At 49.2% G+C, this 140,000-nt stretch overlaps 2 protein-coding genes, 1 long non-coding RNA gene and 2 pseudogenes across 6 annotated transcripts; 3 read left to right on the top strand and 2 right to left on the bottom strand.

Annotated features, from left to right (window-relative positions):
* Window positions 1–6,339: 6,339 nt before the first annotated feature.
* On the bottom strand, window positions 6,340–7,897 carry LOC135978112 (myb/SANT-like DNA-binding domain-containing protein 2). Its single transcript, XM_065579157.1, has 2 exons — window positions 7,357–7,897; window positions 6,340–6,809 (listed from the first exon to the last, which is right to left on the bottom strand). Exons 1-2 carry the CDS (start codon window positions 7,895–7,897, stop codon window positions 6,340–6,342), a joined length of 1,011 nt encoding a protein of 336 aa, XP_065435229.1.
* Window positions 7,898–12,350: 4,453 nt separating this feature from the next.
* On the top strand, window positions 12,351–15,101 carry LOC103307160 (cytoplasmic tRNA 2-thiolation protein 1-like; annotated as a pseudogene).
* A 15,610-nt stretch (window positions 15,102–30,711) lies between these two features.
* LOC135978114 (interferon-inducible GTPase 5-like) lies at window positions 30,712–31,690 on the bottom strand (annotated as a pseudogene).
* A 6,974-nt stretch (window positions 31,691–38,664) lies between these two features.
* LOC135978115 (uncharacterized) lies at window positions 38,665–48,536 on the top strand. Its single transcript, XR_010595527.1, has 2 exons — window positions 38,665–41,289; window positions 44,924–48,536. It is a non-coding gene; the product is annotated as an uncharacterized LOC135978115 (long non-coding RNA).
* Window positions 48,537–61,179: 12,643 nt separating this feature from the next.
* LOC135978113 (uncharacterized) lies at window positions 61,180–139,960 on the top strand. 4 transcript variants are annotated; one of them, XM_065579159.1, is made up of 18 exons: window positions 61,184–61,304; window positions 64,202–64,250; window positions 75,381–75,483; window positions 77,810–77,902; window positions 78,514–78,606; window positions 80,013–80,105; window positions 84,713–84,805; window positions 86,212–86,304; window positions 99,509–99,601; window positions 101,008–101,100; window positions 105,709–105,801; window positions 107,200–107,292; window positions 120,475–120,567; window positions 121,966–122,058; window positions 123,856–123,948; window positions 125,359–125,451; window positions 126,871–126,960; window positions 128,365–139,960. In XM_065579159.1, exons 3-18 carry the CDS (start codon window positions 75,390–75,392, stop codon window positions 128,487–128,489), a joined length of 1,518 nt encoding a protein of 505 aa, XP_065435231.1. In that variant the 5' UTR covers window positions 61,184–61,304; window positions 64,202–64,250; window positions 75,381–75,389; the 3' UTR covers window positions 128,490–139,960. The 4 variants fall into 4 exon arrangements, with proteins under 4 accessions (XP_065435230.1, XP_065435232.1, XP_065435233.1 ...); XM_065579158.1 differs by lacking the exon at window positions 64,202–64,250 and having other exon boundaries at window positions 61,180–61,304; XM_065579160.1 differs by lacking the exons at window positions 64,202–64,250; window positions 80,013–80,105 and having other exon boundaries at window positions 61,180–61,304.
* Window positions 139,961–140,000: the final 40 nt, after the last annotated feature.

Genomic DNA, 140,000 nt, shown 5'->3' with positions numbered 1-140,000 from the left:
ACGGTGACGGTGCAGAACCGGACCCTTGAATAAGGTAGGAACAGTCCAGTGGGGACTTATCTGTCTTGACCTGGGGACGCCCAGAGTCTCCCTTGGTATGGGGCAGGGACAGAGTACAGCCGGCAGGGTACAGTGTACACCTTTAGAATGCATTCTGGTGAACTGGAAAGTGTTTGGATCTGATCAGTTGATTAAAAGTAAATTGAAAAGGTTCTGTACAGTTGATTGGCCTCAGTACCAACTAGAGTTCCAAGAAAGGTGGCCACCGGAAGGATCACTTAATTAGAACATGATCCTTCAATTGCTTTTGCTCTGTCAGAGAACAGGTAAATGGAATGAACATCTCTATGCGTATACGTTCATGGTGTTAAGAAATAGGACTGATATTTTGCTCACGTGCCATTTGACTCCGACAGGCTCAGTAGTAACGGCTGCTAAACCCCAGAACCCTCCCACTGTTGTAATGCCAGAATCGGTGTCCCCTTCGGCTCCTCCACCCCCACAGGCTCCAGAGAGAACCCACCCCATGGGATTGTATCCGTTGATTATTGAGAGTGTGGTAGCCCGTCCAGGAACTCAGGAACGGCCAGTTCAGATAGTGTCTGTGTATTCGCATGTACCTTTTAACCCTGTACATCTAGCTCCTCTTAAGGCAGAGGCAGGAGAATTTTCAACGAATACAAGCAAGTTCATTTCTATCTTTGAAGGGTGTCTAGCTAGCCATAAGCCTGACTGGGATGATTGTAATATACTTATGAGAACCCTGTTGTCTGAAGTGGAGCGGAATCAGGTTATAGGTAAGGCTAGGGATGAAGACTGGGAAGGCATTTAAGGTTTAAAAGGGAAAGCTATTGGATACCAGAGGTTGTACTGAGTGGAATCCTCAGAAGTGAGTGTGCTCGTCCTGGTTTGTTGCTTCAAGGCTGTGTACAGAAGTTATGTTACGGGAAAGGTGTATGATGGCAATGAGTATGTGTTAATGGTTGGAGAAAAGGTGTATGAGTGAAAAGTGGAAGGTTCTTTTGGAAGTTAGAAGAAGCTGAGAAAGGGAGAAGGAAAGAGAACAGAATGAGTTAACTGAGAGGAAAATATAGCTAGCAAGCTCAGTCATGCTGGCTCATCCAAGGACATTGTACGCAGCTAAGACTTTGCTGACAATCAAGAGAAAGGGGGGCCTGAATGTGCCCAAGCAACTGTGAGATCTGCAAAATACTGCAAGGCATAATGAGGACAACAGAAGGGTTAAGAAGCAGTTTTGCTGGACAGTATTGGCCCAGGGATTTAAAATTCCCCCACTCTGTTCAGACAGGCTTTGGCCAGAGACTTGGAGGAGTGGGATAATTCAGACAGAGCCCTCCTGCTGCAATATGTAGATGACTTGTTAATTGCTGCTGTGGGTCTAATCCCTTGTCTCAGAGCTACTGTGAGTCTCCTAAATTTTATTGGACTGCGAGGATACAGGGTATCTCAAAGCAAAGCCCAAATTGCTCTTTCAGAGGTTCAATATCTGGGATTTCACATCAGGCAGGGAGAGAGACAGCTCTCAAATGAAAGAAAGGAGGCTATCTGCCAAGTTCCCATCCCCAGCAACTGTAAACAGCTTAGGGCATTCCTGGGCATGGCAGGTTTTTGCAGAATATGGATTCCAGAGTTTGGACTGTGGGCTAAACCTCTGTATGAATGTGTTAAGGGAGCGGATCATGACCCCTTTCACTGGTCCCCAGAAGCGGACAGGACATTTAAAATCTTGAAAAGGAAGCTAATGGAAGCTCCAGCCCTGGGTTTGCCCGATATATCTAAGCTGTTCCAACTGTATGTGCATGAACGAAAAGGGGTAGCTTTGGGAATGCTTACCCAGCTATTAGGTGCCTGGAAACTTCCTGTGGCATACTTTTCTAAACAACTGGATCAAGTTTCAAAGGGATGGCCAGCCTGTTTGAGGGCGGTCGCAGCTACTGCTCTAGTGCTTGGGGAAGCTGAAAAGCTGACACTGGGAGGAACTGTGCAAGTGTATGTTCCCCATATGGTCCGAGCCTTGCTGGACACTAAGGGTGGTCTTTGGCTCACACAGGCTCGGGTTGCTCGGTACCAGGCGAAACTGTTAGAGAATCCTGAAGTCACCCTGCAGACCTGTCCCTCCCTTAATCCAGCCTCACTGCTACCAGAGACAGAAAATCAGGAACATGACTGTTTAGAAATCATAGATGTTCAGTATTCTAGCCGCCCAGATCTAAAAGATCAGCCACTCCCAAATGCTGACTTGGAATGGTATACAGATGGAAGTAGTACTGTTGTGGATGGGCAAAGGAGGGCGGGTTATGCTATTGTGTCTCTTCATGACACCGTGGAAGCTGAGAGTTTACCGGCAGGAACATCTGCCCAGCTTGCTGAACTAGTGGCCCTGACTCGTGCACTCGAGCTGGCAAAAGACAAATGGGTTAATATCTTTACTGACTCAAAGTATGCTTTTGGGGTATTGCATGCTCATGCTGGTCTGTGGAAGCAAAGGGGAATGCTAACAGCCCAAGGTTCTCCGGTCAAGCATGGGTCTCAAATTCTCTGGCTGTTAGAAGCGGTACAACTCCCTTCAGCAGTAGCAGTGGTGCATTGCAAAGCCCATCAAAGGGAAGATCAAGATGTAACCAAGAGTAATGCCAGAGCAGACAGGGAAGCTAAGCGAGCTGCTACCCTGAAATCACCAACAGAGGAGAATGCCCAAATGCATGCCCTCATCCCATCAGCGGGTGAGCTGGCAGCCCCTCAGTACTCCCAAGAGGGCAGAAACCTGGCTGACAGTCTTGGGGTATGTCTACACTACGAAATTAGTTCGAATTTATAGAAGCCGGTTTTATTGAAATCGGTTGTATACAGCCGATTGTGTGTGTCCACACAATACAATGCTCTAGGTGCTCTAGTCGGCGGACCGCGTCCACAGTACGAGGCTAGCGTCGACTTCCGGAGCATTGCACTATGGGTAGCTATCCCACAGCTATCCCACAGTTCCCGCAGTCTCTGCCGCCCCTTGGAATTCTGGGTTGAGATCCCAATGCCCGGATGATGCAAAACAGTGTCGCGGGCGGTTCTGGGTACGTGTCGTCAGGCCCCTCCCTCCCCCGTCACAGCAACGGCAGACAATAGATTCGTGTCTTTTTACCTGGGTTACCTGGGTTACCTGTGCAGACAACATGGAGCCCGCTCAGCACAGCTGAGCTCACCGTCACCATATGTCCTCTGGGTGCCGGCAGACGTGGGACTGCATTGCTACACAGCAGCAGCTGCTAACTGCCTTTTGGCAGTAGACGGTGCAGTAGACTGGTAGCCTTCATCGGCGATCTGGGTGCTGGCAGCCGTGGGGCTTGCCTTTTGGCAGTAAATGGTGTATTATGACTGTTAGCCGGCCTATTACAAGTCGGGTCATCGCACATTAGCAGAGTCTTCCCTGAGCAGCAGCTCGTGCAATAGGCCTGAAGACCATCGTCATACACCGCCCCGTATTTGCTGCCAAGCACCCAGAAAGATGCCGAGGGCTATCAGTCACGCTGCACTGTCGTCTTAAGATGTAAAAAAATAGATTTTCTCTGTATTCATTTGCTTCCCCCTCCCTCCGTCAAATCAACGGCCTGCTAAACCCAGGGTTTTCAGTTTAATCTTTGGGGGGGACCAGTCTGTGACAGTTGTTTGTGTCTCTCCCTGATGCACAGCCACCGTTCTTTATTTTAATTCCCTGTGCCTGTACGCCATGTCGTCACTCGGCCCCCCTCCCTCCTTCCCCTAGGCCGTCAGATACTACGTTTGCGCCACAGCTCGAGCCGAGAAGCGGTTCGCGCCTTTTCTTTGAATTCTGGGTTGAGATCCCAATGCCCGGATGATGCAAAACAGTGTCGCGGGCGGTTCTGGGTACATGTCGTCAGGCCCCTCCCCCCTCGTCACAGCAACGGCAGACAATAGATTCGCGCCTTTTTACCTGGGTTACCTGTGCAGACAACATACCACGGCAAGCATGGAGCCCGCTCAGCTCAGCTGAGCTCACCGTCACCATATGTCCTCTGGGTGCCGGCAGACGTGGGACTGCATTGCTACACAGCAGCAGCTGCTAACTGCCTTTTGGCGGTAGACGGTGTAGCATGAGTGATAGCCGTGGGGCTGGCAGCCGTAGGGCTGCATTGCACCAGCCCCTTGCCAGGCGATGGTATATTATGACTGGTATCCATCATCGTCGTACTGGTATGGCTGTCAATCATGGCCACCTGGGCAGACATGCTACTGTTTCGATGATGACGGTTACCAGTCATAATATACTATTTTCTGCCAATTGCCCAATATTGTCTGCTAAGCACCCAGAAGAGGCCGAGGGCGATGCTGGGTGCTGGCGGACGTGGGGCTGGCAGACGTGGGGCTGCATTGCTACACAGCAGCAGCCCCTTGCCTTTTGGCAGATGATGGTATTTTATGATTGGTACCCATCGTCGTCATATTGGTATGGCTGTCACTCATGCTGCACCGTCGGCTGCCACCTTAAGATGTAAAAAATAGATTTGTTCTGTGTTCATTTGCTTCCCCTTCCTCCGTGAAATCAATGGCCTGCTAAGCCCAGGGTTTCCAGTTTAATCTTTGGGGGGACCATTCTGTGTGACAGTTGTTTGTGTTTCTCCCTGTTCCTGTACCTGTACGCCATGTCGTCACTCGGCCCTCCCTCCCTCCCTCCCTCCCGCCCTCCTTCTCCTGGTCCATCAGATACTACTTTCGCGCCTTTTTTCTGACCAGGCGCCATAGCTAGCACTGGGATCATGGAGTCCGCTCAGATCACCGCGGCAATTATGAGCACTATGAACACCACGCGCATTGTCCTGGAGTATATGCAGAGCCAGAACATGCCAAGGCGAAACCCGGACCAGGCGAGGAGGCGATTGCAGCGCGGCGACGAGAGTGATGAGGAAATTGACATGGACATAGACCTCTCACAAGGCACAGGCCCCAGCAATGTGGAAATCATGGTGTCACTGGGGCAGGTTGATACCGTGGAACGCCGATTCTGGGCCCGGGAAACAAGCACAGACTGGTGGGACCGCATCGTGCTGCAGGTCTGGGACGATTCCCAGTGGCTGCGAAACTTTCGCATGCGTAAGGGCACTTTCATGGAACTTTGTGACTTGCTTTCCCCTGCCCTGAAACGCCAGGATACCAAGATGAGAGCAGCCCTCACAGTTGAGAAGCGAGTGGCGATAGCCCTGTGGAAGCTTGCAACGCCAGACAGCTACCGGTCAGTCGGGAATCAATTTGGAGTGGGCAAATCTACGGTGGGGGCTGCTGTGATCCAATTTGCCAGGGCAATGAAAGACCTGGTGATAGCAAGGGTAGTGACTCTGGGCAACGTGCAGTCAATAGTGGATGGTTTTGCTGAAATGGGATTCCCAAACTGTGGCGGGGCCATAGACGGAACCCATATCCCTATCTTGTCACCGGAGCACCAAGCCACCGACTACGTAAACCGCAAGGGGTACTTTTCAATGCTGCTGCAAGCCCTGGTGGATCACAAGGGACGTTTCACCAACATCAACGTGGGATGGCCGGGAAAGGTACATGATGCTCGCGTCTTCAGAAACTCTGCTCTGTTTCGAAAGCTGGAGGAAGGGACTTTCTTCCCGGACCAGAAAGTGACCATTGGGGATGTTGAAATGCCTATCGTGATCCTTGGGGACCCAGCCTACCCCTTAATGCCATGGCTCATGAAGCCATACACAGGCAGCCTGGACAGTACTCAGGACCTGTTCAACTACAGGCTGAGCAAGTGCCGAATGGTGGTGGAATGTGCATTTGGACGTTTAAAAGCGCGCTGGCGCAGCTTACTGACTCGCTCAGACCTCAGCAAAAAGAATATCCCCATTGTTATTGCTGCTTGCTGTGCGCTCCACAATATCTGTGAGAGTAAGGGGGAGACCTTTATGGCGGGGTGGGAGGTTGAGGCAACTCACCTGGCCGCTGATTACGCGCAGCCAGACACCAGGGCGGTTAGAGGAGCACAGCAGGGCGCGGTGCGCATCAGAGAAGCTTTGAAAACGAGTTTTGTGACTGGCCAGGCTACTGTGTGAAACTTCTGTTTGTTTCTCCTTGATGAACCCTCCAACCCCCCCCCCGACCCGGTTCACTCTACTTCCCTGTAAACCAACCACCCCACCCCACCCTCCCCTCCCCTCCCGCTTGCAGAGGCAATAAAGTCATTGTTTTTTCACATTCATGCATTCTTTATTAGTTCCTTACAGAGGTAGGGGGATAATTGCCAAGGTAGCTGGGATGGGTGGGGGAGGAGGGATGGAAAAGGACACACTGCATTTTAAAACTTTAACTCTTATTGAAGCCCAGCCTTCTGATGCTTGGGCGATCATCTGGGGTGGAGTGACTGGGTGGCCGGAGGCCCCCCCACCGTGTTCTTGGGCGTCTGGGTGAGGAGGCTATGAAACTTGGGGAGGAGGGCTGTTGGTTACACAGGGGCTGTAGCGGCGGTCTCTGCTCCTGCTGCCTTTCCTGCAACTCAACCATACGCTCGAGCATATCACTTTGATGCTCCAGCAGACGGAGCATTGCCTCTTGCCGTCTGTCTGCAAGCTGACGCCACCTATCGTCTTCAGCCCGCCACCTCTCCTCTCGTTCATGTTGGGCTTTTCTCATCTCCGACATTGACTGCCTCCACGCATTCTGCTGTGCTCTATCAGCCTGGGCGGACATCTGCAGCTCCGTGAACATCTCGTCCCTCGTCTTACGTTTTCTCTTTCTAATGTTCACGAGCCTCTGCGAAGGAGAAACATTTGCAGCTGGTGGAGGAGAAGGGAGAGGTGGTTAAAAAAGACACATTTTAGGGAACAATGGGTACACTCTTTCATTACAAGGTCGCATATTTCGGCTTGCAGGCAGCCATCGTAGGCCACAGTGTTTTGGCTTTTTTAACCTTCTTAACATGCGGGAAAGGTTGCAAACAGCAGCGCATTTCCCATATCAAGGATGAATTGGGTTGTCCATTTAAAATGGGGTTTCAATGTAAAAGGAGGGGGCTGCGGTTTCCCGGTTAACATGCGGCACAAACACAAGTAAACCACCCCCCCCACACACACACACACGATTCTCTGGGATGATCACTTCACCCCTCCCCCCCACCGCGTGGTTAACAGCGGGGAACATTTCTGGTCAGAATAGCAGGAACGGGCGCCTCTGAATGTCCCCCTTAATAAAATCACCCCATTTCAACCAGGAGAGCTTTCTGGAGATGTCCCTGGAGGATTTCCGCTCCATCCCCATACACGTTAACAGACTTGCTTGCTTTTTTTTTGTAATGTTTACAAATATTTACAAAGTTACACTCACCAGAGGTCTCCTGTGTGCCCTGAGGGTCTTGGGTGAGTTCGGGGGTTACTGGTTCCAGGTCCAGTGTCACAAACATATCCTGGCTGTTGGGGAAACCGGTTTCTCCGCTTCCTTGCTGCTGTGAGCTACCTACAGTACCTCCATCGTCATCTTCCTCGTTCCCCGAACCGTCTTCCCTGTGTGTTTCTCCAGTGAGAGAGTCATAGCACACGGTTGGGGTAGTGGTGGCTGCACCCCCTAGGATCGCATGCAGCTCCGCGTAGTAGCGGCAAGTTTGCGGCTCTGCCCCGGACCTTCCGTTTGCTTCTCTGGCTTTGTGGTAGGCTTGCCGTAGCTCCTTAATTTTCACGCGGCACTGCTGTGTGTCCCTGTTATGGCCTCGGTCCTTCATGGCCTTGGAGATCTTTTCTAATACTTTTCCATTTCTTTTACTGCTACGGAGTTCAGCTATCACTGCTTCATCTCCCCATATGGCGAGCAGATCTCGTACCTCCCGTTCGGTCCATGCTGGAGCTCTTTTGCGATCCTGGGAGGACTCCATGACGGTTACCTGTGCTGATGAGCTCTGCGTGGTCACCTGTGCTCTCCACGCTGGGCAAACAGGAAATGAAATTCAAATCTTCGCGGGTCTTTTCCTGTCTACCTGGTCAGTGCATCTGAGTTGAGAGCGCTGTCCAGAGCGGTCACAATGAAGCACTGTGGGATAGCTCCCGGAGGCCAATAACATCGAATTCCGTCCACACTACCCCAATTCCGACCCGCAAAGGCCGGTTTTATCGCTAATCCCCTCGTCGGAGGTGGTGTAAAGAAACCGGTTTAAAGGGCCCTTTAAGTCGAAAGAAAGGGCCTCGTTGTGTGGACGTGTCCAGGCTTAATTCGGTTTAACGCTGCTAAAGTCGACCTAAACCCGTAGTGTAGACCAGGCCTTGGTCTCCAGGAAAAGGAGGGATGGCTTTATTCCACAGAGGGAAAAATCCTCCTGCCCAAGGGCTTGATTCGACCAGTGTTGCAGAAACTGCATCAAACCACACACGCAGGCAGAGAGGCTCTTACCCAGCTTATGAATAAATATTTTCTAACCTCTGGACTTAAACCCCTAGTATCACAGGTACAAGCTGAATGTTTAATCTGCCAAAAGAATAACCCTCGACCAGGAGTAGCAGTGCCACCAGCCACCCTGGAACCTACCCCAGGCCCAGGATTGGTGTGGCAAATAGACTCTACTGAGTTTCCCAGGACCCAAGGGTACAGGTACCTTCTCGTCTTAGTGGATCGATTCAGCGGATGGCCTGAGGCCTTCCCACATCGCAACAACACTGCCAAAACAGTGGCTTTTAAGTTTGTCAAGGAAATCATTCCTCGCTTCGGCCTTCCTCAGTGGATGGAATCTGACAATGGAACACACTTCACATCTCAAATTGTTGAAAAGATATCAAGTGCTCTGCAAATCCCCTGGAAGCTCCACACGCCCTGGCGATCACAAGCCAGTGGAGTAGTGGAACGCACAAATCAGACACTCAAGCGACACCTCTCAAAGGTCTGTCAGGAGGCCTCTCTTAAGTGGCCTGATGCCTTGCCCCTTGTGTTACTTCTCATTCATGCTCTCCCTAAGGGTAGGATAGGGCTTAGTCCCTTTGAGATTATGTTTGGAAGAGCATGGCCTATGAATGGTACCCCAGTTCTGGCAGGGGAATGGGAAATGGGGTGTGGTTTCTTGTCTCAGTACATGTGCTCTCTGTCTGCTGTTCTTTCTTCTCTTCACAGGTATACCAAAGATTCACAGCCTCTTCTGCTGGATACTCCGGTCCACTCCCTGCAGCTTGGTGACTCCATTCTCGTGCGGACCTGGAAGGACGAGCCTCTCCAAGAGAAGTGGAAGGGACCCCACATCGTCCTGCTTGTCACCCATACAGCGGCAAAGGTCAAAGGACACAAGAACTGGATTCATCACTCTCATAGAATCATAGAATATCAGAGTTGGAAGGGACCTCAAGAGGTCATCTAGTCCAACCCCCTGCTCAAAGCAGGACCAATTCCCAGCTAAATCATCCCAGCCAGGGCTTTGTCAAGCCGGGCCTTAAAAACCTCCAAGGAAGGAGACTCCACCACCTCCCTAGGTAACGCATTCCAATGTTTCACCACCCTCCTAGTGAAATACCACCCTCCTAGTGAAATAAAACATACCATACCACAACACCTGTGAGCAAGATGCGAACAATGCTTCCCCCTATATCCCCTAGTTCTCCTAAACCAGGTATCCAACCCCAAAGGGAATCCAAAATAGTGGGTTCTCCTTCCTGGGCTCTCTCAACTGAAAGCAGTGCCCACTCCTAAACAGTGGACTGTCCAGCCTGCGGAGAAGACTGCTAGCGACAATTTGGGACTTACGCTGTTATTCAAAAGACAGTAAGGGTCACTGGGAATGTGTTGTGATCTTTCTGAACAGTCACAGCGCATTCCCCGCGAGAACCCTGAGCATTGGTTTTATTTTCTCACAGAAGGCCGTCCTGGCCTATGTATTTGGTCTTGTTATTTTTTGACTTGTTTAGTGTCAACAATTCTTGTATCTTCTGGGCATTTGGGTTGTTGTAATTGTCTGTGCCCTTATTGGAGAAGAGTGTTGTACCTATGTCCCAGAGTTTTCACAGGACATTAACAAGCACATCTTGTCAGGTGAACGGGCCTTTAACTAGTGGAAGGCCCAGGAAGGAGAACCCACTATTTTGGATTCCCTTTGGGGTTGGATACCTGGTTTAGGAGAACTAGGGGATATAGGGGGAAGCATTGTTCGCATCTTGCTCACAGGTGTTGTGGTATGGTACTTGTTCTTTTGCTCGTTTGCTGTAAAGTGCTCATACGTAAGATTTGTACCTCCCATACCCCAGAAGTTCCCTTATACCCTCTCATTGATAATCCTGATTGCATGGAGCTTAATCCATTCTGTCTTTAGAGTATAAGAAAACTCTGACAAAGGTTTGTTGAGTGTTCTCAAAGGAGGGATTGTTGGGGTCCACTAGGCATAGCTACCAGGTAACTCGGGAGAGTGGAAGGCCAAAAGTGCCGATGAAGCTCTTTTGCTCTGGGTCTGTGAACCACAGTGACTCCATCTCGGGAACTCTCACCTACTTCTATGCTAACTGCTTACATGCTCTGAAGTAGGCTGAAGCAGAAATGTATTGGTCAGCGTTTCTAGCAGATGGCTGCAGTTTCACTCACACTAGCAGAAATAATAGAGATAAGAAGCGGGGTAGTTAGTTTGCAGGCGTCTAATCCAAGGTCGCAAAGACTGGGAAAGTTTTCTCACAAGCTTATGTAGAGCTTATTGTAACAGTTGTCTGGAAGGGAGGGGTGAGGGGGAACAGCAAACAACGAGATGTATGCAAACAGTTTGAAGTATAAAAGGTAAAAGTTGTTTGTATTTGTTGCACTGGATTTGAGACATGCTGGTCTCCTAGTGCCATTTCAGAGCTCTGAAATAAACTTGGCTTGCTTTCTCCCCTCGGTGTCTTTATTGGTGCCAAGCACACCGGGCGACGAACCCCCTGTTTGCCATCTTGGGCCCAGTTTTGGGCAGGCAACACCGGCATGTAGCTCATCAGCTGGGCATGGGTCTCAGGTGTTCTCAACAGGTTGGTGCTCTATGCAAGAGGCAGAGTGGGCGTGGGGGCCTCCAGTACGGCCCAGAGACTAGGCCCTGCTCCAAATCAGGCAGTGTGAGGATTCCAATGGGGTCTCCCCTTGACCTGGTGAGTGTCCAACCCCCCAGGCTAGGGGCTATCACCGAGGATTTGCTCTCTCAGAACAAGCTTACCTGGCTTAGGCACCTAACTCCCCCAAAAGAGCGTTCACATCTGAGAATCGCAAACACAGACAAGTGCCTCCCCCAGTCCAGTACCCAAGGCCGAGATCAGTAGGAGTTAGGTGCCTAAGTGCCTTTGTGGATCTGGGCCTAAGCCCTCTCCCTCTGCTCTGCATTTCACTCCTGGCTGGCTTGGGCAACTCCCTGCTCAGCTTGCTGGTTTCTGAGAATCCCTTTCCTAGGCATTTAAATCTCCCCTGCCTTGTACGGGAGACTGGGCACCTAACTCAGGGCTGAGGACTCCGCGAGGCAGCAGGGCATCTAGAGGTCAAGCACTGCCCTCCCTAAGGAGCTTTGAAAATCTGGCCCAGGTAACGTGGCTGAGGTGATGCAGGGAGACTGCGGCAGAGCCAGAAACTGACCTCAGAACTGCCAAGTCCCAGTCCAGTGCCCCCCCCATTAACCAGTCCTCCCTGGCCTTGGCTTTATTCTGCCAATTCCCTGTTCCAACCATTCTCCCTCTGCCCCCTGCACAAGGTCCTCATCACACTCAAGGAATTTAATTTTCAGTTTCCATTTTCAAGAAAGTCACAGTATTTGTGACAAGGCACCTAACTCAGGACTGTTCTGCCAGAGATGGGATGTGCAGACGGACATTCGGTACCATCTCTATCTACCTTTAGTATAAATGAAATCCACAGCTCCCCCTACTGTTCAGGTGGCTCCCCCTTGGCCTCGCCTGTGGCCCCCAAGCGCTTAAGCTCCTCCTGGGTGTGTGGGTGCCCATCCCGCAGATTGTCCTGCAGGTGCCGGTGCTTGCCAATGCTCAGCTTGGGCAGGCCATGGTCGAGCCCCTCCAGCAGGACACAGGCCTTGCACAGGGGATGGCTGCCCAAGTAACTGCAGTGCTGTAAGGTGTCGCTGACCAGCAGTTGGAGGTCAGGGCACAGTGAGATCCATGTCCCCCAGTAAGGGGAACTGAGTTTTGGAACAACTGCCCCAGGGATGGCACAGATTCTCCATCCCTCAGAGTCTTTCCATTGAGATCAAAAGCTCCACTCTAGCTCCACCATCAGATTTGGGCTTGAAAGCTCGGGCATTGGGGGAGACGCCATAGCTCCCTGACACTCTTTGCACCAACCGTGGTTGCCAAGAAAGTTCATCTGGCAGCAGCCATATGGGTCCACCAAGCAACATGTCTAAGCCTCGCTCCTGTACCAGATGTGACCCCCACGTGACGGAAATGGGTGCTGGGCGAAATGAGGACAACCCGCCAATAGCAGGTAGTTAGCCTGGGGAAGGAAGGACACTTTCTGTAGCCCAGAAACCCTGCTCCCTGGCTGGGAGGGGGTTAATCACAGGAGGTCTTTGGGAGAAGGACAAGGTGGGGAAGGATGCACCATTAACATGAGTGGAGATTAGGGGAGAGCTTTCTGCCCCATCATTCCTCACCAGTGGAGGGGAGGGATCACTGTCTGGGGAGCTGCCCCCAAGTCTGCCTAACCCCCCTGCAATCTGACCCACCCCACCCAGAAACCCCCACACCTTAATCCCCACCCTGTGCATTTTGAGCCCCCACCCAGATCACCTTCCCACCACCCAATATAGAAGTCAAACTAAGCCCATGTCTTTGGGGCACACAGTACCAGGAGAGCAGCTGAGGTGCAGCATCTCAGCACTGTCCTTGGGTGGGCTCGACCCACCCTCCTCTCGGTTAGCAGCCGAACTGCTGCATCACAGGAACACTGGTATGACTACCCACTCCCCGGGCTGCTGCCTCACATCCTGCACCTCTTCCTGCCAGTGCCCAAGCTAAGGTGGGAGTCAGGAGCTGGGGAGCCTTGTATATAAATGGAATCCCCAGCTGGGGGGGGGAGAAGCTGCCAACGCAGCATGACAGGACCCACTTACCTCTAGGCCAGCTTTGGAGTCAAGCTAGAGCACCCTTAACTCCGCCCCTTTGTAGCTTTCAATCCTCCCCGTCCCTAGAGCAGTCATTCCAAAACTCAATTCCCCTTGCTGGGGAAAATCTGCCCCTTATTTCCAGTCTGGATTTGTCAGGCTTCATCCTTCAGCAGTTGGACCTCCAGTGGGGGGAGGGAGCCGGCGGAGTCCTGCTACTGGGCATGGGCAAGACGGCCACAGTGGTACAGGAGAGCCCATGGAGAGCATGTGGCACAGGAGTGCTTGGGCCAGGGTCAGGCCAGGATAGCCTTGGAGGCAGTTGGGAGGGGCCTCAGCAGGGGGGTTGCTGCTCAGCCTGAACAAGGTCTCCCCAGGTGTGCGTGTGTGTGGAGGATGCTGTGGGATGGAGGCAGGGGACACCATCGGGTCTGATTTCGGGGGCTCTGTGCAGGGGGAAGTGACTCCATGAGCTCTGCTGTGGAGGGCTCTACCATTTTGGCCTGACCCCTCTGCTCTCCCCCACAGGGAACAACGTAGACAACGTGGCCGAGAAGATGCTGCTGAACTTCCTGTGGGGTGATATGGGCCGGCTGCACCGGAGGGCCAGGATTGGGGCTGGTGGGGGTGGAGGGGGCCGTGCTCTGCTGCAAGCCCCTGCACCATGCCTACAAGGAGATCGTCCCTTGTGCCTACTTCCAGGGCCTGGACTACTTCAGCACTGAGTGCATCTACACCCCCCAGGCCTACCGCGGCTACGCCTGTGCCCTGCTAAAGGAGCTGGAGGCCACCCGGCCCAGCGCCATGACTGACCTGGGCCACTCGTGGGAGTGACTCTTGCTGCTCCCCGACCTCCGCATGCTGGCCCACGGCACCTGCCAGCGCTGCGGCTACGTGGCCAGCCAGCCCCTGGGCAAGGCCTGCATCCAGCTGGAGGGGCTCGACTGCGGCCTGCCCAAGCTGGGCATCGGCAAGCACCAGCGCCTGCGGGACAAGCTTCAGGACAGGCATCCTCTCACCCACGTGGAGCGCAGGTGCCTGGGGGCCCCGGCCGAGTCCGAGCGGGAGCTGGGGGCACAGGGCATGGAGCCGTGGGTGAACGAGGAGCTGGTGGTGGATCGGAGCTGACTGATCCTCCAGATTGTTGCCTGACTTAGATGATGTATTAATCCCCAGTTAATACTTCGATGGTTGACAGGGTCTGGCCCCAAGATCAGGTCCAATTTTATTTAAATTGTTATGTAGTTGGGAACCCCGCTACACTCCCACTACAGGAACTCTTTTATATTTACAACTATAATTTATTCATACATTTAGCACAGTCACAAACACCCCAACTCAGCAAGGTAGATAGAGATAGTATCAAACGTCTGTCTGCACATCCATCTACCCACCCCATCTCCTGCAGAGCAACCTGAAGTGTTAGCCATCATCTTCCTCATCACCAGCACCTTCCCCATCATCTTCCTCATCACCAACACCTTCCCCATCATCCCCAGTGGCCAACTTCTGGCACCTCCCAAGGACGACATCTCCTTCTCCTACTGTCCCTAGGCTGGGATTCAACTATTACAATACCTTATGCTGACGTTACCATGTCTAATGCATATTCAGTAGGGTTTTTCCCTCTCCCTTCTTTGTATTTCCTCCCCTTACCAAGGTTGGAGTGTCTTTTTCCATAGGTTAGTGTATCAGCTATCTTAACTTATTATCATGTATGTCAGTTTGTTACCATGGCCCTTTAGTGGTTAGGTATCTGTGGATGTAGCTCATGTACCCGTTATGTACATCAGTTCGTTGCCATGACACTTGTGCAGTTGGATTATGTACCTGTGGTCAGAATTTCCCTGTAAACACTCTCTTTTCTGTTCCCCAATACTCGTGTTTTTCCGTTGGGCCGTTTATTTGTGGCAAAGTTCACAGGCTTCAAACCTTATGCTAACTTGCTGAAGTGAATGTCTTACAGGATACAGGCCTGTACGTTCTTTGAATTACTGCTGAATGTAATGCAAATCAATGACTATAATAAAGACAAGCTAGCACACTGGGCTACACAATTGTGACGTCTGCATTTTGCTGTGTATGCACAGAGCCAGTAGGACATGATCCACCACTGACAGAGCCCTGTAAACAAAAATGAAAAGAAAGATTTTCCCTGGGAAGAGAGGCCCAGGAGGTGTGAAGTCCGACAGCAGAGCAGTGAAATGGCCCCTTTTGTTGGCAATGTGGGTGAGAACCATGAATCACGGGTGCTGGGCCTTGAATGTTCTGAGCAATTTGTCACCTGTGACACCATTCAGACAAAAAGTTTCATACTTTCTGACAGTGACTGGCTGTAACAAAGCGGCCTTTGGCAGGATACTACTGAGGGTATCAAATCAGGACAAATTGCTTAGAACAGGGCAGTTACAGCCCAAGGCTGGGGGTTCTTTGCACACCAAACCAGCCAAACAGAGAGCACTTCAGTTTTACCCCACTGGCTAACCAGAAGTCATACAAGCAATTCTTTTAGACACTCTAGTTTCCCACTATCACCACCAGCACTGCTCCTTATGGGGATGAATGGTTATGAAAAACAATGCCCCAGTAAAAGAAAAAAGGTTCTCCTGATCCCAAAGGACCAAACACCAGACCCAGGTCAATATACAAGTCAGATCTTACCCACAAATCACATTGCTGCCAATCCTTTAGAATCTAAAATCTAAAGGTTTATTCTTAAAAAGAAAGAAATATAGATGAAAGTTAAAATTGGTTAAATGGAATCAATTATATACAGTAATGGCAAAATTCTTGGTTCAGGCTCGTAGTAGTGATGGAATAAACTGCAGGTTCAAATCAAGTCTCTGGAGTACATCCACAGCTTGGATGGGTCATTCAGTCCTTTCTTCAGAGCTTCAGTTTGTAGCAAAGTTCCTCCAGAGATAAGAAGCAGGATTGAAGACACAATGGAGGGATTTCCAGGGCCTTTTATATTCTCTGCCATGCAGCCTGTGCTTCCTTTGTTTCAAACACAAGCTGCCCAGCACATGGCTCGAAAGCCTTCGAGTTCTCTCCATACGCATGTCCCCACATGCCTTGCTGAGTCTTAAGGTGTATCTGCCTTCTCTCAATGGGTCGACTGTATAGCTGATGGTCCTTACTGGGTCATCAAGCAGGCTAGGCAGTGCTCATGCCAAACTGTCTGGGGTGTCACCTAGAAGTGTAGCATAAATACAGACAGTATAGAGCCAATACTCATAACTTTAAATACAAAAATGATACCTGCATACAGACAGCATAACCATAACCAGCAAATCAGAACCTTTTCAAAGACCCAACCCCTGCTGCAGTCCTCAAGGGAATGGAGGTGAGGCAGGGGAGGAGCAGGGGCAGGAAGAGATGGGGCTGGAATGGAGCAGGGGCAGAGGCCATGGGGAAGAGGTGGAGCAGGGGCTGGAGTAGTATTCAGCTGCGTAGGGCACCAGGAAATTTGATGCCCCAAATTTCCTGGTGCCCTACACTGCTGCATACTCTGCACATGGGTAAGGACGGCCCTGTATATGGTCATACTTCATGCCAATAACGTCACATGGTCCCAAAGGTATGTGGACTGCTGTGTGAGGTGCTGCTTCCAATGGTGCCTGGAACTGCTGATTTGGACAGTGAATGGGCTACACCCGTCGTACCAGTAATTGAGAAGGAAGCTTAGTCTGAATGTGGAGATTTCAAAGGGATGCGGAATCCAGGTTTATGTGCAGACCCGCACCCATTACCTCGTATTGAAGATTTGTTTGCTACTCTTAGTGGTGGACAGCACGTCACTAAATTGAATTTGCTCAATGCAGATCTACAAATGGGAATTGATCCAGCATCTCCTCATAATCAACGTGCAAAAGGCTTATTTTGTTACCACAGGTGTCAGTATCACCTGGGCACCTGCCCTGTCCCTGAAAGCCGTGGATGAGATTCTGAAGAGACTGGATGATGTTCAATGTGAGTTGGACGACATCCTTGTTATAGGAAAGGCTCAAGAGTATCAAATTCAAAATTTGGACGCCATCTTACAACATTTGGAAGACCATGGACTGAGAGTAGGTCATGATAAATGTGAGTTTTTCAGACCTTCATTTTAAAATCCTGGAGATGTAAGTGATGCCACAGGCTTAAGGAAACCACTAGAGAACGAGAAGGCAGCTCTTGAAGTGCCACAGCCAGATAAAGTGTTGTAGTTTGGTTCATTCTTAGGACAGCTTAACTACTACGGTAAAATTCTGCCTAATCTGGCAACATCCTGATATTGCCTCATGTGTAGCCAAATCCCAAACTGTGGAAATTGATTGATGACCTGAGAATCAGCATCATTCTTTTTAAGTCGGAGACTTACTGTGGGCTTAAACTCCGGTTGAGGACCGAAATGGGTACCTGGGGAGCTTGTAAAGTGCATGGGACTTGTTTTGTTCATAGTAAAACTATTCAATGGTGTTTTATGGAAATGACATAATGACATAATGACAATGAGTCCCGGACTCCGGGGATGTTCCTGTAGGACTTTCTGCAGGACACTGCCGCACCACCATCCCCATGTTATCACAATGGGGCATGAAAATCAGTTGTGTGCCTGAACTTATAAATCATTGAGTTATTGCGTTGCTGTGCCACGGCAGAATAATCCCTTTGAATGCAGGAGTCCACGGTAGTCGAACCGCAATGCTTAGGTTATATAGTGTTTATTGTTAGCCATGTAACGGTAATGTATATGTGCTTGGAAAGCTTTTTATAGTAGGATGAAGGAATGTGATGCTCTGTCCCTTTAAATGTTTGAGCACTGCCCTCAGTGCCTGCAAAGCATCACTTTCCTGTGAGCTTCAGTTTTGCCCCTAGAACAGCAAAGGGAGCACAGCAGACAGCTGCGTTTCTATCAGCCCCTTCTGAGTCTGGGTCTATCTCCTTCTCTGCTGGGTCCAGAAATATAACAAGGTAGTGGCTGATCACTCTGTCTTCAGATACACCAGACGAGGATCAATAATTATCATAAAACACCAGCATTAAAGAGGTGAATTGCCCATGAACACACCCTTTGCAATCTAGCAATGAGTCTGTCACCATGGCTCAGTGGGTCACTGCTGAGAACACCAGATTCAGGACAAACTGCTGAGAAATGGGGCAGACGCATCCCAAACTGGTGGTTATTTTTCCATAAGATTTACCAAGCCAGGAACAAAAATAAACTTCTGTCTCAGCACACTGGTTAAAAAGAAGTCAGAAATGCAGCCTCCTTAGGTATCCCTGCTCTTGTTTCACCACCCAGACACTAAACCGAATGATGAATGGTTATTTAAAGCCAATTTCATCAAACAAAGGGTTCTTCTAATCCCAAGAGATCAGCCACACAGGCAGGCCAGTATATAACTCAGATCTTACCCAATAATCAGTCTGCTGCCAATCCTTTAGTATCTCATATCGAAAGGTTTATTTATAAGACAAAAGAAAGAGTTACAATGGTCAAAGAAATCAAACACGTACTATCATCGAAGAGTTCTTGTATCAGGTTTGAAGCAGAGATGGAATAAACTGCCGGCTTCTAAAATGTCTGGTAACTTCTAAAATATTGGAAAGTCCTCAGTTCCTGGGTTTGAATGCTCCTGTTAGTGCAAGTCCCTAGTCCAGAGAACAGAGCAGGAAAGAGGCAAAATGGAGTTGCTTCCAAGTTTTTTTGTTTGTTTGTTTGTATCTTCTCTCATGTGGAGGGAACTTCATTGTCCCAAAGTATCCAGTACAGTTTGTGGAAAAGTACAGGCACAAGATGGAGTCCTGGGTAACATGAGCAAGTCATCTGTCCTTGCATGCTTTGATGAGTCATAGCAAGAAGACATTACCCATATTCTCGCTACAATGGCCTCAGGAAGGACCATCAGGTGGGAATAAGCTTCTTCTTTGGTCTATTGTGTGAGCTAAGTATTCCTCAATGGGCCATCAACTCAAATAGTCCATTCATAATGTGCTGGCCAGACTGGATATAATGTACATGGTGGGTGTTACCCCAGGAGCAAACACATTTGAAATACATGTAGATAGTCAATATTCATAGCCAAACCATTGGAACAGGTTTCTTCCCAGTTTTGACGTGCTCTGTATTTTTTTTGCTACGAAGTGCTAAAAACACCCCACCCCCTCCAACAACAGAAGTTTTTACCTCTGCTGAACCCTTCTCTTTTTGAGTGTGTTCTCACTCAGGATCCCTTTGTCAGATTCATTTAAAAATCTATTGTAAATTTCTACCTCAAGCCCAGATGCAAAATACCAGTTTTGAGAGACAAGGTGAATGAGGTGGACTTTGCCAGCCTTGGACAACAAACTGTGAGTGGGGAGCAGGGAGAGTTTGGTGCAGAAGGCAGCTGTGGCAGGGGATTGGGGTGCAGGAGGGGGTGAGGGGTATGGGAGGGAGTTTGGGTGCAGGAGGGGGTTCTGACCTGGGGCAGGGGTTTGGGGTAAAGGAGGGGGTGCAGGATCTGGGAGGGAGTTTGGGTGCAGGAGGGGGTTCTGACCAGGGGCAAGGAGTTGGGGTGCAGGAGGGGGTGCGAGGTGTGGGCTCTGGCCGGGATGTGCTTCCAGAAGTGGCTGGCTGATGGCACGTCTCTGCTTGCTCCCGTGGGGAGGGGACAGCATGTCTCCATGTGCTGCCTGCGCCTGCAAGTGCTGCCAATGGGAGCTGCAGGGATGATGCTGGGGATGGGGGCAGCATGCAGATCTGCATCCCTCCACCCCTCCAGGGGCCGCAGAGAGGTGCCAGCAGTGAGTTTCTTCTGGGAGCAGCATGGGGCCAGGGCAGGCAGTCTGAGCGCCCCGGAGATCCCTGTGTGTGATTTATTTTTTCGGGGGCCCCCTGAGCCAGGGCCCAGGGCTGCAGCCCCTAAAGCCCTGCCTTAATCTGGCCCTGGGCATAGGCGGTCGAGCCCAGCGGTCACAGTTGGGCTGAGGTTTGCCCACCAGGGATAGGAGTCACCGGGATGTCAGGGTCAGGGTCAGAGTCAGGCCAGGATCAGAGACTGGAGATCAGAGGCAGTACCTCCAGGGAGGGTGTGAGTAGGCAAGTCTAAGAGCATATGCTAAGAATGATACTATAGATATCCCCAGTGTAACCCTTCTCCCAGGCCAAGTTGATAGCAGCAAGGGCCAGATTCAGTACATAGGGGTCCCCTCCCAACAATGCAATGCAAAACCGTCTTGAGCTCCCACCCCGTGGCCTGGGCACCTCAAAGAAGCAATACTTCCCCTCTCGCAAGCACAGAGTCTTCGTATAGCAGAACATCTTTAATAACATGAGGGTAAATGACATCAGCATTAAATTGGGAAAACATCACACCTAGGGTTCATAGACCAAACCATGAGCAAAGACCCACCCCAGCAAATTAGGCCATGTCCTTTCCCTTTAGTTCTTGAGTCCAGCAACCAAGAATCACCCAAAGTCCCAAAAGTCCAACAACCTAAAAGTTTCTGTCCCTTGTCAGTTCCTGGAGGGAAATGGGTGTGTGTTAAGGAGCCCCTTACATGGCCCAAGGCTGACTGCCCCACCTCTCCAGAAAGTTCTGCTACAGCCTTCACCACAAGCTGCTCTGCTTCTCCCATGTCCCTTGTCTAGCAAGTGCTGCTTAGTTGATGGTGAGTCCCTCTGTCATAAAACAGTTCCACTGCCTTGATTCACATAATCAGGGCAACAACACTTTATTCTTTCTGCCCCAATAACAGAGAAACTGAGGATCCCACAGCAGCCAAAGTGACCATTTGGGCTGCTGTGGGCTCATGCTAGGTGGGCTGGGTGTCCCTAAGGAAACAAGATCAGCCCCTGAAGTTCTTTTGCACAACGTGGCACAATTCACCATCAGATGTCAGGGCAGAGCTCATCCTGACTCTGCTTACACCAGTACTGTATTATTCCTACCTGTTTATGTGGGTTGGCGCATTTCTGGTTTTATCACTGATTTTAATAAAAATCATCGAGGCTTTGCTTTGCCTTCATTGTATGTGTCCTCGTCATTCACCCCGGGGTTCCGTACGAGATATTGAACTCGTTGGTTTAGTTCTGTGTAGCCTGATTCTGGGACAAGAACCCTCTTCCCCTCAGCTCATTAATCACTTCAGTTGGCAACCAATACAAGTGTTCTTAACCATTAAAAGAATCAGGCAACACTGAAAAATTTAGTGAGTGGGAATCCAGCTGTGCAACAAGCTTCTAACATCTGTCTGAGCTACAGGCACAGTGCTCCCAGAGCTCGGGTGCTGTGTTCCTCCCCACTGCAGGGTGAGTAGAAAGCAGAGCTGCACCCCACCACTCAATGCAAATAGGGAGAGATGTGCCACCCCTCTACCCAAGAGAAAAGGGGATGAAGTGTTTGTGGCCCATTCAGGCAGTGCCATCACTGCTCAGCACAATCCCCTCCCCCAGCCAGGATAAGAACCAAGGAGTCCTGTCTCCCAGCTCTGTTCCACCCCCTGCTCTAACCTATTAGGCCCCACTCCTCTCCCAGAGCTGGGGCTAGAACCCAGGAGTCCTGACTCCTAGAATATCATGGCTGGAAGGGACCTCAGGAGATCACCTAGTCTAACCCCCTGCTCAAAGCAGGACCACTCCCCAACTAAATCATCCCTGACAGATTTTTTGCCCCAGATCCCTAAATGGTTCCCTCAAGGATTGAACTCACAACCCTGGGGTTAGCAGGCCGATGCTCAAACCACTGAGCTATCCCTCCCCCCATCTCTAGCACTAGAGAATCCCCACCATGTGAAGACTGTAATTCTAGCAAGACCGCACACACCCCATAGGAGACCCGTAACCAAAGAGAGATCCCCCACCATGGCAGGACTGTACTCATATTTCCACAGCACCTCCAGCATTCCAAACCTGCAGCCTGTCCATGCATGGGGTGCAAACAGGCAGCTCCATGAACCCCTGCTCCCTTCTCGGTGCTGCTTCCCCCACCCCCACCCTCAGCCACAAAATCCTGGATTGGGGCAGACCCAGGCATTTCTCTCCCAAGCCCGGACCCTCCGTTACACTCCCCTTGTAAGGGGAACAACGTTCCTGACACACCATGTCCCTGGGCTGCTAGAGGGCAAATGCAGATGGGAGAGGCGGGGAATTATTTTTAGTCTGAATTTGTCTAGCTTCAGCTTCCAACCCCTGGATCTGGTTCTATCTTTTTCTAACCCCATCAAAGATTCCTCTAATACAGGGGTGGGCAAACTATGGCCCGCAGGCCGCATCCGGCCCGAGAGCAGTTTTAAGCCAGCCCGCGAGCTCCTGCTGGAGAGCAGGGTCGGGGGCTGCACAATGCTTAGGAGCCAGAGAAGGGACATGCCACTGCTTCCGGGAATCGCTTGAGGCAAGTGCCACTTGGAGCCTGCACCCCTGAGCCTCTCCCAAAGCCCCAACCCCCTGCCCAAGCCCTGATCCCTCTCCCACTCTCCAAACCCCTCGATCCCAGCCCAGAGCATCCTCCTGCATCCCAAACCTCTCATCCGTAGCCCCACTTCAGAGCCCACACTCCCAGCCAGAACCTGAACCCCTTCCCGCACCCCTACCCAGCCCTGATCCCCCTCTCGGCCTCCAAATCCTTTGTTCCAAGCCCAGAGCTCTCTCCTACACCCCAAACTCCTCATCCCCAGCTCCACCCCAGAGCCCGCACCCCAACCAGAGCTCTCACCCCCTTCAGGACCCCAATTTTGTGAGCATTCATGGCCTGCCATACAATTCCTATTCCCCAGTGTGGCCCTCAGGCCAAAAAGTTGGCCCACCCCTCCTCTAATAACACCAATCTCCCCACGGAGTTTCTTACAGACTGTGATCAAGGCACCTCTTAGCCTTCTCTTGGATAAACCAAACCAATCATGCTTTCAGGGTCAGACAGGTTTTCCAAACCCTGAACCATCCTTGTAGCTTTTTCAACACCCCTTTGGAAGGTGCAAACACCAGAACTGGACCCCTTATTCCAGCCGAGGACTCTAACTGGAGCTGCATCTGAAATCTGCCCGGATGATGAAGTCAGTGTGGTGTCTGGCAGTTTGTTTGTTATGGATAGAGCTCTGTGGCAATACAAAAATGTGACTCCATATCCGATGTGCACTCCGCAAAAATTATCTGTGGATATCCGCAGATATCAGGGGCTTTACAGGGTTTTACATCAAGGCAGGCTGAGGCTTCGAGGCACCCTCCACCCCCACCAGAGCTGGGCCAGGGAGAGCTGCATGGACAGCTGTGGGGAGACAGCGTGGAGTGTAGGGTGGGCTGGGCTCCCAGGCTGGGCTCCACGCTGGCCTGGCTGGGTGAGGGGGAAGATGACCTGGGGCTGCTCAGGTCCCCCGCCCAGGGCAGGTGGAGGGTTTGCAGCGGTTCCCCACAGCTGCCCACCCAGCTCTTCCATGGCCAGGCTGCAGCTCCAACCCCTTCCCTTCCCCAGCCACTGGAGCTGGGTGAGGGAGAGGGGACATGATAGCAGTTTTCAGGTATCTAAAAGGGTGTCATAAGGAGGAGGGAGAAAACTTGTTCACCTTAGCCTCTAAGGATAGAACAAGAAGCAATGGGCTTAAACTGCAGCAAGGGAGGTCTAGGTTGGACATTAGGAAAAAGTTCCTAACTGTTAGGGTGGTTAAACACTGGAATAAATTGCCTAGGGAGGTTGTGGAATCTCCATCTCTGGAGATATTTAAGAGTAGTTTAGATAAATGTCTATCAGGGATGATCTAGACAGTATTTGGTCTGCCATGAGGGCAGGGGACTGGACTCGATGACCTCTCGAGGTCCCTTCCAGTCCTGGAATCTATGAATCTATGAATCTGGTTCTATCAACGTAGGTCCCGCTGGGCTCCTCCATCCCTTCGGTATCTGAGCACCTTACAAACATGAATCTACTGGATCCCCGCACTGGGGCAAATCAGCTGTTGCTCCATTGGAGTCAATGGGGCCAGATCCCAGCTGGGGTCAGTCGGCTGTAGCTCCATTGCAGGTTAGAAGCTAAAGGCCTTGTCCTCATGGGAAAGTTTTTCGGTATCACCTAAGGTGTGAATTGAAACCGATAGAATGATCCTGGTGTAACCTCGTGTGTGGACGCTCTCACTCCGGCAGAACAGTGGCTTTCTTTCAGTTTCGTTGATGTCACTTGGGAGGGGGTTAAGCTGAGCCGGAGAATGTCACTGTTCTACCGGCACAAGAGCGTCCCTGGGGTAGGGGGTTAGAGCAGCGGACCCAGTACACCTGGCCTTTGAAGACAAGGCCTAAGAGCCTCATTAAAATCCTGCCCTGTGAATCTGACCAGTGGCATTTAGCTGCAATGCTGGGGCAGTGGTTTGCTGTGTGGGGTGTTTCACGCTGACCAGTATCATCTGTTTGTTTCCTTGCACTTTTTCTTGGCCTGTTTGTTGAATCAACCTATTGCCAATAGTCTTACACTTAGATTGAAAACTCTTCTGGGAGGGTCTGACTTTGTGTTATATCTTCGTACAGCGCCTGGCACAATGGGGCCCTAGTTTCTATTTGCTACCGTAATACAAACAACTCACAATGATTGGCCGAGTACCATGTGCCATCGCTGTATCAACAGGCTGACAGTCAGTATCCATTCTAATCACAGCGTCTTGCCATCATGTGACACTTTATTGACTCATTCACTCCCTGCCACAGATCATGTTTAACGTAATAACACCATTAGATTCCACCCCTGCCAGTCAGCGTGTATCCGCATTTATCTTCATTCCCCAATCTCGGTATTTGTTGCCTTTGGATTGACTGTCACCGCGCTGGTTTAATAAAGGTGCATTAAACACACGCCACTGCCTGCAGCTTCTTGGGCATCTCTCTGGCTTCAGATATGGGGATCTCACTGGTATCCACAGTCGCGCTCGGCAGTGGAAAGAGCCCTCAGTATCACTGCCATACACAGCTGGGAACGTGCACCCAGAACTAGAGCCCTGCAAAGCCATAGGGATCCACTGTATATCTTGGACCATTTTTGTGATACCGGGGTGGATGCGAATAGAAATTTTGTATCCACACAGGGCTCTGACAGTAAAAGCCGTGCGGGAAGCTGTGAGGAAGCGGTGTGCGCTGGGCAGGATATCTGGGGGGCAGGAGATCTGGGGGGCAGGGTTCAGGGATGCTGGGCGAGGGCTGCTCAGGCCTACCGCCCAGGGCAAGTGGAGGGATTGAGACTCCCCACAGCTGCCAGTGCAGCTCTCCTTGGCCCAGCACCATCATTGATCCACATCGGGCGACACAGTGGCCACACTTTGAACTGCGGCCTCTATCGGGTCGAGCGGGATCCACGCACAGGGGATTCCCAGACCCAACTACTCTTGCCCCGATGCCACCAGCGCGCCATCATGAAACTAGACAATGACATCCTGGCAGCCGGACACTTGGGCCACGAGAAGGCTCTGTCCCAAATATTGATGCTCTTCTTCTGGCCTGTTTATACCAGGATGTGAGGAACTACTATAAGTCTTGTCTGGAATGCCAGTTGGCTGTTCCTCCGCAGAACCCCAAGGCATCCCTGGTTCCCATGCCCTTTGTCGAAACCCCCTTTGAGCATGTGGCCATGGACCTGGTGGGCCCCCTCCTAGAAAGCATCACCGGGTTTCAGTATGTATTGGTCATGGTGGATTATGCTACCCATTTCCCAGAGGCAGTACCCCTCCGGAGCATCACGGCCCGCACCATCGTGAGTGAGCTCATGAAGGTCTTCGCTCGTGTAGGCCTGCCCTTCTCACAGACCAGGGCACCAACTTTACTTCCCGGCTGTTGTGACAGGTGTGTGAGCTTCTGGGGATCAAGGAACTGCGCACCTCGGTCTACCATCCACAAACCGACGGTTTGGTCGAACGGTTTAACCAGCCCCTAAAGGACATGTTACGCAAGTTTTCCCCAGAAGACCTCTGCCGATGGGACCAGCTACTCCCACCTCTGCTCCTGGAGGTTCGGGAGGTGCCCCAGTCCTCTACAAAGTTTTCCCCTTTCGAGCTGTTATATGGTCGCCGCTCACGAGGGCTGTTGGACCTAATGAGGGAGACATGGGAGCAAGCCCCGTCGCCTACCCAGGGCCTCTTGAAATATGTACTCCAGCTCCTGGAACAACTTACTCAGGCTGGGGCCCTGGCTTGGGAAAATTTGAAGGCCACCCAAGAAGCTCAAGCCCAGACCTACAACCGGGACTCACGGACCCGCGACTTCCAACCTGGTGATCGGGTTTTACTCCTCCTACCCTCAAGTGAGTCAAAGCTACTGGCCTGCTGGCAAGGGCCTTATGAGGTAGTCTGAAAGGTTGGGCCTGTCACGTCTGAGATCAACCAGCCCGGCCAGTGCAAGAAAACTCAACGGTACCACGTCAACCTCCTCAAACCCTGGCGGGAGTGAGGGGGATTCTTTATTAACCCTTACCCACTGGAACCCAAGCCGTAACATGTCCGGCGGACCCCGCAGGACCCCAGCTTGGGGAGACACTGACTGAGGAGCAACTTAAGCAGACCCAGTGTCTCCTACAAACGTTCCCGTGAACTTTCACAGCCCAACCAGGATACGCAACCCTCATCCATCATACTATTCAGACGGAGTCTGGGGTGGTGATCCGGGGCGCGACCAGGCCCTTAGAATCATAGATTATCAGGGCTGGAAGGGACCTCAGGAGTTCATCTAGTCCAACCCCCTGCTCAAAGCAGGACCAATTCCCAAATAAATCATCCCAGCCAGGGCTTTGTCAAGCCTGACCTTAAAAATCTCTAATGAAGGAGATTCCACCACCTCCCTAGGCAACCCATTCCAGTACTTCACCACCCTCCTAGTGAAAAAGTGTTTCCTAATATACAACCTAAACCTCCCCAACTGCACTTTGAGACCATTACTCCTTGTTCTGTCATCAGGTACCACTGAGAACAGTCTAGATCCATCCTCTTTGGAACCCATTTTCAGGTAGTTGAAAGCAGGTATCAAATCCCCCCTCATTCTTCTCTTCTGCAGACTAAACAATCCCAGTTCCCTCAGCCTCTTCTCATAAGTCATGTGCTCCAGCCCCCTAATCATTTTTGTTGCCCTCCACTGGACTCTTTCCAATTTTTCCACATCCTTCTTGTAGTGTGGGGCTCAAAACTGGACACAGTACTCCAGATGAGGCCTCACCAATGTCGAATAGAAGGGAACGATCACGTCCCTCAATCTGCTGGCAATGCCCCTACTTATACAGCCCAAAATGCCGTTAGCCTTCTTGGCAACAAGGGCACACTGTTGACTTATATCCAGCTTCTCGTCCACTGTAACCCCTAGGTCCTTTTTTGCAGAACTGCTTCCTAGCCATTTGGTCCCTAGTCTGTAACAATGCATGGGATTCTTCCGTCCTCAGTGCAGGACTCTGCACTTGTCCTTGTTGAACCTCATCAGGTTTCTTTTGGCCCAATCCTCTAATTTGTCTAGGTCCCTCTGTATCCTGTCCCTACCCTCCAGCATATCTACCACTCCTCCCAGTTTAGTGTCATCTGCAAACTTGCTGAGAGTGCAGTCCACGCCATCCTCCAGATCATTAATGAAGATATTGAACAAAACCAGCCCCAGGACCGACTCCTGGGGCACTCCGATTGAAACCGGCTGCCAACTAGACATGGAGCAGTTGATCACTACCCGTTGAGCCCAACGTTCTAGCCAGCTGTCTATCCACCTTATAGTCCATTCATCCAGCCCGTACTTTTTTAACTTGCTGGCAAGAATACTGTGGGAGACTGTATCAAAAGCTTTGCTAAAGTCAAGGAATAACACATCCACTGCTTTCCCCTCATCCACAGACCCAGTTATCTCCTCATAGAAGGCAATTAGGTTAGTCAGGCATGACTTACCCTTGGTGAATCCATGCTGACTATTCCTGATCACTTTTCTCTCCTCTAAGTGCTTCAGAATTGATTCCTTGAGGACCTGCTCCATGATTTTTCCAGGGACTGAGGTGACGCTGACTGGCCTGTAGTTCCCTGGATCCTCCTTCTTCCCTTTTTTAAAGATGGGCACTACATAGCCTTTTTCCAATCATCCGGGACCTCCCCCGATTGCCATGAGTTTTCAAAGATAATGGCCAATGGCTCTACAATCACATCCACCAACTCCTTTAGCACCCTCAGATGCAGTGCATCTGGCCCCATGGATTTGTGCTCATCCAGTTTTTCTAAATAGTCCCGAACCACTTCTTTCTCCACAGAGGGCTGGTCACCTTCTCCCCATGCTGTGCTGCCCAGTGCAGCAGTCTGGGAGCTGACCTTGTTCATGAAGACAGAGGCAAAAAAATCATTGAGTACATTAGCTTTTTCCACATCCTCTGTCACTAGGTTGCCTCCCTCATTCAGTAAGGGGCCCACACTTTCCTTGACTTTCTTCTTGTTGCTAACATACCTGAAGAAACCCTTTTTGTTACTCTTAACATCTCTTGCTAGCTGCAACTCCAAGTGTGATTTGGCCTTCCTGATTTCACTCTTGCATGCCTGAGCAATATTTTTATACTCCTCCCTGGTCATTTGTCCAATCTTCCACTTCTTGTAAGCTGGTCACCTGCCATATTTACTGTTCTTTCTACACATCACATGCGGCAGGTCATTGAAGAAGAAGCACAGGCCGTGATGGACCTGGGAGTCATCGAACCATTGCAGAGCAAATGGCGCAGCCCGGTAGTACTTGTACCTAAGCCCAATGGCATGCAATGGTTCTGCATTTATTTCTGAAGCATCAATGCCATCTCAAGGTTCAATGCGTATCTGATGCCCCAGGTAGATGAACTGCTGGGCCGGTTAGGAGAGGCCCGCTTCATCACCACCCTTGATCTGAGCAGGGTGTACTTGCAGATCCCCCTCGATCCTGCTCCTGGGAAAAGACCACGTTTGCCACCCCCACGGGCCGGTATCAGTTTACTTGGATGCCCTTTGGCCTCCATGGGGCCCCGGCAATGTTTCAATGGCTGATGGACCGCCTCCTCCAACCCCATCGAGACTACCTTGATGATTTGGTTTATTGCCGCCATTGGGCGGGTGGCAGGGTTAACGGCCAATGCAAGGAAGTGCCACATTGGCTGGCAAGAGACTACCTATCTGGGGTATACCATCGGGAAAGGACAAGTGAAGCCCCTCGTGGGGAAGGTTCAGGCCATCACAACCTGCCCACCGCCCACCACGAAGCGCCAGGTGCACCAGTTCCTGGGACTTGCTGGCTATTATCAGCGGTTCATTCCCCTATTCACATTGATCGCAGCCCCCTTGACCAGGCTTTTGACCAAGGACATCCCCCGGCTTGGTCAGCCCACTTTGGACCTGAGAGTGCAATGACGCATTTCAGACACTCAAAGAAAGCCTCTGCCATGAACCGGTCCCATATAGCCCCGATTTCGACCAGGAGTTCGTCCTCCAGACGGACGCATCGGAGGTAGGACTTGAGGCCATCCTGTGCCAAGAAGTGGATGGGGAAGAATATCCAGTCATGTACATTAGCCGGAAGTTGTTTTTCCAGGAGAAGAACTACGCGGTGATGGAGAAGGAGGCCATTGCAGTAAAGTGGCCTTGCGATGCCTTGCGTTACTATGTCCTCGGAGTCTCGTTCACGTTGGTCACCGATCACGCTGCACTCCAGTGGTTGGCCCGAATGAAGGATAATAATATGAGACTACAGCGTTGGTACCTGGTGCTACAGCCCTATGCCTTTACGGTTTGCCATAGGGCTGGGAAGAACCACGCAAATGCAGACTTTCTGTCCCATTTGGGAGGCATGGAAGGGTCTGGCCCTGATGAATGGGAGCCAGACTTGAGTGGGGGTGGGTAGCGAGGCGGTGTGGTTCCCCGCTGCCCCGGAGAGGGACAAGCCCCTCCGGATGCCAAAGTGGGTGGAGCCAGTGGAGCCTGTGCCCGCCCCCCAGAGGTCAAAGCTCAGGACAGGAATTATAAAAGCCCAACCCCAGGGCTCAGAAGGGGTCTGGCCGCCTGAGAAGCCAGACGCCTGTGGCCTAGCTCCCGCTGGGGAGACTCCTGCAGCCTGTGACCGATCCGACGACTGGCCAAACCAGTCCCCGGGGAAGCTGTTAAGCCTACCAGTGAGAAGCAACCCAGAGGAGCTGCCAAGCCTACCGCTCACCGGGTACACTGAGGAGCCCATGGTGCTTGATTCCATGGAGGACACCATCCAGACGCAGGTACCTCTAGAGGGGGAGGTAGGAAGTAGCCCGGGGGCAGCCGACCCTAGTCTGGCTGCGGCACACCCAGAGTCGATGTCAGTGTGTTGTGGCCAGGATCCCCACTGACACAGCAGCAGGCCATCTGCCGCTGTTAGGGCCCCGGGCTGGGACGCAGTGGAGTGGGTGGGCCTGCATTCCCCCTGCCACCCAATGTGTGGGTGACAGTCTCCCCCTCTCCTCAGGTCCCTCGAAGCCAGTGCCTGGGCCTCCTGAACTCATTTGTTTGCTCAGCCCCTGCATAAAGGCCTGAGCCATAGACTCTCTACTTCCCCGCTCTGAACTAGGCCTGAGTCTGCAGAATAGCGTTGTTAATTGGTTTCTACAGTTGCCGCGGCGTGAAAGCCCATGGCCAGGCTAGTTCCCCTAAAATAACCCGACTGACGTAGCAAGGCGGTGTGGTTGCCCACCGCCCTGGAGAGGGACGACCCCAACTGAACCCTTCTACAGGGTCGTTCCCAAGGACATCATCATGGCTGTCAGCTCCCCCACGGTCTTCCCAACCCACTGAGCGAGAGCAGAGAGGGACCTGTCGTCCACGCCAAATCTGCGGTAGTATCGGAACGGGCATTTCCTGAAGATGAAGAAGGTGCACAAGAAAGAAAGGCCTGGGACAGGAACGGCAGCAAGAAGACATAAGACATGGGCTATTTTCCAAATCTCCCTAGTGAGGTGGCTTTCTTCTGGTTGATGATGGGCGAGGTGACAGCAGGCAGGCTAAGCAGGAAGGCGTGTCTCTTCAGGCTCTGCAGCTCCATCTGCAAAGTTTGTCGCAGGAGGGGAAAATTGTAGCGGTTGGGTTCCCAGCTGGACATGACAAAAGCCTGTGGGTGGCCCACTCCTTCAGCAGCTACGCCTCTCCTGCAATCCTTCCTGATCTGCTCCAGGATCCTCTCCTCGTTGTAGCTGGAGGGACGCTGCCTCCTGGAAATGTCCAGGTCCATGTCGGCTTTGGAGCGCACAAAGTAGAACCTCTTGCCCATTCTCTGGATCTCACGGACCAGCCTGGCGTGGTCGGAGTGGAAGCGCTGGGAGCCAACGATGATGAAGATCTCCAATCAGCTCAAATTGAGCTGCTCACAGTAGGTGTCTAGAGGGAAATAGGACGTGCCCACCCCTGGCAGGTCCCAGAGGGTGACACCTTGAAGGATGGCATCCTGATAAGCCATCAGATCTGTCACGGTATCGAGCATCCCAGTTTCAGCAGCGCCTTCATCACCAGCACATAGCCCCGCATGGCATTGATGAGGGAGGACTTCCCGGACCCCCCTGTGATAGCGATGTGGAGGGTGTGGCTGTTAAACGACTCCAGTGTTCTCTCCTGCACATTAGAAATCGCATCTGTCAGGCTCCCTTGATAGACAACGTCTTTGAACCCATCGAGAGCCATGGTGCTCAATCTGTGGCAGAGAAGAAGAAACATTTTAGCTCCTAGTTAATGCTAGCCCCGGAAAATCCTGCACCAAAGGCACAGTGTCAAGCCCTCGAAAGTTAGGAAAAGGCACATTTATGGTGGCCCATGCAACCTTAACTCTGCCCTTTGCATTTCCAACCCGTGCACTGAATGAGTCTGGGGCAGTGTGGAAAAAACAGGAGTTGTTTGGTTTTAATCATTATTTATTATTTTTAGTATAGTGCATAGGAACCCTGACTGAAATCGGGACTCCATTGTGCCAGGTGCTGTACAGACTGTGACCGAGTTCGGGGCCCGTCGTGCCAGGTGCTACACAGACCCTGACCGAGATCAGGGCCCCCGTTGTGCCAGGAGCTGCACAGATCCTGGCTGAGATCAGGGCCCCGTCATGCCAGGTGCTGCACCGACCCTGGCTGAGATCAGGGTCTCCATTGTTTACATGTTAGTTTGAACATTCCCCGCAAAGCTCAGATGTGGATTGGCATCTCCCAAAGTTCATTGTCAGTTAAGTGTTTCTTGATTGGGCACTTACTGAGAATAGTCCCTTCTCAACAGGATGACCAAATGCTTCACTGAGGCTACTTGGAATCAAATACATTTGAGATAAAAGTACACAGCCCAATTTCAAAACTTCACATACAGAAATGATACCAACATACAGCTAGCATAATTACAACCAGCAAATCATAACCTCTTCATAGACACCCCACAAGACAACCTTTGTACAATATTTGCTTAAAATATATAACTGGTTGCAACAATCTATATGGTCACAGTTTATGTCAATAACATCACAGAGTGTGGCCCTCAATCTCTGGGTGACTCAGTCCCCAGCCTGTAGATTGGGGGCAGCACTGGACTACCTCACAGGGCTGCTGGGAGTATAAAATCCAATGAGGCTTGTGAGGTGCTCAGACACTATTGTGGTGAGGGCTGTGTAAGGCCCCGGACAGATCCACTCACCCCCCCTTGCTGCCCACCCACCGCTGGGCAGGATGCTGAGATGAGGGAGAGAAGAAAATCCTCATTCCAATGGCAGAAGCATGTGATCCAGCTAGAAACTGGCTGAACGTCCAATCAGGGCCTGGTTTGGGCGAATAGTTTCTCAGTAACATAAACTTGGAGCTCCCAGAGGTGAGGAGGGGACTCGTGACACAGTTTTGACACAGTCCAGAGTCACACGGGGTGAACTGTTCAGTAACAGGACCCACAGTGATAGAGCTACCTAAGTATAGTGTAACAAATCTGTGTCCTGCAGTCAACAGACACAGCTACTCTATAGCTCACACGTACTTGTGGGGAGACAGGACAAGAAACTCAGCTCCTTCAGCTCCAAATCCCAGGCCTTAATGAGCAGCAGTATCAGGCCCCTTATCCTGTGTGTGGGCTGCAGTCACATGAAGGCACTGTGATCTCTCTTACACACACGCACAGCTGGTACTTTACAGGAGCCTCGTGCCACTTTGTTCTGCTCGTATGGATTCCACTCATCACTAGCACAGCCTCAGTCTTTGCCCAGAGAAGTCTGATCAGTCTCGTCTGTAAAGCCAATCGCGGCACTTCGGTGGCAGCTCAATCGCGCTGCTTCATTCTTCGGCGGCAATTTGGTGGTGGGCCTTTTGCTCCCTCTCTTCCCCTTCAGCAGCACTTCGGCGGCAGGTCAAAGAGGAAGAGAGGAACTGAGGGATCTGCCACTGAATTACCGCTGAAGATGCGGATGTGCTGCCCCTTTCCAATGGCCGCCCCAAGCACCTGCTTCCTTCGCTGGTGCCTAGAGCCAGCCCTGCAAACAGGTCCAAAGTCAGGCCTAGCATGAGCAGAGGCAACTCCCATTGATCTGAGCTGTTTGATGCAGCACCTTGTGCAGAGTCTCCAGACCTCAGCCACTGGTCCCCGTGAGCTCGTATGTCCCCATTTACTAACCACTGTGGCCCTGGTCAGGAAATTAGAGCAGTTAGAGAAAAAAAGCAAAGGCTGGTGACAATCATTACACTTACTGCTGGACACGTAAATGTGAAACAAGTCAGTATTTGGTGGTGCACATTTTTGATGCTGTTCATGCAAAGGGAAGATAACAGACTGGCATCTGTTATCAGAGGGGCAGAGTTAAGGAGATCCGGTACCTTGCTTTTGAAATACAACCTTCCTTCTCCATTGACAAGCCTCCCTAGTGTTCAGGAGGTATTTTGAGGTCTCTCTCTGTTGGAACAAGGGCTGCTAAGTATTTGAATAAAATCAAAGGCTGGGTGCCCAGCAGTCATTTGACACCCTGCACTAAGGGCATCAAAGCCAGTGACCCACCGTAGCAGCATAAATTCCAAAGCTAGGAATGCTGGGAATTAGACTTTACCTGATCTTTGGTGCTGAGGACATACTTGCAATGGGTATGTAGACACCCAACAACGCAGACAGGTGCCTGGGGGGATTTTCAAAAGCACCTGGCAGGTTAGGTGCCTAACACCCAATGGGAATATCCCACAAGGAACCTATCTGCTTCTTCAGTGCCTAAATAACTTGGAAAAATTTGTCACTGGCCCAAGAGCATGCAGAGTACACAGCTGAATTCAGGTCACCGGGCTCCAAGGCTCACAGCCAAACCACTGGAACAGCTTTCGTCCCAGTTTTGAATTGCACTCTCTGTTTTTTTGCTACGAAGTGCTAAAAACACCCCACCTCCTCCAATAAAAGAAATGTTTACCCCTGCTGAACCCCTCTCCTTTTTAGTGTGTTGTCACTCAGGATCCCTTTGTCAGATTCATTTAAAATTCTATTGTAAATTTCTACCTTAAGCCCAGATGCAACATGCCAGTTTTGAGAGGCAAGGTGGGTGAGGTGATATATTTTATTGGACCAACTTCTGGTGGTGGAGGAGACCAGCTTTCCCGCTGCACAGAGCTCTTCTGCAGGTCAGGGGTAGTTTTGAGGGAGATGTGACCTGTTGGCCCTTATTCACCCCAATGTTACCCCAGTTTTACATTGGAATGGCTCACACTGACGTAAAACTGGACTAACACAATTGTTTATTAGACCTTTTGTGTGTGTTTTAGAAGGGGTCAAAATCAGGCTTGTAATGGAAATTCAGCCAGAACCTTAACAATGGGATTGCTCCCTAGCTAGGAGCCCCACCAGCAGAGGGTGCTGTCCAGGGGAGGTGCACACATTTATCTCCATTTGCTCCCAGGCACTAACACCCTGGGTATATAGGTAGGGCTACAAATTCAATTCTATTAACAAGAGGTCAGATACCCAGGATCAATCAGGTTACTAATCAGAGATTATTGGTCAAAGATTAATCAGCTCGATACAGGAGTGTAAATACATCACGGATGCGGGGAACTGGTACTGCAGCCTGAACCATTCCAACTACCTGTCGGAAAATCCCCCCTTTATAGACCAGGCTTGTGTATGACAAAGGGGCGCTGAACATTCCTTTCTTGTGACCGATTGACCAGTGGAATTCCTTTAATGGCAGCTACACTTACATAATTGATCCATTAAAGGCATGTCCACAAGTCATCATTTCATCAATCATAGATCAACACCTAACAACTGTAACAGAGATGGCAATATCCTGGACGAAGTTTATTGAGTTAAGTTTATTGTCTTTTGAGTCTGTTGTATGAAATGCAGTTATTCATAGATCCACGTGGATCAGGGATTGTCTGTATCTGCATGAGGTGGGGTAACTACAGTTCCTGAGAAAAGTGGAGATGTTTTGGCAAAGTCAGTCAGTTTGTAACGTGTCCAGAGCAGCACCGCCACCTGTAGAAGTTGGCATTCATTGGTTCAAAGTGGATTCTCCAGGGAGCAAAAGACAAAGAAAGAATTTTGGGATAAATAACCTGAGTTTTCACTGACTCTGGGCCTTCTTTCAGATCCAGGAAATGGACAGCAGCTCTGGTCCAAGGGTTTCCCAATCCTTAGGGAAGGGCTGCAAGGACTGGGCCGGCTGAGGCCCGTAAGACTCAGGGCTTATTCTGAGCAAAAGCTGTTATGAGTTTGTGACCCCAGAGAAACCCGTGGGTGGGGTTTGAAGGGCTGCTCCCAGCCAGAGCTCAGCTCCTGTTGGAGTTGGGGGATCTCTGGTGAGCTTATTAGCATGCGTGTAGGTGCATTTATTGTTTTTAATATGGTTTATCTGTATCGTATTTAGCTTAAGAATAAATGTGCCTGCTTAGAAAGAGCTTTGTGGTAACATAACTGCAGCAATTACACTGTTTACCATCTCTGAAGAGGAAGCAAACAGGCCTGCTTAGGCAGTCTGTCCTGTGGGGACGGGGAGAGCTTTGCAGCCGATCTGTGACTTGCTACCTTCACTTTCGATATGAATCAGATCAATATCTCTGCTCAGTATATAAGGACGAGACGTGTGTGTCTGTGTGTGAAGAGATCACAGCTGGACACTGGCCCATCTGTTCTACTTCAATAAAACTCAGAAGAACTGAAGTGTTTCAGGACTAACGGTGAGAGATTCTTTTCTGGGTTGCGGCTTGTTAAACCATAGGTGCAACCAGGAGGGGAGGAGGGTGTAATGGAGGGTGACTTTCCTTCCACAGGTTAGTCGGGGGCACTGTGCTGCAAGGAGCAGGTCAGGGGCTAATTAGGCGGTGCTGTGTTTCTGGGAGTGGGGCAGGGTCTCAGTAGGGGGCGCTGTGCTCAGAGGAGAGGTTGGTGATCTCACAGGGGGCACAATGCCCCAGGGAAGGTGGCTGGATGCTCAGGTGGGAGCACTGGACTGCAGGGAGCCGCTGACATGTTAATTAGGGGAGTTGCGCTGCAGGGAGCAGGGTGGTGGGCATCAGTTACGGGCATCATGTTGCATGGAGTGGAGTGAGGGCTCAATAGGGGGCGCTGTTCTGCAAGGAGCTGGGCGGGGGGGCTCAGTCTGGGGGGCCTGCGGTGGAGCGGGGGGCTCAGTATAGGTGCTGTGCTGCAGGGAGGCAGGGCTCAGAAGAAGTTTGGGAAGGTCAGGAGGGGGCGCTGTGGTGCAGGGGGTGGGCAGGGATTTATTAAGCAGCAAAAACCTCCATTAACACAGAGAAAAGGTGCCCAGTGATACCTTGGGCCCTTCCAGAATGTCAAGTTCAGGAAAACTCAAATATCTGAAGACCATGAAATGCAGCGTTAAGGTAAATGCTTTATCATAGCTCTGCCCCCCCGCCACCACCCTTACCTTCACCCGACGCTGCCAATAGACCCTGGGACTTGTCTGTGTGAACTCCAGCTGCAGTCACTGTGTGAGGTGTAGCTATCCTGAATGAGGGAAGAATTAGGTGCAGCAGATTAGAGAACTGTGATTTTGACCTGAGGAGATCTGGGTCTGATTCCCCCAGGTGTGTGATCAAAGGAACGAGGTGCCCATGGACCCTTGAGGTTCCAGTCTGCATCGTTTCCATACAGGATTGAGCAGGTTGGATCAGTAGCAGGGCACTGGGGTCTTCTTGCCATGGGGATTATCAGCAGCGAGGTGGGAGATGAGCGCAGGCTGTGCATTTAGTGATGAGCAGGGGAAAGGACACGTCTAGGTGCTGTCCTGTGTGGTAGGGTGAAGGGGCTGGAAAAGGGGATGACATGGTTTGAATGTTACAGGTGTGGTGTTCTGTCAAGGAGCAGGTCAGTGTCTCAGTATAGGACAAGAGCAGGTAGCGCCAGTGAATAACACTGACCAGGCAGAGTGGGTGTGGGCATGTTCTGAGCACAGGGGGCATCACTCAAAGGGGGCAGAGCTAAGGTGGGTTGGGCCTTTGCCATAACTTTGTTTCCTGTTTTTCAGAAGTTGGAGTTCTGCTGAACTCACAGTTCTGGAAGGGCAGGAGATCTCACTGGGCAACCTGAACTCTGTGTCAATGAAATTTTTTGCTATTTAACTTCCTAGTGTTTTAAACCGAAAGAGAAATGGTTGTCGGTGGGAGTTCGTGGCCATTTACACAGCTGTTGTCCCTGCCTAGGTTTGCAGTTGCCATGCTACTGTGCCTAGGTAATAATAAAAACACCAAAGTGTTCCATGGTGCTTCACATCAGGACATTTCCAACAGCTTTACATCATTATCCCCATTATACAGGTGGGAAACTGAGGCACGGGGAGGGGAAGTGACTTGCCCAAGGTCAGCCAACAGACCAATGGCAGAGCTAGGAATAGTCCCAGTCCAGGGGTCTCTCCACTAGGCCACGTGGTTGCCATGTGATTCCTCAGGGCCCCTCCCCTCTCCTGTACAGTGTGTTACAGTGCGGTGGGGATAATTTGTCACTCTTAATTTTAGTAAAAGTCAGGGACAGGTCGCAGGCAATAACCAAAAATAATGGGGGGAGGGGCTAATGGGGGATGACTAAAGCTCGAGCCCCATGGTGGGGGAGAAAGAGAGCCTAAGGCCCGCTGTGGGCAGGGGACCCAGAACCTGCAGCATGGTGGCTGACAGCTCCAGGGCCTGCGGTGCCTCAGGGCCCTAAGTCACTTCCCAGGCGCCTCCGTGTCCCTCCCCACACACACCACCTGCAGCAGCTCAGAGCTCCAGGGCCCCAGCCAGCTGACACCTCCAGCCCCCCAACACCCCAGGGCTGAAGCAGAAAATGTCCTGGAGGTCTCTGAAAGTCCTGGAATCCGTGAGCTCTGTGACATCATTTTATCCTTTAGGGTTAATGGTCCTGCTGTGAAATGTTCACAGTGTGTAGTTGTTAACAGGACCAGTGAGAGAAATCTCAGCTGTGGTAGGTTTCAGAGGGGTAGCCGTGTTAGTCTGTATCAGCAAAAGCAATGAGGAGTCCTTGTGGCACCTTCAAGACTAACAAATGTATTTGGGCATAAGCTTTTGTTGGCTAGAACCCACTTCATCAGATGCATGGAGTGGAAAGTACAATAGGCAGGTATAAATACACAGCACATGAAAAGATGGGATTTGGCTTACCAAGTGGGGGGGTCAGTGCTAACGAGCCAATTCAATTAAGGTGGAAGTGGGCTGTTCTCAACAGTTGAGAAAAAGGGGTGAATACCAAGGGGGGGGGGAATCACTTTTGTAGTGCTAATGAGGCCAATGTAATCAAGGTGGCCCATTTCAAACAATTGACAAGAAGGTGTGAGTATCATCAGGGGGAAATTAATTTTTGTAGTGACCGATCCACCCCCAGTCTTCATTCAGGCCTAATTTGATGGTGTTCAGTTTGCAAATTAATTCCAGTTCTGCAGTTTCTCATTGGAGTCTGTTTTTGAATTTTTTGTTGTTGAAGAATTGCCACTTTTAAGTCTGTTATTGAGTGTCCAGGGAGATTGAAGTGTTCTCCTACTGGTTTTTGAATGTTATAATTCTTGATGTCTGATTTGTGTCCATTTATTCCTTTGCATAGAGACTGTCTGCTTTGGCCAATGTACATGACAGAGGGGCATTGCTGGCACATGATGGCATATATCACATTGGTAGATGTGCAGGTGAATGAGCCCCTGATGGTATGGCTGATGTGGTTAGGTTCTATGACGGTGTCCCTTGAATAGATATGTGAACAGAGTTGGCACTGGGGTTTGTTGCAGGGTTTGGTTCCCGGGTTAGTGTTTTTGTTGTGTGGTGTGTAGTTGCTGGTGAGTATTTGCTTCAGGTTGTGGGGTTCAGTGATCAAGGACTAGCCTGTCTCCCAAGGTCTGTGAGAGTGAGGGATCGTCCTTCAGGATAGCTTGTAGATCCTTGATGATGCACTGGAGAGGTTTTAGTTGGGTCATGAGACAGCAATTTCCATTTAATGGTTCCATTGAATGGCTCAGTACAGCAGTACTGCTTCCCCAGATCAATGGTATAAACATAGTGAAACCCTTCTGTATCATGCTGATTAATCTTTGACTAATAATCTTTGATTAATAAACTGATTGAGCCTGGTTATTGTAGTAAAGAGAGAGAGAGCAAGAGAGAGCCTGGAGCATTGGGCCTGGTGTAAAATTTGAGGCCTGAACTGGAGGCTGTAAACCAGGGATGGGCAAACTTTTTGGCCCGAGGGCCACATCTGGAATAGAAATTGTATGGCAGGCCATGAATACTCCCAAAATTGGGGTTGGGGTGCGGGAGGGAGTGAGGTCTCTGGTTGGAGGTGCAGGCTCCAGGGTGGGTCCAGAAATGAGGAGTTCAGGGTGCGGGAGAGGGCTCTGGGCTGGGGCAGGGGAAGGGATGCAGGCTCTAAATGGGGTTGCAGGCTCTGGGGTGGGGCTGGGGATGAGAGGTTTGGGGTGTAGGAGGGTGCTCTGGGCTGGGATCGAGAGGTTTGGAGGGCAGGAGGGAGAGCAGAATGGGGGCAGGGGTTGGGGCACAGGGAGAGGCTAAGGGGTGCAGGCTCCGGGTGGCACTTACCTCAAATGGTGCTGCAGCCAGGCGACTCTGAGCGGTGCCCCGTCCGCAGTTCTCAGCCAATGGGAGCTGCGGGGGCGGTGCTTGGGGCCAGAGGCAGCGTGCATAGCAGAGCCCCCTGGCTGCCACTATGCGTAGGAGCCAGAGTGGGTCCATGCCAGGGCTTCCAGGAGCCGAATGGAGCAGCCCCCTACCTTGCTCCCTGGCTGGAGCTCTGGAGCAGGGTATAATTTAGGCACCTCTGAGGTGAGCAGGACCCCAAAGTGATGGTGCAAGTGTTGCTCTACTGTAAGAGGAACCTGGTGGTTACTATGGGGTTAAGTAAAGGAGACCATGTAGCCTTCTGTGCAGCTTGCAAGATGTGGTGGAGGTGTGCCATTAGCCCTGCCTGTGCCGAGGCACATGCTGTGCCCCACTCTGCCCTTTGTGTAGCACTTGCCACCCCATCAGTTAATACCGATAATAGCTGAGTCAGGTCTGTGACAATTTGCAGAGCCGCCCCCATTAATTGGTGGGCATTCCCTCCTGGTATTCCTATAGATATGCTCAGCATAGCCAGTTCTGACAATCGAGTGTCAATTTCTAGGTTACTTACTGTGTTAGACCTGTTAGGCCCAAAAACCGAAAAACATGTTTATCTCGGCTTCTGCTTGTTATCCCAGTAAACATGCTTATCTCAGTTCTCACTGTCGTTTCCCATGCATGAAGCTGCATGTATACAGGATGTATAGAAGGATATATGGAAAAGGGGAGGGGGTTGGACGGACCCTGGGAAAGGAATGTGAAGGACGGGAAGCTAAACAGATGTATCCTGATTACTACTAGAACTGAATTTAAACAATGCATAGGTTAGCAGAATTTAGACACGCTAAGTTGTTTGTCTCTCTGTATAAAAGAAGCCCAGTTGTGCTTGTAAGGTGTGTTCCTCCCTCTGGCATGAGTCGAGGGGGACACCCGCTCAGCTGACTGATCAGTAAAGAACTTGAAGCCGTCTTCTCGACTCCCGTGCCTCCTTGGGGTAATTGGGCAGCTCCAGGGGGAAACGAGCCCATTTGGCTAACAAATGGCGACTCCGCCGGGACTTCTCTCCCTGTAGAGGGCACTGACCGACGGCCGAGGGCGATTCCGAGGAGTGGCCACCTCGAGCTGTTGCTTTGCTCGGGCCTCGGATCGTCACAATCGGCCGGGGCGGCTGCGTCCTCTCTAAAGAGAACTCTGAAGGACACGGAAGCAAGACGGCTTCAGAAGGAGGGGAAGTCTGACTGCCGGACGCGGCCACTTCGGGCGGTAAGTGCGTTTACCTCCTGGGTTTGAGGAATAACGCCCCCGAGGTGTGGGTTGGACAATGGAAATCCCCTAGGCAGCCTGTATACGGGAAGGTATGTTAACATTATTGTAGCTTTGTAAATGTCTTGTTGTTGTGTTTTTGGTTAAAGGGTAAGCAAATAACGGCCAATGAGTAATGTAACTAACTCCACAAGTCCATGGGCCGTTTTTAACAATTATTGGGACTTGGAGCAACCTCAGGGATTACTCTTGTCTATAGGAAGGGTAATCTTGTTTCTCCTCTTAATGGTGTGTTGGAAACCGAGATTGTAACTGATTAAAGGATCTGTGTGAAAGATGAATGAGTGCTGCTGACAGGTCTGAGGCTTAAGCTGACTTCAGCCGCCCCAAGACTCCTGCAAGGGGAAACCCGATGACCAGGATATCTTGATTGCAAGGGGGGTCAGCCGAACCTCGTGACCCAGCAGATATCTGAGTTAGAACTAGATCTATACCTCTTCCCCCTCTTGATATCTCTGTCTCGGAAAACTCTGGGTAAAGCATAATGGGGTCCGGACAAAGCACCTTCTCCTGGACACCCCTGGGATGTATGCTGCATAACTGGAAGGCGTTTAGACGCCAGGCTAATTATGGAATTGTATTATGTAAAGACAAGCTTGTAAAATTCTGTACTCTTGAATGGATGACATTCGGGGTGGAATGGCCCGAGGGAGGGACGCTCAAACCAGGGGTTGCACAAGCAGTACATAGCATTGTGACCTGGGATGGGCATTGGGACCAATATCCCTATATAGATATTTGGCAGGACCTTGTGACCAATCATCCCCCATGGTTGCAAAAATGTAGATCACAAACTATTAAAACCTTAATGGCCCGTGCCCCTGTTAGGAAACCCTGTTTCCCTGTTAAGAAATCTTGTCCGCGGACTGTGATTCCCTCTGCCCCTGATCCTATGCCCCCTCCTCCTTTGTATCCCGGCCTCCTGGCTCCGGTATCCTCAATTGAAATCCCCACCCCCTCCTCTGAGGATAATGGCTCAACTGAAAGGGGTGAGCCAAGCGACCAGGACTTTTCCAAACGGGAGCCCCCTCCGATCTCTCTGAGCTCCCCGGTGTCTAACCACACCAGGAGCAAGGGTGGCCCGGTACTCCAAGGGCCCCTGCAACAGAATTATTTGTGTCCACTGCAGGAAACTGTAGCCCCTGAGGGTAATCTCACTATGGTATATATTCCCTTTACCACTAGTGAGCTATATAATTGGAAGCAACAGAATCCCCCGTTCTCGGAAGAAAGGGGCCCATGTTTTAGCCATGGCCCAAAGGAAAGGATATGAAGAAAGGGGGGACAAAGTTAAGGGACGGCCAGGGCCACCGGGGAAGGGGCGGGGCCCCTGCCTGGGTCAAAATCAGTGCGCTATCTGTAGGAAAGAGGGGCACTGGAAGAATGAATGCCCCCGGTGACAGGCCATGGGAAAGGAATGTAAAGATAAAACCCCATCCCTTCCCATCCTCTACAACAGTACAGGATGTTCAGGGGAGGAGTCTTCCCCATAGGGGGGTCGGGGAACCCAGCGGCCCCTCCTGACAGCACAAGCTGCCAGCCTGGATCCCACAGTAAAAATTAAAGTGGAGGGCCGCCCAATTGAAGCCCTTATTGATACTGGGGCCACTCTTAGTTTGCTCCCCCTTAATAAGGCTCCCCGAGATAGAGCTCGGGGACGTGCCATAGTCCAGGGGATAGAGGGACAAACTACAGCTTTGGAAAAAGCTTTGCCTCTCCTAGTAAAAATAGGGGACCGTCAAATTTCCCATCAGTTTGTTTGCAGTCCCTCCTGCCCCATAGCGCTGCTCGGAGGAGATATCCTCACTAAATTACAGGCGGAGATCTCATTCAATAACGGGACAATGGAAGTCAGAATCCCTAAGCAACAAGCCTCTAATTACCAGATGGCTCTCATAAATGCTAGAGATCACTCCCTGGAATGTAAGGGAAGTGATGGAAGCCAGCTGGTGTGTGTGTGTGTGTAAATCCCAAGGTCTGGGCAGAGGAAGGAGGCGTGGCCCGAGCCAGGAATGCTACACCAGTGCATATTTCCCTTAAGGAGGGAAGCAGCCCAGTCTGAATTCGACAATACCCCCTTAAGCTAACCACTCGGATCGGGTTAAAACCCCTGATTCAAAAGTTCTTGCAGTGCGGGTGGTTAAAGGAAGACACGTCCCCATACAATACTCCAATAATGGGGGTGCCTAAGCCTAATGGGCAGTATCGGTTGGTCCAGGACCTAAAACAAATTAACAAGTTAATAGCAGAGACTGTTTGCCTTTGAATGGGAGGATCCGGACACCCATTACAGGGCCCAATATCTTTGGACTGTTGTCCCACAGGGACTCACCTGTGCACCAGAGATTTTTGGCAGACAGCTAAAAAGGGACCTGGCCCCATTCCTGGCTAACCATCCTGCATGTAACATAGTTCAGTACTGCGATGATCTGCTCTTAAGTACTGAAACAGAGACAGTCTGCAAGGAGCAAACTGTAGATCTCCTCAATCACCTTGGGGTACAGGTATATAAAGTATCAAAGGAAAAAGCTCAGTTGGTTAAGCAGCAGGTCACCTTCCTTGGATACCACCTCTGCCAAGGGAGTCGCAGTTTGGGCAAAGAAAGAATCCAGGTTATACTTGATAGCCCTCAGCCCCGGAACCCCCGAGAACTAAGGGCTTTTCTGGGACTGACTGGCTTCTGTCGACTCTGGATCCCTGACTATGGGGGAAAAGCCAGACCACTATATGAGTCTTTAACTAAAGAAGGTCTGCTCCACTGGAAATGGACCAGGGAAATGGAAAAAGCATTTCGAGAGCTTAAAGAAGCCTTGGTTCAGCCTCCCGCTCTAGCCCTCCCAGATTCCCGGAAGCCATTCACCCTATACGTTCATGAAAGAGGAGGGGTGGCAGCTGGAGTCCTGTGCCAAAGGTCAGGACCAACCTGGCGACCCATTGGATACTATTCGAAGGTCTTGGACCCTGTCGCCAAGGGGTGGCCTGCCTGCTTATGGGCCGTTGCAGCAACCGCTCTCCTTGTACAGGAGGCTGAAAAGTTTACCCTGGGGGGGGACACTGAGGTTGTGGTTCCCCAGGGGATGCCTCAAATACTGGGGACAGGCGCTGGGGAAAAGCATCTAAATCCCAGTCGACATACCAGATATGAGGTAGGGCCCTTGCTAGCCCCTAACTTAACCTCTAGGACAGTTAGCTCCCTCAACCTAGCTACCCTATTGCCTGACCCTTGGGTTTCCTATGAGACCAGCCCCACTCATGACTGTATTGAAGTCTTGCAACAGGTGTCCCAGGCACTCGGTATACAATGGAAGTTGCATACACCCTGGAGGCCGCAAAGCACGGGACAGGTGGAAAGAATGAATAGAACTCTCAAGGATACCCTCACTAAACTATGCACAGAGTCTAGTTTAAAGTGGCTTGATGCGTTACCACTCACCCTTACCCGCATTCGAAGGGCCCCACGTAAGGGTCTTAAGCTTTCACCATTATCCCGGGGTTCCGGGAGGATGTAAACTGGGAAATGGGGAAGGACTCCTTATGGAAACAGGTCTCTGGGTTGCAATCTGTTTTGTTACAGCTGCATCGACGCGGTGCCTTTTCAGGCCCTTCCCTTGGACCAGCCCATGTACCTGTTCCAGATCGGTGATCAGGTCCTCGTCAAGAAGTGGAAGCGTGACCCCCTTACACCACGGTGGGACGGCCCGCATACTGTCTTGCTTATCAGCCAAGCTGCAGTCAAAGTTATTGGGAGTGACAAATGGACGCACCATACGCGGGTAAAACGGTTTCTGAACCCTAACCTAGAAACTGAGTCAGTGGAAGAGGACACCGGCCCTCTGCCCGCCCCGGCTCCGGACGCCCGGGGTGGCACAGGTGAAGACTCCACCTGGGAGTATGAGTACTTGGACGGACTAAAGGGACTGTTTAGAAAAAGATAATGAAATTATTGTTAATATTTTTGTTTATGTGCTTCCACCACTATTATGGTTGGGAAAATAGGTTTTTACAGCTGCGGGGGAGACAATAGCAAAATCCATAAACCTCAGTAACTGTTGGGTATGCGGAGGCCCAGGGGAATTAAATGAATGGCCTTGGGTAGCCCAGCCTGTACAGCCCAAATGGTGGCTCAGCAATTTGAGTATAGTCCACGATGGAACGGGGGTTTGGACTGAGGATAGTAGCCCCTGGCGACTGTATTCTTCTGGAATGGGTATTCTCTGCCTTAATCGGACAAGGCGGGAGGGAGTGTACTTGGGAGAAAGCAAGTGTGATTGGACTCTATCCCCAGGATTTGATTGTTGGGACCCTTATTGTCATCTGTATGACTGTTCTAAATATCAGGGGCAATGGAACCAGACCCATGTGAGGCTCACCAATAATAGTTGGGTGAAATGCTCCAAACAATACTACCCTACGGCCGAAGGTTGCAGGGCGGTAGGACAGGATGGGTTCTTTGACGCCCTATTCACGAGTTGCCAGGTAGACAATACCACTAGCAAGGACCATGTGGTACGGTGGTTTCAATGGGCATGGCAGAATCAGAATGGAACTCGAGTATGGGGTTTTAAACAATTCTGGTCTAGCACCAATCAGCCAAAATGGGGCTGCGATTGTGTCTGAAAAGCAGGAGCTGGGGCATGGAGATGTGATTATTGCAGTTCAGCTGATGGAATGGTGGGGGGACCTTTAGGGCCAGGTAATCCTTTATATTTTTACCATCTAGAGGACGATGAGAATGAGGAAACCTGGGATGGCCCCTTTGCTAATGGAACCTGGGCTCTAAAGGGCCATTATTGGATCTGCGGGTCCTATGCCTACTGAAGATTGCCTCCAAATTGGTCTGGGATATGTTATGTTGGATATATAAGACCCTTGTTCTTTCTATTACCCCAGATGCAGGGAAATAAATTGGGAATTAAGGTTTAATTAGAGAAAGGCGGTTCGTGGATTCCACCCTGACCGCCGGAAGCTCCCAAACATGGGGGGCTCAGGAGTGGCCCCCTGAGAGAATTATAAAACATTATGGTCCAGCTACATGGAATCCTAATGAGTGGATCTCAGGGGCAAGGGAGCCCATTTACAACTTGAATCGGATAATTAGGCTGCAAGCCATTTTAGAAATAATAACTAATCAGACGGCTGCAGCTCTTGATCTTTTGGCCGATCAGTCCACTCAGATGAGGAATGCGCTCTACCAGCACCATCTAGTTCTTGATTATTTGCTGGCAGAAGAAGGGGGAATTTGTGCAAAATTAAACTAATCTAATTGCTGTTTACAAATAGATGATAATGGAAAGGCGGTAAAACAGCTAACAAAAGAAATGAGGAAGCTAGCCCATGTCCCGGTCCAAACATGGGGTGGGTGGAATATGGACTGGTTCATGTCCTGGTTACCGCAACTGGGATGGCTCCGAGAAGGCCTTCTTCTCTTTGTACTCTTTATTACAACCCTATTAACCCTAGCTTGCTTAGCTCCCTGTGTAGTTGCATTAGTCTGACGAATGGCTAATCAAATTATACACCAACAAATGATGGCCCTATACCAGCCGGTGAAGGCTGAGGATTGGGGGCCATAAGGCTCTCAAAATGCTTTTTAGGGGGGAATCTTGTTAGGCCCAAAAACCGAAAAACATGTTTATCTCGGCTTCTGCTTGTTATCCCAGTAAACATGCTTATCTCAGTTCTCACTGTCGTTTCCCATGCATGAAGCTGCATGTATACAGGATGTATAGAAGGATATATGGAAAAGGGGAGGGGGTTGGACGGACCCTGGGAAAGGAATGTGAAGGACGGGAAGCTAAACAGATGTATCCTGATTACTACTAGAACTGAATTTAAACAATGCATAGGTTAGCAGAATTTAGACACGCTAAGTTGTTTGTCTCTCTGTATAAAAGAAGCCCAGTTGTGCTTGTAAGGTGTGTTCCTCCCTCTGGCATGAGTCGAGGGGGACACCCGCTCAGCTGACTGATCAGTAAAGAACTTGAAGCCGTCTTCTCGACTCCCGTGCCTCCTTGGGGTAATTGGGCAGCTCCAGGGGGAAACGAGCCCATTTGGCTAACAGACCCACTCCACAGATAATTTCTCAAGTCCAATTTTTGCCGGTCCAGTGCCGCACCCATCGACCACTTGAGCAGGGATATAGAGGCCTTGCTATAGGATTTGCATTGTGGAACTGCCCACCCAATATTCCAGTCCTGGGAGTAGTATCCAAAGTAAACGTCAGAAAACATGAGTGGGAAGGGGGAGTAAGGTGGAAAACAGCTGACTGAGAAGAAGGACAAGAAGAAGACGGTTTAGTTACATAACCACTATGTGCTCTACCAGCCCCCTTCCTTTATCCGAGGGTCCCTTAGATCACAGGACCATATCCGCCCAGTGCAGAATTGCAGGCCAGCCCCAAAGCTCCTCCAGTGTCTGTTGCCTTTGTAAGGTATTCTGTCCCCGTGGACATAGTCTGTTACCAGATTTGCCCATTACTTTGGGGTATGCTCATTTATTAGGGTTACTCTTCTGGGGGAGGGGTGTCGGTAATTCTATCAATGTATTGCGTGTGTCACTTGTGTTCTCATATGGAGCTCTACTTCTCCCTTCTGCAAGTCCCCTCCCACTGGAGCTATCCTGCAGCACCTAGGTTCCCCAGGGCTGGATTCCTCCAGCACCAGAATCAGATGAACATACACACACACACACACACACACACACACTAACAGAGGAAGTCTGAGCAGATCGGGTCAATCAGCACTTTTAAGCTGTCACCCTTATATGTCCCTGGACTCGATAGACTGGGCCAAGCAGCACTTTCAAGCTGCAACCCTGGTATGCCACAGTTTTAGCATGTCCCTATTCCAACTTTCACGTTACAATTGTTCTGGTGGTAACCCACTTGATGAGCAAACTCCACAGGATTTTGGGGCACTACAGGGATCTTTAGTTTAGGTAAAAGAAGCGTTGCTGCAGAGTAAATGGGGAAGCTAAAAACACAAAAGAGTAAAGTTCAGAGAGTTGCATTGTCTTGGGCTCTGATAGCATCATATGAACCAATTTGGTGCAACAGATTTACTCTGTATTCTGCAATCAGGAACCAGTGTGCATTCTATCTCACTGCTCCATATACTCATTGCCTGTGGTTTTATTATTCTGACTCTTGGAGAAATACTTTTATATTTTAATAAACTGATGTGACCTGGCACTTTGTGCATCTGATCATTATTGCTCTTCGAAAACCACAGATTAAGGGGCAGATTCAGCCCTGGACACTGGATGTTTATACTTTGGGAAGGGAGTAGATATTCAACTGGGCACCCTTGAATAGATATGCAGACTTAAAAGTTGCTTTAGGGACATAGCAAAAATGTAATTGGGCATGTGCAACCCTGTCTCCTGCGTGCATTCAAAATTGTAAAAAAATACACTTTTCTGATGATTCGGGCTTTCTAATGCTGTCCATAAAACACAGGTGGCTGTCTACATCACCAGTGAACAAACCTTGACACTGCTCACAGCGCCTCCCTTTACACTTGTGCCGCTTATCCACATAAGACTGACACTGATCACATAACGTTTTAGACAGGGATTTAACTTGTTTTTTCAATTCACAATCAGTGTGTCTGTCTAAACACTCTTTGGAGTGACAATACAGGATACACTAGGACACCTCAGCTGCACGCCCACACTCTCTGAGCATATCACACTCAAGCAGAGGTGGCAACGGTACCTGGAAAGGTGGTCGTGACTGTACACCGCGTGACAAAACTCAAAGTAATATTTTGCCCCGAACAGCAATGCTCATTTCCTTTGAAATCCTCATTGTGGGTAAGATCTCATTTGTATATTGACCTGGGTCTGGGACTTGGTCCTTTGGAATCGGGAGAACCTTTTTCTTTTGCTGGGATATTGGTTTTCATAACCATTCATCCCTATAACGAGTGGTACTGGTGGTGATACTTGGAAACTGGAGTGTCTAAGGGAATTGCTTGTATGACTTCTAGATAGCCAGTGGGCTAAAATTGAAGTCTTCTGTGTTTGGCTGGTTTGGTTTGCCTTGGCGTACAAAGGATCCCAGCCTTCGGCTGTAACTGCCCTGCTTTAAGCAATTCGTCCTGAATTGGTACTCTCAGTTGGGTTCCACCAAAGCCAGCATCTTTACAGACGATAAGGCCATTGCGGAGAAACTAAATGAATTTTTTGCATCGGTCTTCATGGCTGAGGATGTCAGGGAGATTCCCAGCTCCCAGCCATTCTTTTTAGGTGGCAGATGTGAGGAACTGTCCCAGATTGAGGTATCATTAGAGGAGGTTTTGGAACAAATTGATAAATTAAACAGCAATTAGTCATAAGGACCAGATGGTATTGACCCAATAGTTCTGAAAGAACTCAAATGTGAAATTGCAGAACTACTAACTGCAGTCTGTAACCTATCATTTAAATCAGCTTCTGTACCAGATGACTGGGAGATAGCTAATGTGAGGCCAATTTTTAAAAAAGGGCTCCAGAGATGATCCCAGCAATTACAGGTGTGTAAGCCTGACTTCAGTACCAGGCAAACTGGTTGAAACTATAATAAAGAACAATATTGTCAGAAATATAGATGAACATAATTTGTTGAGGAAGAGTCAACATGGTTTTAGTAAAGGGAAATCATGCCTCACCAATCTATTAGAATTCTTTGAGGGGGTCAACAAGCATGTGAACAAAGGGGATCCAGTGGATATAGTGTACTTAAATTTTCAGAAAGCCTTTGACAGGGTCCCTCACCAAAGGCTCTTACGCAAAGCATAAGCTGCCATGGGATAAGAGGGAAGGTGTTCTCATGGATTGGTAACTGGTTAAAAGATAGGAAACAAAGGGTCAGTGTCAGAATGGAGAGAGGTAAACAGTGGTGTCCCACAGGGGTCTGTTTTGGAACCAGTCCTATGCAACATATTCATAAATGATCTGGAAAAAGGGGTAAACAGTGAGGTGGCAAAATTTGCAGATGATAAAAAATTACTAAAGGTAGTTAAGACACAGGCAGACTGAGAAGAACTACAAAAGGATCTCTCAAAACTAGGTGACTGGGCAACAAAATGGCAGATGAAATTTAATGTTGATTAATGCACATTGGAAAGCATGATCCCAACTATACATATAAAATGATGGGATCTAAATTAGCTGTTACCACTCAAGAAAGAGATCTTGGAGTCATTGTGGATAGTTCTCTGAAAACATCCACTCAATGTGCAATGGCAATCAAAAAAGTTTACAGAATGCTGGGAATAATTAAGAAAGGGATAGATAATAGGACAGAAAATATCATGTTGCCTCTATATAAATCCATGGTATGCCCACATCTTGAATACTGCGTGCAGATGTGGTCACCCCATCTCAAAAAATATATTGGAATTGGAAAAGGTTCAGAAAAGGGCAACAAAAATGATTAGGGCTATGGAACGGCTTTTGTATGAGGAGAGATTAATAAGACTGGGCCTTTTCAGCTTGGAAAAGAGACGGCTAAGGGGAGATATGATTGAGGTCTATAAAATCATGACTGGTATAGAGAAAGTAGATAAGGAAGTGCTGTTTACTACTTCTCATAACACAAGAACTAGGGGTCACCAAATGAAATTAATAGGCAGCAGGTTTAAAACAAATAAAAGGAAGTATTTCTTCACACAAAGCACAGTCAACCTGTGGAACTCCTTGCCAGGGGATGTTGTGAAGGCCAAGACCATAACAGAGTTCAAAAAAGAACTGGATAAATTCATGGAGGATAGGTCCATCAATGGGTATTAGCCAGGATGTGCAGGAATGGTGTCCCTAGCCTGTTTACCAGAAGTTGTGAATGAGTGACAGGGGATGGATCACTTGAGGATTACCTGTTCTGTTCATTCCCTCTGGGGCACTTGGCAGTGGCCACTGTTGGAAGACAGGATACTGGGCTAGATGGACCTTTGGTCTGACCCAGTAGGGCCATTCTTATGTTATGTTCTTAATCGTTCATTTACCTGAGTGACATCTTTTCCATTGACCTTGTCCACCAGTAACTCCCATGAGCCATGGTCGCTTTCCTCCATGGGGTGGACAAGAGGCCCTCACACTCGTCAGGCTGCTCCATGAGCACTTGGGTTTCATCGCATCCATCAATGGCTCGGCCAAAGGGCTCCCTTGGACAGCTCCCTCCTCCTCGGAACTGTCGCTGATGTAGTACTTCCTCCACGGGCAGTTGAAGGCCCTCGGAGCTAAAACAAAGTCCAAAGTTCTCAAAGGACTGGTGAGGGAGTCCATGTTTCCTCTCAGGTTTTCCACGATTTCTAAAACACGCGTTCTTGGAACGAAATGGCCTCTTCCGCATGGCACTGGGACTTCTGGGGGGCAGTGCTCTGCTCTAATTGAAAGAGAGTGATGGGGGAGCTCATAGAGGGGTAACATGACCTTCTTCTGGGCATGTCACCCCTCCCTGGATCTCCCCGCAATTGGTCAAATCCACTCTCAGGGAGATCCTCTCTGGCTGAAACCCATCCTGATTGGTAGAGGGTGGTGGGCGGAGTTCTTAGAGGGGTCACATGACACCCTTTGCTTCCAGGCATGTGTCCTTCTTGACCCTGGGTCTTAGGGTGATAGGTGGGCAGGGCCTGAGAGGCCAGAGGGCAGGGCCTACCTTTGATTGATGATAGGCCCTTTAGACTACTTTTGTTGAAAGTTTCAATTTTCAGAGAAGTTACTCCAAAGGTTAGAAGCAGAACTGAAGACAAAATGGAGAGGATGCAGCTGCCTTTTTATATCCTTTGCCATGTGGTTTGTACCTTTATCACAAACACAAGCTCACAACACATGGGCATGGAAAAGCATTTGGAATCCCCTGTCCACAGGCACAATTAGAGTTGCAGCTAGCAAGGGATGTGAAGGGTAACAAGAAGGGTTTCTACAGGTATGTTAGCAACAAGAAGAAGGTCAGGGAAAGTGTGGGACCCTTACTGAATGGGGGAGGCAACCTAGTGACAGATGAGGTGGAAAAAGCTGAAGTACTCAATGTTTTTTTTTTTTTTTTGCCTCCGTCTTAACAGACAATTTCAGCTCCCAGACTGCTGCATGAGGCAGCACAGCATAAGGACATAAGAACATAGGAATGGCCGTACTGGGTTAGACCAAAGGTCCATCTAGCCCAGTATCCTGTCTACCGACAGTGGCCAATGCCAGGTGCCCCAGAGGGAGTGAACCTAACAGGCAATGATCAAGTGATCTCTCTCCTGCCATCCATCTCCACTCTCTGACAAACAGAGTCTAGGGACACCATTCCTTACCCATCCTGGCTAATAGCCATAAATGGACTTAACCTCCATGAATTTATCCAGTTCTCTTTTAAATGCTGTTATAGTCCTAGCCTTCACAATCTCCTCAGGTAAGGAGTTCCACAAGTTGACCATGCGCTGCATGAAGAAGAACTTCCTTCTATTTGTTTTAAAGCTGCTGCCCATTAATTTCAGTTGGTGACCCCTAGTTCTTGTATTATGGGAATAAGTAAATAACTTTTCCTTATCTACTTTCTCCACATCACTCATGATTTTATATACCTCTATCATATCCCCCCTTAGTCTCCTCTTCTCCAAGCTGAAAAGTCCTGGGGTACGTCTTCACTACCCGCCATTTCGGCGGGTAGCAATCGATTTATCCGGGATCGATATATTGCGTCTTGTTAAGACGCGATATATCGATCCCCGAATGCGCTCACCGTCAACTCCGGAACTCGACCAGAGCAAGCAGTGGTAGCGCAGTCAACGGGGGAGCCGAGGCCGTCGATCCTGCGCCGTGTGGACCCCAGGTAATTCGATCCAAGATATTTCGACTTGCGTATCTTGGATCAATCCCCCCTAGTGTAGAACAGCCCCTAGCCTCTTTAATCTCTCCTCATATGGGACCCATTCCAAACCCCTAATCGTTTTAGTTGCCCTTCTCTGAACCTTTTCTAGTGCCAGTATATCTTTTTTGAGATGAGGAGACCACATCTGTATGCAGTATTCAAGATGTGGGTGTACCATCGATTTATATAAGGGCAATGGGGCAGAGGTGAGCAGCCCTCATTGGTGAAAGAACAGGATAAGAACTATTTAGAAAAGCTGGACATGCACAAGTCCATGAGGTTGGATGCACTGCATTCGAGGTTGCTGAGGGAGTTGGCTGGTGTGATTGCAGAGCCATTGGCCATTATCTTTGAAAACTCACAGTGATCAGGGGAGGTCCCGGACGATTGGAAAAAGGCAAATATGGTGTCCATGTTTAATAAATGGAAGAAGGAGAATCCGGGGTACTACAGACCAGACAGCCTCACCTCAGTCTCTGGAAAAATAATGGAGCAGGTCCTTAAGGAATCCATTTTGAAACATTTGGAGGAGAGGAAGGTGATCACGAACAGTCAATATGGATTCACCTAGGAGAAGTCATGCCTGACCAACCTGATTGCCTTCTATGATGAGATAACTTGCTCTGTGGATATGGGGAAAGTGGTGGAGGTGATATACTTTGACTTCAGCAAAGCTTTTGATACAGTCTCCCACAGTATTTTTGCCAGCAAGTTAAAGAGGCATGGATTGGATGAATGGACTAGAAGGTGGTGTGACGTTGCACTCTATATGATTTTATGAAAATATGCTAATGAGTGTGAATATACTGTAACTGGAATATGCTTAATGCAAAAGGTCTCTTGTAAGGTATCATTACAAAGCTTATAATCTACTGAGTGTGGTCATCCTATTTGTATAAATGTACCACTTTTGTATATGAAACTAGAAATATGAAATATAACTCTGAGGTCCTATTGTAGTTATGAAAAGTGTGGGCCGTTAATGGTGGTTTTGAATCTTGGTTGCTCTCATTAACCAGGACAATTGACTGTGGATGGCTCTGTTTGCTTGCAGGCCTTCCTGTGAGTCAGGCTCGGAGGAATGAGGGTTTGAAGTCTTACAGTGACATGTGATCATGTCACCTGAACTGGGATCCATCTTTAACCTGGTGCTTTTCCATTTAGAAGGAGGGGTGGGAACCAAGAGAGGGACAAAGGATTCCCGCCTTATGCAAAAGATATATTAGGAGGTGAAATAGAACAAAGGGAGCGACCCCACCCCACTGTCTTTCACTTCCTATTGCAATGGACAAACTACAAACTGGGCTGCAATCATGAGAAATCCCCTAGCTACCACCTGAGCTGGAACAAGGGCTCTATTAGGGGAAAGGATTCCCAGACTAGGAAGGCATCCAATCTGTGATAGAAACTTATTGAAACATCTGAGGGTGAGGTTTTATCTGTATTCAGTTTTCTTACTTTACTAGGCTTAGACTTGCGTGTTTTATTTCATTTTGCTTAGTAATTCACTTTGTTCTGTCTGCTATTACTTGGAACTGCTTAAATCTTACTTTTTGTATTTAATAAAAAACACTTTTTTTACTTATTAATTAACCCAGTGTATATATTAATATCTCGGTTGGGGGGCAAACAGCTGTGCATATCTCTCTATCAGTGTTATAGAGGGCGAACAATTTAGGAGTTTACCCTGTATAAGCTTTATACAGGGCAAAATGGATTTATTTGGGGTTTGGACCCCATTGGGTGCTGGGCATCTGAGAGTTAGAGACAGGAAAACTTCTTAAGCTGTTTTTAGTTAAGCCTGCAACATTCAGGGGATGTGGTTCAGACCTGGGTCTGGGTTTGCAGCAGGCAAGCATGTCTGGCTCAAACCAGGCAGTGTTCTGAAGCCCCAAGCTGGGAGGGGAAATGGCTCAGAGGTAGTCTAAGCACATCAGTGTCTCAGGTGCCAAAATGTTGTGGGCTGGCCCTGGTCCAAGAGGATGGAGCTCGGCTATTCTCAGTGGTGGCAGATGACAGAACAAGGAGCAATGGTCTCAAGTTGCAATGGGGGAGGTCTAGGTTGCATATTAGGAAAAACTATTTCACTGGGAGGGTGGTGAAGCACTGTAATGGGTTACCTAAGGAGGCGGGGGAATCTCCAGCCATAGGATACGTCCATACTACCTGCCAGATCGGCAGGCAGCAATCGATCCAGCAGGGGTCGATTTATCACATCTAGTCTAACCCTAACCCTAAACTGAGCGCTCTCCCGTGGACTCCGGTACTTCATCTCAGCAAAAGGCACAGGCATAGTCAACAGGGGAGCACCAGCAGTCAACTCACAGCAGCGAAGACACACCAGTGAGTAGTTCTAAGTACATCGACTTCAGCTACGTGAAGTTGTGTAACTTAGATCGACCCCCCCCACCCCCACTAGTGTAGGCCAAGCCATAGAGGTTTTTAAGGCCCGGCTTGACAAAGCCTTGGTTAGGATGATTTAGTTGGTGTTGGTCCTGCTTTGAGCAGGGGATTGGACTAGGTGACTACCTGAGGTCTCTTCCAACCCTAATATTCTTTGATTCTATCATTCTATAATATGTATAAACCCTACATTAATATTGTGATTGGCTCAAAGAACTTATGAACTTTAACCTGGTCCTGCCAAACAACTGGCCACATTGCCTGACATACCCCAAATCAAAATTATATACAAATATTGTTTACAATTATGTTATTCACTGAGGCAAATATGCCTATAAATATAAAACTAATATTTGCAAAACCAGAAGGCTAACAGTATATTGGGCTGCATTAGTAGGAGCATTGCCAGCAGATTGAGGGAAGTGATTATTCCCCACTATTTGGCACCGGTGAGGCCACAACTGAAGTATTGCATCCAGTTTTGGGACCCCCCACCACAGAAAGGATGTGGTTCTAAAGAGGATGGAGCTCGGCTGTTCTCAGTGGTGGCAGATGAAAGAATAAGGAGCAATGGTCTCAACTTGCAGTGGGGGAGGTCTAGGTTGGATATTAGTAGCCACTATTTCACTAGGAGGGTAGCAGAGGTGACTACAATTTTTTGTTACAGTCTTCAAAGAGACTTCAAAACTTCCTTAAAAGAATGATTCTTATGTAAAGCAAAATTAACATCACAGAATATCAGTGCTCGAAGGGACCTCAGGTAGTTACCTAGTCCAAGCCCCTTACTCCAATCCCTAACTCTCCTTTTTTTTTTTTTTGGCCCCTGTCCGTAAATGGCCTTTTCAAGAATTGAACTCACAACCCTGCGTTCAGCAAGCCAAGGCTCCAGCAACAGAGCTATTCCAATTACACGCTACTAGCTTACTTTACCACAGCCATGTTAGGTGTGACCAAAAGAACAACTCACTTGATACCTATTTTGGGGACAATAATACACAACAACAAATTAGCTAAACTAAAAACATGTTCATTAACAACTGAAAAAATTAATTCAAATTTTGTAGCTGGCAAATTTGGCCATGCAGATATGTAAACAACGGAATAACCTAAATGCTTTAATTTTACCTAAAGGTTTTACCTTTGCTCCTTTTCCTAATTTCTCACCCTGCCACCCCCATATCTTACAGATTAGAAGGGTGATGAGCAGGGTTTTCTTTACCCTAGTTCCCTTTAGTAAGTTACCTTTTTCATTTCTATCAAGCATAGCCCTTGAAATCAATGTTGAATTTTATAAGTTGCTATTACACATAAAGGGCACTATATTAGATGCCCCTAAACGGGGTTGAAATTCTAATAGAATATTCCCTGAAACCCCCCGCAGGATGTCCAGGGGCTCAGAGCTTCTCCCCCATGGGTTAGAAAATATTTACAGGAGCTCAGCTCTGGACAGCTCTGGCTGAATTTAAGCCCTGCCCCTAAATAAGACAAAGACAAATAGTGTTAATTGGCTTTGTTCAATATACATTATTTAAAATAAAAGTTTTAACACTGGGTCATGTACAACAAGTCTTAATCCTTTGTTAAATTGAGGTTAGACGCAATTTGCTTTGCCTGCTTCCCTTCTTTGCAAAAGCCGGCTAGGGAAGTCACTCCCCCTTTTTTATACAGCACCATGTTGCCTGCTGGCCAAGGATTCCAAGTGATTCTTATTGTTTCCTGTTAGCCCTGAGTCTTGACTAAAAATTAAGCAAACAGTACAATTTAAAGTCACAGAAACACTTAATGCCTGAATACCCGTCACGTTAAATTATTTACCATTTCATCATCAAAGCAAACAGATCTTTAGTGAAATTCATTTAAAAGTTAATTTATTTCACACATATATTTTACATAAATCCTTCTACCTACATGACAGGTAGGTAAAAATGACCCATGAGTGATAGTTGTGCTAGCAGGTTCTACGAAATCTCCCATGGGTTACAAAGGCATAGTTAGAAGGCTTCAAAAACCTGGGAGGAACTAAGCGTCCCTTATCTTCTGATAAAAGCTCTTGTTTTGTCTTTTAAGACTGACTCTTAGGCGAACTCATATCTCCAAGCTACTGGATGTATATATACAAATAATACACCTTAGTTTCTTCTTATCTAAACTCCTTCCCACCTGAACAACCACAACACGTCTGAGCTGGTGTAGCAGAGGTGTCCCCAGCTTCCCGCCCTCTTATTGACAGGTCTGTGCATAGTCTCTTCCTATCTCTTATGATCCCAAAAGGTATCAAGTGATGAGAGGGTTATTTATAGCTGAAAGCTTTGCATCAATTTGGTTTTGGGATTAGGGTAAGACCATGTGGTCGTACCTGGCCTCTGCTAAGGGGCATGGTCTGAAGGAAATGTGGGACCTTTCAACTCTTATAGACACCACTTATAGACATAAATTAGAATCATAGAATCATAGAATATCAGGGTTGGAAGGGACCTCAAGAGGTCATCTAGTCCAACCCCCTGCTCAAAGCAGGACCAATTCCCAACTAAATCATCCCAGCCAGGGCTTTGTCAAGCTGGGCCTTAAAAACCTCCAAGGAAGGAGACTCCACTACCTCCCTAGGTAACGCATTCCAGTGTTTCACCACCCTCCTAGTGAAATAGATTTTCCTAATATCCACCCTGGACCTCCCCCACAGCAACTTGAGACCATTGCTCCTTGTTCTGTCATCTGCCACCACTGAGAACAGCCGAGCTCCATCCTCTTTGGAACCCCCCTTCAGGTAGTTGAAGGCTGCTATCAAATCCTCCCTTATTCTTCTCTTCTGGAGACTAAACAATCCCAGTTCCCTCAGCCTATCCTCATAAGTCATGTGCTCCAGACCCCTAATCATTTTTGTTGCCCTCCGTTGGACTCTTTCCAATTTTTCCACATCCTTCTTGTAGTGTGGGGCCCAAAACTGGACACAGTACTCCAGATGAGGCCTCACCAATGTCAAATAAAGGGGAACGATCACATTCCTCGATCTGCTGGCAATGCCCCTACTTATACAGCCCAAAATGCCGTTAGCCTTCTTGGCAACAAGAGCACACTGTTGACTCATATCCAGCTTCTCGTTCACTGTGACCCCTAGGTCCTTTTCTGCAGAACTGCTACCTAGCCATTCGGTCCCTAGTCTGTAGCAGTGCATGGGATTCTTCCGTCCTAAGTGCAGGACTCTGCACTTGTCCTTGTTGAACCTCATCAGGTTTTTTTTGGCCCAATCCTCTAATTTCTCTAGGTCCCTCTGTATCCGATCCCTACCCTCTAGTGTATCTACCACGCCTCCCAGTTTAGTGTCATCTGCAAACTTGCTGAGAGTGCCGTCCACACCATCCTCCAGATCATTAATAAAGATATTAAATAAAACCAGCCCCAGGACCAACCCTTAGGGAACTCCGCTTGAAACCGGCTGCCAACTAGACATGGAGCCATTGATCACTACCCGTTGAGCCCGACGATCTACCCAGCTTTCTATCCACCTTACAGTCCATTCATCCAGCCCATACTTCTTTAACTTGGCGGCAAGAATACTGTGGGAGACCGTATCAAAAGCTTTGCTAAAGTCAAGGAATAACACATCCACTGCTTTCCCCTCATCCACAGAGCCAGTTATCTCATCATAGAAGGCAATTAGGTTAGTCAGGCACGACTTCCCCTTCGTGAATCCATGCTGACTGTTCCTGATCACTTTCCTCTCCTCTAAATGTTTCATAATTGATTCCTTGAGGACCTGCTCCATGATTTTTCCAGGGACTGAGGTGAGGCTAACTGGCCTGTAGTTCCCCGGATCCTCCTTCTTCCCTTTTTTAAAGATGGGCACTACATTAGCCTTTTTCCAGTTATCTGGGACCTCCCCTGATCGCCATGAGTTTTCAAAAATAATGGCTAATGGCTCTGCAGTCTCACCCGCCAACTCCTTTAGCACCCTCGGATGCAGTGCATCCGGCCCCATGGACTTGTGCACATCCAGTTTTTCTAAATAGTCCCGAACCACTTCTTTCTCCACAGAGGGCTGGTCACCTTCTCCCCATATTGTGCTGCCCAGTGCAGCAATCTGGGAGCTGACCTTGTTCGTGAAGACAGAGGCAAAAAAATCATTGAGTACATTAGCTTTTTCCACATCCTCGGTCACTAGGTTGCCTCCCTCATTCAGTAAGGGGCCCACACTTTCCTTGATTTTCTTCTTGTTGCTAACATACCTGAAGAAACCCTTTTTGTTACTCTTAACATCTCTTGCTAAATTCTATATTTATATTGTACCTTACAAGGAAATCAGTTTCTTCTGCCCAGGGGTGGTTCTAACTTTTTGCCACCCCAAGCAAGGCAGGCAGGCTGCCTTCGGCGGCATGCCTGTGGGAGGTCCCCAGTTCCGCGGATTCGGCTGCACCCCTGCAGGAGGTCCAACCGTCCCGAAGCTTCGGCGTATCCGCCACCGAATTGCTGCCGAATCTGAAGGACCTCCCGCAGGCATGCTGCCGAAGGCAGCTCCCTGCCACCCTTGCAGGGACTGGCAGGGTGCCCCCCGTGGCTTGCTGCCCCAAGCACGTGCTTGGAGCGCTGATGCCTGGAGCTGCCGCTGCTTCTGCCACTTCTAGGTACGGGTACAGGACCCAGTGCAACTGTTTATTCTTATTCAGGTACATTATTCTTCATGCTCTGTTCCTTTGGTGTTGTCTTAAACTCTCATTCTTCACTCCCTCAGCAACACAAGACCCCATTATAACATGTTTATCTACTTCACACAGCAGGGATTCCCCTTCTTGCAAGATTCTAAACAGCCCCATACACAAAGTCACTAGTCAATCACCACTAGGGTGACCAGACAGCAAGTGTGAAAAATCGGGACGGGGGTGGGGGGTAATAGGAGCCTATTTAAGAAAAAGACCCATATATCGGGACTGTCCCTATAAAATCGGGACATCTGGTCACCCTAATCACCACCACTGTTTGTGTGTCGTAAGACTGGAAAATGAAAGTAGTGGACAATGTGTGTGGAGGTTGGGCTGTCACAGCCCAGAAAATTGCCATGCTTAATCCTTAAATTGAAAATCTGATGAAATAGACTGTACCAAAGGGCGGGGGTTTATAGGGCATCCTGGGACCTGCCAGGAGAGGACGGGGGTGAGGGATGCAGCTACGTCTTCTCTGAGGGAGTGTCTGTGGCAGAGTGGGGATGGTGGAGCCTGCCAGGGAGGAATAAGACTTGGGGATGGGGTCTGTGGTTGGATTATGCTGGGAGTAGTGAGATCAGAAATGGAGGAGAAAATGGGGAGTGGGAGAAAGGAGAAGGAGAGCAAAACTGCATTCACTCCCCCCCCCACACACAGTGCCTGGAAGGCCATTGTTTCCCTCTCTAAGCCTCTGTTCCCCCTTTCCTCAGGTGTTCTTCAATGGCATCATCCAGTTTGGCCCCTCTGCCTCCTCTTCCCCTCCCTAATCATCAGTTCATCAGTTTTTTTCAAATACTCATATTTATGAACTAAAGAGATACTTATGGGAATTGTGGCAGTAAACTATTGCTTCTACTTTCACTTTCTAATCTTATCCCTCTATAAAAGCAAAGGGCTTGAAAAAACAAACAGCCAGAGAGCAGAGGCGAGGAAAGAAAGAGGTAGAAGGCAAACAGTGAGTACTTATCACAGAACATCAAACTCAGAAAAAAAAGAATAATTGGAGCATTTCAGAGTGGGAGGTAAGATATTCTCTTCTGATCTGTTGCTTGTAAACGTGTATATACAGTAGAACCTCAGAGTTATGAACACCAAAGTTACAAATTGCCCTGTCAACCACACACCTCATTTGGAAATGGAAGTACATAATTAGGCAGCAGCAGAGACAGAAAAAAAGCAAGTACAGTGCAGCACTGAGTTAAATGTAAATTGCTAAAAATAATAAAGGGAAGGTTTTTTTAAAAATATTTGACAATGTAAAGAAGCTGTTTCTGTGCTTGTTGTTTCATTTACATTAAGATGGTTAAAAGCAGCATTTTCCTTCTGCACAGTAAAGTTTCAAAGCTGTATTGCGTCAATGTTCAGTTTGTAAATTTTTGAAAGAAGAACCATAACGCATCCGAAGAAGTGGGCTGTAGTCCACGAAAGCTTATGCTCTAATAAATTTGTTAGTCTCTAAGGTGCCACAAGGACTCCTGTTCTTTTTGCGGATACAGACTAACACGGCTGCTACCCTGAAACTTTATTCAGAGTTAACAAACATTTCAGAGTTACAGACAACTTCCATTCCTGAGGTGTTCCTAAATCTGGGGTTCTACTGGTGTCATTTAAAGGGCTATGTTTTCTAACACTAAACTGTTATTTTTATAGTCACAGCAGGGCAAAAGTAAAATAAATCCATAGACAGCATGAGAATAAATTCCCTTATTCTGATTTGAACTAGTTAATACATTCTCTGACTGAAGATTAACTGTAAAGAGAAAGGCCTTCTCCCTTGATGGCTGAGCCATTGGCTTCTGAATTTTTGTGTTCTATGGAAACCAATTGCAAAAATGTGAGAGAAGACATGAGAGTTTAGTGTATTGGTTTACATTGGATAAATAGACCTTTGCTTTCTGAAGTAGGGAAAATGTGGAACCCAGTCTGAATTCCTGGAGACAAAAGAACTCTCTAGTTCTTACTATGTCACCAACAGGGATAGTAACGTAAAATGTGTTGTCATTAAACATTAAAAAGTTAAACAAAGCAAAACTGGAAACTTTGTTTTTGCTTCTCCATGCATTTCAACGTTTGCATTAAATATATTCTTCCTATATATGGGAATAACCTGCTCTATTGTAATTCTCTGTATTTGATTCTACCATTCTACCATTGTACCATTCTGTGTACAAGCAGACACCTGGATCTGAGTAGGTCAGCGGAATGGCCTCAGCCCCAGCCATCTGGGTTTGTTTTTTTTGGGGGGGGGGGGTTGTTAGGGAATTGGGGAATCCCATGGGTGTGAAGAATGGATTGTTAATAGGTCAGAGATGACAAAATTTATATCAGTGTCAGTAAAGAAATTGTGATGTGGCTGTTGACAGTAACTTTTTATTTCACAGCTTTTCAGTGTCTACGGAAATTGTAATTATACTAGAACAGAGTAACTTTAACATTAAATTAAGTTTTTTTCTGTGAGAATTTAAATCAAATACTCAGGATACATTATGGATGTAAAACAAATTTTCTTAATTTTCTAACAGCTACTAAGGAATAATGGTGAAATAACATTGTTTTGTTTGTTACTCCTGTCTAACAAAACTAGATAGATAGATAGATTCCATTATTCCTTATTAGCTGTTAGAAAATTAAGAAAAATATTTTTTTCAAAATGGCTGACAGTGCCAAACATGTACATGACCAGAAATGGGACCCTAACTGCGTGTGGATTCCTGTCAAAAATACATGGTGATGTGCGCTATTGAATGGTATACTATTAACGTCCTAGCAAATTACCTTCTAATTAATACCATCACTTAATGAACGAATTGCTTGGCAAATCTACTGTTACATATAGAAGACATATATCATAATCTAGAAAATAATGTCATCATATAATTAATGTGGAGAATTCAAACTGGCACATCAGTTAAGAAATAAAAACATATTTTCACATAAATTCCAAAAGGCAAAAACTTAGAAGTGGTATTTATGTAAACTGTAGCTGTACAGTAATCTGTACCGGAAGTGTGAGATACAGTTTTCTTGTCTGCTCTCTGCAACAGGGGTTGGTTGGTTTGTTTTTTAAAGTGAGAAACTACTGACTCATTTTCCAAAACTCTCTCTTTATTTCCAAAATATATTTAAATATTCACCAAGAATTCCAAGTATTGCAGGAAATTAAAAGCCCTCCCACACTCTAGTTTGTATTTTTGTAGTAAAACATTTAACAGATATTCCCAGTTTTTTCACTATTCAACACAGCTCTGTGACTGCTCCACCATAATATCTATCATGATGATGCTTGAAAGCTTACCCATTTACTCATCTCCTCTTTATCTCAGACATAGACTAGGCATTTGGAATTTGAAATTTATCCATTTATTCTGTAAAGTCAATATGCCAAGCAATCATAGATGTAATTTTATGCCTCATGACTGGGAGTGTAGATGTATAATTTTCATAACATGAATCGTATGCAAAAATTGTGTGAAAAATGTCATATTTTAAACTTTCCATTTTTGGTTTCATTCCAACTGACTCTGTCCTTGCCTCACTAGCTGAATTCTGCACATGTCCCTAATGAGCCTGGGAAGCAGACTAGGCAGCAGAAGCATGGCAATGCATTCTGGGGCTGAGAGGATGTTTGAAGGATGTCCTGAAGGAGTAAGCAGGGATATGAGGGCAGCAGGTAGAAAGAGCACAGTTGGGGGACAAGAGGGCTTGAATGGGGCTTTGGGGAAATGGGCCTGTGGCAGGGATGTGCAGGGAGCCTTGGTGGTAAGATGCTTGTGTGGGGGGTGGGCTATTACTTCTACAATGCAACAATTATTTAGAATGAAAACCAATAAACGTCTTATAATTTTCTCAATTTAAAGGACATACTTTATATATTGTTTGATTATACTTAAGGATTCATATTATTTACGACTTACAATAGAACAAGAGAGATTTTCCACATACAGAAGGATGTAGATCTGACTCAGAAGGTGAGCAAATGGATAGATTCTAACTTGGGGTAAAAGATTATTCACTCTATAGTTAATTTACAAGGAAACAATGTATAGTTTATAATTTTGGATGAAAACTTGTGGCTTGCATTTCTTGGGGGAACAAGTTGCCTGGTTTGACCTTCAATTTTACAGCCACATTTCTAGTTGTTTAACTTGCATCTTCCCCACCCACCTCTTCTTGATCCATTCACTGTGCATTGGGCCACTTTGCATAGGAGAGCAGGGTAAGCGTCTTGCTTGGTAACTTGCGGTTCTTTTTGCTAGGCTGAGAGGGAGAAAGAGGTTTTATCCATATCCATATTACGAGCGATTCTTGCCTAGGTGATTAACAACATCCTCATTTAGCCATTTCAGTTTCTATAGCTGTGATGGCCCTTGGCTGGTCTGTGGGTGCTTAGACAAAGTGTCACATGATGTGAACCATTTTCTTATTGTCACCATAAGTGGATCCTATTTGGGGATAAACAGATGCAGAGAGGTTTTCTAATATTTTTTTTGAGGGCCAGAAGGAATCATTAATTATTAATCATTCAAGGCATATGTGTCCCATAGATCCCTTACACTAGAGCCCTTCACCGATATTTGGGGCTGTAGCATTGATTCCATTTGGATGAGAAATCAATTGTGCAAGTCAGGTATGTTCTTGGTACAATCCTGTGGATTTACAAAGAATAGACACATAAAGTCCTCTTGCCCTGAACACACTGGAAACAAACAGCAGCAGGTAGTTTCCTTGCTCAGAAATCCCCACGTCTGCCCCTCCAGTTCTCAGTTCTGTGCCCAAGTAGCTCTGTCTCTCTGTGTCCTCTCGGGGTCAAACTCACTACTGCTTCTCCTGGCTTGTTCTCTCCAACACACACAGGCTGTGATCTATATCCTAGCCCCTGCATTTGCAACAGGATGACCCAGTTAACCCCCCAGGTTAGCTCTGTGGCCTAGTGGCTTGGGAGGCGATCCCCATTGGCTGCCACTATTTTTACTATTTAAAGGGGTTTGTTTGATCCTTCCATTGATCCTCAGGGTGGGATTTAGGCACTTACTGACTTTAACAAGACTTGTGATTGTCTTTGTCTCCAAAAGCCCTTATGGCACACAACAGCCAACTGCACCTTAGAGCTTAACAATATTTATCAATGCTGATACTTATTAGTACTTAGAAAAATTCACTTTGAAACACTTAAGGTTGCCACATCCATACAACCCTACGAAAGCAAAGACAGGAAAAATTAGGCCACCTAATCGTATGTCTCCTCAAGCCATATTTCACTGACAGCACAAGCACCATACTTCACAAAATACACATCACAACTTTAATTATGCACCCCCAGCACCGTGTTTATCAAAGTTCCCTCTCCAAAGAACCCAAACTACACCAGATCCCCAGAGCTAACAGTGCTGGGCATGGATACTTTGATAAGAGTGGGCATCTGGAAGTGGGAAGGGGGGAGGGAGGGGCAGCCTGCTATGTTGTGAAGCTCACTTATAGAATCACAGGAATTTACTAAAAGTACCAACTCCAGCACACACAGGCAAGGGTGAAATTCTTACTAACCCCCCCAGATCAGAGCCAGAACATAATAAAATGTAAGACAGCAGAATAGAACAGTAAAGACATATGGGGCAGGTTCTGCTGTTGAGGTGACCTCCAGTGGTTCTGTCTTGTCACCTGATTCGGTTACCTTTGATAAGGCCACACCTGGATATGCTATACCAGAGCTCGAGGGAACACACGCCAGCACTCACCCCAGCCTGGTCCTCTTTCCTGACCAGGGTTTTCTCTGTCATTGCTCCAGTCTTGAAATTGTGAGTTGATCATACCTTGTGTTGGGTCAGGACCTGGGTAGAGTTTGAGGCTGTAGGACAAAATGATTCTCAGCCAGGCCAGGAGAGAATCATAGAGAGCCTCTGATACCCAGATAAGCACACTATATGGGTCCTGTTGTAATTTGGCACTCAAACCCCTCTTTCTTCTGTGATCCCTGACTCACACCAGCTCACCCTCCTGGTGAATCCGGGCAGACACCATTACATCAAAATGCACCTTCTATCTCTTGCTGGCCCTGCTCTGCTGATGCTTTACTGCTTGGCTGACAGTGCTGAGGATTTGAAGTGCAAGGAGTTGAACCAAGCAGGCCAGAAGACTCAGAGTGGAGGTTTTAATGAAAATGCAAATAGCTTGGCTGTAAGGAGGAGGACTTTCTGCCTTGCTAGCAACACAAAGGAAAGGCTGTCAATCTCAGGATACCATTCTGTGTACAAGCAGACACCTGGATCTGAGTAGGTCAGAGGAATGGCCTCAGCCCCAGCCATCTGGGGTTTTTTTTGGGGGGGGGGTTGTTAGGGAATTGGGGAATCCCATGCAGACCCTGGATGACCCTTAGCCTCTCCCATTCAGTCAGGCACATCTGCCCCATCCCCATGTGTTCCTGTCCCCAACTCCCATTCAGCTCCTTGCTCAACATTGTTACTGCACTACCTCCTGTGCCCCCACCCCAGTCTTTCTCCCCCACTAGCCCTTCTGAACCCCAGTCTGTGTAATGCCCCTGCAGCTCTGTGTTTCCCACTCTGATGTCCCCCTCCCATATACCATGCCCCCTCACCTGGACTCATGGGATGGGCACTGTGAGGAAGGCAGCATCTGTGGCTGACTGCTCCAGCTGGTGAGCCAGGAAATGAGGCAGGATTCTAGTCCAGGGACAAGGGCCTCTTATAATGCAGCTCCCTAATTCCCTGGTGAGTTTTGTGAGCCAGAATTTCCCCAAATGTATGGAGAAGCAGCAATAATCACCCCCACACACAGCTCCTGGCCCACTTGTCAGATACTGGGTCTTTGGTTTCTACCCCACAAGAAGTTGAGATGTCTCCTAAATGCACCAACAGTAGGACACCAGGCAGGGAAGGTGAGAGGGGGCAGGAATCCATACATCCTTTCACAATGGTCTCTCACATGTCACTGGCCAGGCTGGGATAATGGCACATCACAGGACTGTGGAAAGCAAGAATGAAATTGCTTCTGAGGAAACCTGCCAGGCCCTCCTTACTGAGTTGTCAGCCGACATGGACGAAGAATCCCATGCACTGCTACAGACTAGGGACCGAATGGCTAGGAAGCAGTTCCACAGGAAAGGACCTAGGGGTTACAGTGGACAAGAAGCTGGATATGAGTTGACAGTGTGTCCTTGTTGCCAAGAAGGCTAACGGCATTTTGGGCTCTATAAGATGGGGCATTGCCACCAGATCGAGGGATATGATCATTCCCCCCATTCGACATTGGTGAGGCCTCATCTGGAGTACTGTGTCCAGTTTTGGGCCCCACACTACAAGGAGGATATGGAAAAATTAGAAATAGTCCAGCAGAGGGCAACAAAAATGTTTAGGGGACTGGAACACATGACTTATGAGAAGAAGCTGAGGGAACTGGGATTGTTTAGTCTGCAGAAGACAAGAATGAGGGGGTATTTGATAGTTGCTTTCAACTACCTGAAAGGGGGTTCCACAGAGGAGGGAGCTCAGCTGTTCTCAGTGGTGGCAGATGACAGAACAAGGAGCAATGGTCTCAAGTTGCAGTCGGGGAGGTCTAGGTTGGATATTAGGAAAAACATTTTCACTAGGAGGGTGGTGAAGCACTGGAATGGCTTACCTAGGGAGGTGGTGGAATCTCCTTCCTTAGAGGTTTTTAAGGTCAGGCTTGACAAAGCCCTGGCTGGGATGATTTAGCAAGGAATTGGTCCTGCTTTGAGGAGGGGGTTGGACTAGATGACCTCCTGAGGTCCCTTCCAACCCTGATATTCTATGATTCTATGGAGAGGAAGCTCAAAGAAGGAGTTTACACACTGCCTAGTGGACACCAGGAGTATGCTATAGACCAGAAACATGGTGGAGAGTTTCCAGAGTAAACCCAACAAAAGAGTCATGGTGAATGACCGACAGGCCCAGAAAAGTTCTTCAAAGCCAGTGGCTATAACGTGTTCACAGACTGATCATGGACCTACAAAAGAGATTTCATGTGGCTAAAAACAAAAAATAAGTATTACCAGATAGCAGGGGTCCGTTCCCAAATAGAAAAGATTTACATTTAATTTCCCAACACCAAGCAGTTGTGTGTATGTGTATGTTTCATTCTGAAAATCCCAACTCTTTGCAAATCTAATGAGTTATAGTTGTGGTTGGGGTTTGGCTCAGTATTTAGAAATGCAACCTTAACTCTTTTATTTGAGCATAAGCTTTTTCCTGGGTTTATAATGGATATATAAGAGTATTTTTGTTAAAAAAAGCTATGTTAAAAGGTAGCTAAGTTTGAAAGAGGAGGGATAGCTCAGTGGTTTGAGCATTGGCCTGCTAAACCCAGGGTTGTGAGTTCAATCCTTGAGAAGGCCATTTAGGGAGCTGGGGCAAAAATCTGCCTGGGGATTAGTCCTGCTTTGAGCAGGGGGTTGAACTAGATGATTCCCCCTGAGGTCCCTTCCAACCCTGACATTCTATGATTCTATGAAAGATAATAAATAAATAGAACCACTGCAGGGATGAGATAAATATCCCTCAAAGAAGCATTATAAACCAGGAAATTCAGAGTATCAGTTAAACTTCACAGAAATTTGTATATGTTAAGATAGGGAAATACTCAATGGAAACAAGTGGCCATTTTGAAAGAGGGTGTCTTAACTTCATTCACATTTAGAACAATAAGAGATGACAGCCATTTTGAAAGAGGGTGATTCTACCTGGAACTCTCTAATGTAGAATATTTTCCTTCAGGTCCTGTTGAGGAAGAAACTTTGTGTTATGAAGAATATCTGCAAAAAATGATAATTAATTCTGTACAAAATTCTTTGAGTGTAGCCAGTGCATAAGATTTCAGTGAGTTTTAACTGTATGAGAAGTTCTATGAGTTTGCACCTTTTTATTGCTGAGATCATTCAAAAGAAACGAACGAGGCTGACACCATATGTTAAATTTCTGTATATAAAAATTAAACATTTATTTTAACTCATAAATTACCAGATTTACTTGCAAATTCTCAGCCATTTTACTGTGTCTTCGTAGAATATGAGCTTTAAGTCAGGGAAGGATATGCTGCATTCCTCATATACAGCAAAGAGGTGGATTGTGGGATTTTCAAAAGCACCTGTGTGACTTAGTCACTGGGATGTGTGCTCTGAGGCATGCTGGGACATCTGAAAATACCACTCTGAATCTCTCGTCTACAGGCTCCCTAATAACACCTGCTTAATGACGTAAAGAAAAATGTGGGCGCAGGAACAAAACATCCCGAAGTGCAGAAAGAATACCAAATATGGCAGGCAACCAGCTTGGCTTAACAGTGAAATCTTCTGTGAGCTTAAATGCCAAAATGAAGCTTACAAGAAGTGGAAATTTGGACAGATGACTAGGGAGGAGTATAAAAATATTGCTAGAGCATGCAGGGGTGTAATCAGGAAGGCCAAGGCACAATTGGAGTTGCAGCTAGTAAGGGATGTGAAGAGTAACAGGAAGGGTTTCTACCGGTATATTACCAATGAGAAGAAGGTCAGGGAAAGTGTGGGACCCTTACTGAATGGGGCAGGCAACCTAGTGACAGATGATGTGGAAAAAAGCTGAAGTACTCAATGCTTTTTTTGCCTCAGTCTTCACAGACAAGGTCAGCTCCCAGACTGTTGCACTGGGCAACACAGTATGGGGAGGAGGTGAGCAGCCCTCAGTGGTGAAAGAACAGGTTAAGGAGTATTTAGAAAAGCTGGACATGCACAAGTCCATGGGTGCAGATCTCATGTATCCAAGGGTGCTGAGGGACTTGGCTGATGTGATTGCAGAGCCATTGGCCATTGTCTTTGAAATCTCACTGCGATCAGGGGAAGTCCCGGACGATTGGAAAAAGGGAAATATAGTGCCCATATCTTAAAAAGGGAAGAAAGAGAACCCGGGGAACTACAGACTCGTCAGCCTCATTTAAGTCCCAGGCAAAATCATGGAGCAGGTCCTCAAGGAATCCATTTTGAAGCACTTGGAGGAGAGGAAGGTGATCAGGAATGTTAGAGGGCTTATTCCTTCACCCGCTTACTTCCCTGGTCCTTCTCGCATGAACAGAGAGCAACAATACCCGAAGTCCAAAGGCGCAAACAATTCGATGTTTATTGGGGTGAACTTCCAGTAAGCATGATTCCAGTTTCCTTCCTCAGTGTCCCCCTTCCCAGCTCTGACACCACAGAGCCTTGCCTGTGTCCCTGTTCCCATTCCCTGTTCCCATTTCCCCCCCCTTAGCAAAACATGATTTCAATTCCCCCACCCTCATTCCCTGTTCCCATTCCCCCGCTTACTTCCTGATTGACTGCAGACTATATAGTAAAACTTAAGTTCTGCTTAGCTATACCTTAACCAATCATTGTACTGAAATGTAACTAACCAATCCTAACTTAATGTAACATGATTATTTAACCAATAATATCCCACCACCTTAATTGGTTTACACCCAACAAAATTAATTATACAGCAGACAGAAACAATCACAGAACCAGATAGAGATTAAAGAAACAAACAAAAGATAAGTGAAGACTACAGTGATAGAACAATACAGAAATGAGGATTTCACATCCCAGCTATTGATAAGTGAGTTCTTACCAGACAGGATGCTACCAAACTAAGTTTCCTTTAGCTCTTCCCTTTCTCTGGAGGTGACAGGAATACCAGGACAGGATTGTATTCCTAACAGCCCAATAGCACTTTATTTCAATGTGACTAGTTTGGAATGTGAGGATGTGACCGTTCACTTCCCAGCTTATGGCTGCCTCTGCTGCTTAGCCAAAGGCCTTACTTAGCCTAAGAACAGAGCCTCAGACTGTCACAGTACGAGAAAGCCCTTTCACAGACAGAGAGTGATTTTGATTCTTTCTTTTATACCTCTATAACTAGCTAAGTGATAAGAATACACCTAAATTCTTAAAGTATAGGCCTTTGCAGACAGGCCTGAATATCTATATTCTAACAAGGAACAGTCAACATGGATTCACCAAGGGCAAATCATGCCTGACCAACCTGATTGCCTTCTATGATGAGATAACTGGCTCTGTGGACATGGAAAAGTGGTGGAGGTGATATATCTTGACTTTAGCAGAGCTTTTCATAGAGTCTCCCACAGTATTCTTGCCAGCAAGTTAAAAAAAGTATGGATTGGATGAATGGTACATAAGGTGGATAGAAAGCTGGCTAGATAATCGGGCTCAATGGGTAGTGATCAACAGCTCCATGTTGAGTTGGCAGCTGGTATCAAGTGGGGTTCCCCAGATGTCGGTCCTGGGGCCAGTTTTGTTCAAGATCTTTATCACTGATCTGGATGATGGGATTAATTGCACCCTCAACAAGTTTGCAGATGACACTGAGATGGGGGGAGAAGCAGATACACTGAAGGGTAGGGATAGGGTCCAGAGAGCCTAGACAAATTGGAGGATTGGGCCAAAAGAAATATGATGAGGTTCAACAAGGACAAGTGCAGATATGTTTTTATCAATTTTAACTTTGAGAAGCTATGCTCCCCACTAGCTATGGAAACTGGCAAAGTTAAAAGAATGAGTAGAGATAAACAAACGTTTGGAAAACTGTCAGTGAGTTTATTTTCACAAGAAAACTTCTGTACTTCTTCAGGAGTGGAATGTTTCTTAAGTTGTCTTGAAAAAGCCTGAAGCTCACTGCACAAGTCTGTAGCATCAATGTCTTTTGAATTTTCATGAGTCAATGCCGACTCCAGTTTTATACAACATTCTCTTATCTGTTTTGCTGTTTTCTTTTGCAAGCTGTGGATATCATATAGAAAACCAAATACTGCCTCTAGCTGCTGCATCTGTTGAAATCTTTCATCAACGAAGTGAATAGCTGTATCAAGGACTGCAAAGTAGAATTTCACATTGAACCTGTGTTTGGGGTTCTGAATGGGTGTGTCTCATCCTTCATATGAAAACTGCTGTTTCTTTTGCCGAATGTGAACTGGCTCTGGTTCAAATTCTGTCGGAAAGTCTATTTCTTCAGCAAGCTCGAGAGAATCTACAAGTGTTCATTCGAACCCTTCATCACTTCTGAATTCCTCCAGGATATTTTTAGTTTGCTGCAGTTTTTGAATAGCAGAATGTATGTTCAAGTTCTTTTCCTGAAGCTGCTAACTAGTGAGGTTAATCTTGAAAAGGATGTTCTATCACAAAATGAGTGAGGTCACAAATTTGAACTTGGAAAGGCCATTTATAAGAGCTTCTGCATCTGTACGTGCCGTATTGCCAGATGATCCAGTAAAGGTAGTATCATCAGAAATTTCAATTAGGGCATCATAAATGTTTCCAAGTTCATAGTGAAGAGGCTTTAAAGCATCAATGCAATTCTCCCATCTTGTCTGACTAAGTGGTTTCACAGTTAGAGAATTCACATGGCAAGTCAGAATCTCCCAACGACATGTTGAGCCTGTGAAAAACACAAACACGTTGCACCAGGTCAAAGAAACTGCTTGCCTCCAAACAGCATCTAGCAGCATCATTGACAACCAAATTCAGAGAATGTGCACTGCAAGGAACAAAAAAGGCCCTAGGATTGATTTCCATCATTCTCCTTTGCACACCATTGTATTTACCCTTCATGTTACTCCTATTGTCATAGCCTTGGCCTCGTAAGTTTTCAACAGATAATGACATTGTTTCAAGCTCTTGTAGAATAGTTTCAGTCATAAATGTTCCAGTCATCTCCTTCAGCGGTACAAAATCCTAAAAATGTTCCTTTATGAGCACTATAACATTATCTTCATCTGCAGACGTTTCCATATCCACAAAATGAATGATCATCATCATTTGTTCAACATGACTCACATCTGGTGTACAGTCCAGTATTATTGAAAAGTATTTTGCAGAATGGGCAGCTTCTACAAATTTCTTTTTAATGGCATTTGCTGGGATTTGGGTCAGTTCATTCTGCATATTTTTTCCTAAGTAATGAACCTGTGTTTCATGATCAATTATTTTACGTAGATGCTCCTTCATGACTGGCTCAAACAAAACTAGGTATTCAACATATTTTTAAAAGTTTCCTTGACCTGGAGTGTATACATTTTCATTTCTACCGCGGCTGCGGAATGCTAAATTTTGCCCACCAAGAACTCTCAGTAAAGCAATGAGATGCACTAATATTTGTTGCCAATATTCTTCTTTTTTCTTGATCACACGTAAATTTTCTTCAGCAATAGTTTTTCCTTTTTTCAATCATAATTCAAGTTCTTTCCAATTTTGAAAACATTCCAAATGTTCTGTATTCTTTCATGTGAAGAGAGAATTGAAGATATGTTTTTCCAGTCCTTTGAACCATTTTCAGTAAGTGATGTTCCAATTGATTGATTTCTAAACAACTTGCAGCAAAAGCAAAACACAGAGTCCTTCGACACTGCATATTATAACCAGTTTCGATGAATTTCTTTCCCATTAATGAGTTTCCTCTTGTAATGCTGAGCAGAGAATTTTCTTTTATTTCCATCCTCAGGGAAGGGAAATTCATGAACTTGTTCGGGTCCATGTTCCACGAGAATTTGCCGCACACTCTCATCATGTCTGGGCCATGAAGCTGGGTTCCCATACTGTAACTTGTTTGTAACTTCCTCATCCTTTCTTCCTTCTATTTCATTTACTTCAATTTCTGCATGTGTCTCTGAAGGTGAATACATTTTCTCCACTTCCATATCAGTCTCATGCTGTGAGCTGCCTTCATCTAGAAGTAAGTTTCCATCATCTTGAGTTTCCAAACTGCTTTTTTGTGGATGTGAGCTACCCTCATCTTGAAGTAATATACTTCATCTTGATCTTCTAAACTGCTTCCATGCAGATGTGAGCTAACCTCCTCTCCTAGTAAAATTCCTTCATCTGGATGCTGTGAACTGCTTCCATCTTTATTTGGATTAAAGAGAAAATATTTCAGGAAGTATCTTTGCTGTTTTGCTTGGTCCTTTTCCTTCTCAGCCTTTCCTTTACGACACTCAGCTCCTGAGGGTTTTCTTTCCTCTTTCTGCCATGTGGCATTTGAATATTGTTATGTACTGTGTTCCTGACTGCAAGCATTATACATCACATAGTTGGTGATTTAAACCACATTGCAGCTATCCCTACACATCTTTTCACTGCTTAAAGGTTCAATGGTTAGTAACATACACTCATTTACATATTAAAACAGTTAGTTACAGCGTTTATGGGGAAGCAAAATGACCTTTTTCGATGTTATAACCCGACACCGGTTGATTGGAAAGTAATCCCCTTCTTCACAGTTACCCACTTGGAGTGTGAAGTCATCAATTTCATAGTCTATTAAGCATGAACACTGTTACTTTTCTTTTATGGATCTTATTTATTACATGTGAACCAGTTATGACAAAGAAAAGTTCATAATTATACAGCCCGATAATAACGCTAAGGTTTAATAACACTTAAAGATACTCACATTTTGGATTTATAATGCTGAAAGATGTTATTCTTTATTCTTTGGCACCAAGAAACACAATTTGCCACAGTATTCACTCAATTTTTAACCATCTACCTGCGACGTATGTTAAAATGACCATTTGACATGTATCAACTCGCAATATCTCCGCTCTACACGAATTTCTTGCTCTGCAACCTTGATGTATATTTGAGCTATGTGTCACTAGCGTTGCAGCTCTTGCCTCTGGTGGATGTGTTTCATTGTGGCTGAGTTATTGCTTATCAAAATTGCGGAGTGGGTCATCTTGACCCTACATCACAAATTGAATTTTTTTTTGCTAAAATATTATTTATTTTTGCAGTAAATAAAAGATTTGACATATTAATAAATTCTCAGAAATGTAGAGCAAAGAATTATAATTCATATTTCCTCCAGACGTGCATGGGAATTGAAATAATGACATCTTCATTATTTTATTTGTATTTTATTTCATCTTTTCTTCTTTTTTTTTCTTTTTTTTCATTTGATTTTTTTCCCCTTGAATATGGCGTCCCGTTTAACTTGGCACCATAGTCGACCGCCTAGTTTGCCTATATGGATGGGCCGCCCCTGGCACTCACTCAGGAATAACTCAGTGCTGAGTGCTAAGCACCATATTTGCTCTACTATTCCCAGGCAGAGAAGATGCTGGAGCAGTTTATGGAGAAAAAGAAGGAAGAAGCAGTCACCATCCTCAATGCTGACAACATGCTGACAGAGGAAGCTAAGTGCCTGGCGGGTAAGTTGCCGAGTGAGTGTGGGTGATTCCCTGACTGTCTCTTGCTGCCTGAGTTGTTGCCTACTTTGCTGTGAAAGGGGGTTGCTGGACTACTCTGGGAGATAGCAACTGGATTTGGAAACACGTAGGAGGCCCTCTATGTTATGGGGACCTTTTCCAATGTGAGAAATGCCTATTGCTGCCACAGAGAGGTTGGCCTCCTAGGTGAATTGGCGCTCTCCTAACCCCTCAGCACTCAAGTACCTTCGGGCCTGATCAAGGTACATGGATTCCTCCACATTAGAGAGTGCACTAGTGTGGAAAACACTGGATTCATGAATCCAGGGAAATCCTCCTGGGGGGTTGGGTTACTTGCAGGTTGTATGGTGTTAATGATGTAGTCAGTGCAAATCCATCTTCCTCTTCCCTTTATATGCTTCCTTTATATTTCCCCTTGTAAATAAAGTGATCCTTGATTGTTGGTTCATCCATTATGGAGATGTCAGAAGAGCATATGTACATGGTATCAGGCTAGTCATGCAGGTAAGTACCAGGTCAGGGATAGTATAAATCACCTAGGGAGGCAATGTCGAGTTCCTGAAACCCTTAAATAGTCAGGTGGAGGCACCAGCACTTAGAAGCTAAGAACCCAAACAGTTGAAACCCACTGCAGCCAAAGCAGAGGGACAGCAGGTAAGGGTTTGTGTTGACAATTAGCTGCATTTAGGGGTATGGCGACCCATAAAACTCCCTTACATTCTTGGAGGCACTGCTGGGATTGTGAAAAGAAAAAAAACCTCCCTTCTATCCCCATCCATAAGTCAGCTTGGATAAAGGGCAGGTCCTAGAGTGATGTGAATGGGATGAAGGAGACCCACAGCAGGCTATGGTGGTGAGGAGGCTTTAGCAAGAGTTCTTCCAGAGCACAGATTATTCATGGGGCAGGTCATCTTTCATGGCAGAATCTATCAGGAGAAAGAACAGAGATTGTATGACTTATGTTCTGGTTCAATGAGGTTTGATATGCAGATGGGACCCAGGACATAATTGTGGATGAAGAGAGGATGCAATGGTCTCTACAAACTGTAGGCACTATGCTTATCGTGCCCCCTAATCCATGGGATGAGACATCAGATTTTCAAGGAGAAATTGAACATTTGCTTCACAGAACAGAAAAGAGGGAAAAAGATTTAAGAGCATTGTGTAGTCCTGACCCCTCTTCTCACCCTCTGACAGAAGATTCATTCATAAAGGGAGGAGAGATAGCTCAATGGTTTGAGCATTGGCCTGCTAAACCCAGGGTTGTGAGTTCAATCCTTGAGGGGGCCACTTAGGGATCTGGGGCAAAAATCACTACTTGGTCCTGCTAGTGAAGGCAGGGGGCTGGACTTGATGACCTTTCAAGGTCTGTTCTAGGAGATAAGATATCTCCATTTATTTATATTTAAAGGCCATTAACCAGGCAATAGGAAAAGGGGTATAGCTGGAACTGACAGTTATCACAGACTAAAAAGCTTTGCAGGGATAAAACCTACCCTTCTCCATGAGGAAGAATTTGAAGTCTGGTTGGATCATGCCCTTCGAGTGGAACAGGAATGAGCATGCCCTCAAAGGGGGAAAAGAGACAGACAAGTGAAAAATCTGTCAAGATCATGCTTATTGTGTGTCACCGCTTACCAGACCTTAGTTCCAGAAACTCTACGCTTCACAGTTTATACCCAGCAAATCTGGACTTACCTCATCAGTTATGAAAATAAAAGCTATAAAAGTATCCACATGCAAAATCTATCGTGAGTATAAGAGATTCAAACAGCAGCAGCTCAACACTCTGCCTCCACTCACACATCATTTAGCAGTCAGAATAACGTCCCTGGAGTGTTGCTGCTTGTGTGACACATTGACATCAACACTTCACACAGTGACCATCAGATATTGTTGAGGAGATCAGCATAATTAGTGTTTGTGATAATGTCACAAGGTCAGAAGAAGTTATGGTCGGATGTAGCTGCGGAAACAAGGAGGATCAGGGGGTACTGCAGCACACTAAGGTTTTACCCATGGCTCCACTCCTGGCCCCATGCCCAGGACATTGCTGCCGACCCGTGGTTCCAGCTGCCATCCCACACCTGGGGCTCTGCTCCTGGCCCCACACCAGACCCAACTTTGGCCCCAGACTCAGCCTCCTTACCCCATGCGGGTCTCCCCCACTCCCCCAGAGACAATGCCTTGCTCCTGGCACTAGCTCTGGGGGAAGGGGGGGGGGAGAAGGGTAAGAGGGCTGGCTTCCAGCACCCCCACTGTTAAAAGTGATAGAGAAACACTGTGATCATATTTTTTTCTAAATCAGGTGCAAGTGAGAATGGGCCGGCTGCTGAGAAAAAGAAAACGGACACAAAGATGGATGATGTAACCCATGGAAAAGGACCAGAAAATTTATTAGGTACAAGAAAATATCTCTGTTTTTGTCTCTAATATTTTATTTCCTATTCTCAACACAGTTGTATCCATCAGGGCTGTAACCAGGGTTGGTTGAGGGGGCAGCTGCCCAGGGTGCGAAGCCAAAGGAGGTGGAAAAATGGACAGAGAAAAAAGGGAAGGGGGTAAAGGTCTGCAGCAGGATCGGGATCCTGTGGGTAATGTTACCATATCGTACCATACCGGAGTGGGAGTGGGTATTGTGGGGCAGGAGGGGAGATGGAATAAAAATATAATCCTATACAGGGCTCTAGCAGGGGGCACAAATACCATTGCTCACCTTGGGTGCTAAAATGACTAGTTATGGCACTGGTATCCATTTTGAAAGCTCTTTCATGAGCATAAGAGATTCAAACAGCAGTAGCTCAGCACTCTGCCTCCACTCACACATCATTAACCTTCCAGAGAATCGCCTCAGCCTCCTTTCCCCATCCGGGTCTCCCCCTACCGGACATAAGGCCCTGCTCCCAGCACTAGTGATGGGGTAAGGTGGGGGAGCGGGGTAAGAGGGCTGGCCTTCAGCACCCTGACTATTAAAAGATAGAGCAATGCCGTGGTTGTTTTTTTCTAAATAAGGTGCAAGTGAGAATGAGGCGGTTGATGAGGAAAAGGAAACGGAAAAAAATATGGATGATGAAACCCGCGGAAAACAACCAGGAAATTTATTAGGTACAAGAAAATATCTGTATTTTTTTCTCTGAAATATGTTTTTCTTACAATTCTCAACACAGTTGTATCCATCAGGGCTGTAACCAGGGTTGGTTGAGGGGGCAGCTGCCCAGGGTGCAAAGCCACAGGAGGTGGAAAAATGGACAGAGAAAAAAGGGAAGGGGGTAGAGTCCTGCAGCAGGTTCGGGATCCTGTGGGTCATGTTACCATATCATTCCATACCCGTGACACCCTCTCTTCCGTGTTACTGCTGGAAATCGTGCTGTCTTCAGAGCTGAGCACCCTTCCAACAGGCACTTCTTTCTAGCCATCCAGCTCTGAAGACAGTGCTGTCACCAGCAGCAGCGCAGAAGTAAGGATGACAATACCATACCAAGCCACTCTTACTTCTGTGCTGCTGCTGGTGGTGACTCTGCCTTCAAAGCTGGGCATTCATGTAGTCTGTAGAATGGGATTTCTATTTACTTAATCCCACTCCTGTATCATCCCCGCAATACCCACTCCCACATTGTTGATGAATTATTGTCTTCTTCCCACTATTATGGCCCTTGGTTTTGCAGGACCCACAATATGCTAGTCCCACTGCAGAACTTGCTGGTATTCTACACGTCCCACAAGACCCACAGCCATAACAGTGGCAGCAGGATAAAAATTCAACAAACAATGCTGGAGTGGGTGGAGTGGGAGTGGGTATTGTGGGGCAGGATGCGAGGTGGAACAAACAGAATCCTATGCAGGGCTCTCGCAGGAAGCACAAATATCATCGCTCACCTTGGGTGCTAAAATGCCTAGTTATGGCACTGATATACATATTGCTCTTTCATGAGCATAAGAAATTCAAACAGCAGTAGCTCAGCACTTTGCCTCCGCTCACAAATCATTAATCTTCCAGAGGAACGTCTCTGGAGAGTTGTGCTGCTGCTTGTGTGACAGATTAGCATCAACACTTCATACAGTGACCATCAGTTAATGTTGAGGTAATAAGCATAAATAGTGTTTGAGATAAAGTCACAAGGTCAGAAGTAGATAGGATTGTACATAGGTGCGGGACCTAAGGGTGTAGGGGGTGCTGTAGCCTCATGTGGTTTTACCCATGGCTCCAGTCGCGGCCCCGAATGTGGGGTCCCAGATGCTGAGTCCATGCCACGTCTTCACTGACAGCCCAATGCCCACGGTCTAATGTTTCATCCACATCCAGGACTCCGCTTCTGTCCCCATGTCAGCTCCAATAGTGGCCCCAGCCTCAGCCTCCTTACCCCATCCGGGTCTCCCTCTCCCGGATACAAGGCCCTGCTCCCGGCACTAGCGTTGGGGGAAGAGGGGCAAGGGAGTAAGAGGGCTGGCTTTCAGCACCCCCACTATTAAAAGTGATTGAGCAGCACTGTGGTTGTATTTTTCTAAATCAGGTGCAAGTGAGAATGAGCCGGCTGGTGAGAAAAAGGAAACGGACACAAAGATGGATGATGAAGCCCACAGAAAAGAACCAGAAAATGTATTAGGTATGTCAAGGTTCCTTGCCCACTCTGAACTTTAGGGTACAGATGTGGGGGACCTGCATGAGAAGCTCTAAGCTCAGTTAACAGCTTAGATCTGGTCTGGCTGCCACCACTCCCAAGGACTAATTCCCTTCCCTGGGTAGCCTTGAGAGACTTCACCAATTTCCTGGTGAACACAGATCCAACCCCCTTGGATCTAGAAAACAAGGAAAAAAATCAATCAGGTATTAAGAAAAAGGCTTTTAATTAAAGAAAAGAAAAGAAAAAGAAAACCCTCTGGGAGAGATTAGCATACCAGCTGCTCTCACAGACAAGAGATTCCAAATACAGAGGATGTTCCCCTGGGCAAAAACTTAGTTACACACACACACAAAAAAATACCCAAATACCCAATTTGACTATTCCTCTAATTGCACAAGACAAGTTACAAAGAAATAAACATAAACCTATTTATTTCCTTCACTAATACTCACTACTTAATAAGAGGCTGAATTCTGGAGCTTTCCCACTCCGGTCCAAAGTGAAAACTGACTAGATAAAGGGAACTTCCCTCCTTCCCTTTGAACCATCTTGTCCTCCCATTGGTTCCTCTGGTCAGGTGTCAGCTAGGCTAGGTGAACTTCTTAACCCTTTATAGGTAAAAGAGTCATTAACCCTTAACTATCTGTTTATGACAAGGTACAAGAAAATATCTCTATTTTTTCCTCTGAAATATGTTTTTCTTCCAATTCTCAACACAGTTGTATCCATCAGGGCTGTAACCAGGGTTGGTTGAGGGGGCAGCTTCCCAGGGTGCAAAGCCAAAGGAGGTGGAAAAATGGACAGAGAAAAAAGGGAAGGGATAGAGTCCTGCAGTGGAACCAGGATCCTGTGGGTCATGTTATCATATCATACCATACCAGTGCAACCCTTTCTTCTGTGTTCCTGCTGGCAATGGTGCTGCCTTCAGAGCTGAGCACCCTTCCAACAGCCACTGCTTTTCAGCCACCCAGCTCTGAAGGCAGAGCTGTTGCCAGCAGTGGCGCAGAAGTAAGAAGGACAATACCATACCAAACCACCCTTACTTCTGTGCTGCTGCTGGTGGTGACTCTGCCTTCAAAGCTGGGCATTCATGTAATCTGCAGAATGGGATTTTACTCCTTTAATCCCACTCCTGTATCACCCCCGCAGTACCCACTCCCACTCACTCCCACATTGTTGATGAATTATTGTCTTCTTCCCACTATTATGTCGGTTGGTTCTCAGGACCCACGGTATGCTAGTACTGCTTCAGAATGCCCTGGGATTCCACACGTCCCACAAGAACTGCAATTATAACAGTGGCAGCAGGATAAAAATTCAACAAACAACGCGGGAGTGGGTGGAGTCAGAGTGGGTATTGTGGGGCAGGATGGGAGCTGGAATAACTATATAATCCTATACAGGGCTCTAGCAGGGGGCACTGATATGATTGCTCACCTCGAGTGCTAAAATGACTAGTTATGGCACTGGTATCCATTTTGCAAGCTCTTTCATGAGCATAAGAAATTCAAACAGCAGTATCTCAGCACTCTGCCTCCACTCACACATCATTAACCTTCCAGAGGAACGTCCCTGGAACATTGTGCTGCTGCTTGGGTGACTGTAGCAATGTGAGATTCACCGCTGCGGCACCTCCTGCTGGTTTCTCAGGGAATTAGCATCCACCCTCCGGAGCACCCTCTGTCAGCCGGTGTCTCGCTACTGCTGGGCCCCCATGTCCTTCCCTGGACTCCGGTGCCCCTTTCCACTGGGGTGTTTCCCCCCTGGCAGTACAACCCTCAGTCTCTGGGTCTCCCCTCCAGGGGGAACCCCCACCCCCATCTCAGCTCAATCATAAGCCACTGCCAGTCACCAACAAGACCCCACTCCCTGGGGCAGACTGCAGTATACTCCACTCATCATAGGCAAGGTTGGATTTTTACCTGCTGCCTCTGCTGTCCCCTGGAACTCTATTACCTGTTTGGACTTCCACTAGGCCGCAGCCTGGGGCGTTTCCAGGCCAGAGCTACCCAGCTCCCTTGGCCTTCCCCCAGCCCTGCTCCACTCCAGGTACCTTCCCTCAGCTCCCTGCAGCCAGGTTCCTCCCTCTCAAAGTTGGAGAGAGAGTCTACTGAGGGTCTAGTTCACAGCCTTTTTATAGGGCCAGCTGCAGCCTGATTGGGGCGCGGCCCAGCTGTGGTTACTTCCACGATCAACCCAGGTTTCCCCAACCATGGCCCTCTCCAAGGGCTATTTTAACCCTTCAGGGAGTGGGGTTACTGTCCTGCTATATCCCCCCCTCAAAATCCCACGCCTGTGGGAAGGGGGGGTTCTCTAACCTGTGCTGCCCGGAGATGTCCCACCAGCCGCTCTCATCTTTCTTCCGAGTCTTTTAGCTTTCAGGACAGATCTTCCTGCTCCTGGCATGTTTTTGGAGCCCTGCCTCAGCCGTCCGACAGGCTTATTCCACCATCTCCAGCTGCTCATGCAGGCCCAAGTCTCCCAGGCCCTCTTCCTTCAGAGTCTGGGTTCTTTTAGTCCTTTGTACGTGGCACAGCTGGGCCTCAGCCTCTTGCCGAGCCCACTCTATCTGGGTTTCCTTACTGGAAAGTTGCCCTGCGATGGTTTGGATCTCGACCTCCTTTGGGGTCCCCTCTGTCCCGGCTACTGCCTTCTCCTATTCTGGCCCTTCCAGATGCACAGGCACCTCCTCTGTCCTCCACTCAGTTCCCCTGAGGGGGAAGTGCCTCCGAATATGTCAGGGTACCTGGCAGCTCCAGCAGGCAACCCACCTCCGTGCTTTCTGGGGCTTCCCATGTTCCCTTTGGGGTTCCGTCCCCTTGCCGGGACTGATCTACACCTTCCACGTCGGGCCTGGGCATGTCCACGGCATGTGGCCCTGTCGCCCACAGGCCCAACAGGTCAGCAGTCGCCTGGGTTCTTTCACCCGGCAGACTGGCTTTGAGACCTGTCCTGGTCCCAGCTTGGGATGCGGCGCCCTGCCCCCACCCCAATTGGGAAGTCCCATTTTAAATGTCCTATCTGTCGGCAGGTGTAGCAAGCCCTGCGCCCTGCCACAGGCCTCCTGGCCTTGGCGCTCCGCTGCTCAGGCCCTCCGCTGTCACCTCGGAACTCCAGCTGAAGGAGTTAGGTTAGGGCCTGCTGTCCCTCCACCAGCCAGCCCAATTGTTCATGGAGGCCCCACTGGACCTCCCATATTCCCTGTTGGGCCTCCCGGATCACCTGCAGGTCGTCTCTCTCCTTCCTCTGGGGCGCTGACCCTGGGGCCCAGCCTGGGATGGAACCTGGGGTCTCCACATAATAACCCCCAGTGTACCTGGGATCCATTGTCCCCTTGTCTTTACGTCTGGGCAATAGTCCCGCTATTCTGTCTTGTCCCTTGTATAAGGGGCGGACCGCAATTCCCTGCATTCTCCACCACTTGTAGTGATGCGAGACTCACCGCTGCGGCGCCTCCTGCTGGTGTCCCAGGGAATTAGCTTCCAGCCTCCGGAGCACCCTCTGTCAGCCGGTGTCTCAGTACCGCTGGGCCCCCATGTCCCTCCCTGGACTCTGGTGCCCCTTTCCACTGGGGTTCTGCCCCATGGCAGTACAGCCCTCAGTCTCGGGGTCTCCCCTCCACGGGGAACCCCCACCCCCTATCCCCACCTTGCCTCAGTCTTAGGCTACTGACAGTCATCAACCTGCCCCAGCTCCCTGGGACAGACTGCAGCATACGCCACTCATCGTAGGGAAGGTTGGATTTGGACCTGCTGCCTCTGCCTAGCCTTGGGCTGTCCCCTGCAACCCGCGTACCTGTTTGGACTTCCACTAGGCAGCAGCCTGGGAGGTTTCCAGGCCGAAGCTCCCTTGGCCTTCCCCCTGCCCTGCTCCACTGCAGGTACCTTCCCTCAGCTCCCTGCAGCCTGGTTCCTCCCTCTCAAAGTCTAGAGAGAGAGTCTCCCGAGCTCCTGGCTCACAGCCTTTTTATAGGGCCAGCTGCGGCCTGACTGGGGCACGGCCCAGCTGTGGTTACTTCCCCGATCAGCCCAGGTTTCCCCAACCACAGCCCTCTCCAAGGGCGGTTTTAACCCCTCAGGGCAGGAGCGGGGTTACTGCCCCGCTACAGGGTGACACATTAGCGTAAACACTTCACACAGTGACCATCAGTTATTGTTGAGGCGATAAGCATAATTAATGTTTGTGATAATCTCACAGGTCAGAAGAAGATATGGTCGTACATAGGTGCAGGAACTATGGGTGTGGGGGGTGCTTCAGCCCCACGAGGTTTGACCCAAGGCTCCACTCCCGACCCCGAACATGGGGTCCTGGATGCTGGGTCCATGCCCAGGTCTTTGCTAATGGCCCCACGCCCATGGTCAAATCGGTCATCCACACCCAGGGTTCTGCTCCTGGCCCCACACCAGACCCCAAAATGGCCCGAGCCTCAGCCTCCTTACCCGATCTGGGTCTCCCCCTCCCAGAGACAAGGCCCTGCTCGGGGCACTAGCTCTGGGGGAATGGGGTGAGAGGGGTAAGAGGGCTCGCTTTCAGCACCCCCACTATTAAAAGTGATAGAGCAACAGTGTGGTCATCTTTTTCTAAATCAGGTGCAAGTGAGAATGGGCCGGCTGCTGAGAAAAAGGAAACGGACACAAAGATGGATGATGTAACCTGTGGAAAAGAACCAGAAAATGTATTAGGTACAAGAAAATATCTCTATTTTTTTCTCTGAAATATGTTTTCTTTATAATTCTCAATACACTTGTATCCATCAGGGCTGTAACCAGGGTTGGTTGAGGGGGCAGCTGCCCAGGGTGTAAAGCCACAGGAGGTGGAAAAATGGACAGAGAAAAAAGGGAAGGGGGTAAAGGCCTGCAGCGGGATCGGGATCCTGTGGGTCATGTTACCATATCATTCCATACCCGTGACACCCTCTCTTCCGTGTTACTGCTGGAAATCGTGCTGTCTTCAGAGCTGAGCACCCTTCCAACAGGCACTTCTTTCTAGCCATCCAGCTCTGAAGACAGTGCTGTCACCAGCAGCAGCGCAGAAGTAAGGATGACAATACCATACCAAGCCACTCTTACTTCTGTGCTGCTGCTGGTGGTGACTCTGCCTTCAAAGCTGGGCATTCATGTAGTCTGTAGAATGGGATTTCTATTTACTTAATCCCACTCCTGTATCATCCCCGCAATACCCACTCCCACATTGTTGATGAATTATTGTCTTCTTCCCACTATTATGGCCCTTGGTTTTGCAGGACCCACAATATGCTAGTCCCACTGCAGAACTTGCTGGTATTCTACACGTCCCACAAGACCCACAGCCATAACAGTGGCAGCAGGATAAAAATTCAACAAACAATGCTGGAGTGGGTGGAGTGGGAGTGGGTATTGTGGGGCAGGATGCGAGGTGGAACAAACAGAATCCTATGCAGGGCTCTCGCAGGAAGCACAAATATCATCGCTCACCTTGGGTGCTAAAATGCCTAGTTATGGCACTGATATACATATTGCTCTTTCATGAGCATAAGAAATTCAAACAGCAGTAGCTCAGCACTTTGCCTCCGCTCACAAATCATTAATCTTCCAGAGGAACGTCTCTGGAGAGTTGTGCTGCTGCTTGTGTGACAGATTAGCATCAACACTTCATACAGTGACCATCAGTTAATGTTGAGGTAATAAGCATAAATAGTGTTTGAGATAAAGTCACAAGGTCAGAAGTAGATAGGATTGTACATAGGTGCGGGACCTAAGGGTGTAGGGGGTGCTGTAGCCTCATGTGGTTTTACCCATGGCTCCAGTCGCGGCCCCGAATGTGGGGTCCCAGATGCTGAGTCCATGCCACGTCTTCACTGACAGCCCAATGCCCACGGTCTAATGTTTCATCCACATCCAGGACTCCGCTTCTGTCCCCATGTCAGCTCCAATAGTGGCCCCAGCCTCAGCCTCCTTACCCCATCCGGGTCTCCCTCTCCCGGATACAAGGCCCTGCTCCCGGCACTAGCGTTGGGGGAAGAGGGGCAAAGGAGTAAGAGGGCTGGCTTTCAGCACCCCCACTATTAAAAGTGATTGAGCAGCACTGTGGTTGTATTTTTCTAAATCAGGTGCAAGTGAGAATGAGCCGGCTGGTGAGAAAAAGGAAACGGACACAAAGATGGATGATGAAGCCCACAGAAAAGAACCAGAAAATGTATTAGGTATGTCAAGGTTCCTTGCCCACTCTGAACTTTAGGGTACAGATGTGGGGGACCTGCATGAGAAGCTCTAAGCTCAGTTAACAGCTTAGATCTGGTCTGGCTGCCACCACTCCCAAGGACTAATTCCCTTCCCTGGGTAGCCTTGAGAGACTTCACCAATTTCCTGGTGAACACAGATCCAACCCCCTTGGATCTAGAAAACAAGGAAAAATCAATCAGGTATTAAGAAAAAGGCTTTTAATTAAAGAAAAGAAAAGAAAAAGAAAACCCTCTGGGAGAGATTAGCATACCAGCTGCTCTCACAGACAAGAGATTCCAAATACAGAGGATGTTCCCCTGGGCAAAAACTTAGTTACACACACACACAAAAAAATACCCAAATACCCAATTTGACTATTCCTCTAATTGCACAAGACAAGTTACAAAGAAATAAACATAAACCTATTTATTTCCTTCACTAATACTCACTACTTAATAAGAGGCTGAATTCTGGAGCTTTCCCACTCCGGTCCAAAGTGAAAACTGACTAGATAAAGGGAACTTCCCTCCTTCCCTTTGAACCATCTTGTCCTCCCATTGGTTCCTCTGGTCAGGTGTCAGCTAGGCTAGGTGAACTTCTTAACCCTTTATAGGTAAAAGAGTCATTAACCCTTAACTATCTGTTTATGACAAGGTACAAGAAAATATCTCTATTTTTTCCTCTGAAATATGTTTTTCTTCCAATTCTCAACACAGTTGTATCCATCAGGGCTGTAACCAGGGTTGGTTGAGGGGGCAGCTTCCCAGGGTGCAAAGCCAAAGGAGGTGGAAAAATGGACAGAGAAAAAAGGGAAGGGATAGAGTCCTGCAGCGGAACCAGGATCCTGTGGGTCATGTTATCATATTGTAACCCTTCTGCCCATCTAAGTTGGCAGCAACAAGGGCCGGGTTCTGTATCTAGGGGTTCCGTTTCAATAACGCAATGCAAAACCGGCTCGAGCCCCCACCCAGTGACCTGGGACAATTACATACCACCCCCTGGGCGCCTCTAAGAGGCAATACTTCCCCTCTCGCAAGCACGGAGTCTGAGTGTAACAGAAAATGTTTAATAACATGAGGTAAACAACATCAGCATTAAATTGGAAAAACACCAGAACTAGAGTTCTTAGACCAAACCATGAGCGAAGACCCACGCCAGCAAATTGGGCCGTGTCCTCTCCCATTGGTTCTTGAAACCAGCGACCCAAGAATCACCAAAGTCCCAAAAGTCCACCAATCCCAAAGTCTCTTGGGTCCAGCAACCCAAGAATCACAAAAGTCCGACAACCCCCCAAAGCCTCTGTCCATGATCAGTGCAGCCCCAGAGTTCAAAGGGGGGGGGGTGAGTAGGGTGTTAAGGGGCACCTTACGTGATCCGAGGCCAACCGGCTGCTTCTCCGTGGGGTTCCACCGCAGCCTTCACCACGACAGCTCCATTCCACCCGCAGTCCCACTCCTGCCGTCCCACGAACTGCTCTGGCAGCCGCGCCGCTCCGCTCCGCTCACCGACCTGTGAGCCGCGCCGCTCCGCTCCGCTCACCGACCTGTGAGCCGCGCCGCTCCGCTCCGCTCACCGACCTGTGAGCCGCGCCGCTCCGCTCCGCTCACCGACCTGTGAGCCGCGCCGCTCCGCTCCAGTCGTCCCTTGGGCAGCTCCCACAAGGCTCTGCTAGCTGCTCCTCCAGCCGCTCCGCTCACCTCCGCTAAGCTAAGTTAGCTTAGCAATATAGCTTCAGGCTCCCCCACTAGTTAACACAGCCTCAGTGATCTCAGCTCTTAAATAGCTTTAGCTCTTTTGTGATTTCAGCTCTTAGTGATTTCAGTTCTTAGTAGGGGAGCCCCAGTGCTGGTGCACTATTGGCCCAAAGTGAACTCAGCTCAGCAGTCTGTAACTAGACTCCTAAGGGAATCAAAGTTAGCTCTGACATTCAACAGTGGAGAGAGGAGGAGGTGCAATTGGTGTTTCAGGCCCACAAAAGGGACCCACACCACCAGGTACCAATACCTGTCCCCATCCTCTCTCAATTCACTGGGTTTTGTAACCCATGCCCCTTGACAAGCAAATGCTACTTAGGTAATGGTGAATGACTCACTCAGTCCTTCTGTCATACACCAGTTCCACTGGCCTTGATTCACAGAATCAGGGTAACAAAACTTTATTCTTCCTGCCCCAATAACAGAGAAACTGGGGATCCCACACCAGCCAAAGTAACCACTTTGAGTTGCTGTTGTTTCCTGCCAGGCGAGTGGGTGTGCCTATGCAAACAAGATCAGCCCCTAGAGTTCTTTTCCACACTCGCCATAATTCACCACCAGATGTCAGGGTAGAGCTCATCCTGACTCTGCTTACATCCTCCCCCCAGCCGAAAATTTGTCGTCCCGACAAATCACACTCCCTATTATAACAACTCACTGGTTCCCTCCAAAGGGCCTCAGATAGCCCACTTTAGCTTCCACAAGCCTGTGTGCTAAACATATTGGTTCCTCACTAGTTACCCCAGGTGCATCATAAGTCAACCGTTTTACTGGTCTTATTACCCTGTCTCGTCTATTGAGAATCTCTGTTGCCGTGGTGCGTGGGACAGCCTCTTGAACGATGGATGGAGAGGTTTCCTTTGAGGGTCTCTCGGCTACTGGCATAGGCCCCTGCATTTCTAGTTCTAACAGTGGAGGGTCCAAGGTGCCCAGGACATCCTCCACCTGTATGTCTCCACTATCCAATAACCTGGGTGTGTCATCACATGGGGGTCCCACCAGTCGCTCAGGGGTGTCAGGAATGGGCCTAAATACTTCTGCCATGGGGTTTAGGGCGGAAGAAGAAGAGCTCTCTTTTGATTCAGCTGATCGAGACTGAAATCTTGTCTCCATCCCAGGATACACCATGGTTGTGTCTTCCTCCTCAGACTCACTCTCGGATGTGCTGCATGGGGGTAGGTTAGCTGCAGGGGGCTGGCTGTCCACGTTGGAGGGCGGCTTTGGTCCAGCACCTTCGTTCTGCCCAGTTGCCCTGTTGTGGCCCATCTCATACGGGGTGCCTACCAATTCCCCCACAGGGAGCAAAAGGTTTCTATGCACTGTCTTTGTCTGCCCTGGACCCTCTTCAGGTTTGATCTTGTAGACCGGCAGGTCTCCTAGCTTTTCCATCACCAAGTAAGGTATTGCCTTCCATCTGTCGGCTATCTTGTGTTTGCCAGCAATACCCAAATTTCGCAGCAGAACTCTGTCCCCTGGCTGGAGTTCTTGCAGACGTACCCTAGCATCATATCGATGTTTGTTGCGGTCGGCGTTCTTCCGAGCCGCAGATGTAGCTAAGTGATAAGCATCCCGCAGCTTTTCTCTCAGTCGGGATACATATTGCTGATGAGTTTCATAGCTATCTCCATCCTCTGATACACCAAAGCACAGGTCTATGGGTAATCTTGGTTCTCGTCCAAACATTAAGAGATATGGGGTGACTCCTGTAGCATCATTCTTTGTGGCATTGTAGGCGTGCACCAGATATGCAACATGTTGGCTCCAGGTTGCTTTCTGCTCTGGTCGCAAAGTCCCCAACATATCTAATAGGGTTCGGTTGAACCTCTCTGGCTGAGGATCACCTTGCGGGTGATAAGGCGTTGTTCTAGACTTCTTAATTCCCGCTATCCTCAGCACCTCCTTCAGAAGATGACTCTCAAAGTCCCGCCCCTGATCCGAGTGTATCCGGGCTGGAAATCCATAAACTGAAAAATATTTCTCCCACAGTACTCGAGCAACAGTGGTGGCCCTCTGATCACGCGTGGGATATGCCTGCGCATATCGTGTATAATGGTCAGTCACTACTAAAATGTTCCCAATATTCCTCTTGTCTACTTCTAAAGACAAGAAATCGATGCATACCAGTTCCAAAGGTTTGGTGCTGGTGATGTTCTTGAGATATGCAGCCCTCGTGGGCAGAGTTTTCCTTTGAACACATCGAGCGCAAGTCTCACATTTCCTACGAACATCTTCAGCCATCCGGGGCCAATAGAATCTACTACGAAGAAGTTCCAGGGTCCTCTCCATCCCTAAATGTCCAAAGTCATCATGCAGGGCCCTCATGGCCAGGGCTCTGTACTCTTTTGGCAGCACTAGCTGTGCTCGTTGCTTTTGTAAAGGGTCTGTGGTCACTCGATGTAGCACTCCCTGAATCAGTTTTAGTTTGGTCCATTCTCTCAATAGTAGTTTACCCTCCGGGTTAGGTGGGACAACCACAGCTGGGCTTCGCCCCTCCCTTTTGGCAAGTAGTGTATCACGAATGCCAATATCTTGCAGCTGGGCTTCCTGCCAGTCAGCCGCATTGAGCATGGGCAAAGGAGATTGGTCCAACGCAATATAGTTCACTGAAGCAGAAGGCACGCATTCAGGGGGCAGGCCCAAAGCTTCTGCAGCACATCCATGAAGACTCTCATGGGACTCTGGCTCCCGGCGACTCACACTGCAAATAGCCCTCACTCCATCTGTGGGTATCACAGCAACTCCTGGTGCCTGTGGACGCCTGGACAATGCATCCGCATCTACATTGCTTCTCCCTGATCGGTATTGAATGCTGAAGTCATAGCTAGCCAAAGCGGCCACCCATCTTTGCCCTGTAGCATCCAGCTTAGCACTTGTTAACACATAGGTCAGTGGGTTGTTGTCTGTCCACACCTGGAACTGAGCACCATATAAGTAGTCTCTAAATTTCTCAGTGATGGCCCATTTCAAGGCCAAGAACTCCAGCTTGTGGGTGGGATAGCGAGTTTCACTATCAGACAGTCCTCGGCTGGCAAAGGCTACAGGTTTACGTCTTCCTTCCACTTCCTGGTACAGTACTGCTCCCAGACCCTCCAAACTGGCATCAGTATGCAGGATAAATGGCTTGCTTGGGTCAGCAAAGACTAGGACTGGAGCATGAGTTAGGCAAGTAATGATTTCTCGAAAAGCCCTTTCACATCTCTCATCCCACCGTGGCCCAAAGGGTTCGAAGGGGCCATAGTGTCTCTGCACAGGAGGCTTTGGGGACCTTCCCTTATTCTTGGTCTTAGATTTGTTCCTGCTGGACTGGTATCCCCTGGTAAGATCATTCAGAGGTTTTACAATCGTAGCATAGTTTTTCACAAATCTTCGATAGTAGCCACTAAACCCAAGAAAGGTCTTGAGTTCTCTGTAGTTACTTGGACATGGCCATGTAGTGAGGGCTTCTATTTTATCGGGATCAGTACTCACACCCTCTTGGGACACGATGTGACCCACATACTTCACTGAGGTCCTGCAGAACTGGCATTTGTCAATTGAAAGCTTCAAACCATAATCCTCTAACCTATCAAGCACTTTAAGAAGTCTTTCTTCATGCTCCTCCAAGGTTCTTCCAAACACTATCAGGTCATCCAAATAAACTAACACTTGCAGTAAATTCATGTCTCCCACAACTTTCTCCATAAGACGTTGAAATGTGGCGGTGCTCCAGAGATCCCTTGGGGCATGCGTTCAAACTGATAAAACCCTAATGGGCAGATGAAGGCTGTCTTCTCCTTATCTGCTTCACCCAGAGGGATCTGGTAGTATCCACTCCGAAGATCCAACACAGAGAACCACTGGCTTCCCAGCAAACAGTCTAAGGCATCTTGGACTCGGGGCATTGTGTACTGGTCAACCACAGTACGGCGGTTTAGGGTGCGGTAGTCAATACACATCCGGATTTTCCCATTCTTTTTACGGACCACCACAATGGGTGAGGCATATGGGCTGCGGGACTCTGTAATGATGCCATTCGCAGCCAGCTCCTGAAGATGTTGTCGCACATCTTCCATCTCGGAGAGGGCAATCCTCCTAGATCTCTCCCTGAAAGGTCGAGAGTCATGTAGTCTGATGTTGTGCTCTACTCCTTTTGCACATCCCACATCCCACTCATGCAATGAGAACACCTTGGATCTTTCACAAAGTTTCCTCCTCAGGCGATCTTTCCACTCCTCGGACAACGGTGAATCTCCAAAGTCAAACTTTGCAGGGTCTATTGGCGGAACTTGAGTCTCACACTGGGGTTTTACAATTGATTCAGGCTCAAAGAGATCCGCTATCTTTTGTCCTTGCTTCACAACAACATCTCGACTTGTTTCATTAGCAATCAGTATAGTCACCTTTTCCTGGGCTTCAGCAGGTAGGGTTATGACTCCACTGGGGACCAGCACTCCTTCCGGGAGCTCTCCTTCAACTGGCTGCTCCACCATTGCTAATGCCCCTTTACTGCCTTTCAGCTGAGTACTCATGACAAGCACTTCTTGCTCCGTCCTTGCAGGCACTACTAACAGGGTTGTGCCCATGTACTTCAGCGCCCCAATCGGTAGCTCAGATGTCTCCTTTTTAGCACCCTCAATCTTCCTATAGGCTTCAGCACAAAGCGTATGGATCATCAGGGTATTCAGGTACTGGTCCCCAGCCCGTCGTCTGCAGTAATCCGCGAGCACCTTGAAGAGACTGGAGTTGGTCCCTATCAGCACAGACACATCAGAGGTCCCTTTAGGGTCAGGGCATATTAATGCAGCTGTGTCCACCTCTTCTCTTACCCCAGCAACCTCCTCTGGGAATTCCAGGTGCACTATGACATACCCTTGGTAGGGGTATTCATCCATGCTGAGGCCACACAGACCAATGCCAGTCAGTGGCTGTATAGGCAGGTGCCTAAGCATTTGTTGGTAGAATGACTGAAATATAATAGTCACTTGAGATCCAGTGTCAAGCACGGCTTTACACTCCACCCCTTCAATCTTCACCATGACCTCTGCTCGAGGCCCTATCAGTCCTGCGGGGATCCCAGCTGGACAGTCTTTTCTGGGGGAATCTTCAAATCCTGCAGGCCTGGGTGGTCCCCGTCCCCGGACTCTCTGGCAGCTACCGGATCTCTCCCAACTGATCCTCAGCTTTCCATACACTAAGGAGGGGTTTTCTTCATTATGGCACTTGGCAGCACTGTGTCCATCCTGACCACATCGGTAGCAGAAGAATTGTCCTTTCCCTCTTCGCCCAGATGGGATGGTGGCTCTAAATGCTGACTTCTCCATCGCCACGGTCAGAGGCTCCTTATTCCCGGAAGTCTTAGCTTGGTCAATGGTGCTTTGCAGTTCAGCTATCCGTTCTGTCAGGACCTGCACTTGTTGGGCAAGTTCCTCTGTGGTGCTCACTATCAGTACACTGGTCATTTGCAGTGGTGTTGTGCCGGCTGGCTCCAATGTTTGGGCTTCCCAAAACTCGCTGGCAGCCTGCCTTTCTTCCTCTTCTCTGACCTCCTTTATCAGCTGGGAATAGCTTGGGGGATGTTCCCGTCGTTCTCTTAGCCGGAGATGGAGTAGAATCGAGTTCTGATATTGAGCTCCTCTTACAATTTGAGCCAGTCTGGTCCGATCCATCTGTTCAGCAGTCACTGCACCCCTCATGACAGCTCTCTGAAGCAGTCTTTCCAGCCTCTGTATATAGGCTGAAATCTTCTCGCCAATTTGCTGTCGGGAATTAAGGAACTTACAGTAACTGTCTTCAGGGCCCTCTACACTCCCAAAGGTATGATCAAGGGCCTCTAGGCAGTCCTTCACACTGACCCCAGGGTCAATGAGCTTCAGGGTGCGAATCACATCTAATGCTGGGCCACTAAGGCTCTCTATCAGACATCTTCGCTTTTCTGCATCAGGTACGGCCCACTCCTGCAGCATTTCAGTGGTATGCTCCAACCAGGGTTCGAACTCCTCTGCCCCAGCAAATAACCTTAACTCACGACAAGAGTTTGACCTAGCATGGGACAACACAATCTTTTCCAATATTTGCCCCAGTGCTTTTGCCCAATCATTGGCTGAGGCTGTGGCCCCTGAGCTAGAGGCTGCAGGGCCAGGGCCCAACAAACCCGACATATTAGCCATTATACAAACAGCAATTTCCTCAAAATATAACCACAATTGTTTCCCAATGCAGGGGAACACTCAACAGGTGCTTGCGAGGGGTACTGACCCAGGGGATCCCGGACGAGCCCCCCAAAATGTAACCCTTCTGCCCATCTAAGTTGGCAGCAACAAGGGCCGGGTTCTGTATCTAGGGGTTCCGTTTCAATAACGCAATGCAAAACCGGCTCGAGCCCCCACCCAGTGACCTGGGACAATTACATACCACCCCCTGGGCGCCTCTAAGAGGCAATACTTCCCCTCTCGCAAGCACGGAGTCTGAGTGTAACAGAAAATGTTTAATAACATGAGGTAAACAACATCAGCATTAAATTGGAAAAACACCAGAACTAGAGTTCTTAGACCAAACCATGAGCGAAGACCCACGCCAGCAAATTGGGCCGTGTCCTCTCCCATTGGTTCTTGAAACCAGCGACCCAAGAATCACCAAAGTCCCAAAAGTCCACCAATCCCAAAGTCTCTTGGGTCCAGCAACCCAAGAATCACAAAAGTCCGACAACCCCCCAAAGCCTCTGTCCATGATCAGTGCAGCCCCAGAGTTCAAAGGGGGGGGGGTGAGTAGGGTGTTAAGGGGCACCTTACGTGATCCGAGGCCAACCGGCTGCTTCTCCGTGGGGTTCCACCGCAGCCTTCACCACGACAGCTCCATTCCACCCGCAGTCCCACTCCTGCCGTCCCACGAACTGCTCTGGCAGCCGCGCCGCTCCGCTCACCGACCTGTGAGCCGCGCCGCTCCGCTCCGCTCACCGACCTGTGAGCCGCGCCGCTCCGCTCCGCTCACCGACCTGTGAGCCGAGCCGCTCCGCTCCAGTCGTCCCTTGGGCAGCTCCCACAAGGCTCTGCTAGCTGCTCCTCCAGCCGCTCCGCTCACCTCCGCTAAGCTAAGTTAGCTTAGCAATATAGCTTCAGGCTCCCCCACTAGTTAACACAGCCTCAGTGATCTCAGCTCTTAAATAGCTTTAGCTCTTTTGTGATTTCAGCTCTTAGTGATTTCAGTTCTTAGTAGGGGAGCCCCAGTGCTGGTGCACTATTGGCCCAAAGTGAACTCAGCTCAACAGTCTGTAACTAGACTCCTAAGGGAATCAAAGTTAGCTCTGACATTCAACAGTGGAGAGAGGAGGAGGTGCAATTGGTGTTTCAGGCCCACAAAAGGGACCCACACCACCAGGTACCAATACCTGTCCCCATCCTCTCTCAATTCACTGGGTTTTGTAACCCATGCCCCTTGACAAGCAAATGCTACTTAGGTAATGGTGAATGACTCACTCAGTCCTTCTGTCATACACCAGTTCCACTGGCCTTGATTCACAGAATCAGGGTAACAAAACTTTATTCTTCCTGCCCCAATAACAGAGAAACTGGGGATCCCACACCAGCCAAAGTAACCACTTTGAGTTGCTGTTGTTTCCTGCCAGGCGAGTGGGTGTGCCTATGCAAACAAGATCAGCCCCTAGAGTTCTTTTCCACACTCGCCATAATTCACCACCAGATGTCAGGGTAGAGCTCATCCTGACTCTGCTTACAATATCATACCATACCAGTGCAACCCTTTCTTCTGTGTTCCTGCTGGCAATGGTGCTGCCTTCAGAGCTGAGCACCCTTCCAACAGCCACTGCTTTCCAGCCACCCAGCTCTGAAGGCAGAGCTGTTGCCAGCAGTGGCGCAGAAGTAAGAAGGGCAATACCATACCAAACCACCCTTACTTCTGTGCTGCTGCTGGTGGTGACTCTGCCTTCAAAGCTGGGCATTCATGTAATCTGCAGAATGGGATTTTACTTCTTTAATCCCACTCCTGTATCACCCCCGCAGTACCCACTCCCACTCACTCCCACATTGTTGATGAATTATTGTCTTCTTCCCACTATTATGTCCGTTGGTTCTCAGGACCCACGGTATGCTAGTACTGCTTCAGAATGCCCTGGGATTCCACACGTCCCACAAGAACTGCAATTATAACAGTGGCAGCAGGATAAAAATTCAACAAACAATGCGGGAGTGGGTGGAGTCAGAGTGGGTATTGTGGGGCAGGATGGGAGCTGGAATAACTATATAATCCTATACAGGGCTCTAGCAGGGGGCACTGATATGATTGCTCACCTCGAGTGCTAAAATGACTAGTTATGGCACTGGTATCCATTTTGCAAGCTCTTTCATGAGCATAAGAAATTCAAACAGCAGTATCTCAGCACTCTGCCTCCACTCACACATCATTAACCTTCCAGAGGAACGTCCCTGGAACATTGTGCTGCTGCTTGGGTGACTGTAGCAATGTGAGATTCACCGCTGCGGCACCTCCTGCTGGTTTCTCAGGGAATTAGCATCCACCCTCCGGAGCACCCTCTGTCAGCCGGTGTCTCGCTACTGCTGGGCCCCCATGTCCTTCCCTGGACTCCGGTGCCCCTTTCCACTGGGGTGTTTCCCCCCTGGCAGTACAACCCTCAGTCTCTGGGTCTCCCCTCCAGGGGGAACCCCCACCCCCATCTCAGCTCAATCATAAGCTACTGCCAGTCACCAACAAGACCCCACTCCCTGGGGCGGACTGCAGTATACGCCACTCATCATAGGCAAGGTTGGATTTTTACCTGCTGCCTCTGCTGTCCCCTGGAACTCTATTACCTGTTTGGACTTCCACTAGGCCGCAGCCTGGGGCGTTTCCAGGCCAGAGCTACCCAGCTCCCTTGGCCTTCCCCCAGCCCTGCTCCACTCCAGGTACCTTCCCTCAGCTCCCTGCAGCCAGGTTCCTCCCTCTCAAAGTTAGAGAGAGAGTCTACTGAGGGTCTAGTTCACAGCCTTTTTATAGGGCCAGCTGCAGCCTGATTGGGGAGCGGCCCAGCTGTGGTTACTTCCACGATCAACCCAGGTTTCCCCAACCATGGCCCTCTCCAAGGGCTATTTTAACCCTTCAGGGAGTGGGGTTACTGTCCTGCTATATCCCCCCCTCAAAATCCCACGCCTGTGGGAAGGGGGGTTCTCTAACCTGTGCTGCCCGGAGATGTCCCACCAGCCGCTCTCATCTTTCTTCAGAGTCTTTTAGCTTTCAGGACAGATCTTCCTGCTGCTGGCATGTTTTTGGAGCCCTGCCTCAGCCGTCCGACAGGCTTATTCCACCATCTCCAGCTGCTCACGCAGGCCCAAGTCTCCCAGGCCCTCTTCCTTCAGAGTCTGGGTTCTTTTAGTCCTTTGTACGTGGCACAGCTGGGCCTCAGCCTCTTGCCGAGCCCACTCTATCTGGGTTTCCTTACTGGAAAGTTGCCCTGCGATGGTTTGGATCTCGACCTCCTTTGGGGTCCCCTCTGTCCCGGCTACTGCCTTCTCCTATTCTGGCCCTTCCAGATGCACAGGCACCTCCTCTGTCCTCCACTCAGTTCCCCTGAGGGGGAAGTGCCTCCGAATATGTCAGGGTACCTGGCAGCTCCAGCAGGCAACCCACCTCCGTGCTTTCTGGGGCTTCCCATGTTCCCTTTGGGGTTCCGTCCCCTTGCCGGGACTGATCTACACCTTCCACGTCGGGCCTGGGCATGTCCACGGCATGTGGCCCTGTCGCCCACAGGCCCAACAGGTCAGCAGTCGCCTGGGTTCTTTCACCCGGCAGACTGGCTTTGAGACCTGTCCTGGTCCCAGCTTGGGATGCGGCGCCCTGCCCCCACCCCAATTGGGAAGTCCCATTTTAAATGTCCTATCTGTCGGCAGGTGTAGCAAGCCCTGCGCCCTGCCACAGGCCTCCTGGCCTTGGCGCTCCGCTGCTCAGGCCCTCCGCTGTCACCTCGGAACTCCAGCTGAAGGAGTTAGGTTAGGGCCTGCTGTCCCTCCACCAGCCAGCCCAATTGTTCATGGAGGCCCCACTGGACCTCCCATATTCCCTGTTGGGCCTCCCGGATCACCTGCAGGTCGTCTCTCTCCTTCCTCTGGGGCGCTGACCCTGGGGCCCAGCCTGGGATGGAACCTGGGGTCTCCACATAATAACCCCCAGTGTACCTGGGATCCATTGTCCCCTTGTCTTTACGTCTGGGCAATAGTCCCGCTATTCTGTCTTGTCCCTTGTATAAGGGGCGGACCGCAATTCCCTGCATTCTCCACCACTTGTAGTGATGCGAGACTCACCGCTGCGGCGCCTCCTGCTGGTGTCCCAGGGAATTAGCTTCCAGCCTCCGGAGCACCCTCTGTCAGCCGGTGTCTCAGTACCGCTGGGCCCCCATGTCCCTCCCTGGACTCTGGTGCCCCTTTCCACTGGGGTTCTGCCCCATGGCAGTACAGCCCTCAGTCTCGGGGTCTCCCCTCCACGGGGAACCCCCACCCCCTATCCCCACCTTGCCTCAGTCTTAGGCTACTGACAGTCATCAACCTGCCCCAGCTCCCTGGGACAGACTGCAGCATACGCCACTCATCGTAGGGAAGGTTGGATTTGGACCTGCTGCCTCTGCCTAGCCTTGGGCTGTCCCCTGCAACCCGCGTACCTGTTTGGACTTCCACTAGGCAGCAGCCTGGGAGGTTTCCAGGCCGAAGCTCCCTTGGCCTTCCCCCTGCCCTGCTCCACTGCAGGTACCTTCCCTCAGCTCCCTGCAGCCTGGTCCCTCCCTCTCAAAGTCTAGAGAGAGTCTCCCGAGCTCCTGGCTCACAGCCTTTTTATAGGGCCAGCTGCGGCCTGACTGGGGCACGGCCCAGCTGTGGTTACTTCCCCGATCAGCCCAGGTTTCCCCAACCACAGCCCTCTCCAAGGGCGGTTTTAACCCCTCAGGGCAGGAGCGGGGTTACTGCCCCGCTACAGGGTGACACATTAGCGTAAACACTTCACACAGTGACCATCAGTTATTGTTGAGGCGATAAGCATAATTAATGTTTGTGATAATCTCACAGGTCAGAAGAAGATATGGTCGTACATAGGTGCAGGAACTATGGGTGTGGGGGGTGCTTCAGCCCCACGAGGTTTGACCCAAGGCTCCACTCCCGACCCCGAACATGGGGTCCTGGATGCTGGGTCCATGCCCAGGTCTTTGCTAATGGCCCCACGCCCATGGTCAAATCTGTCATCCACACCCAGGGTTCTGCTCCTGGCCCCACACCAGACCCCAAAATGGCCCGAGCCTCAGCCTCCTTACCCGATCTGGGTCTCCCCCTCCCAGAGACAAGGCCCTGCTCGGGGCACTAGCTCTGGGGGAATGGGGTGAGAGGGGTAAGAGGGCTCGCTTTCAGCACCCCCACTATTAAAAGTGATAGAGCAACAGTGTGGTCATCTTTTTCTAAATCAGGTGCAAGTGAGAATGGGCCGGCTGCTGAGAAAAAGGAAACGGACACAAAGATGGATGATGTAACCTGTGGAAAAGAACCAGAAAATGTATTAGGTACAAGAAAATATCTCTATTTTTTTCTCTGAAATATGTTTTCTTTATAATTCTCAATACACTTGTATCCATCAGGGCTGTAACCAGGGTTGGTTGAGGGGGCAGCTGCCCAGGGTGTAAAGCCACAGGAGGTGGAAAAATGGACAGAGAAAAAAGGGAAGGGGGTAAAGGCCTGCAGCGGGATCGGGATCCTGTGGGTCATGTTACCATATCATTCCATACCCGTGACACCCTCTCTTCCGTGTTACTGCTGGAAATCGTGCTGTCTTCAGAGCTGAGCACCCTTCCAACAGGCACTTCTTTCTAGCCATCCAGCTCTGAAGACAGTGCTGTCACCAGCAGCAGCGCAGAAGTAAGGATGACAATACCATACCAAGCCACTCTTACTTCTGTGCTGCTGCTGGTGGTGACTCTGCCTTCAAAGCTGGGCATTCATGTAGTCTGTAGAATGGGATTTCTATTTACTTAATCCCACTCCTGTATCATCCCCGCAATACCCACTCCCACATTGTTGATGAATTATTGTCTTCTTCCCACTATTATGGCCCTTGGTTTTGCAGGACCCACAATATGCTAGTCCCACTGCAGAACTTGCTGGTATTCTACACGTCCCACAAGACCCACAGCCATAACAGTGGCAGCAGGATAAAAATTCAACAAACAATGCTGGAGTGGGTGGAGTGGGAGTGGGTATTGTGGGGCAGGATGCGAGGTGGAACAAACAGAATCCTATGCAGGGCTCTCGCAGGAAGCACAAATATCATCGCTCACCTTGGGTGCTAAAATGCCTAGTTATGGCACTGATATACATATTGCTCTTTCATGAGCATAAGAAATTCAAACAGCAGTAGCTCAGCACTTTGCCTCCGCTCACAAATCATTAATCTTCCAGAGGAACGTCTCTGGAGAGTTGTGCTGCTGCTTGTGTGACAGATTAGCATCAACACTTCATACAGTGACCATCAGTTAATGTTGAGGTAATAAGCATAAATAGTGTTTGAGATAAAGTCACAAGGTCAGAAGTAGATAGGATTGTACATAGGTGCGGGACCTAAGGGTGTAGGGGGTGCTGTAGCCTCATGTGGTTTTACCCATGGCTCCAGTCGCGGCCCCGAATGTGGGGTCCCAGATGCTGAGTCCATGCCACGTCTTCACTGACAGCCCAATGCCCACGGTCTAATGTTTCATCCACATCCAGGACTCCGCTTCTGTCCCCATGTCAGCTCCAATAGTGGCCCCAGCCTCAGCCTCCTTACCCCATCCGGGTCTCCCTCTCCCGGATACAAGGCCCTGCTCCCGGCACTAGCGTTGGGGGAAGAGGGGCAAGGGAGTAAGAGGGCTGGCTTTCAGCACCCCCACTATTAAAAGTGATTGAGCAGCACTGTGGTTGTACTTTTCTAAATCAGGTGCAAGTGAGAATGAGCCGGCTGGTGAGAAAAAGGAAACGGACACAAAGATGGATGATGAAGCCCACAGAAAAGAACCAGAAAATGTATTAGGTATGTCAAGGTTCCTTGCCCACTCTGAACTTTAGGGTACAGATGTGGGGGACCTGCATGAGAAGCTCTAAGCTCAGTTAACAGCTTAGATCTGGTCTGGCTGCCACCACTCCCAAGGACTAATTCCCTTCCCTGGGTAGCCTTGAGAGACTTCACCAATTTCCTGGTGAACACAGATCCAACCCCCTTGGATCTAGAAAACAAGGAAAAATCAATCAGGTATTAAGAAAAAGGCTTTTAATTAAAGAAAAGAAAAGAAAAAGAAAACCCTCTGGGAGAGATTAGCATACCAGCTGCTCTCACAGACAAGAGATTCCAAATACAGAGGATGTTCCCCTGGGCAAAAACTTAGTTACACACACACACACACACAAAAATACCCAAATACCCAATTTGACTATTCCTCTAATTGCACAAGACAAGTTACAAAGAAATAAACATAAACCTATTTATTTCCTTCACTAATACTCACTACTTAATAAGAGGCTGAATTCTGGAGCTTTCCCACTCCGGTCCAAAGTGAAAACTGACTAGATAAAGGGAACTTCCCTCCTTCCCTTTGAACCATCTTGTCCTCCCATTGGTTCCTCTGGTCAGGTGTCAGCTAGGCTAGGTGAACTTCTTAACCCTTTATAGGTAAAAGAGTCATTAACCCTTAACTATCTGTTTATGACAAGGTACAAGAAAATATCTCTATTTTTTCCTCTGAAATATGTTTTTCTTCCAATTCTCAACACAGTTGTATCCATCAGGGCTGTAACCAGGGTTGGTTGAGGGGGCAGCTTCCCAGGGTGCAAAGCCAAAGGAGGTGGAAAAATGGACAGAGAAAAAAGGGAAGGGATAGAGTCCTGCAGCGGAACCAGGATCCTGTGGGTCATGTTATCATATCATACCATACCAGTGCAACCCTTTCTTCTGTGTTCCTGCTGGCAATGGTGCTGCCTTCAGAGCTGAGCACCCTTCCAACAGCCACTGCTTTTCAGCCACCCAGCTCTGAAGGCAGAGCTGTTGCCAGCAGTGGCGCAGAAGTAAGAATGGCAATACCATACCAAACCACCCTTACTTCTGTGCTGCTGCTGGTGGTGACTCTGCCTTCAAAGCTGGGCATTCATGTAATCTGCAGAATGGGATTTTACTTCTTTAATCCCACTCCTGTATCACCCCCGCAGTACCCACTCCCACTCACTCCCACATAGTGGGAAGAAGACAATAATTCATCAACAATTATGTCCGTTGGTTCTCAGGACCCACAGTATGCTAGTACTGCTTCAGAATGCCCTGGGATTCCACACGTCCCACAAGAACTGCAATTATAACAGTGGCAGCAGGATAAAAATTCAACAAACAACGCGGGAGTGGGTGGAGTCAGAGTGGGTATTGTGGGGCAGGATGGGAGCTGGAATAACTATATAATCCTATACAGGGCTCTAGCAGGGGGCACTGATATGATTGCTCACCTCGAGTGCTAAAATGACTAGTTATGGCACTGGTATCCATTTTGCAAGCTCTTTCATGAGCATAAGAAATTCAAACAGCAGTATCTCAGCACTCTGCCTCCACTCACACATCATTAACCTTCCAGAGGAACGTCCCTGGAACATTGTGCTGCTGCTTGGGTGACTGTAGCAATGTGAGATTCACCGCTGCGGCACCTCCTGCTGGTTTCTCAGGGAATTAGCATCCACCCTCCGGAGCACCCTCTGTCAGCCGGTGTCTCGCTACTGCTGGGCCCCCATGTCCTTCCCTGGACTCCGGTGCCCCTTTCCACTGGGGTGTTTCCCCCCTGGCAGTACAACCCTCAGTCTCTGGGTCTCCCCTCCAGGGGGAACCCCCACCCCCATCTCAGCTCAATCATAAGCTACTGCCAGTCACCAACAAGACCCCACTCCCTGGGGCGGACTGCAGTATACGCCACTCATCATAGGCAAGGTTGGATTTTTACCTGCTGCCTCTGCTGTCCCCTGGAACTCTATTACCTGTTTGGACTTCCACTAGGCCGCAGCCTGGGGCGTTTCCAGGCCAGAGCTACCCAGCTCCCTTGGCCTTCCCCCAGCCCTGCTCCACTCCAGGTACCTTCCCTCAGCTCCCTGCAGCCAGGTTCCTCCCTCTCAAAGTTAGAGAGAGAGTCTACTGAGGGTCTAGTTCACAGCCTTTTTATAGGGCCAGCTGCAGCCTGATTGGGGAGCGGCCCAGCTGTGGTTACTTCCACGATCAACCCAGGTTTCCCCAACCATGGCCCTCTCCAAGGGCTATTTTAACCCTTCAGGGAGTGGGGTTACTGTCCTGCTATATCCCCCCCTCAAAATCCCACGCCTGTGGGAAGGGGGGTTCTCTAACCTGTGCTGCCCGGAGATGTCCCACCAGCCGCTCTCATCTTTCTTCAGAGTCTTTTAGCTTTCAGGACAGATCTTCCTGCTGCTGGCATGTTTTTGGAGCCCTGCCTCAGCCGTCCGACAGGCTTATTCCACCATCTCCAGCTGCTCACGCAGGCCCAAGTCTCCCAGGCCCTCTTCCTTCAGAGTCTGGGTTCTTTTAGTCCTTTGTACGTGGCACAGCTGGGCCTCAGCCTCTTGCCGAGCCCACTCTATCTGGGTTTCCTTACTGGAAAGTTGCCCTGCGATGGTTTGGATCTCGACCTCCTTTGGGGTCCCCTCTGTCCCGGCTACTGCCTTCTCCTATTCTGGCCCTTCCAGATGCACAGGCACTCCTCTGTCCTCCACTCAGTTCCCCTGAGGGGGAAGTGCCTCCGAATATGTCAGGGTACCTGGCAACTCCAGCAGGCAACCCACCTCCGTGCTTTCTGGGGCTTCCCATGTTCCCTTTGGGGTTCCGTCCCCTTGCCGGGACTGATCTACACCTTCCACGTCGGGCCTGGGCATGTCCACGGCATGTGGCCCTGTCGCCCACAGGCCCAACAGGTCAGCAGTCGCCTGGGTTCTTTCACCCGGCAGACTGGCTTTGAGACCTGTCCTGGTCCCAGCTTGGGATGCGGCGCCCTGCCCCCACCCCAATTGGGAAGTCCCATTTTAAATGTCCTATCTGTCGGCAGGTGTAGCAAGCCCTGCGCCCTGCCACAGGCCTCCTGGCCTTGGCGCTCCGCTGCTCAGGCCCTCCGCTGTCACCTCGGAACTCCAGCTGAAGGAGTTAGGTTAGGGCCTGCTGTCCCTCCACCAGCCAGCCCAATTGTTCATGGAGGCCCCACTGGACCTCCCATATTCCCTGTTGGGCCTCCCGGATCACCTGCAGGTCGTCTCTCTCCTTCCTCTGGGGCGCTGACCCTGGGGCCCAGCCTGGGATGGAACCTGGGGTCTCCACATAATAACCCCCAGTGTACCTGGGATCCATTGTCCCCTTGTCTTTACGTCTGGGCAATAGTCCCGCTATTCTGTCTTGTCCCTTGTATAAGGGGCGGACCGCAATTCCCTGCATTCTCCACCACTTGTAGTGATGCGAGACTCACCGCTGCGGCGCCTCCTGCTGGTGTCCCAGGGAATTAGCTTCCAGCCTCCGGAGCACCCTCTGTCAGCCGGTGTCTCAGTACCGCTGGGCCCCCATGTCCCTCCCTGGACTCTGGTGCCCCTTTCCACTGGGGTTCTGCCCCATGGCAGTACAGCCCTCAGTCTCGGGGTCTCCCCTCCACGGGGAACCCCCACCCCCTATCCCCACCTTGCCTCAGTCTTAGGCTACTGACAGTCATCAACCTGCCCCAGCTCCCTGGGACAGACTGCAGCATACGCCACTCATCGTAGGGAAGGTTGGATTTGGACCTGCTGCCTCTGCCTAGCCTTGGGCTGTCCCCTGCAACCCGCGTACCTGTTTGGACTTCCACTAGGCAGCAGCCTGGGAGGTTTCCAGGCCGAAGCTCCCTTGGCCTTCCCCCTGCCCTGCTCCACTGCAGGTACCTTCCCTCAGCTCCCTGCAGCCTGGTTCCTCCCTCTCAAAGTCTAGAGAGAGAGTCTCCCGAGCTCCTGGCTCACAGCCTTTTTATAGGGCCAGCTGCGGCCTGACTGGGGCACGGCCCAGCTGTGGTTACTTCCCCGATCAGCCCAGGTTTCCCCAACCACAGCCCTCTCCAAGGGCGGTTTTTAACCCCTCAGGGCAGGAGCGGGGTTACTGCCCCGCTACAGGGTGACACATTAGCGTAAACACTTCACACAGTGACCATCAGTTATTGTTGAGGCGATAAGCATAATTAATGTTTGTGATAATCTCACAGGTCAGAAGAAGATATGGTCGTACATAGGTGCAGGAACTATGGGTGTGGGGGGTGCTTCAGCCCCACGAGGTTTGACCCAAGGCTCCACTCCCGACCCCGAACATGGGGTCCTGGATGCTGGGTCCATGCCCAGGTCTTTGCTAATGGCCCCACGCCCATGGTCAAATCTGTCATCCACACCCAGGGTTCTGCTCCTGGCCCCACACCAGACCCCAAAATGGCCCGAGCCTCAGCCTCCTTACCCGATCTGGGTCTCCCCCTCCCAGAGACAAGGCCCTGCTCGGGGCACTAGCTCTGGGGGAATGGGGTGAGAGGGGTAAGAGGGCTCGCTTTCAGCACCCCCACTATTAAAAGTGATAGAGCAACAGTGTGGTCATCTTTTTCTAAATCAGGTGCAAGTGAGAATGGGCCGGCTGCTGAGAAAAAGGAAACGGACACAAAGATGGATGATGTAACCTGTGGAAAAGAACCAGAAAATGTATTAGGTACAAGAAAATATCTCTATTTTTTTCTCTGAAATATGTTTTCTTTATAATTCTCAATACACTTGTATCCATCAGGGCTGTAACCAGGGTTGGTTGAGGGGGCAGCTGCCCAGGGTGTAAAGCCACAGGAGGTGGAAAAATGGACAGAGAAAAAAGGGAAGGGGGTAAAGGCCTGCAGCGGGATCGGGATCCTGTGGGTCATGTTACCATATCATTCCATACCCGTGACACCCTCTCTTCCGTGTTACTGCTGGAAATCGTGCTGTCTTCAGAGCTGAGCACCCTTCCAACAGGCACTTCTTTCTAGCCATCCAGCTCTGAAGACAGTGCTGTCACCAGCAGCAGCGCAGAAGTAAGGATGACAATACCATACCAAGCCACTCTTACTTCTGTGCTGCTGCTGGTGGTGACTCTGCCTTCAAAGCTGGGCATTCATGTAGTCTGTAGAATGGGATTTCTATTTACTTAATCCCACTCCTGTATCATCCCCGCAATACCCACTCCCACATTGTTGATGAATTATTGTCTTCTTCCCACTATTATGGCCCTTGGTTTTGCAGGACCCACAATATGCTAGTCCCACTGCAGAACTTGCTGGTATTCTACACGTCCTGCAAGACCCACAGCCATAACAGTGGCAGCAGGATAAAAATTCAACAAACAATGCTGGAGTGGGTGGAGTGGGAGTGGGTATTGTGGGGCAGGATGCGAGGTGGAACAAACAGAATCCTATGCAGGGCTCTCGCAGGAAGCACAAATATCATCGCTCACCTTGGGTGCTAAAATGCCTAGTTCTGGCACTGATATACATATTGCTCTTTCATGAGCATAAGAAATTCAAACAGCAGTAGCTCAGCACTTTGCCTCCGCTCACAAATCATTAATCTTCCAGAGGAACGTCTCTGGAGAGTTGTGCTGCTGCTTGTGTGACAGATTAGCATCAACACTTCATACAGTGACCATCAGTTAATGTTGAGGTAATAAGCATAAATAGTGTTTGAGATAAAGTCACAAGTAGATAGGATTGTACATAGGTGCGGGACCTAAGGGTGTAGGGGGTGCTGTAGCCTCATGTGGTTTTACCCATGGCTCCAGTCGCGGCCCCGAATGTGGGGTCCCAGATGCTGAGTCCATGCCACGTCTTCACTGACAGCCCAATGCCCACGGTCTAATGTTTCATCCACATCCAGGACTCCGCTTCTGTCCCCATGTCAGCTCCAATAGTGGCCCCAGCCTCAGCCTCCTTACCCCATCCGGGTCTCCCTCTCCCGGATACAAGGCCCTGCTCCCGGCACTAGCGTTGGGGGAAGAGGGGCAAGGGAGTAAGAGGGCTGGCTTTCAGCACCCCCACTATTAAAAGTGATTGAGCAGCACTGTGGTTGTACTTTTCTAAATCAGGTGCAAGTGAGAATGAGCCGGCTGGTGAGAAAAAGGAAACGGACACAAAGATGGATGATGAAGCCCACAGAAAAGAACCAGAAAATGTATTAGGTATGTCAAGGTTCCTTGCCCACTCTGAACTTTAGGGTACAGATGTGGGGGACCTGCATGAGAAGCTCTAAGCTCAGTTAACAGCTTAGATCTGGTCTGGCTGCCACCACTCCCAAGGACTAATTCCCTTCCCTGGGTAGCCTTGAGAGACTTCACCAATTTCCTGGTGAACACAGATCCAACCCCCTTGGATCTAGAAAACAAGGAAAAATCAATCAGGTATTAAGAAAAAGGCTTTTAATTAAAGAAAAGAAAAGAAAAAGAAAACCCTCTGGGAGAGATTAGCATACCAGCTGCTCTCACAGACAAGAGATTCCAAATACAGAGGATGTTCCCCTGGGCAAAAACTTAGTTACACACACACACACAAAAAAATACCCAAATACCCAATTTGACTATTCCTCTAATTGCACAAGACAAGTTACAAAGAAATAAACATAAACCTATTTATTTCCTTCACTAATACTCACTACTTAATAAGAGGCTGAATTCTGGAGCTTTCCCACTCCGGTCCAAAGTGAAAACTGACTAGATAAAGGGAACTTCCCTCCTTCCCTTTGAACCATCTTGTCCTCCCATTGGTTCCTCTGGTCAGGTGTCAGCTAGGCTAGGTGAACTTCTTAACCCTTTATAGGTAAAAGAGTCATTAACCCTTAACTATCTGTTTATGACAAGGTACAAGAAAATATCTCTATTTTTTCCTCTGAAATATGTTTTTCTTCCAATTCTCAACACAGTTGTATCCATCAGGGCTGTAACCAGGGTTGGTTGAGGGGGCAGCTGCCCAGGGTGCAAAGCCAAAGGAGGTGGAAAAATGGACAGAGAAAAAAGGGAAGGGATAGAGTCCTGCAGCGGAACCAGGATCCTGTTGGTCATGTTATCATATTGTAACCCTTCTGCCCATCTAAGTTGGCAGCAACAAGGGCCGGGTTCTGTATCTAGGGGTTCCGTTTCAATAACGCAATGCAAAACCGGCTCGAGCCCCCACCCAGTGACCTGGGACAATTACATACCACCCCCTGGGCGCCTCTAAGAGGCAATACTTCCCCTCTCGCAAGCACGGAGTCTGAGTGTAACAGAAAATGTTTAATAACATGAGGTAAACAACATCAGCATTAAATTGGAAAAACACCAGAACTAGAGTTCTTAGACCAAACCATGAGCGAAGACCCACGCCAGCAAATTGGGCCGTGTCCTCTCCCATTGGTTCTTGAAACCAGCGACCCAAGAATCACCAAAGTCCCAAAAGTCCACCAATCCCAAAGTCTCTTGGGTCCAGCAACCCAAGAATCACAAAAGTCCGACAACCCCCCAAAGCCTCTGTCCATGATCAGTGCAGCCCCAGAGTTCAAAGGGGGGGGGTGAGTAGGGTGTTAAGGGGCACCTTACGTGATCCGAGGCCAACCGGCTGCTTCTCCGTGGGGTTCCACCGCAGCCTTCACCACGACAGCTCCATTCCACCCGCAGTCCCACTCCTGCCGTCCCACGAACTGCTCTGGCAGCCGCGCCGCTCCGCTCCGCTCACCGACCTGTGAGCCGCGCCGCTCCGCTCCGCTCACCGACCTGTGAGCCGCGCCGCTCCGCTCCGCTCACCGACCTGTGAGCCGCGCCGCTCCGCTCCAGTCGTCCCTTGGGCAGCTCCCACAAGGCTCTGCTAGCTGCTCCTCCAGCCGCTCCGCTCACCTCCGCTAAGCTAAGTTAGCTTAGCAATATAGCTTCAGGCTCCCCCACTAGTTAACACAGCCTCAGTGATCTCAGCTCTTAAATAGCTTTAGCTCTTTTGTGATTTCAGCTCTTAGTGATTTCAGTTCTTAGTAGGGGAGCCCCAGTGCTGGTGCACTATTGGCCCAAAGTGAACTCAGCTCAGCAGTCTGTAACTAGACTCCTAAGGGAATCAAAGTTAGCTCTGACATTCAACAGTGGAGAGAGGAGGAGGTGCAATTGGTGTTTCAGGCCCACAAAAGGGACCCACACCACCAGGTACCAATACCTGTCCCCATCCTCTCTCAATTCACTGGGTTTTGTAACCCATGCCCCTTGACAAGCAAATGCTACTTAGGTAATGGTGAATGACTCACTCAGTCCTTCTGTCATACACCAGTTCCACTGGCCTTGATTCACAGAATCAGGGTAACAAAACTTTATTCTTCCTGCCCCAATAACAGAGAAACTGGGGATCCCACACCAGCCAAAGTAACCACTTTGAGTTGCTGTTGTTTCCTGCCAGGCGAGTGGGTGTGCCTATGCAAACAAGATCAGCCCCTAGAGTTCTTTTCCACACTCGCCATAATTCACCACCAGATGTCAGGGTAGAGCTCATCCTGACTCTGCTTACATCCTCCCCCCAGCCGAAAATTTGTCGTCCCGACAAATCACACTCCCTATTATAACAACTCACTGGTTCCCTCCAAAGGGCCTCAGATAGCCCACTTTAGCTTCCACAAGCCTGTGTGCTAAACATATTGGTTCCTCACTAGTTACCCCAGGTGCATCATAAGTCAACCGTTTTACTGGTCTTATTACCCTGTCTCGTCTATTGAGAATCTCTGTTGCCGTGGTGCGTGGGACAGCCTCTTGAACGATGGATGGAGAGGTTTCCTTTGAGGGTCCCTCGGCTACTGGCATAGGCCCCTGCATTTCTAGTTCTAACAGTGGAGGGTCCAAGGTGCCCAGGACATCCTCCACCTGTATGTCTCCACTATCCAATAACCTGGGTGTGTCATCACATGGGGGTCCCACCAGTCGCTCAGGGGTGTCAGGAATGGGCCTAAATACTTCTGCCATGGGGTTTAGGGCGGAAGAAGAAGAGCTCTCTTTTGATTCAGCTGATCGAGACTGAAATCTTGTCTCCATCCCAGGATACACCATGGTTGTGTCTTCCTCCTCAGACTCACTCTCGGATGTGCTGCATGGGGGTAGGTTAGCTGCAGGGGGCTGGCTGTCCACGTTGGAGGGCGGCTTTGGTCCAGCACCTTCGTTCTGCCCAGTTGCCCTGTTGTGGCCCATCTCATACGGGGTGCCTACCAATTCCCCCACAGGGAGCAAAAGGTTTCTATGCACTGTCTTTGTCTGCCCTGGACCCTCTTCAGGTTTGATCTTGTAGACCGGCAGGTCTCCTAGCTTTTCCATCACCAAGTAAGGTATTGCCTTCCATCTGTCGGCTATCTTGTGTTTGCCAGCAATACCCAAATTTCGCAGCAGAACTCTGTCCCCTGGCTGGAGTTCTTGCAGACGTACCCTAGCATCATATCGATGTTTGTTGCGGTCGGCGTTCTTCCGAGCCGCAGATGTAGCTAAGTGATAAGCATCCCGCAGCTTTTCTCTCAGTCGGGATACATATTGCTGATGAGTTTCATAGCTATCTCCATCCTCTGATACACCAAAGCACAGGTCTATGGGTAATCTTGGTTCTCGTCCAAACATTAAGAGATATGGGGTGACTCCTGTAGCATCATTCTTTGTGGCATTGTAGGCGTGCACCAGATATGCAACATGTTGGCTCCAGGTTGCTTTCTGCTCTGGTCGCAAAGTCCCCAACATATCTAATAGGGTTCGGTTGAACCTCTCTGGCTGAGGATCACCTTGCGGGTGATAAGGCGTTGTTCTAGACTTCTTAATTCCCGCTATCCTCAGCACCTCCTTCAGAAGATGACTCTCAAAGTCCCGCCCCTGATCCGAGTGTATCCGGGCTGGAAATCCATAAACTGAAAAATATTTCTCCCACAGTACTCGAGCAACAGTGGTGGCCCTCTGATCACGCGTGGGATATGCCTGCGCATATCGTGTATAATGGTCAGTCACTACTAAAATGTTCCCAATATTCCTCTTGTCTACTTCTAAAGACAAGAAATCGATGCATACCAGTTCCAAAGGTTTGGTGCTGGTGATGTTCTTGAGATATGCAGCCCTCGTGGGCAGAGTTTTCCTTTGAACACATCGAGCGCAAGTCTCACATTTCCTACGAACATCTTCAGCCATCCGGGGCCAATAGAATCTACTACGAAGAAGTTCCAGGGTCCTCTCCATCCCTAAATGTCCAAAGTCATCATGCAGGGCCCTCATGGCCAGGGCTCTGTACTCTTTTGGCAGCACTAGCTGTGCTCGTTGCTTTTGTAAAGGGTCTGTGGTCACTCGATGTAGCACTCCCTGAATCAGTTTTAGTTTGGTCCATTCTCTCAATAGTAGTTTACCCTCCGGGTTAGGTGGGACAACCACAGCTGGGCTTCGCCCCTCCCTTTTGGCAAGTAGTGTATCACGAATGCCAATATCTTGCAGCTGGGCTTCCTGCCAGTCAGCCGCATTGAGCATGGGCAAAGGAGATTGGTCCAACGCAATATAGTTCACTGAAGCAGAAGGCACGCATTCAGGGGGCAGGCCCAAAGCTTCTGCAGCACATCCATGAAGACTCTCATGGGACTCTGGCTCCCGGCGACTCACACTGCAAATAGCCCTCACTCCATCTGTGGGTATCACAGCAACTCCTGGTGCCTGTGGACGCCTGGACAATGCATCCGCATCTACATTGCTTCTCCCTGATCGGTATTGAATGCTGAAGTCATAGCTAGCCAAAGCGGCCACCCATCTTTGCCCTGTAGCATCCAGCTTAGCACTTGTTAACACATAGGTCAGTGGGTTGTTGTCTGTCCACACCTGGAACTGAGCACCATATAAGTAGTCTCTAAATTTCTCAGTGATGGCCCATTTCAAGGCCAAGAACTCCAGCTTGTGGGTGGGATAGCGAGTTTCACTATCAGACAGTCCTCGGCTGGCAAAGGCTACAGGTTTACGTCTTCCTTCCACTTCCTGGTACAGTACTGCTCCCAGACCCTCCAAACTGGCATCAGTATGCAGGATAAATGGCTTGCTTGGGTCAGCAAAGACTAGGACTGGAGCATGAGTTAGGCAAGTAATGATTTCTCGAAAAGCCCTTTCACATCTCTCATCCCACCGTGGCCCAAAGGGTTCGAAGGGGCCATAGTGTCTCTGCACAGGAGGCTTTGGGGACCTTCCCTTATTCTTGGTCTTAGATTTGTTCCTGCTGGACTGGTATCCCCTGGTAAGATCATTCAGAGGTTTTACAATCGTAGCATAGTTTTTCACAAATCTTCGATAGTAGCCACTAAACCCAAGAAAGGTCTTGAGTTCTCTGTAGTTACTTGGACATGGCCATGTAGTGAGGGCTTCTATTTTATCGGGATCAGTACTCACACCCTCTTGGGACACGATGTGACCCACATACTTCACTGAGGTCCTGCAGAACTGGCATTTGTCAATTGAAAGCTTCAAACCATAATCCTCTAACCTATCAAGCACTTTAAGAAGTCTTTCTTCATGCTCCTCCAAGGTTCTTCCAAACACTATCAGGTCATCCAAATAAACTAACACTTGCAGTAAATTCATGTCTCCCACAACTTTCTCCATAAGACGTTGAAATGTGGCAGGTGCTCCAGAGATCCCTTGGGGCATGCGTTCAAACTGATAAAACCCTAATGGGCAGATGAAGGCTGTCTTCTCCTTATCTGCTTCACCCAGAGGGATCTGGTAGTATCCACTCCGAAGATCCAACACAGAGAACCACTGGCTTCCCAGCAAACAGTCTAAGGCATCTTGGACTCGGGGCATTGTGTACTGGTCAACCACAGTACGGCGGTTTAGGGTGCGGTAGTCAATACACATCCGGATTTTCCCATTCTTTTTACGGACCACCACAATGGGTGAGGCATATGGGCTGCGGGACTCTGTAATGATGCCATTCGCAGCCAGCTCCTGAAGATGTTGTCGCACATCTTCCATCTCGGAGAGGGCAATCCTCCTAGATCTCTCCCTGAAAGGTCGAGAGTCATGTAGTCTGATGTTGTGCTCTACTCCTTTTGCACATCCCACATCCCACTCATGCAATGAGAACACCTTGGATCTTTCACAAAGTTTCCTCCTCAGGCGATCTTTCCACTCCTCGGACAACGGTGAATCTCCAAAGTCAAACTTTGCAGGGTCTATTGGCGGAACTTGAGTCTCACACTGGGGTTTTACAATTGATTCAGGCTCAAAGAGATCCGCTATCTTTTGTCCTTGCTTCACAACAACATCTCGACTTGTTTCATTAGCAATCAGTATAGTCACCTTTTCCTGGGCTTCAGCAGGTAGGGTTATGACTCCACTGGGGACCAGCACTCCTTCCGGGAGCTCTCCTTCAACTGGCTGCTCCACCATTGCTAATGCCCCTTTACTGCCTTTCAGCTGAGTACTCATGACAAGCACTTCTTGCTCCGTCCTTGCAGGCACTACTAACGGGGTTGTGCCCATGTACTTCAGCGCCCCAATCGGTAGCTCAGATGTCTCCTTTTTAGCACCCTCAATCTTCCTATAGGCTTCAGCACAAAGCGTATGGATCATCAGGGTATTCAGGTACTGGTCCCCAGCCCGTCGTCTGCAGTAATCCGCGAGCACCTTGAAGAGACTGGAGTTGGTCCCTATCAGCACAGACACATCAGAGGTCCCTTTAGGGTCAGGGCATATTAATGCAGCTGTGTCCACCTCTTCTCTTACCCCAGCAACCTCCTCTGGGAATTCCAGGTGCACTATGACATACCCTTGGTAGGGGTATTCATCCATGCTGAGGCCACACAGACCAATGCCAGTCAGTGGCTGTATAGGCAGGTGCCTAAGCATTTGTTGGTAGAATGACTGAAATATAATAGTCACTTGAGATCCAGTGTCAAGCACGGCTTTACACTCCACCCCTTCAATCTTCACCATGACCTCTGCTCGAGGCCCTATCAGTCCTGCGGGGATCCCAGCTGGACAGTCTTTTCTGGGGGAATCTTCAAATCCTGCAGGCCTGGGTGGTCCCCGTCCCCGGACTCTCTGGCAGCTACCGGATCTCTCCCAACTGATCCTCAGCTTTCCATACACTAAGGAGGGGTTTTCTTCATTATGGCACTTGGCAGCACTGTGTCCATCCTGACCACATCGGTAGCAGAAGAATTGTCCTTTCCCTCTTCGCCCAGATGGGATGGTGGCTCTAAATGCTGACTTCTCCATCGCCACGGTCAGAGGCTCCTTATTCCCGGAAGTCTTAGCTTGGTCAATGGTGCTTTGCAGTTCAGCTATCCGTTCTGTCAGGACCTGCACTTGTTGGGCAAGTTCCTCTGTGGTGCTCACTATCAGTACACTGGTCATTTGCAGTGGTGTTGTGCCGGCTGGCTCCAATGTTTGGGCTTCCCAAAACTCGCTGGCAGCCTGCCTTTCTTCCTCTTCTCTGACCTCCTTTATCAGCTGGGAATAGCTTGGGGGATGTTCCCGTCGTTCTCTTAGCCGGAGATGGAGTAGAATCGAGTTCTGATATTGAGCTCCTCTTACAATTTGAGCCAGTCTGGTCCGATCCATCTGTTCAGCAGTCACTGCACCCCTCATGACAGCTCTCTGAAGCAGTCTTTCCAGCCTCTGTATATAGGCTGAAATCTTCTCGCCAATTTGCTGTCGGGAATTAAGGAACTTACAGTAACTGTCTTCAGGGCCCTCTACACTCCCAAAGGTATGATCAAGGGCCTCTAGGCAGTCCTTCACACTGACCCCAGGGTCAATGAGCTTCAGGGTGCGAATCACATCTAATGCTGGGCCACTAAGGCTCTCTATCAGACATCTTCGCTTTTCTGCATCAGGTACGGCCCACTCCTGCAGCATTTCAGTGGTATGCTCCAACCAGGGTTCGAACTCCTCTGCCCCAGCAAATAACCTTAACTCACGACAAGAGTTTGACCTAGCATGGGACAACACAATCTTTTCCAATATTTGCCCCAGTGCTTTTGCCCAATCATTGGCTGAGGCTGTGGCCCCTGAGCTAGAGGCTGCAGGGCCAGGGCCCAACAAACCCGACATATTAGCCATTATACAAACAGCAGTTTCCTCAAAATATAACCACAATTGTTTCCCAATGCAGGGGAACACTCAACAGGTGCTTGCGAGGGGTACTGACCCAGGGGATCCCGGACGAGCCCCCAAAAATGTAACCCTTCTGCCCATCTAAGTTGGCAGCAACAAGGGCCGGGTTCTGTATCTAGGGGTTCCGTTTCAATAACGCAATGCAAAACCGGCTCGAGCCCCCACCCAGTGACCTGGGACAATTACATACCACCCCCTGGGCGCCTCTAAGAGGCAATACTTCCCCTCTCGCAAGCACGGAGTCTGAGTGTAACAGAAAATGTTTAATAACATGAGGTAAACAACATCAGCATTAAATTGGAAAAACACCAGAACTAGAGTTCTTAGACCAAACCATGAGCGAAGACCCACGCCAGCAAATTGGGCCGTGTCCTCTCCCATTGGTTCTTGAAACCAGCGACCCAAGAATCACCAAAGTCCCAAAAGTCCACCAATCCCAAAGTCTCTTGGGTCCAGCAACCCAAGAATCACAAAAGTCCGACAACCCCCCAAAGCCTCTGTCCATGATCAGTGCAGCCCCAGAGTTCAAAGGGGGGGGGGGTGAGCAGGGTGTTAAGGGGCACCTTACGTGATCCGAGGCCAACCGGCTGCTTCTCCGTGGGGTTCCACCGCAGCCTTCACCACGAACTGCTCCATTCCACCCGCAGTCCCACTCCTGCCGTCCCACGAACTGCTCTGGCAGCCGCGCCGCTCCGCTCCGCTCACCGACCTGTGAGCCGCGCCGCTCCGCTCCGCTCACCGACCTGTGAGCCGCGCCGCTCCGCTCCGCTCACCGACCTGTGAGCCGCGCCGCTCCGCTCCAGTCGTCCCTTGGGCAGCTCCCACAAGGCTCTGCTAGCTGCTCCTCCAGCCGCTCCGCTCACCTCCGCTAAGCTAAGTTAGCTTAGCAATATAGCTTCAGGCTCCCCCACTAGTTAACACAGCCTCAGTGATCTCAGCTCTTAAATAGCTTTAGCTCTTTTGTGATTTCAGCTCTTAGTGATTTCAGTTCTTAGTAGGGGAGCCCCAGTGCTGGTGCACTATTGGCCCAAAGTGAACTCAGCTCAACAGTCTGTAACTAGACTCCTAAGGGAATCAAAGTTAGCTCTGACATTCAACAGTGGAGAGAGGAGGAGGTGCAATTGGTGTTTCAGGCCCACAAAAGGGACCCACACCACCAGGTACCAATACCTGTCCCCATCCTCTCTCAATTCACTGGGTTTTGTAACCCATGCCCCTTGACAAGCAAATGCTACTTAGGTAATGGTGAATGACTCACTCAGTCCTTCTGTCATACACCAGTTCCACTGGCCTTGATTCACAGAATCAGGGTAACAAAACTTTATTCTTCCTGCCCCAATAACAGAGAAACTGGGGATCCCACACCAGCCAAAGTAACCACTTTGAGTTGCTGTTGTTTCCTGCCAGGCGAGTGGGTGTGCCTATGCAAACAAGATCAGCCCCTAGAGTTCTTTTCCACACTCGCCATAATTCACCACCAGATGTCAGGGTAGAGCTCATCCTGACTCTGCTTACAATATCATACCATACCAGTGCAACCCTTTCTTCTGTGTTCCTGCTGGCAATGGTGCTGCCTTCAGAGCTGAGCACCCTTCCAACAGCCACTGCTTTCCAGCCACCCAGCTCTGAAGGCAGAGCTGTTGCCAGCAGTGGCGCAGAAGTAAGAAGGACAATACCATACCAAACCACCCTTACTTCTGTGCTGCTGCTGGTGGTGACTCTGCCTTCAAAGCTGGGCATTCATGTAATCTGCAGAATGGGATTTTACTTCTTTAATCCCACTCCTGTATCACCCCCGCAGTACCCACTCCCACTCACTCCCACATTGTTGATGAATTATTGTCTTCTTCCCACTATTATGTCCGTTGGTTCTCAGGACCCACGGTATGCTAGTACTGCTTCAGAATGCCCTGGGATTCCACACGTCCCACAAGAACTGCAATTATAACAGTGGCAGCAGGATAAAAATTCAACAAACAACGCGGGAGTGGGTGGAGTCAGAGTGGGTATTGTGGGGCAGGATGGGAGCTGGAATAACTATATAATCCTATACAGGGCTCTAGCAGGGGGCACTGATATGATTGCTCACCTCGAGTGCTAAAATGACTAGTTATGGCACTGGTATCCATTTTGCAAGCTCTTTCATGAGCATAAGAAATTCAAACAGCAGTATCTCAGCACTCTGCCTCCACTCACACATCATTAACCTTCCAGAGGAACGTCCCTGGAACATTGTGCTGCTGCTTGGGTGACTGTAGCAATGTGAGATTCACCGCTGCGGCACCTCCTGCTGGTTTCTCAGGGAATTAGCATCCACCCTCCGGAGCACCCTCTGTCAGCCGGTGTCTCGCTACTGCTGGGCCCCCATGTCCTTCCCTGGACTCCGGTGCCCCTTTCCACTGGGGTGTTTCCCCCCTGGCAGTACAACCCTCAGTCTCTGGGTCTCCCCTCCAGGGGGAACCCCCACCCCCATCTCAGCTCAATCATAAGCTACTGCCAGTCACCAACAAGACCCCACTCCCTGGGGCAGACTGCAGTATACGCCACTCATCATAGGCAAGGTTGGATTTTTACCTGCTGCCTCTGCTGTCCCCTGGAACTCTATTACCTGTTTGGACTTCCACTAGGCCGCAGCCTGGGGCGTTTCCAGGCCAGAGCTACCCAGCTCCCTTGGCCTTCCCCCAGCCCTGCTCCACTCCAGGTACCTTCCCTCAGCTCCCTGCAGCCAGGTTCCTCCCTCTCAAAGTTGGAGAGAGAGTCTACTGAGGGTCTAGTTCACAGCCTTTTTATAGGGCCAGCTGCAGCCTGATTGGGGCGCGGCCCAGCTGTGGTTACTTCCACGATCAACCCAGGTTTCCCCAACCATGGCCCTCTCCAAGGGCTATTTTAACCCTTCAGGGAGTGGGGTTACTGTCCTGCTATATCCTCCCCTCAAAATCCCACGCCTGTGGGAAGGGGGGGTTCTCTAACCTGTGCTGCCCGGAGATGTCCCACCAGCCGCTCTCATCTTTCTTCAGAGTCTTTTAGCTTTCAGGACAGATCTTCCTGCTCCTGGCATGTTTTTGGAGCCCTGCCTCAGCCGTCCGACAGGCTTATTCCACCATCTCCAGCTGCTCATGCAGGCCCAAGTCTCCCAGGCCCTCTTCCTTCAGAGTCTGGGTTCTTTTAGTCCTTTGTACGTGGCACAGCTGGGCCTCAGCCTCTTGCCGAGCCCACTCTATCTGGGTTTCCTTACTGGAAAGTTGCCCTGCGATGGTTTGGATCTCGACCTCCTTTGGGGTCCCCTCTGTCCCGGCTACTGCCTTCTCCTATTCTGGCCCTTCCAGATGCACAGGCACCTCCTCTGGCCTCCACTCAGTTCCCCTGAGGGGGAAGTGCCTCCGAATATGTCAGGGTACCTGGCAGCTCCAGCAGGCAACCCACCTCCGTGCTTTCTGGGGCTTCCCATGTTCCCTTTGGGGTTCCGTCCCCTTGCCGGGACTGATCTACACCTTCCACGTCGGGCCTGGGCATGTCCACGGCATGTGGCCCTGTCGCCCACAGGCCCAACAGGTCAGCAGTCGCCTGGGTTCTTTCACCCGGCAGACTGGCTTTGAGACCTGTCCTGGTCCCAGCTTGGGATGCGGCGCCCTGCCCCCACCCCAATTGGGAAGTCCCATTTTAAATGTCCTATCTGTCGGCAGGTGTAGCAAGCCCTGCGCCCTGCCACAGGCCTCCTGGCCTTGGCGCTCCGCTGCTCAGGCCCTCCGCTGTCACCTCGGAACTCCAGCTGAAGGAGTTAGGTTAGGGCCTGCTGTCCCTCCACCAGCCAGCCCAATTGTTCATGGAGGCCCCACTGGACCTCCCATATTCCCTGTTGGGCCTCCCGGATCACCTGCAGGTCGTCTCTCTCCTTCCTCTGGGGCGCTGACCCTGGGGCCCAGCCTGGGATGGAACCTGGGGTCTCCACATAATAACCCCCAGTGTACCTGGGATCCATTGTCCCCTTGTCTTTACGTCTGGGCAATAGTCCCGCTATTCTGTCTTGTCCCTTGTATAAGGGGCGGACCGCAATTCCCTGCATTCTCCACCACTTGTAGTGATGCGAGACTCACCGCTGCGGCGCCTCCTGCTGGTGTCCTAGGGAATTAGCTTCCAGCCTCTGGAGCACCCTCTGTCAGCCGGTGTCTCAGTACCGCTGGGCCCCCATGTCCCTCCCTGGACTCTGGTGCCCCTTTCCACTGGGGTTCTGCCCCATGGCAGTACAGCCCTCAGTCTCGGGGTCTCCCCTCCACGGGGAACCCCCACCCCCTATCCCCACCTTGCCTCAGTCTTAGGCTACTGACAGTCATCAACCTGCCCCAGCTCCCTGGGACAGACTGCAGCATACGCCACTCATCGTAGGGAAGGTTGGATTTGGACCTGCTGCCTCTGCCTAGCCTTGGGCTGTCCCCTGCAACCCGCGTACCTGTTTGGACTTCCACTAGGCAGCAGCCTGGGAGGTTTCCAGGCCGAAGCTCCCTTGGCCTTCCCCCTGCCCTGCTCCACTGCAGGTACCTTCCCTCAGCTCCCTGCAGCCTGGTTCCTCCCTCTCAAAGTCTAGAGAGAGAGTCTCCCGAGCTCCTGGCTCACAGCCTTTTTATAGGGCCAGCTGCGGCCTGACTGGGGCACGGCCCAGCTGTGGTTACTTCCCCGATCAGCCCAGGTTTCCCCAACCACAGCCCTCTCCAAGGGCGGTTTTAACCCCTCAGGGCAGGAGCGGGGTTACTGCCCCGCTACAGGGTGACACATTAGCGTAAACACTTCACACAGTGACCATCAGTTATTGTTGAGGCGATAAGCATAATTAATGTTTGTGATAATCTCACAGGTCAGAAGAAGATATGGTCGTACATAGGTGCAGGAACTATGGGTGTGGGGGGTGCTTCAGCCCCACGAGGTTTGACCCAAGGCTCCACTCCCGACCCCGAACATGGGGTCCTGGATGCTGGGTCCATGCCCAGGTCTTTGCTAATGGCCCCACGCCCATGGTCAAATCTGTCATCCACACCCAGGGTTCTGCTCCTGGCCCCACACCAGACCCCAAAATGGCCCGAGCCTCAGCCTCCTTACCCGATCTGGGTCTCCCCCTCCCAGAGACAAGGCCCTGCTCGGGGCACTAGCTCTGGGGGAATGGGGTGAGAGGGGTAAGAGGGCTCGCTTTCAGCACCCCCACTATTAAAAGTGATAGAGCAACAGTGTGGTCATCTTTTTCTAAATCAGGTGCAAGTGAGAATGGGCCGGCTGCTGAGAAAAAGGAAACGGACACAAAGATGGATGATGTAACCTGTGGAAAAGAACCAGAAAATGTATTAGGTACAAGAAAATATCTCTATTTTTTTCTCTGAAATATGTTTTCTTTATAATTCTCAATACACTTGTATCCATCAGGGCTGTAACCAGGGTTGGTTGAGGGGGCAGCTGCCCAGGGTGTAAAGCCACAGGAGGTGGAAAAATGGACAGAGAAAAAAGGGAAGGGGGTAAAGGCCTGCAGCGGGATCGGGATCCTGTGGGTCATGTTACCATATCATTCCATACCCGTGACACCCTCTCTTCCGTGTTACTGCTGGAAATCGTGCTGTCTTCAGAGCTGAGCACCCTTCCAACAGGCACTTCTTTCTAGCCATCCAGCTCTGAAGACAGTGCTGTCACCAGCAGCAGCGCAGAAGTAAGGATGACAATACCATACCAAGCCACTCTTACTTCTGTGCTGCTGCTGGTGGTGACTCTGCCTTCAAAGCTGGGCATTCATGTAGTCTGTAGAATGGGATTTCTATTTACTTAATCCCACTCCTGTATCATCCCCGCAATACCCACTCCCACATTGTTGATGAATTATTGTCTTCTTCCCACTATTATGGCCCTTGGTTTTGCAGGACCCACAATATGCTAGTCCCACTGCAGAACTTGCTGGTATTCTACACGTCCTGCAAGACCCACAGCCATAACAGTGGCAGCAGGATAAAAATTCAACAAACAATGCTGGAGTGGGTGGAGTGGGAGTGGGTATTGTGGGGCAGGATGCGAGGTGGAATAAACATAATCCTATGCAGTGCTCTCGCAGGAAGCACAAATATCATCGCTCACCTTGGGTGCTAAAATGCCTAGTTATGGCACTGATATACATATTGCTCTTTCATGAGCATAAGAAATTCAAACAGCAGTAGCTCAGCACTTTGCCTCCGCTCACAAATCATTAATCTTCCAGAGGAACGTCTCTGGAGAGTTGTGCTGCTGCTTGTGTGACAGATTAGCATCAACACTTCATACAGTGACCATCAGTTAATGTTGAGGTAATAAGCATAAATAGTGTTTGAGATAAAGTCACAAGTAGATAGGATTGTACATAGGTGCGGGACCTAAGGGTGTAGGGGGTGCTGTAGCCTCATGTGGTTTTACCCATGGCTCCAGTCGCGGCCCCGAATGTGGGGTCCCAGATGCTGAGTCCATGCCACGTCTTCACTGACAGCCCAATGCCCACGGTCTAATGTTTCATCCACATCCAGGACTCCGCTTCTGTCCCCATGTCAGCTCCAATAGTGGCCCCAGCCTCAGCCTCCTTACCCCATCCGGGTCTCCCTCTCCCGGATACAAGGCCCTGCTCCCGGCACTAGCGTTGGGGGAAGAGGGGCAAGGGAGTAAGAGGGCTGGCTTTCAGCACCCCCACTATTAAAAGTGATTGAGCAGCACTGTGGTTGTACTTTTCTAAATCAGGTGCAAGTGAGAATGAGCCGGCTGGTGAGAAAAAGGAAACGGACACAAAGATGGATGATGAAGCCCACAGAAAAGAGCCAGAAAATGTATTAGGTATGTCAAGGTTCCTTGCCCACTCTGAACTTTAGGGTACAGATGTGGGGGACCTGCATGAGAAGCTCTAAGCTCAGTTAACAGCTTAGATCTGGTCTGGCTGCCACCACTCCCAAGGACTAATTCCCTTCCCTGGGTAGCCTTGAGAGACTTCACCAATTTCCTGGTGAACACAGATCCAACCCCCTTGGATCTAGAAAACAAGGAAAAATCAATCAGGTATTAAGAAAAAGGCTTTTAATTAAAGAAAAGAAAAGAAAAAGAAAACCCTCTGGGAGAGATTAGCATACCAGCTGCTCTCACAGACAAGAGATTCCAAATACAGAGGATGTTCCCCTGGGCAAAAACTTAGTTACACACACAGACACACAAAAATACCCAAATACCCAATTTGACTATTCCTCTAATTGCACAAGACAAGTTACAAAGAAATAAACATAAACCTATTTATTTCCTTCACTAATACTCACTACTTAATAAGAGGCTGAATTCTGGAGCTTTCCCACTCCGGTCCAAAGTGAAAACTGACTAGATAAAGGGAACTTCCCTCCTTCCCTTTGAACCATCTTGTCCTCCCATTGGTTCCTCTGGTCAGGTGTCAGCTAGGCTAGGTGAACTTCTTAACCCTTTATAGGTAAAAGAGTCATTAACCCTTAACTATCTGTTTATGACAAGGTACAAGAAAATAGCTTCCAGCCTCCGGAGCACCCTCTGTCAGCCGGTGTCTCAGTACCGCTGGGCCCCCATGTCCCTCCCTGGACTCTGGTGCCCCTTTCCACTGGGGTTCTGCCCCATGGCAGTACAGCCCTCAGTCTCGGGGTCTCCCCTCCACGGGGAACCCCCACCCCCTATCCCCACCTTGCCTCAGTCTTAGGCTACTGACAGTCATCAACCTGCCCCAGCTCCCTGGGACAGACTGCAGCATACGCCACTCATCGTAGGGAAGGTTGGATTTGGACCTGCTGCCTCTGCCTAGCCTTGGGCTGTCCCCTGCAACCCGCGTACCTGTTTGGACTTCCACTAGGCAGCAGCCTGGGAGGTTTCCAGGCCGAAGCTCCCTTGGCCTTCCCCCTGCCCTGCTCCACTGCAGGTACCTTCCCTCAGCTCCCTGCAGCCTGGTCCCTCCCTCTCAAAGTCTAGAGAGAGTCTCCCGAGCTCCTGGCTCACAGCCTTTTTATAGGGCCAGCTGCGGCCTGACTGGGGCACGGCCCAGCTGTGGTTACTTCCCCGATCAGCCCAGGTTTCCCCAACCACAGCCCTCTCCAAGGGCGGTTTTAACCCCTCAGGGCAGGAGCGGGGTTACTGCCCCGCTACAGGGTGACACATTAGCGTAAACACTTCACACAGTGACCATCAGTTATTGTTGAGGCGATAAGCATAATTAATGTTTGTGATAATCTCACAGGTCAGAAGAAGATATGGTCGTACATAGGTGCAGGAACTATGGCTGTGGGGGGTGCTTCAGCCCCACGAGGTTTGACCCAAGGCTCCACTCCCGACCCCGAACATGGGGTCCTGGATGCTGGGTCCATGCCCAGGTCTTTGCTAATGGCCCCACGCCCATGGTCAAATCTGTCATCCACACCCAGGGTTCTGCTCCTGGCCCCACACCAGACCCCAAAATGGCCCGAGCCTCAGCCTCCTTACCCGATCTGGGTCTCCCCCTCCCAGAGACAAGGCCCTGCTCGGGGCACTAACTCTGGGGGAGTGGGGTGAGAGGGGTAAGAGGGCTCGCTTTCAGCACCCCCACTATTAAAAGTGATAGAGCAACAGTGTGGTCATCTTTTTCTAAATCAGGTGCAAGTGAGAATGGGCCGGCTGCTGAGAAAAAGGAAACGGACACAAAGATGGATGATGTAACCTGTGGAAAAGAACCAGAAAATGTATTAGGTACAAGAAAATATCTCTATTTTTTTCTCTGAAATATGTTTTCTTTATAATTCTCAATACACTTGTATCCATCAGGGCTGTAACCAGGGTTGGTTGAGGGGGCAGCTGCCCAGGGTGTAAAGCCACAGGAGGTGGAAAAATGGACAGAGAAAAAAGGGAAGGGGGTAAAGGCCTGCAGCGGGATCGGGATCCTGTGGGTCATGTTACCATATCATTCCATACCCGTGACACCCTCTCTTCCGTGTTACTGCTGGAAATCGTGCGGTCTTCAGAGCTGAGCACCCTTCCAACAGGCACTTCTTTCTAGCCATCCAGCTCTGAAGACAGTGCTGTCACCAGCAGCAGCGCAGAAGTAAGGATGACAATACCATACCAAGCCACTCTTACTTCTGTGCTGCTGCTGGTGGTGACTCTGCCTTCAAAGCTGGGCATTCATGTAGTCTGTAGAATGGGATTTCTATTTACTTAATCCCACTCCTGTATCATCCCCGCAATACCCACTCCCACATTGTTGATGAATTATTGTCTTCTTCCCACTATTATGGCCCTTGGTTTTGCAGGACCCACAATATGCTAGTCCCACTGCAGAACTTGCTGGTATTCTACACGTCCCACAAGACCCACAGCCATAACAGTGGCAGCAGGATAAAAATTCAACAAACAATGTGGGAGTGGGTGGAGCGTGAGAGGCTATTGTGGGGTAGGAGTGGACTTGGAATAAAGATATAATCCTATGCAGAGCTCTTGCAGGGGGCACAAATATCATCACTCACCCTGGGTGATAAAATGCCTAGTTATGGCACTGATATACATATTGCTCTTTCATGAGCATCAGAGGTTCAAACAGCAGTCGCTCAACACTCTGCCTCCACTCACACATCATTAATCTTCCAGAGGAACGTCTCTGGAGAGTTGTGCTGCTGCTTGTGTGACACATTACTGTCAACACTTCACACAGTGACCATCAGTTATTGTTGAGGCAATAAGCATAATTAGTGTTTGAGTTAATCTCACAAGGTCAGAAGAAGATATGGTCATAAATAAGGGTGGGAACTAAGGGTGTGGGGCGTGCTGCAGCCCCACAAGGTTTTAACCATGGCGCCACTCGCAGCCCAGAACGTCAGATCCTGGATGCTGGGTCCGGGTCCAGGGCTTCGCTGATGACCCCAAGCCCACGGTCAAATCTTTCATCCATACCCAGGGCTCTACTCCTGTCCCCGTGCCAGCCCCAACAGTGGCCCCAGCCTCAGCCTCCTTACCCCATCCGGGTCTCCCCCTACCGGACATAAGGCCCTGCTCCCAGCACTAGTGATGGGGTAAGGTGGGGAAGCGAGGTAAGAGGGCTGGCCTTCAGCACCCTGACTATTAAAAGTGATAGAGCAATGATGTGGTCGTCTTTTTCTAAATCAGTTGCAAGTGAGAATGAGGCGGTTGATGAAAAAAAGGAAACGGACAAAAAGATGGATGATGAAACCCAAAGAAAACAACCAGGAAATTTATTAGGTACAAGAAAATATCTCTATTTTTTTCTCTGAAATATTTTTTTCTTTCAGTTCTCAACACAGTTGTATTAATCAGGGCTGTAACCAGGGATGTGTGAGGGGGCAGCTGCCCAGGGTGCAAAGCCAAAGGACGTGGAAAAATGGAGAGAGAAAAAAGGGAAGGGGTAGAGTCCTGCAGCAGGACCCAGATCCTGTGGGTCATGTTACCATATCATACCATACCGGTGCCACCCTTTCTTCTGTGTTGTTGATGGCAATGGTGCTGCCTAAAGATCTGCGCACCCTTCCAACAGCCACTGCTTTTCAGCCACCCAGCTCTAAAGGCAGCGCTGTCGTCAGCAGCAGCGCAGAAGTAAGGATGGCAATACCATACCAAGCCACCCTTACTTCTGTGCTGCTGCTGTTGGTGATGCTGCCTTCAAAGCTGGGCATTCATGTAGTCTGCAGCATGGGATTTTTATTTGTTTAATCCCACTCCTGTATCGCCCCCGCAATACCCACTCCCACTCACTGCCACATTGTTGATGACTTATTGTCGTCTTTCCACTATTATGGCCATTGTTTCTGCAGGACCCAGGTTATGCTAGTACCGCTGCAGGACTTGCTGGGATTCTAGCTATCCTATAAGACCAGCAGCCATAACAGCGGCAGCAGGATAAAAATTCAACAAAGGATGCTGGAATGGGTGGAATGAGAGTGGGTATTGTGGGGCAGGAGGGGAGGTGGAATAAAAATATAATCCTATGCAGGGCTCTAGCAGGGGGCACAAATATCATCGCTCACCTCGAGTGCTAAAATGCCTGGTTATTGCACTGGTATCCATTTTGAAAGCTCTTTCATGAGCATCAGAGATTCAAACAGCAGTAGCTCAGTACTTTGCCTCCACTCACACATGATTAAGCTACCAGAGGAACGTCTCTGGAGAGTTGTGCTGCTGCTTGTGTGACACATTACCGTCAACACTTCACACAATGACCATCAGTTATTGTTGAGGCAATAAGCATAATTAGTGTTTGAGTTAATCTCACAAGGTCAGAAGAAGATATGGTCATAAATAAGGGTGGGAACTAAGGGTGTGGGGCGTGCTGCAGCCCCACAAGGTTTTAACCATGGCGCCACTCGCAGCCCAGAACGTCAGATCCTGGATGCTGCGTCCGGGTCCAGGGCTTCGCTGATGACCCCACGCCCACGGTCAAATCTTTCATCTATATCCAGGGCTCCGCTCCTGTCCCCGTGCCAGCCCCAGCAGTGGCCCCAGCCTCAGCCTCCTTACCCCATCCGGGTCTCCCCCTACCGGACATAAGCCCTGCTCCCAGCACTAGTGATGGGGTAAGGTGGGGGAGCGGGGTAAGAGGGCTGGCCTTCAGCACCCTGACTATTAAAAGTGATAAAGCAATGATGTGGTCGTCTTTTTCTAAAGCATGTGAGAATGAGGCGGTTGATGAAAAAAAGGAAACGGACAAAAAGATGGATGATGAAACCCAAAGAAAACAACCAGGAAATTTATTAGGTACAAGAAAATATCTCTATTTTTTTCTCTGAAATATTTTTTTCTTTCAGTTCTCAACACAGTTGTATCAATCAGGGCTGTAACCAGGGATGTGTGAGGGGGCAGCTGCCCAGGGTGCAAAGCCAAAGGACGTGGAAAAATGGAGAGAGAAAAAAGGGAAGGGATAGAGTCCTGCAGCAGGACCCAGATCCTGTGGGTCATGTTACCATATCATACCATACCGGTGCCACCCTTTCTTCTGTGTTGTTGATGGCAATGGTGCTGCCTAAAGATCTGAGCACCCTTCCAACAGCCACTGCTTTCCAGCCACCCAGCTCTAAAGGCAATGCTGTCGCCAGCAGTGGCTTGGTATGGTATTGCCATCCTTACTTCTGCGCTACTGCTGGTGGTGATGCTGCCTTCAAAGCTGGGCATTCATGTAGTCTGCAGCATGGGATTTTTATTTGTTTAATCCCACTCCTGTATCGCCCCCACAATACCCACTCCCACTCACTCCCACATTGTTGATGACTTATTGTCGTCTTTCCACTATTATGGCCATTGTTTCTGCAGGACCCAGGTTATGCTAGTACCGCTGCAGGACTTGCTCTGATTCTAGCTATCCTATAAGACCAGCAGCCATAACAGTGGCAGCAGGATAAAGATTCAACAAAGGATGCTGGAATGGGTGGAATGAGAGTGGGTATTGTGGGGCAGGAGGGGAGGTGGAATAAAAATATAATCCTATGCAGGGCTCTAGCAGGGGGCACAAATATCATCTCTCACCTCGGGTGCTAAAATGCCTGGTTATTGCACTGGTATCCATTTTGAAAGCTCTTTCATGAGCATCAGAGATTCAAACAGCAGTAGCTCAGTACTTTGCCTCCACTCACACATGATTAAGCTACCAGAGGAATCTCCCTGGAGCATTGTGCTGCTGCTTGTGTGACACATTACCGTCAACACTTCACACAATGACCATCAGATATTGTTGACGTGATCAGCATAATTAGTGTTTGAGTTAATCTCACAACGTCAGAAGAAGATATGATCGTAAATAGGTGCAGGAACAATGGGTGTGGGGGGTGCTTCAGCGCCATGAAGTTTTACCCACGGCTCTTCTCCTGACCCCGATAATGGGCTCCTGGATGTTGGGTCCGTGCCCAGGCCTTCGCTTATGGCCCCACGCCCATGGTCAAATCCATCATCCACATCCAGGCTCCGCTCCTGTCCCTGAGCCGGCCCTAACAACGGCCCCAGCCTCAATCTCCTTACCCGGTCCAGGTCTCCCCCACCCAGAGACAAGGCCCTGCTTGGGATACTGGCTGTGGGGGAAGGGGTGGAGAGGGGTAAGAGGGCTCGCTTTCAGCACCCCCACTATTAAAAGTGATAGAGCAACAGTGTGGTCATCTTTTTCTAAATCAGGTGCAAGTGAGAATGGGCCTTCTGGTGAGAAAAAGGAAGTGGAAAGAAAGATGGATGATATAACCCATGGAAAAGAACCAGAAAATGTATTAGGTACAAGAAAATATCTCTATTTTTTTCTCTGAAATATGTTTTTCTTACAATTCTCAACACAGTTGTATCCATCAGGGCTGTAACCAGGGTTGGTTGAGGGGGCAGCTGCCCAGGGTGCAAAGCCAAAGGAGGTGGAAAAATGGACAGAGAAAAAAGGGAAGGAGGTAAAGGCCTGCAGCAGGATCGGGATCCTGTGGGTCATGTTACCATATCATATCATACTGGTGGCTCCCTCTCTTCTGTGTTCCTGCTGGCAATGGTGCTGCCTTCAGAGCTGAGCACCCTTCCAACAGCCACTGCTTTTCAGCCACCCAGCTCTGAAGGCAGAGCTGTTGCCAGCAGTGGCGCAGAAGTAAGGATGACAATACCATACCAAACCACCCTTACTTCTGTGCTGCTGCTGGTGGTGACTCTGCCTTCAAAGCTGGGCATTCATGTAGTCTGCAGAATGGGATTTCTATTTATTTAATCCCACTCCTTTATTGCCCCCGCAATACCCACTCCCACTCACTCCCACATTGTTGATGAATTATTGTCTTCTTCCCACTGTTATGTCCGTTGGTTCTCAGGACCCACGGTATGCTAGTACTGCTTCAGAATGCCCTAGGATTCCGCATGTCCCACAAGAGCTGCAGTCATAACAGCGGGAGCAGGATCCGCATGCCCACCTCGCCTCAATCGTAAGCTACTGCCAGTCACCAACTAGCCCCCGCTCTCTGGGGCGGACTGCAGTATATGCCACTCATCATAGGCAAGGTTGGATTTGGACCTGCTGCCTCCGCTGTCCCCTGGAACTCTATTACCTGTTTAGACTTCCACTAGGCCACAGCCTGGGGCATTTCCAGGCCAGAGCTACCCAACTCCCTTGGCCTTCCCCCAGCCCTGCTCCACTCCAGGTACCTTCCCTCAGCTCCCTGCAGCCAGGTTCCTCCCTCTCAAAGCTAGAGAGAGAGTCTACTGAGCGTCTAGTTCACAGCCCTTTTATAGGGCCAGCTGCAGCCTGATTGGGGCGCAGCCCAGCTGTGGTTACATCCCCGATCAGCCCAGGTTTCCCCAACCACGGCCCTCTCCAAGGGCTGTTTTAACCCTTCAGGGAGTGGGGTTACTGTCCTGCTATATCCCCCCCCTCAAAATCCCATACATGTGGGAAGGGGGGTTCTCTAACCTGTGCTGCCCGAAGATGTCCCACCAGCCGCTCTCATCTTTCTTCAGAGTCTTTTAGCTTTCAGGACAGATCTTCCTGCTGCTGGCATGTTTTTGGAGCCCTGCCTCAGCCGTCCGACAGGCTTATTCCACCATCTCCAGCTGCTCACGCAGGCCCAAGTCTCCCAGGCCCTCACACATCATTAAGCTTCCAGAGGAACATCCCTGGAGCATTGTGCTGCTGCTTGTGGGACACATTAGCATCAACACTTTGCACAGTGGCCATCAGTTATTGTTGAGGTGATAAGCGTAATTAGTGTTTTATAAAATGTCACAAGGTCAGGGGAAGTTATGGTTGGACATTGGTGCAGGAATTATGGGTGTGGGGGGTGCTGCAGCCCTGCGAAATTTTATGCACAGCTCTACTCCTGGTCCCAAACGTGGGGTCCTGGATTTTGGGTCCATGCCCAGGTCTTCGCTGATGGCCCCACGCCCAAGGCCAAAGATGGCACCCACACCCGGGGCTCCACTCCTGGCCCTGTGCTAGCCCCAACTGTTGCCCCAGCCTCAGCCTCTTTACCCCATTCGGGTCTCCTCCTCCCGGAGACAAGTCCCTTCTCCCGGCACCAGCGATGGGGGAGGCGGGGGGAGAGGTGTAAGAGGGCTGGATTTTAGCATCCCCACTATTAGAAGTGATAGAAAAACACTGTGGTCGTATTTTTCTAAATCTGGTGTAAATGAGAATGAGCCGGCTGGTGAGAAAAAGGATACAGACACAGAGATAGATGATAAAACCCACAGACAAGAACTATAAAATTTACCAGGTACAAGAAAAAAAACCTTTTTTTTTTATGTTGGTTACATTCATTCAGTCCTTGGCAAAGTATAATTTGTTGATTTCCATTAACAATTTTCCCTAATAATAAAGTAGACATAATTAACAACTTTTATTATTGATTTATTTAAATTATGTTACTGCTATTCACCGTAACTGGTTTTTATTTATTAGTACAACACGATACTGCAACTATCGTTATTTCAACTGAATAAAGAATGGTTGCGTAAATGTGTGTGTGTAGCAGACAGGGCCGGCTCCAGGCACCAGCTTAATGGCCAACAGAGAGGGGCGGCACATACGGAAATTCGGTGGTGGCAGGTCCCTCACTCCCTCTCTCAGCGAAGGACCTGCCGCCGAATTGCTGCTGCCGATCACGGCTTTTTTTTTTTCCTGAATTGCCGCCGCTCATCGTGATCGCGTTTTTTTTCTTTTTTTCCCGAATTGCTGCCGCCCATCGCAAAAATGCTGGAACCGGCACTGGTAGCAGGAGAGAGGGCTTTAGGATGACTGAGAATGAGAGAGGTGAAGGAATAATATTCTGTAATAACACGAGGAAAGCCAGAGCAAAGGTGGATTAGTCTGTAGCTAGGGAATATATTGAATGGGTTTTTTTTGTTTTTTTCTGCAGTCGCTTTTAATTTTTTTTCTGCACAAACTACTAGTTTGTATATTATGTCGAATATGTGATGTCACAGTGCATGATATGGGTCACAGCTGAAAACGTCAAACTCAGGTCAGGCTGTTAAAAAACAGGGCAGTTGCACCCTCCTGGTGGCATATTCTATAATTAGATTTAGCCTAAGCAGCAATCAGTGTGTACTCCTTTATTGCTACAGTAGCTTAACATGGATTCACAAATAGTCTATCTTTAGACAATCCAGCCCCTGGCTTGCCACCCAGACAAACTGAATTTATGTGCTGAATGATTTTTAAAACCAGAAATCACACATATTAAGTTCTTCCAACTCTAAAGAGCCAGACACTCACCCCAGGTCAATATATACTTCAGGATCTCATCAAATATCACGTTACAAGCAATCCAGGGGTGAAAGTAACTTAAAGTACTTACTGGTGTGCCGGAATCCTGAGCGGGGGTGTGACCTCAACCAGAAGAGGCGTGGCCTCAATGGGAAGAAGGGGGCCTCTCAAGATTTAAAGGCCCTGGGGCTCTGGAGGGGGTGGTTGGAGTGGCCCAAGGAACGGCGAGCGGAGCTGTTTGCGGGGACTGCTGGAGCGGCTCACAGGTCGCGGAGCAGAGCAGCTTAAGAGCGGAGTGGTTTGTGGGATGGTAGGAAGTGGACTGGCTTGTGGTGAAGGCTGTGGCGTAACCCCACGGAGAGATGGCTGGCCTCGGATCACGTAAGGTGCCCCTTAACACCCTGTGTGCCCCCCCTTTTACTCTGGGGCTGCACTGACCAGGGACAGAGACTTTGGGGGTTGTTGGACTTTTGGGACTTTGGGTGGTTACTGGACCCAAGAGACTTTGGGGGTGTTGGACTTTGGGGACTCTGGGTGATTTTTGGGTTGCTGGATTCAAGAACCAAAGGGAAAGGACACAGCCCAATTTGCTGGGGTGGGGGTTTTTTTGCTCATGGTTTGTGTTATGAATCCTGTTTGTGATGTTTTTCCAATTTAATGCTGATGTCGTTTACCTCATGTTATTAAACATTTTCTGCTACAGTCAGACTCCGTGCTTGTGAGAGGGGAAGTATTGCCTCTTAGAGGCACCTAGGGGGTGGTATGTAATTGTCCCAGGTCACTGGGTGGGGGCTCGAGCTGGTTTTGCATTGCATTATTGAAACGGAACCCCTAGATACAGAACCCGGCCCTTGTTGCTGCCAACTTAGATGGGCAGAAGGGTTACATACACATGTGTGTAGATTATTGTACTTTGAATAGATGTACAATCCCTGTCCAGTATCCCACCCCAAGAGTGGATGATGCCTTAGACTGCCTAACAGGAAGCTGTTGGTTTTCCATTTTTTGGATCTGAGAAGCGGATACTATCAGATACCCATGGGACCAGCTGACATGGAAAAGACAGCCTTCTTCTGTCCACTCAGATTCTACAAATTTCTGAGAATGCCCCATGGAATATCTGGGGCTCCAGCCCCATTCCAGAGATTAATGTAGAGGATGGTTGGGGACATGAACCTTCTGGAAGTCCTGGACTTGATAGTGTTCAGTCACACTTTGGAAGAGCACGAAGAAAGGTTGTTGAAAGTGTAGGACTTCCTACCTACAGGAACAAGGGTTGAAACTCTCTCTACAAAAATGGCTAGTTCTGTCAGGAAAAATAAAGTATGTGGGGCATATCATCTCTCAAGATGGAGTTGCTGCAAATCCAGACAAGCTGGAAGCCTTGAGGACATGACCAAGACCCAATACCTTAAAAGAACTGTAGTTTCTTGGGGGTCTGCAAATATTATAGGCCATTTGGTGAGGGCTATTCTGCTCTTTGTCTTCAGTGAACTCACAAAGGTATAGTCCCCACATAGGAAAATGTCAGGCTCTGCATCCAGATGCCAACTACTATAGAGTCAAAGAACGCTGTGGAGACTGTGAGAATGGTTTTCTGATGTTAATAGATGCACTGACACATGCTTCTTTATTAGCTTTTGCTGATACTAAAAAAACATATCTACTACTAAACATTGATGCTAGCATGGAAGGACTTGGAGGAGTCTTCTACCAAGAATATCCAGATGGATGAAGGCTAGTTGACTATGCTGGTAGGGTCTAGCATCATCAGAGAAGAACTATCCAGTTTATACACTAGAGTTTTTAGGATTAAACATTTCAATAGGATGCTTTTGAACATGCATGGGACTCTCAGATCGATACAAAAGCACAAATGGAGCCAACATATTTGACAACTATTACATGCTTATAATTGTACCAGGAACAATGTGTGATAGACTCATAGACTCATAAACTTTAAGGTCAGAAGGGACCATTATGATCATCTAGTCTGACCTCCCGCATGATGCAGGCCACAAAAGCTGACCCACCCACTCCTGGAATAATTCTCTCCCTTGACTCAGCTGTTGAAGTCCCCAAATCATGATTTAAAGACTTCAAGTCACAGAGAATCCTCCAGCCAGCAACCCCTGCCTCATGCTGCGGAGGAAGGCGAAAAACCTCCAGGGCCTCTGCCAATCTCCCCTGGAGGAAAATTCCTTCCCGACCCCAAATATGGCGATCAGCTGAACCCCGAGCATGCGGTCAAGATTCTCCAGCCAGACCCTCCGGAAAATGTTCTCTGTAGTAACTTTTAATATCCCATCATTGACCATCATTACTAATTACCAGCGATGGCACGTTATGTTGCACTCGATATGCTTATGAGTATAAATATGACATAACTGGAATATGCTTTATGAATGTTGGCTATGTACTTCTATCTCAATGTGTTTGATTCTAAGTAGCACCAGTGAAGCATTTGGCCAACTTATTGTGAAGGGACACTTCAGATTAAGTGCCCAATCAAGAAACACTTAACTGACACTGGACCTTGGTAGACTCCAATCCATATATGAGGAGCCTTCCTGGGAATGTTCAAGGTAACATGTGAAAAATGGCTTCGGCCTGCAAAAAGCTGAATCGTTCATGGATATGTGACTTCCCCAAGTGGCTACAAACTCCATCTTGTTGCTGTGATTTTGCACAGAAGAACAAAGGGGTGTCCGCCCACAAGAGAGAGAATATAAACTGTACTGGAAGCCTCTCCATTAGGGGTCTTTGGCTGTCAGTTATGAAGAAATCCTCTAGTTAACACCTGAGGTGGACTAACAAGGATTGGGCCAAGGGAAAAGATTTGGCCCAGACTAGGAAGGAGACCAGTCTGTGAAAGAAGTTTATTGGAACATCTGAGGGTGAGATTTCATCTGCAATCAGTTTCTTAATGTGTTAGGCTTAAACTTGCATGTTTTGTTTTATTTTGCTTGGTAATTTACTTTATTCTGTCTGTTATTACTTGAAACCCCTTAAATCCTACTTTTTATACTTAATAAAATCACTTTTGTTTATTAATTAACCCAGAGTAAGCAATTATACCTGGGGGAGCAATGAGCTGTGCATCTCTCTCTATCAGTGTTATAGAGGGCAGACAATTTATGAGTTTATCCTGTGTAAGCTTTATACAGAGTAAAACGGATATATTCAGGGTCTAGGCTCCCAGAAAGACTGAATACTGGGTGCTGGGAAAGTCCCTATAAACTGAGAAGCCCCTGGGCTAAATGAATCTTAGTTTCTGTGAACTGCAGGGGGCCCTAGCCCAACCTCTTGGGCTGTGCTGGAGCAGACTGGTGTGTCTAGCTTAGCAAGATGGAGTGGAGGGAAGCTTTTTCTGGAAGCGGGGGGGGGGGGGGTTGTTCTCAGTGGTATCCAGTACATCTAGTGACAGTCTTGAGAAAGTTTATGTGACCCAACCTGTCACACAATGCTACTGGATTCTCCCCTTATTATCTAATGTTTGTGGGGGGAAGTGAGACTTCCTGTGGACATTTCTTTGGGAGTGACTCTAGGTGGAGGTGGCTCTGAGACATAACTTCAATATGTAAAGAAATTAAAGCAACAACTGGAGAACTTCTGTCATCTCTGTATGGATGCAGCAGCAGAGACCGCAACTCAGAATAAGACCTCACATGACTGGTGCATAAGGGAACATGTACTACTTCCAGGTGATTGGGTTTTGGATAAGAAACTTGGGAGTAAAAGGGAAGAACAAGCTGGCATACAGAAGGAATTCAGAACTCTATCAGGTTGTTCAGAAATGACCTGGGATTCCTGTATGTCAGCTCTGGAGAGAAGAAGGAAGGAGAGATGTCAGAACTCTTCACAAGAATCACTTATTGCCTATTGAGCAGTTCGGTTCCCTGGAAGAGAGATGGCAACTAAGTCCCGTGTCCCGCGGTCCTACCCATTGACCAAGCAAAAGTAGGTCTTGTTATTAATCTCCTGATGGGAGATGCCCTGGAATGGGCCTTGCATCTACTCAAACAAGTGACCCCGACAGTATTGAACTGGGATGCCTTCGTGCAGGGATTTACTGCCATATTTGATGATCCCCACTGTGCCCACTCAGCAGAGATGGCTCTGCACAAACTCCAGCATGTGCAGATGCTGGTCTCCTACTATGCCGTCCACTTCCAGAGACTAGTCTCCAACACTAAGTGGAACAAGGAGGCCCAGCTCTATTAGTTCTGGTGAGGCCTATGTGAGGAGGTCAAGGATGAACTAGCTCGTGTGGAGGCCCTGACCAACTTAGATGCCTTTGTTGACCTCATCATATGCATCAAGAATAGGCTCAGTGAACAATATGAGGAAAGGCAGGGGTCTGAGTTACTAACTGGCCGGTGCCCCTTGACACCTGGATCCAACCTGGACCCCGAACCCATACAGCTGAGTAGCTCTGAATGACATGAAACCCCTGAGGAATAAGAGTGCCCTCTCGGCCATGGGCTGTATTTCTACTGTGGAGGATCTGGCCATATTCTTGACAAGTGCCCATCACCAGCTCTAGCATGACTCAATTTGGGAAATGACCATGCCCAGTCCTTTGTTGGGTTAGCCTGGGTGAACCCTGAGATAATGCCCTCCTTCCCCTCACTGAGGCATGCCCCACACATGGTGAGCACTCTCCGCACCTTAAGGTCCAGGTCTGCCTCTATGTTCCAGGGGAACCTCACCAAATTCAGCCACAGTGGCACTGGTGGATTCCAGGGCAGCAGACAACTTCAAAGATGCTGATACAGTCCTAGCTGGGGGATTCCAGTTCAACCTATACTGTCCATCACCTAGTGGAAACTATAAATGACTCACTCCTGTCATCGGGGGCCAATGACACAGGAGATCACACCTCTGGAAGTTACCATTTGGGATAAATGGGAAGTCCTTCAGTTTGGAATGAGCTTCTCACCACACTTCCCCATAATCATTGGCATTTTTTTTTTTGGCTGGTGGCTCATGATCCACACGTCCTTTGGTATAGCACCAGGTGAGATTCTGCTCCAATTTCTGCCAGCAAGTCTGCCTACACTCACTATCTGATGAATCCCAGAACCAACACACCTCCCCAGATCCTGGCCGTAGGTCAGAGGGGACCACCAGAGTTGACTTCAGTACTGCCCCCCAGATACAGCAACTAGGATGACCTCTTTGAGAATAAGAATGCTGACACCCTACTACCACCATGGATGGTCACCTACTACAAAACAGGCCCAACAAAGAAAGTAACAGAACACCACTAGCTGTCACCTACAGCTCCCAACTAAAACCTCTCCAGTGCATCATCAACGATCTACAATCTACCCTGAAGGACAATCTCACAGACTTTGGGAGACAGGCCAGTCCTCACTTACAGACAGCCCCCCAATGTGAAGCAAATACTCACTAGCAACTATACACCACACAGCAAAAACACTAACCCAGGGACCAAACCCTGCTACAAACCCCGGTGCCAACTTTGTCCACATATCTATTCAAGGGACACCATCACAGGACCTAACCACATCAGCCACACCATCCGGGGCTCGTTCAGCTGCACATCTACCAATGTGATATATGCCATCATGTGCCAGCAATGCCCCTCTGCCATGTACATTGGCCAAACCAGACAGTCGCTATGCAAAGAATAAATGGACACAAATCTGACATCAGGAATCATAACATTCAAAAACCAGTAGGAGAACACTTCAATCTCTCTGGTCACTCAATAACAGACCTCAAAGTGACAATTCTTCAACAACAAAAACTTCAAAAACAGACTTCAACATGAAGCTGCAGAACTGGAATTAATTTGCAAACTAGATATCATCAGATTAGGCCTGAATAAAGACTGGGAGTGGTTAGGTCATTATAAAACCTAAAATTAACTTCCCCAATACTAATTTCTCCCTACTGTTACTCACACCTTCTTGTCAACTGTCTGTAATGGGCCACTCTCTTACCACTTCAGAAGTTATTTTTCCTCCCTTAGTATCCTGCTGTTAATTGATTTATCTTGTTAGACTGACCTAAGACTTGGTAAAGCAACCCCCATCCTTTTATGTATTTATACCTGCTCCTGTATCTTTTACTTCATACATCTGATGAAGTGGGTTCTAACCCATGAAAGCTTATGCCCAAATAAATTTGTTAGTCTCTAAGGTGCCACAAGGACCCCTCATATTTTTTGCTGATACAGACTAACATGGCTACCACTGAACCCTGTCTCCATGAAGCAGTGTACATGGTTGGGCCCCTGGAGAACTGTGCAGCAGGCTACTGGTTCATTTTTGTCATAGTAGGCTAAACAACCAGGTACGCAGTACCATTATGAATGCACAGTGGCTGCTGAACTTGTGAAAATCACTGCTCAGCTCGGGGTGCCACTGGAAATCTTAACTGATCAGGGAACGAACTGTATGTCCCAGAGGATTAAGCAACTGTGCCAGTTGTGGAAAATCAAGGTTCTCAGGACCTCTGTTCTCCACCCCCAAAAATATGGCTGGTGGAAAGATTTCAATGGAACACTAAAGACAATGCTATGAAAATTTGCCCTTACAGATATCCAGCACTGGGCCCAGGGGCACCAGAACAGAGGCAGCCAAGGGGCCATTCCCCCATCACTTTTAAAAGTGGGAAGGATATGCTCTCTCACTTTTTTCTTGCATTAAGGGGAGCAATGGGGTGGGGGGGGTAGGAGCAGGAGGGGCCTCAGGGAAAGAGGTGGCAAGGGGGTGGGACCTCAGGGGAAGAGGTGGCATGGGAGCTGGAAGAGGCTGAACAGGGTCAGGGCCACAGTCTGGATTCTGGTAGGCCCCTCCACATACTTTTAGGGAGCTTCTGACACTCCTGCCTGGGAACAGTTACTCCCTCCTCTCCTGTTCACCATACCAGAAGTCCCCCAGTCCTCCACTGACTTCTCACCATTTCAATTGTTATATGAAAGGCAACTTCAAGGGATTTTAGGCCTCATTCAAGAAATGTGGGAGGAACCATCTCCGGCCAGTGATGCAGCACAATAAGTCCTGGACCTATGGGAGACGCTTGATGCCCTGGGTTCATTTGCCAGGGAGAAGCTTCTACATGCCCAGAACACACTGGAAGCAGCCTATAATAGAAGGACTCACCTCTGAGAGCTCCAACCTGGTGATGGGTTTCTCCTGTTATTACCTAGCTACAAGTCAAAAATCCTAGCCCACTGGCAAGGGTCCTATGAAGTGCTGCAGCTAGTGTGGATGCTGAATTATGAAATCCAACAACCAGACAAGCAAAAGGTACACCAAATCTGCCATGTGAATCTTTTAAAATTGTGGAAAACCCGAGAAAGTCTACTAATAGCCCTCTACCTACCTGAACCTGAATTAGGTCTACAGGTTGCTGAGGTCTCAAAGTCAGGGATGGTCAAGATTGGAAACAACCTAACCCCAGACTGGAGAACCCAGGCTCAATAGGTGATCCGTGCCTTCTCTTCCATATTTTCTACCCAGCCTGGATGGACCCATTTATTAACTCATAACATCCAGACAGAACTGGTGCTTAAAGTCAGAGAACATCCTCAACCCCTTCCCCAGAAGTTGAGGGAAACTACAAAGTAAGAACTCCGATCAGTGCTAGAACTGGGAGTAATCAAGGAATCATTCAGTGACTGGAAAAGTCCTGTAATGTTGGTCCCCAAGCCTGATGGGAGTACCTGGTTTTGTATTAATTCTGGAAGGTCAACAGAGTCTCAAAATGTGATGCGCACTCAATGCCTTGCATTGAAGAACTATTCAACTACCTAGGGAAAGCAGAGTACATCACCACTCTGAATGTGATGAAGGGATATTGACAGATCCCCCTCACACCACAGTCCAGGAAAAACACAGCTTTTTACACTGCCTTTGGGCTCTTTCAGTTCCGGACAATGCCCTTTGGGTTACATGGGACCCTGGCCATGTTCCAGCGGCTAATGGACTAGATCCTCCAACTCTATAGCCAATATGCTGCCATGTACCTAGACAACATCGTAGTCTACAGTTGAAACTGGTAGGACCACCTAAAACATATGATGGGTGTGCTACGATCTCTCCAGGAGGCCGACCTGACAGCAAATCCCACTAAATGTTTCATCATTGTCCAGGTGACGATCTAGCTCTGGTACACCTTAGAAAAGGCAGAGCATAACCCTTGGTCAATAAGCTCCAGGTCCTCCAGATGTGCCCCACACCTTCTTCAAGGAAACAGGTACGCTGGCTTTTAGGACTGTTGGGGCACAACCATCAATTTATTTTGGGTTTCTCAACCATAGTGGCACTTCTCATTGACCTTCTCAAGAATGATAGCCCAAAGCAAATACAGTGGACCAAAGCTTGTGAAGAGGCTTTTAAAGCCCTGAAGGCCCAGCTTTGCCAAGAACCCACTTTGTACATTCCCGACTTCACTAAAGATCTCCTGCTATGGATTGATACATCAGACGTGGGTCTAGAAGCTGTTTTGTCCCAGGTTGTGGGAGGTGAAGAACACCCCATCTTGTACATTAGTTGGAAGCTGTTCCCAAGAGAGTAGGCCACTGCAGTCAAGTGGGCTATGAACTCGC

This window comes from Chrysemys picta, unplaced genomic scaffold (genome assembly GCF_011386835.1).
Source record: "Chrysemys picta bellii isolate R12L10 unplaced genomic scaffold, ASM1138683v2 scaf124, whole genome shotgun sequence".
NCBI classification, from domain to species: domain Eukaryota; kingdom Metazoa; phylum Chordata; order Testudines; family Emydidae; genus Chrysemys; species Chrysemys picta.
Note: the sequence above shows the minus strand (reverse complement) of the source record. Positions and strands in the feature narration are given on the sequence as shown.

Bases quoted from the DNA above. Each gene is read 5' to 3' on its own strand.
- LOC135978112 (XM_065579157.1), bottom strand. From the start codon at position 7,897: ATGGAGTCCTCCCAGGATCGCAAAAGAGCTCCAGCATGGACCGAACGG. The intron at 6,810-7,356 runs GTGAGTGTAACT...CTCCTCCACCAG, and splicing joins GGGCACACAGGAGACCTCTG to CTGCAAATGTTTCTCCTTCG.
- LOC135978113 (XM_065579158.1), top strand. From the start codon at position 75,390: ATGCTGGAGCAGTTTATGGAGAAAAAGAAGGAAGAAGCAGTCACCATC. The intron at 101,101-105,708 runs GTATGTCAAGGT...TTTCTAAATCAG, and splicing joins AGAACCAGAAAATGTATTAG to GTGCAAGTGAGAATGGGCCG. The intron at 122,059-123,855 runs GTATGTCAAGGT...TTTCTAAATCAG, and splicing joins AGAGCCAGAAAATGTATTAG to GTGCAAGTGAGAATGGGCCG.